At 45.3% G+C, this 142,470-nt stretch overlaps 5 protein-coding genes across 8 annotated transcripts; 2 read left to right on the forward strand and 3 right to left on the reverse strand.

Annotated features, from left to right (window-relative positions):
• The first annotated feature begins 15,199 nt into the window (after positions 1-15,199).
• ELOVL1 (ELOVL fatty acid elongase 1) lies at positions 15,200-36,808 on the forward strand. 3 transcript variants are annotated; one of them, XM_066625092.1, is made up of 8 exons: positions 15,200-15,395; positions 29,165-29,232; positions 29,488-29,678; positions 31,060-31,140; positions 31,394-31,450; positions 32,496-32,601; positions 34,111-34,247; positions 34,551-36,808. In XM_066625092.1, exons 2-8 carry the CDS (start codon positions 29,187-29,189, stop codon positions 34,794-34,796), a joined length of 864 nt encoding a protein of 287 aa, XP_066481189.1. In that variant the 5' UTR covers positions 15,200-15,395; positions 29,165-29,186; the 3' UTR covers positions 34,797-36,808. The 3 variants fall into 3 exon arrangements, with proteins under 3 accessions (XP_066481189.1, XP_066481190.1, XP_066481188.1); XM_066625093.1 differs by lacking the exon at positions 15,200-15,395 and adding an exon at positions 15,576-15,718; XM_066625091.1 differs by lacking the exons at positions 15,200-15,395; positions 29,165-29,232 and having other exon boundaries at positions 29,488-29,538.
• A 3,900-nt stretch (positions 36,809-40,708) lies between these two features.
• Positions 40,709-46,426, reverse strand: CDC20 (cell division cycle 20). The gene is made up of 11 exons (XM_066624195.1): positions 46,342-46,426; positions 45,289-45,496; positions 44,855-44,997; positions 44,525-44,621; positions 43,018-43,146; positions 42,587-42,783; positions 42,072-42,166; positions 41,684-41,915; positions 41,481-41,606; positions 41,207-41,324; positions 40,709-41,008 (listed from the first exon to the last, which is right to left on the reverse strand). Exons 2-11 carry the CDS (start codon positions 45,482-45,484, stop codon positions 40,842-40,844), a joined length of 1,500 nt encoding a protein of 499 aa, XP_066480292.1. The 5' UTR covers positions 45,485-45,496; positions 46,342-46,426; the 3' UTR covers positions 40,709-40,841.
• A 5,803-nt stretch (positions 46,427-52,229) lies between these two features.
• MPL (MPL proto-oncogene, thrombopoietin receptor) lies at positions 52,230-76,228 on the reverse strand. Its single transcript, XM_066624630.1, has 12 exons — positions 76,129-76,228; positions 65,655-65,784; positions 65,212-65,393; positions 64,901-65,055; positions 64,591-64,747; positions 57,475-57,604; positions 55,464-55,648; positions 55,119-55,261; positions 54,387-54,543; positions 54,072-54,159; positions 53,742-53,832; positions 52,230-52,667 (listed from the first exon to the last, which is right to left on the reverse strand). The coding sequence occupies exons 1-12, from the start codon at positions 76,226-76,228 to the stop codon at positions 52,230-52,232; spliced, it is 1,956 nt and encodes a 651-aa protein (XP_066480727.1).
• Positions 76,229-78,754: 2,526 nt separating this feature from the next.
• TIE1 (tyrosine kinase with immunoglobulin like and EGF like domains 1) lies at positions 78,755-110,036 on the reverse strand. Of its 2 annotated transcripts, XM_066624806.1 has the most exons (23): positions 109,283-110,036; positions 100,923-101,207; positions 100,616-100,726; positions 100,127-100,282; positions 98,734-98,865; positions 97,429-97,569; positions 95,326-95,454; positions 94,682-94,827; positions 92,171-92,315; positions 91,603-91,761; positions 90,842-90,979; positions 88,087-88,377; positions 87,232-87,522; positions 86,714-86,907; positions 86,362-86,572; positions 85,190-85,300; positions 84,583-84,773; positions 84,010-84,123; positions 83,784-83,854; positions 83,256-83,296; positions 82,258-82,354; positions 81,315-81,414; positions 78,755-80,757 (listed from the first exon to the last, which is right to left on the reverse strand). In XM_066624806.1, exons 1-23 carry the CDS (start codon positions 109,329-109,331, stop codon positions 80,686-80,688), a joined length of 3,375 nt encoding a protein of 1,124 aa, XP_066480903.1. In that variant the 5' UTR covers positions 109,332-110,036; the 3' UTR covers positions 78,755-80,685. The 2 variants fall into 2 exon arrangements, with proteins under 2 accessions (XP_066480903.1, XP_066480902.1); XM_066624805.1 differs by having other exon boundaries at positions 86,362-86,907.
• Positions 110,037-129,369: 19,333 nt separating this feature from the next.
• C4H1orf210 (chromosome 4 C1orf210 homolog) lies at positions 129,370-139,474 on the forward strand. Its single transcript, XM_066622948.1, has 4 exons — positions 129,370-129,456; positions 131,157-131,664; positions 137,438-137,587; positions 139,086-139,474. Exons 1-4 carry the CDS (start codon positions 129,370-129,372, stop codon positions 139,472-139,474), a joined length of 1,134 nt encoding a protein of 377 aa, XP_066479045.1.
• The last annotated feature ends 2,996 nt before the right edge of the window (positions 139,475-142,470 follow it).

Raw genomic sequence — 142,470 nt, forward strand, 5'->3', positions numbered from 1 at the left:
TGAGCCCAGAACTTCTCAATTTTCAGCCTGTCCCAAACCAATTTTGACAATTTTCCTTCTTGTACGGCATCTGGATTGCAACTTTATAGTTTATTGGGAACTGAACATTCTGTAACCTCATATCAGCTCATGCACTGTGGGATGCCTCACAGAGTCTAATGTGATACTGATTAAAGAAATGAGGAAATGGACAATATGAATTTTTTTTTAATTGAATGGATACTAGGAGGTCTAGACCAGGAATACACAGAAGAGGTAGTAGTGGACAGCCAGGTGACAAAGGGCTAGGAACCTAGTGGAGAAGAGAAAGCCCAGAGAAATCCAAGAAAAAGCAGATATTTGCTGTAAATCAGACTTCTGTACAAATGTGAAGAAAATATCCAGCATAGAGATGTATTTAAAATGATATAGTTTGGATGAAAATAAAAGAGTGGGTATAACAGAGAAAGTTCAGATGTTGTTGTTTGGAAGGAATGCTGATGAAAACTTGAGGAGAATTCAAGGTAAAGGCACTAAGCAGATGTACTTGAATGAAGCAACCATAAAGTATGCAATACTTTAGCAACAAATAACAGCATTTGAGTGGAAGGAAAGCCACTCCAAACATTGCGTTTCAAGGTGGTGGCTAAAGTGAAAGGGAGGACAAGGGGGAGGAGAAAGTCCTTGTTGTAAGCCAGGGTGGCCAACCTTTCAACTTCTGTGAGATGACAACCTGAACCTGCTGAAATTTCCTCCTCTACACAGTTGTAAGAGACCTAAAGTTGAAAGGTTGGCACTCCTGTGGTAAGCTGTGCTTCCACTTCTGTGGGAGTGCTGATTTTGCAATTGTTGACAGTAAACAGGCTCCTCAATAAAATGCAGGAAGAAAGCAGGAGAAAAAATTACTTTAGCACAGATTATTATCCTAATACTTATCTTCTGTAAACTTTTGGCCTTATAAATTGTTTCTATAGTCTATGGGCAGGAGGTCTGGTCTAGAGGGTAGAGCCTCCATTGCCTGAAGATTAACATCCACAAGGTCGCCAGTTCGAGGCCACCGGCACCGTGCGACCTTGAAGCAGCTGGCAAGCTGCAGCTGAGCTGTTCCATCTGCTCGGAGCGTGGGAGGATGGAGGCCAGAATGTTAAACCAGATCGGAGTGTAACACCTTGAATGTAGTGGTTCTTGAAAGAAAGAACCTTCTTTCAATTTGTAAAAATCCCTGCATGGATTTAATAAGCCTGCCTATGTAAACCATCTTGAATAAAGTCTTGAATAAAGACCAAGAAAGGCGGTATATAAATACTGTATATTATTATTATTATTATTATTAGTCCAACATCAACCTCATAATCATCTATAACACTGTATTACAGGAAAAGTACTTTGCATGCTCACACACACACAGCTTTGTTAGGTTTGTGAAAATGTCTTAGTATACAGAACATATTGCGGAAGACCAGTATTACACATGTCTGAATTATTAGAAACAACTTTTAGTGTTAGAAAAAATGTCGTACCTGGCTCTCAGTATGCATATTCCCTGATATTTCAAGATGAAAACATGGACATGAATGGTTCTAGTCTGAGCCCTTGTCCTCCACTGTGACACACTGCTGAAGGCTCTTCTCCAGCTGTTGTTAACTGTATTTAGTTAAAGAACAATTCAGCCAAAGTTGGCCATTCATTTGTTTTTATGGCAAAAGTTAAGTACAGGTTGAGCCTACTGATCCACACATTTTCCATCCATGGATCTGGTTCAACCTGAACCCTCCAAAGGGAACCGGAGCTCTGCTCCAGGCCCCTCCTGAGGGCTTTCTGAAGCCCGCAGAAGTGGTGCGTGTCCGCTCATGACCTCTGCAAGCTTCAGAATGCCTCCTAGAGGCTGAAAAATGTCACTTTTGGGTTTTCAGCAAAAAGAGGAAGTGACGTTTTTATACCTTTAAAGGGCATTAGAAGACATTCTTGAAAAAGCATTAGGAGACATTAAAAGACATCCTAATGCCTTTTAAAGGCATAAAAACATCACTTTCAGTTTTCAGCCAAAAACCAGTAGTGACTTTTTTGGCCTCTAGGAGGCATTTTGAAGCCCACAGAGGCAGCAGGTGGACATGCATGGCCTCTGCATGCTTCAGAAAGCCCTCCTGAGGGGATTAGGCAGAGCTCCAGTCCCCTTTGGAGGGTTTAAGGAGCCAAAACTGCAGATTTGCTTATTTGTGGTTTTTGATATCTGCAGGGGGTCCAAGAATGGGTGCTAGCTTAAATAAGTGGGAATGAGAAGTGCTTAATGTTGGCTGGACTGTAGCCTTACATTAAAATGGTCTATCTTGCTCTGGATCCTGGTGCAATGTATTAATAACTTGAACATAAATTTAAAAGAAGTTTAAGAATGGCTAGCAGTATAGTATTTTATTGTTAATGTGTCTGGTTGTATGTGTGACAGAATAGTTGTAACTGAAAACGTACTGAATAACATTTACTACCTGGAGAAGCAGTTGGGAGGTAGAAGGAGCACTGTCATTTAGGGTCCATGAACTCACAAGACCAAGTAAGTGCATTAGGATCAAAATATACAGTATTCACATACTTAATTTTTAGAGACTCACAGGAGAAGCTAAAACCTGAAGAATTACACTTGTAGCAACTCTCACTGAGCATGTTTTTAAAAGACATTCCTGAAATTCTTAAAAAGACAAAATAGGGACAATAATTTACTAGGGGCAAGTACCAGAAAATAGGAACTTTCCCTTGTAAATAGGGATAGTTGGAGTATATGAGAACATACTCCAGGAGAACATACTCCTGGATTCTGTATTTAGATTTAACAAGGATCGATGAAAATGGTACAAATTCTTTAACTGGCTAGGAATAGTGTAGGATTTGATATATCTCAGAAAGACAGGAAAAATCACAGCAAGATGCAAATCTGTTAGAAGGCGTGTTTTTCCTCTAAAAAGGATTTATTTGGTTTTCCTAGTGCTCCATACATCATAAAAGAGAAATTTATTTTGCCCTCTGGCTGAGATGCTTAATATTTTTGTAGCCGCTATATTTGCCAGTCATTGAAAATGAGCAGTCAGGGCTTTGTAAAAAAGAAGTATGAAATTAGGTAAGGAGAAAATTGGTAAACAATGCAATTCATAAAGTACTGGATGATGTGATTCCACTGAGCAGCCACAGCAAGCAACCTGGCTGCCATGTTTTATAGCAAATGAAGTTTCCAAATGTTTTTCATGGGCAGCCCTAGGTAGAGTGCATGACACTAGTCCAGCCAGGAGAGGACCTGAGCATAGATAACTATAGCTAAGTCAAACCTCTCCAGAAAATGCTGCAGCTGGTGAATCAGCTGAAGCTGATAATCAGTACTCCTCATCACTGAGGCCATCTCCAGAAGATAGTCCAAACCAAGGGGAACCCCCAGACTGCGAACCTGCCCTTTGAGAGGGCATGCAATCCCATCAAAGACTGGCTGAACATAAACTCTCAGATCAACAGAGCACCAAACTAAGCACCAGTAGCGCAGCTGAGGGGGAGTCACAGGACCCCGAGCAGCACACCCCCTTCTGAGCATGACTGGAGCTCTGCTCCGGTCACATCTGGTGGTTGAGCCACTGTAGTGCCCTATCTCTGCTAGATACATTGCAAGCCTCCTGGCTTACCTGTTCCAGTGCAAGATAGGATTGCTCCCTATATGTCACTTCCACCTCCTTATTTGGCCTATTATGAAAGCTTTTGACTCTTGGCCCTGGACCTTCCGCATTATTCCCAAATCAGGAGGTCACTCTATCTTATCAACTTCTTTACTTAGAACATCCTTGGAATGTCCCTGGCCTGCCTTTTTGTTGGCCCTGCTTCCAGCAGCAGGGAGGGACAATCCAGTTGGTGAGGAATGCCCCCGCCTCCATCAGGGAACATGTTTTTTTTCCAGAACCATTCTGCTGCACAAGCAGACTAAGCCATGGGCCTCAGCCATGACACAAGGCCTTCATTTTAGCCTGCATAGTTATGTTCATTCTTGACCCTTGAGACCAGTGATTTTCAACATTTTTCATCTCATGGCACACTGACAAGGCACTAAAATGGTCAAGGCACACCATCAGGTATTTGACAATTGACAAGGCACACCATGCTGTCCGTGGAGGCTAACATCTCCCATTGGCCCTATTCATAAATGACCTTCCCCCAATTTCCTGTGGCACACCTATGAACCACATGCGGCACACCAGTGTGCAAGGCACAGTGGTTGAAAATGGCTGCTTTAGATAGGCCCAACTAACCTCCATTAAATTATTAGGAATATAAGAGAATATGGAAACAGATGAAACCACTGATTTTTCTCACAACTGATTTTTCCCTCTCTTGGCCCAGACCCAGGATTTATTCCATCTGGGCCACCAATATAGTATTACTCAGTGAATATTGTTAGCAAATACCAATATGATTGACTATCAATAATGAATATTGATGTGATTGGGACAATTGGTACTGAGATTAATACACACTTTTGTGGGTTTGGACCTTTTACACCTTTTTACCATGTTTCTCTTAGGCTGCAATCCTAACCACACTTTCCTGGGAGTAAGCCCCATTGAACAAAATAGGACTTACTTCTGAGTAGACCTGGTTAGGATTGTGTCCTTGATCAAACATCAACGACATCTCAGCATAATATATATAACTAGCAAAGTACAGATTAGGATTTCCAGGGTTCCTATTGGATTTTGCAACCAGCTTCTTACATCAGGAAGCCAGCTGAATAGATTAGACCTAATCCTTGTTGAATCAACATGTAATGCAACATGTAATGCAAGGATGCCAATGAGGGATTGCAACTCTGTAATTAAGCCATTTCTGCCCAATGTTGCATATATGCAACATTGATCAAAAGTGTGCACCTGTGGGTAGGGCAAAAATGTTGTTGGCATCCTTCAGTCTCGGAAACTATGGTATCACGCTCTGAATAGTGTTCTGGAACAGAGTGTCCTCTCCAGTGCGTGAAGCCTGGGTAAAGTAGATATGGAGGATAGGCTGTTACCCATGCAGCAAATCCCCCCTCTCCACGTCCACGTAGGGCAAAAATGGGTTAACGAATCTGTGTATAGTTTTTTGAATGCTTTGACATGTTTCTTTTCTGGTGTGTGCGTGCTTTTTTTTTTTGACATTGTCATTTACTTATGCAATTAGTACTTATGGACTTTTGGTTCCTGTTGCGTATACGCAACATTGGGCAGAAATATCTTAATTACAGAGCTGCAATCAAGGCAAGTGATATTATGTAGATGCCATTTAAAAACAGAACCAATACATGGCAAAATGCAATTAAGTTCCCAACTGAGGACCAAATTCTATCCAATTTTCCAATCCTAGTGCAACTGTGCCAGTGGAGCATGCACTGCATCCTGTGGAGGGGAGGCAGTCACAGAGGCCTCCTCAAGGTGTGGGAACATTTGTTCCCTTACCTCAGGGCTACATTACAGCTGCATTACGGCTGGAAAGTTGGATGGGATTGGACCCTGAGTGAACATCATTGACTGAAGTAGGGGCATCTGTTAACCCCAGCTGAAGTACTGCCCAGAAGATTTTTCTAAGGCATAGTTTGAGAGCCTCTGCCCCTGTCTGCATACAATGGCAAGCAGACTTTCTACCTCAGTGTGTGAAATATAAGGCTGGGGAGCCAGATGCGGCCTATGGAAGCTCTTTATCTGGCCCTTGGGCTCTCTCAGCACTACTATCAGCTCCATGCTGCTGAGTTGTGCTGAGGTGTCACTGTTGAAAGGGCAGTCTGTGTTATCACACAGGCCTACAAAATTGAGGGTCAGAAAAGTTTTTCCCAAACTTTATGGTGGTTTGATATCAATTTGGGGTGCCGATTCCAAAAATGGCATCTGTTTTGCCCTATCATGGCTAGTTTTGGAGATATAGTATAGCCTTATTAGTGAATGGTTCAAACAGTTTCCTCACGAGGAAGCCATGGTGTAGGTTTCCTCATGAGGAAGCTGCTTGAACCATTCACTAAAGAGGCTATGCCATGTCTCCAAAACTAGACGTGATAGGGCAAAACGGATGCCATTTTTGGAATCAGCACCCCAAACATACCCAGGAATTGGTGTAACATTTAAGGAAGCAAAATGTGTGTTGGCCTGTGTAATCAGCCTCCCATATCAAAAAATATGAACACAATTTGCATTTTCTCTTCTGTCATTTGCAACTCAGTTACTAAGTGAGAAAAAAGTACTTATTTCTGGTCATCACCTGCTTAATGACATCACTTCCTGATAATAACATCGTTTCCAGCCCTCATGAATGCTATTTGGCCCACTGTATGAAATGAGTTTGACACCCCTGATCCAGCTGTTCGTTGAATGCAAACATGGAAACTTCATAAGAGGAACTCCATTGGGAAGTTCCCTTGAGAGCAGTCCAGGGAATCTCAGACATTCATCTTTTCTGGACCACCCCATTTTGCCACTGATTGCCTGGCTTTAGTGGCCTTGTGCAACTGATTCATGAATATGGGTAGAGAAGAAGGAAGAAGCGTTCCTCAGAAACGTTTTGTATGAGCAGGGAAATGCCCACTTCCTTCATTTCTTGTTCTTTAGATCAACTATTCTTAACAGGGGTTGCCACCAGGCCCCAAAGAGCCCTGGCACATTTGAAGGGGGCCACAAACTGAAACTATGAGAAGCGTTTATGGAGACACAGATGATGAAATACCCAAGCAGCATTTTATGATCCTGTCACACACTTGAAGCTGCTACAATGAAATAGAATGCTCCATTCCATATCAGGCTTCCCACCCTCCAACCTACCCAGGCTGATGTTGCTGCAAACACACTTGAAACTGCTGCAAAGGAATGGAACATTGCCCATCTTTGCCTATGCATTTGAACTGATTACAGTCCAGCCAAAAGATCAGTTTTGAATTAAGAGGGCAAGGAAGGGCAGGTTCCTAGTCAGCCAGCAAATTTAGCAAATTCAGCTAACCTTTTTTGGAGTTACAAATTTGGGTAACCTTTTAAGGAGTTGCAAATTCTGTGAATTCCTTCAGGACCTGTTGCAGTTCCTGGGACTGCAATCAGCCATCTATTGTCTTCTTGATCCCCTGGGGGCTGGGGATAAGAATAGGCCCTCAGTTTGGCTGTACTTGTCCTAAGAGGCAAGAGGTACAGTTTGACTGTACTTGTCCACCAGGTAGATGGGACTCGTTAGCCTGGGAAGGCAGCTCATCTGAGAGAAGGAAAACTCTGATCCCAAACCTCCACTGCCTTATGGCTACATCCAGTTATGGAACAGGCTTCAGGAGTCAACCTCGAGGCAAAATCCGGAGCCGGAGTCCCTGAGACAGTTCATGGCTGAACACAGTCACGTTCTGGCAACTCCTGCAATGCCACTGGAACCAACCGTATTGGCCTCTGCCTTTCCATTGGAATATTTCAGCAACGTGGAGAGGGGGGATTTGCTGCAGGGGTAACAGTCTATCCTCCATATCTACTTTACCCAGGTTTCACGCACTGGAGAGGACACTCTGTTCCAGAACCACTATTCGGAGCGCGATACCATAGTCTTCCGAGACTGAAGGATGCCAACATGCTTCAGTCTCCTACCTGTCTTTTTAAGAGTGGGTGCATGGACCAACACTAAGTAAGTAGGTAGGAAAAGTATCCAGAAAAGTTGCATTGGGTTCTGTTTTGTGTTCTTTTAATTTAGACTGAATTAATTAAGACTTTTTAAAATTAAGACTGAAGGATGTCAACAATTGTCTTCTTGATCTTTGCAGATCAAGATCTGGAGGCCAGCCTGTTTCAATCAGCCAGAAAGGCAGTGGGAGGAGCTAGGTAAGAGTATAAAATTTGGGCTTCCTAACCTCTTCATGAACTACAAGTGGACACCTGTGACAAAGTGCCAAAGTAAGAGAAGACACAGAAAGTCTGTGGCTGCAATCCTAACCACACTTTTCTGAGAGTAAGCCCCATTGAATAAAATAGGACTTACTTCTGAGTAGACCTGGTTAGGATTGTGCCCTGTGTGAGTTTAGCCGTGGGGCAAGGAAGCCAGGGGCCCAAACATTGCACTTCCCTTGAGAGGAAGGGGAAGCGGTTGTGGTGCATGTCTGCATCAACATGGGGAAATGTAGCCTGGAGGCCAAATTTAGGCTACTAGGTAGGAAGCTCAAAGCCAGGATCCCAAAGTAAGTGCAGGGCCAACTAGGCAGGTGGAGCTCAGGGGTCTCAATGTGTAGATAAGATGGTGGTGTAGGGAGAAGTGGTTTAGATTGGTTAGGCACTGGGGAATGTTTTGGGAGAAGCCAGGGCTGTACAAGAGGGACGGGTTTCATGTGAACCAAAAGGGAACCAGGGTGCTAGTGTGTTACATTAAAAAGGTAGCAGAGCAGCTTTTAAACTGATCCCTGGGGGAAAGCCGACAGGAGCTTAGTGGCATGTGATCTGGGACTCCTCATCCTTATGGAATAAGGGTGAAGAGGTTAGAGAACAGCAAGGTAATGACAGTGCAGAAATTGGGAGTAGAAGCATGATGGGGTGTCTGTTCCAGTAGGAGAGGCTGCAGGGATAAAGGAGTAAACAAGTAACCTTTCTTGGGAGACCTGGTTCACAGGTGTTATTTTGCAAATGCCTGAAGTCTCTGAGCAAAGAGGGGAGAATTGAAATGCTTGGTGGCTAGGGAAAACATTGATATAACGGGCATAATGGAAACCTGGTAGAATGCGGAGAACTAGTGGGATACCATAATCCCAGGCTATAAATTCTATAGGAGGCGCAGGGAGGGGCATGTTGGAGGTGGGCTGGCCATCTATGTCAAAGAAGCGATAGAATCCAACAAGACAGGTCTGACTCCACCATAGAATCACCATGAATTAAATTTCCAGGCCCAAGGAGTGATGTACTAGTGGGGTCATGCTGCCATCCTCTGGATCAAAAACAGGACGGGAAACTTGGAATGAGGAAACAAATTAGGGAGCCATCAAAAAGAGACAGGGTTGTAATCATAGGGGACTTCAATTATTCTCATATCAACGGGGTCAATTTGTGTTCTGGTCATGAATTTCTTGACATGCTAAATGACTGCATTAGCAGCTAGTCATGGAGCCCACCACAGGACAGGTGATTCTGGATTTAATATTGTGTGGTAGGACCTAGTTAGGAATGTAAATGTTACTAAGCCATTGGTGAACAGTGACCATGTTGTGATCTGTTTCACCATGCATGTTGGGGGAAGAGTGCCAAGCAAATCTGACACAAAAACCCAGCCCTTCCAAAGGCTGGACTTCCCTTAAATGGGGAGAATAGTTTAGAAATAAATTAAAAGGGAAAGTAAAAAGAGTTCAATCTCTCCAGAGTGCATGGAGGATGTTTAACACAACAGTAATAGAGGCCCAGTGGAAGTGTATATTGCAAAGAAAGAAGAGTTCAACTAAGTCCAGGAGAGTGCTAATGTGTAGTGTTAGAGAGACTGTAAAGGGCAAAAAAGATTCCTTCTGAGCAAATGAAAGTCTTGCCCTAATGAAGAGAATAAACAGGAACATTAACTGTGGCAAAAGAAACGTAAGAAGGTGACACAGGAAGCCAAGAAAGATTCTGAGGTGCATATGTCCAACATTAAAGGGAATAATAAGTGTCTTCAAATTTGCTAGAAGCAGGAAACCTGCCAGAGAAATGACTGGCCCACTGGGTGGTGGGGGAGGGAAAGGGGAAATAAATGGGGACCTAGAGATTGCAGATAAATTAGTTTTTTGCATCTGCCTTCAAGGCTGAAGACCTTGAGCAGATACCTGAATGACTCATCTTGACTAAGGAATAGGCAGCCCAATTCTAACCTGTGCTGGAACAGGCAGTCCAACTGGCCTGCGCCATATCCCGAGCAAGTTAGAAGGTGGCTGCCACAGAACTTGGGAGTGAGGGGATATTTCCCCTTATCCCATGTAATGAGGCAGTCACCCAATGGGGCTACTCAGATTTTGCTATGCCAGCAAAATCACTGGCACAGATCAGAGCAGCCCAGTGTAAGGCTGGGCAGGCTGAGAGGGGGTGGTTAGGATCCAGCCTAAGTTGCCCAGGCCAGTTCTACCCCACTCCTGGGCCTGGTGTACCCACCAGTCTGCCCTCCACCACCCAAAAACGCCCCCCCCCCATTTCACCCTCCCACCATCCTCTCCAACCCTGTGCTGGCTGCCCTTGGCTAGCACAAGCTTCCATTTCCTCAGCACTGCAGAGGCTGGAATTGGTCTCCATGAGCCAGTGCACATCTGTGTGCTGGCTTAGCCGACTCTCAAGGTGCAAATGTGCTTTACGTCACATTCATGGGTCAGCTCTGGCCCATGTAAACTTAAGGATTGCACTCTAACTCAGATAGAGGTGTGCAGTGCAATCCTATCTTGCATTGGAACAGGCAGGCCAGGAGGACTGTATCTGAGGGCCACCTTCTTCTCTTCCCCTTTAAAGAAAAAGGAAGAGGGTGGCCCTCTGAATGGCCAGGTAGCCAGCCAGGTAGCTTCCTGGAAGTGGTCCTTGCCTCTTCTGATTCCAGAGGACGTGCATGCTGGTTATGATTGAACCTTTGGCACAGCTGCAAGTGGTGCAGAAAGCTCCATTGGAGCTTTTTGGTGGCACTTCCAGGTGGTACCCAGGAGGCAAGCGCTGCTTCCAAGAGGTGGGTGACAATCGCCTCCTGGGTACTACCTCTAGCGGTGCTAAAAAGCTCCAATGGAGTTTAGCAGCAATGCAAAAAACTCTTTTGGAGCCTGGGCCACCTCCTTTCTCCTCCTTTCTTTTCAGAGGAGGCAGAGCAGAAGTAACTGTGGTGACAATCACATCACTACAATTACTTCCAGGTCAGGCGGCAGCAAATGGGAGGGCGACCCCAGGTGGGAAAAGTGCCAGGACCACCACTGGGTTGATGACCAGGAAACAGAGTGGCTGTCAGGGGCAATTTTCACAATGGAGAAAGGTGAAAAGCGGTGTGCCCCAAGGATCTGTCCTGGGACCAGTGCTTTTCAACTTGTTCATAAATGACTGGAGAAAGGAATAAGCAGCAAGTGGTCAAATTTGCGGATGACACTAAACTTTTTCAAGTTGTGAAGACCAGAAGGGATTTTGAAGAGCTTCAGAAGGATCTCTCCAAACTGGGAGAGTAGACAGCAAAACAGTAGAGGTGTTTCAATGTAAGTAAGGATAAAGCAATGCACATTGGGGCAAAAAAATAAAAACAAAAACTTTACATATAGGTTAATGGGTTCTGAGCTGTTTGTGATGGATCAGGTGAGAGACCTTGGGGTGCTGGTGCTGACGGACAGCTCGATGAAAGAGTTGACCCAGTGTGTGGCAGCAATGAAGAAAGTTAATTCCACGCTAGGGATCATTAAAAAAGAGATTGAGAATAAAATGGCCAATATTACTGTGCCATTGTATAAATCAATGGTAAGGCCACATCTGGAATATTGCATCCAGATCTGGTCGCCGCATCTCAAAAAAGGACACTGTGGAACTGGAGAAGGTGCAGAAGAGAGAGATCAAAATGATTACTGGGCTGGGGCATCTCCCTTATGAGGAAAGGCTATGGAGTTTGGAACTTTTCAGTCTAGAAAAAAGGCAACTGGGGGGAAATGATTGAGACATACAAAATTATGCAGGGGATGGATAGAGTGGATGGACATATGTTCTTTTCCCGCTACGCAACACCAGAACCAGGGGACATCCACTAAAATTGAGTGTTGGGAGAGTTAGAAGAAAATACTTCTTTAACCAGCATGTAATTTGTGAAACTCCTTGCCATAGGATGTGGTGACAGAGCCAGGCCAGATGCCTTTAAAAGGGGATTGGACAGTTATTGAGAAGTCCATCACAGTTTACAAGCCATGATGAGGATGTACAACTTCCTAGTTTTAGAAGTAGGCTGCCTCAGAATGCCAGGTGCAGGGAAGTGACAACAGGATGCAGGTCTCTTGTTATCTTGTGTGCTCCCTGAGGCATCTTGTGGCCCACTGTGATATACAGGAAACTGTAAATGTAAATTTTGCAAACTGGAAATGCTCACATTATCCTGCCTTCAGTGTCTATAATGATATCTAATATGAATTTGAGTGCCAATGTTACAATTCAGGCATTTTCTTCAGGCATTTTCAGGCAGTGGAGCAACTCCACTGTTGCCAGAAGAACTGATGAGATGGCATATGACACTGACGAGGGATCAGTCAGTTCAGTCCAGTCTAAGAAAGTCTCTTTATAGTTAGATGAAACTACTTTACAAGATAATGATGCTGTTCTCATGGTTTATGTGAGATTCTGGAATGGTAAAGAATTGATGGAAGATATGTTATTTGCCAGGATTAAAACTGATACTATCTTAATTTAAGTTACTTAAGTGAGAACAATACACCAATGGAGAGCATAACTGCTTGTGCAACTGATGGTGCCACTTCTATGGTTGGTCAATACAGATGATTCATCACCCATCTAAATAGAGTTATACCTTCTGTCTTTATTGTTCATTGATTTATTCACAAGGAGCACCTAGTGTCTAAGAACTTGGGAAGACATCTCAATATTTTGCTTTTAGTTGTCATAAAATGCCAAAATCAGAATGAAATATAAAGTGCAATAATCAAAGAATAGTACAGTTTAAAAAAAGATTAAAACAAAGTACAACCACAAAACCCCAAAGCATCTAACTAATCCCAAAGCAGCTAATTAAGGCCAGCTGGAAACCAAGAGTCTTCAGCCCTTGCTGGAAGGCTAACAGAGAAGGTACAGTTTTTGTCACTGGAAGGGGGTTCTGTAATAAAGGCACTACCACAGAGAAGGCCCTGATTACCATCAATGTGGCCTCTGCCACACTGGTGGGAGAAAATTAGTTTTACCATCTCCTCCCTTTTGTAACTGGCCTCTTTGTGGTAACTGGTCCAGGTGAGCTCCTCCTCACTCAAGCCACAGCACCAGCCTTCTGAATGAAATAACAGATAAGGTCTTGTGTACATGGAGCAAGAAGGTGTTAGTTCATTCCCAGTATGGCAGATTAGGAGTATACATTGCAAACAATTCATCAGCTGCATGAATCTTGAGGGTTCAGACTCAAGAAAAGAGAAAGCAGCTCTGCTGGTGCAAGCCTATCACTTGGAAACTAACTTCATTGAACTGAGGAAACTTCCTAATAAATGTGCATAGGATTACATAGAAAAAGTAGAGAACCTGATATAAAATTCCAGAATTTTGAGGGCAGGAGCTAGTGTTGCATCCCTCTGGGCTCATCTTCCTGTTATTTTGCAACTGGTATTTCATCCAGTTACTGCCCAGTTCTTCTGACCTGCACACATCTGGAAAAAGCATTCTTGCTTTGACCATAGTCTCTTTCCTTAAGAACATAAGAGCCCTGCTGGATCAGGCCAAAGGCCCATCTAGTCCAGCTTTCTGTATCTCACTGTGGCCCGCTAGATGCCTCAGGGAGTGCACAAGACAACAAGAGACCTGTATCCTGGTGCCATCCCTTGCATCTGGCATTCTGAGGTAAAGACTTAAGGACAGCCCTACCAACCTGGATCAGGTCAAAGTTCCATCTAGTCCAGCATTCTGTTTCCTACAATGGCACACCAGTTGAACCTGGGAAGTCCACAAGCAGGAGATAGGGCTTCCTTCTCTTCCACCGTTGCTCTCTGCAACAGGTATTCAGAGGTAAACTGCTGCTGAACCTAAAGGTAGCACATAGTCATTATAAGTAGCCATTAGTAGATCTGTTCATCATAAATTTGTCCAATTCCCTTTTAAAGCCATCCAAGCCAGGGCCATCATATCTTGTGCCAATGATTCCACAGACTAATTATCAAGGATGTGCTGGAGCCACAGCACTGAGTCACGAGTACAGTTGCGAGTCTCTGCCCCCTAGACTCAACCTGTAAGTCATAGCATGCACTGCTGCAACTTAACTTGTGGATATTTTGAGTCATTTTGACTCAAGTCCTGAGTCGTTTAGAGAAACGAGTCCATCCTTGAGCAACAACAGCAACAACAAATCTTACGCCTTCCTCCTCCCCTTAATTCACCCATACCCTCCTCCTGGAACTACCTACCCTCCTCCCACCATGTCTGCTGCTGCCATCAGTGTGAAAGATGGCTTCTGGATCACCCACAGGGTTTTTTGGGACAACATGGAAGTGATGGGGAAAAAATAGTAAGTTAAGCAAGCACACAGACACTAAAGAGGCTCAGGATTTGAGTCAAATTTGAGTTGTGACTCTTCTCTGAGTCACTGGCCCCGAGACTCGAGTTGGGTCCCAGTCAGTGACTTTTGTGACTTGAGTCAACATGAGTTGTGAAAAACCAATGTTTTTGCGACTTTAGTTCCCATCCCTGTTAATTATGCATGTGAAGAAGTACATAATGGCAACAGCAGACCTAGTGCTTTGTGAATGGGCAAATGCCCTGGGCACTGGGTCTGTGTGCCTCTAGGACCATGCGGGAAGCCTCTCTGATGCTCCCAATGCAGTTACAAACTGCACTTCCAGTTTTCCTCAGAAAGCTTCCCCGGTTGGTCCTGGAGTTGCGCGAGGCTCCGTATCGCTGTGGTGAGAGGTTGGGGGGGGCGGCTTCTTGGCATTGCAGACTGTTGCCCTGGGTGTGGGGCTGGGGAAATCCACCACTGCATAATGGGATATCTTCTGTCAGCCACCTGCAGGACTTCACAAAGGCCTCAGGCACATGCCAATTTGACAAGAGCAGCACAAGGGGCTTCAATCTGAAGCAATGAGAAGCTTCTTGGGGTTAGCCACAGGGCATCTTTCCATGCCCAGAGCAGCTCTGAGGGTGGCTGGTACTGTGGCACACCACATCAAGGCGTAGGACTGGAGGGCAAAATACCTTTCCTGGGAGTGGCCAAGACTGGAGAGCTGCCTGGCACCACAGCAACTCTTTTGAGGGGCAGCTTTTGGAAGGGTTCCCAGCCATACACCGACCCACTCAGGGCCTGTCTGTGAGCCAGAGAAAGCCGCTCTCAGACCCACAAAGAAGACTGCCCCACCCACAGCTGTGGGAGAGGCATGTGCCACCCATGGAACTCCTGTGGGGTGACACACTGGAGGCTCTCCTCAGCCTGGAGCCGCGGCCAGGGCAGGAAGCGTGCGCTTCCTTCTGGGCGGGCGCGGCCTCCCCACTCCCCTTCCTGCAGGCGGGCTGGTGTCAGGCGGCCTCTCGTGCCCACGGCGCGCTCCTCCGCGGGGCGGCGAGCTCGAGGACTGGCTCCTCCTCAGTGAGGCGGCTCGCAGTCTGCCCGGCGCGGCCAATCGCTGGCACCGGAGCGCTCGGGGCCGTCCCCTTTAACTCTGGGGTGACTCCGAAGCGGGTCCGCGGAGAAGGAAGTGGCCGAGCGCCTCGCGGGCAGGCACGTCTCCGGTTTTGCCTCAGCGCTGCGGGCGGGTAAGTGCGTCCGGGGTGGGCTCCGCGCCGCCCTCAGGAGCTGCGGGGGGAGTCAGCGCGGCGGTGGCGCTGCCGCCCGCCACGCCCTGTCGGGCCCCGCTTCAGCTTCCTCAGCCGGGCCCGGCGCGCCGCCGCCGCCGCCAAGCGAGCGGGGCCTCTCCCCGCGCGCTTGAGGAAGGCCCGGTGGGCGCGCCGAGCTGGAGGTTGTCGGAGCCGGGCCCGGAGCGCCTTCCCGCGGGCGGTGCCAGGCGCTGCCGCCGCGGGGCTGAGACGAGCCGGAGGGAACACGCGAAGGCAGCGCGGCCGCTCAACACCGGGAACAGGTTGGAAAGGCGCCTGGTGCCGCCGCGTCTTCTGAGGGACGCTCCCCTTCTCCGCCCAGTCTCTGCAGGAGAAGGGCTCGGCTGGGGCCAGCTTGCTCTCCCTCCTTCTGTGCCTTGGCGGAGGGCTGGCAGGCAGAAGTGCCACAGGTGGGGCTTCTCTGTGCTGAGAAAAGCCCCACATGTGCACAGCAGGAGTGGCCAAACTGTGGCCGTGGAGCCCCGTGCGGTGCTTTGACACACAGGTGGGTCCTCCGCATCCCCTGGTTTGGCATCACTGATTTGGCATCCAGTGGTTTGGCTCACCACTAACAGCAGGGCCCACCTTCAAATGCCTTGTATGAAGGGGGCAAAAAAAGCACCAAAGTCCAGCTTCCCACCTTCATGCTGTGCAATAATTACAATTTCATTCCATTAGATTCCATTCCCCCCCCCCCCATGAATGAGGTATAGTGTCTACCAGGAGTGTCAGACATGACCCCGGGGCCCAGATGCAGCCTGCTGAAGCTTTTCATCTGACCCTTGAGCTCTCAGCTGCTGAACAGTGCTGAGGTGGCGCTGCTGAAAGGAGGACCGCATGATAATTGGGCTTTCCCTTATGTTGCAGTATGATCAAGATTTGCATATTTTCTCTTTTGTCATTTGCAGCTAATGAGTTCCTAAGTGAGAAAGTGTTTATTTGTGGTTATGACATCACTTCCTGCCTAATGACATCATCTCCAACCCTCAGCAGGCATCATGAATGCTATTCTGCCCACTGTACAAAACGGGTTTGACGCCACAGGTCTATACCAATGCATTCTGGGGGCGACAGTGGGGGAACAAGAAACCTGGAAGTGGGTCTTTAAAACTATTTTTCCACTGGTTTGGTATCCATTGATTTTTTTTTAATCCACTGGGGATTCTAGAATAGAATCCCAGTGGACAATGAGGCACAACCTCTCGGAAATATGTTGACTGAGCTCCTTTTTTTGCATCACATCACAATTAATATAAAAAGCAAATAAGAAACTTTCAAGCTTTGTAATTATTTACCAGGTGTAAACTGAGAGTTTACTAGATTTGTACATAAGTTTAATGTTCGTGAGTAAATGTATTTAACAATTTAAATGCTTCTTATATATTGGGGCTCTAAAACATCTCTCTTGCGACTCTCAAAGATCTGACATTTATAGTATGTGGCTCTTGCATTAAGCAAGTTTGGCCACCTTGGCTATAGAGACACGGTAATAAAAAAAAAAACTTCGCTTACTGAATTTAGGATGTTAAAAGTTCAGAGCTCTGCAAGTGACAACCCTTGTGCTATAGACTTGATCTGGCTCCTGCCCTAGTGGGTGCTGGAGTTGAGTTTAGCCTGCAACAGATGACACATCTTTCTCTGCCCCCCTCCAACTCTGTGAGCTACCCTTTTCTAGAAAATTGTTCTCCAGAAATGATGGACCCCAAACTGCCAGGGGGTGGGCTTTAACTGTCAGAGAACCCAATCAGATTAGAAATCCTCACTCATCCATAATGATTTTGCTGCACTTCCAAACAACTGAGGGCCCAATCCTATCCAATTTTCCAGTGCTGGTGTAGTTGTGGCAGTGGGGTGTGCACTGTATCCTGTGGTGGAGGGGCAGTCACTGGGACCTTCTTAAGGTATGGGAACATGTGTTCCCTTACCATGAGGTTGCATTGTGGCTACACCGGAGTTGGAAAGTTGGATAGGATTGGGCCCTAAGTTGTTTTGTAGTGTCCCTTCTAACGTTCATTCATCTAACTCACCCTGTTCCCAAGGGCTTGTAGTAATGGGATTAGGGAGACTTTACTTGTGATTGAAATTAATGAGTTTGCTTTTAAATAGTTGTCAGTCAATCAACTTTACTCAATACAACACATGATGTCACCCAGCAGCTTGCCACCTTTAAATTCCATCTTGGGATCTGATCTACAGATAAAATCAGTACTGGAAAAATACATCCTAGATGCCAGCATCACACTTCTAGGAATATTAACACCTGTTGTGTTTAATATCACTTATTCTGAATTCTATGAATTTCATGACTCATTTTTGTTGTTGTTAATCAAAACTTATTTTAGGCATATTTCTTCCTTTTCCATAGTTTAGAGTTGCTCCTGACACATTTTAAATCCTGGATCCAAATTAGATGGTATTTGTACTTTGCCCTGTGACTCTTGTTTTGTTTTTTAACAAGAAGTCAGCTTCTGGAACAGAAAAATGTGGGGGAGGAGGCTGCTTAATTCCTTAGCCTTCTGGTAGTTTTTCTACCTAAGATCATACCTCTTTGGTTTCTAGATGCTGTTCCTCTCATCTTGGGACACAACACAATACTATCAGCTACTTTAAGATGAATTTAAAATATGGAACTAATTTAGCCTAAGCAGCAGTGAAGATGTTGGATCATTCCTGTGAGAATCTTCTCCCTGCTTGCCTTTAGCCATTTCCTCCCAAATGTGGAGACTTTACTGATTAATCTTGACCCAAAAACTCTTGCTTGCATTTTACCTACTTTCCTATGCCACCTTTTGCCCTGGAGCAGTGTGTGTGATATATGTACTTCTGGAACAGGTTTTTTGGGGGGCCATGCTGGACCAACACAACCCAGGTGAAAAAAGCAGGTCTAGAATTCTGTGTGGGAGGCATCTGAACCCAAATTGGAGGGAAGTTAGTTTTTAAGAGTTTTAATTATCACTTGGAAATCTTCCCTTTTATTAGCCTGCATTACCAGTCACATTAAACCTTTTGTGCTTGAAGTGCCACCATAAACTCCCTCTGACTTAAATGTGAAAGGGTACTTCCTAACCTGGATGCTGGCCATGTTGCCCTGAGACTAGTGTTAGATCGAGTCTCAGGGATATCTTTCTCACTGCCATTTTATTCACTGTCCTCCAATAAAACTGTCAGTTTCTTTAAATGAGTAAATTAGTATTTAATCTGTGCTGTTCTCCAAACATGTCATTTCAAAGGGAAAATAAAAGCAACTATTACCACCACCTAGCAGCAGCAACAGTAGAGATAGAGAGAAGTGATGAACAAGTGAAGTTTTCCTAGCACCAGTGAAATTGACGGAGCTTTCATCCACTCTTCTGTATAGAGAGGAGAAGCTAAAATGTGAAAAAGTTCAAAATTGTATACAATTCTGTGGAGGAAACAATGGGAGGTGGAAAACTAAAAACGTGCTACAGATAGAATGCACATATTCATGGACGATGGAAAAAAATCAGAAAAATTGAAATGCTATTGCTGCACCTATAGGAAGATGAGTTTATAATTAATTACAAAACTGGATAGATGCACACTTAAAACTACTGCATATTTCTGTTTTTCCACACAAACAGCAGGAGTAAGGAAGTCATTTACGTTGCATGTGTGGATTCTGTCGGAGATACTGTTTGTAATTGGATGGGATCTGTCTCAAGAGCCATGCCATAATAAGCCAGGATTCTGGAAAATGAGAGTGGGTGCTGTCTGCATCTAAAACTGGTACCTAGAAGAACCATGGCAGCTTGGGCATGCTAGCAAGCAGTACTGAAAATGAATAATTGTTTAGTCAATCTGCCCTAGAGCAGAGAGCCCAATGGTGACCAGACCATTGCATCAAAGGCTGTGGTCCTAGGAACATGGGTCTGCTTTACTTGCTCTGAAGCTGTCATGGATATGACATTGTGGTTTTTATCATCTGATTTCCATGTAGTAGCTGGCCCTCTGCATGCTATAGCTATGGTTCAATTCAGCCATGATTCAAGTAGGTATTAATAAAAATAATAATAATAAAACTTTATTTTTATCCCGCCCTTCTCCCTAACGGGACCCAGGGCGGCTAACAACATATTAAAAAACAGATTTTAAAAAACATTAATACATAGCAGATAAAAACATTTAAAAACACATTACAGAGGCCATAAAAACAGTAGTCAGATTAAAAGACAGAATAAAAGAGCAAGTCACCGAGGAATCAAGCCTGTAAAAAACTAAAAGATGTATAAAAATGTTAAGAAGGCCAGAAATCAGAAGGCTTGTTTAAACAACAGTGTTTTCAGGCCTCGCCGAAAACTCTCAAGAGAGGGAGCCATTCTCAAATCAAGGGGAAGGGAGTTCCATAATGTTGGTGCCACTACCGAGAAGGCCCTATTTCTTGCAGCCGCCCCCCGGACCTCCTTGGGTGGCGGCACTTGCAAAAAGGCCTTCTCTGATGACCTGAGATGGCGAGCCGGATTGTACGGAAGTAGGCGGTCTCTAAGATATCCTGGCCCAGAGCAGTATAGGGCTTTAAAGGTCAAAACCAGCACCTTGAATTGGGCCCGGAAACGAATGGGCAGCCAATATTGCCGACATAGCACCTAAACTAGGTGCATAATTTATTAGGTGGCAGCCATTGTGTTTCTGCTACACAGGTGTGCTACTTGTACTTGGAGCACTATCAACCTTCCCCTGCCTCTTTCCTTTCCCCAGTATCACTGAACCAAGATGCCTATGTATAGATTTATTTTCAAAACTCTCAAGAATTTTATTTCAGGCTTGACAGCACCTCTGTTGCTGTGAAAGTTTCTCTTTAGGGCAGGCAGGATTCCTGTCTAGACCAAATCTAGATTATCACTTGGGGAACACATGCAACTCTTACTGACACAGTCTCCATGAATTCCAGTTGGGAAGTAATGGGGAGATACAGCTACATGTGGCTGCCATACTGAGGTGGAAAGCTAATGTAGGCTGCTAACAACATATATCATGAGTTGAAAGATACTTTCTTGGCTTCTGCCAGAAGGACCAATACCACTTGGTTCTGTTTATGGTTGGAAGTCTGCCCTGATATTGACTGCTAGGAATCTTGCCATATGTATGATTTTGAAATCTTTCAGTGGATTGTGAACAGGAAAGGGTAGATTACTAAAAGACTATAAATATTAACCAGAAATTATAATATCCAGTCTGCAGAGGGAAAGCAAGTCCTCACGTCTGAAAATGGTAAAAGGAATAAGATTTTCTCTCTATATCAGCGGTTCTCAAACTGTGGGTCTGGGACCCACCAGTGGGTCATGACCCAATTTTTGAACAGTCATGAAATTGACAGGGCAGATTAGGCTATGTGCATCAGGGGTTAAACAAACTGCTATTTGTTGGGGGGTGCTCTGCTGCCCAATCACCATTCTAGCCACACCCCTTGGCATTTATAAATCAGGCAGCAGGTCCTAGGGCCTCTACAGTTTGGCAACCGCTGCTCTATATGAATTTAACTGGAGGCTGAATGTTGGCCATGTTGGGAGCTGTTGCTGAGTTACACAGTCTGGGAAAGAATGGGGTTGCCATATGTGCTTTGAGATCAGGTATAGAAGAATTGTTAAGACAAATAGGGGTGATGGGAGGCCTGTATGTGAAACTGGAATCTCTGAAAGGTTTCTTCAGTCTTGGGAATGGTGTTTGTTGTTTCCTTAGGAAAGGGATTTTTTTGAACCCAGTTCCTCAGCCTTTCGGTCCAAATGGTTTTTTTTTTTTAAAAAGAAAATTCTTCAAAATCCAGACTATCCTGTCAGTATGTGTAGTGGAGTTATAAGGTTAACTAAAGTTCTGTGCAGACACTGCAACCTTGTACTGTGAGCATGGGGAAGGAGAGCATACTGGCAAGTCCCATCCACATATCGTTGTCACTGCATACAAATGCAGGAATTGCATAAGGTGGGGCTTCTCAGGATGCTTTCTCCACATCCTACCATGTATGTATCATACACAGTTGTAATGTTTGCACAGGGCTTATGTAGCACTAACATCTTAAGGCCCAACTGAGCATCTGCAACACTAACATCTTAAGGCCCAACTGAGCATCTGGAACAGAGAACTGGATTCCATTTATTTCTACCTTGCAACCTCAGGGCCTTCCAGGAGGCCTTTTTATGATGATCTGTTTTCGTTTTGCATACAAGCATAGTCAGTCCTGTTACCTAGTTTAAGGCTAGGAAGTTCTGCTGCCTTCTGTAGTCACTTTCTTCAACCTGTTTGGATCTCTAAGGTAGTTTTACATTCACAGCCTGCAACACATCTGTGAGCCAGGGTAATCCCTGGCCTTGTTTCTGACAGCTGTCTTGCACTGAAAGAGAGGTAACATCCCATCGGATGTATATTTGGAACAGAGTAGCGAGCATAGAATAGTTCAGTGGAAATCCAGTCTCTCTTGCAACCAGGATAGTGATTGGAGTGTAGAGTGAGGACTTGGGTTTGGCATCTTCCTGTTTGGAAGTGTTGCTCGCCATTTCAGCACTGCTTGTTCTCTATTACCCTGCTTGTCTTGGGTAGCCCCTTTTGGCTGGCCAGGGTTTGAAACATTCTAATCTCCTCCCCCATCTCTATGCATCAATATGCTATTGAGAGATTCTTCCCTGCTCCCATGTGGGTGGCAGTACCAGGCACAACACATCTATGCAAGCCACTCATGTGGGTGCACAGCTTTGTGCTCTTCGGAATGTCTGTGGGTTGGAGATGCATCAGTACTAGGAGCCTAATGTATCTACTATAGCAGAGGTTCTTAACCTTTTGTGCCTCATGCAGTCCCAGGAGAATTTTGAACTGCACATGTCCTAATTTTTATTTGTTCAATTTACATTATTATTTGCAATTTTCCTGAAATTGTATTGAACATAATTCTAAAAACTGAAACCATAAAAACATTAAATTTCAATCATTTAAAAAAGTGTATCAAAGCAAAAAAAATTTCTTGATTCTGGGAGTACCTCATGTACTTTCTGAATCCCCTTTAGGAGTGCAGACCTCACAGGTTAAGAACCCCTGTGCTACAATAATTCTAGAATCCTGCTTGCAAAGGTTATAGCAGTAAAAGTTGCAACTGGGCCTAATCCCTCTTTGTGCGCCTAACAAATCTTTCCATGAATGCATGATGTGTAATGCTGCCTGGACAGATTCCTACTAATGTATAGAACCTTGACTATTTGCATATGTTGGGGAGGGATGACTTTCAATTTCCTGGTTACTACCCTGATCCTTCTTCTTGGATTACTGTAAAACCAACATGCTGGTTTTCATGCCATCTCACTTGCTGAAGGGTTGTTAGGAGACTTGATTTACTGAGACGAGGTGATCTCTCCATTAAATCATTTATTTCCTTGAGGCAAAGGCTGTGGGTCAATTTTAACACTTCTTCTGGTAACCTGCCAGAAAGTGACTGGGGAAGATTCTTGTGCTGCCTTTCCTGTCTAACCTGTCTGAGAGCTTAGAAAGTTTTTGGGACCAGGAGTGAATGGTCCTAGACATGGGAATGGGCTCCTGGGATTGTCTCAAGTCTCCGTTACACTTCCCTGTCAATCTGAGTGACTGTAAGGCACAGTTGCCCCACAGGCTAGCATGTGAGGCAGGGCTGCTGTGTGGGATAGTGCTGAGCTGAATTTCCTCCTATTTTCAAACCAGCTGAGCAAGTTGGGTCCATATAGAATGGAGCAAGGACAGCAATTTCTGTGTTTCTGTGCAGTGCTGATTTGGCAAGAAAGCAGCCTGAGCTTCATGTTTTGGTTATATGTCTGCTGTGTGAAATGCCTCTCTGAAACCTTGTTTGAACTCATCCTCTATCTCAGTGTTTCTTAAACTGTGGGTTGGGATGCACTAGATGGGTCGTGAGCCAATGTCTGGTGGGTCTCCATTCATTTCAATATTTTGTTTTTAATATATTAGATTTGATGCTATCATGGTCTATGACTGCATTTGGGGAAATGTTGCAGATCAGTACTTTTAACAAGCTACTATGTATAGTCTTTTAACAGTGATAGTCAGTGGGACTTAACTCCTGGGTAAGTGTGGGTAGGATTGTTAAAAATTTTCCTGCTTGATGATGTCGCTTCTGGTCATGTCATCACTTCTGGTGAGTCCTGACAGATTCTCATTCTAAAAAGTGGGTCCTGGTGTTAAATGTGTGAAAACCACTGCTCTATACTCTTCAACACCTTGCTGTTGGAGCATCTTGCCAACTATCACGTTCAAGGCAGGAAAAAACGGATCATATTGGCTGGTCATACAACTTTGCTATTTGTGCTGCAAATGCTACAAATACAAATTTGTAGCTATTTGTGCTGCAAATGTTGTGTGTGTGTGTGTTCTCCCTCACCTCAAATACAAAAGCTGATTGGGTGTGTACTTTCCTAGCTTCTCTTAAAGGAGCCAGGAAACTGCAACTTGTTGCCACCAGCCTCTTGTCATGATGAGATTGCCACTTCCTTTTTCCTGGTCTTGGGCTTTCTCTGGTTCTGTATAGGCAGGTAGAGAGAAGGATTGTTAGCAACTGGCTACTTCCTCCCTTTTCATTGGTTGACCTGGGAAAAGGTAGTTTGCTGCCACTACTCAAAGCTAGAGAGCCAAGCAGAAGAAAGAATCTGAGAGGGAGGTTCTCCCAAGCCTAAACAGGGAACCGTAAAATCTGTGGAGTTTCCATAAAATCAAACAGTATCAGAATGTGGATGGTCTGGGAGACATGGCAATATGCACCCTTCTAAGGGAACTGAGTCAAGGCAGATAAAACAGTAAAAGTACAAGAAGTTTATTAAATGGCTGAAAAATATCAAAGGAGTGGAAAGAAAAATGCAAGGAGAAAAAAAGTCACTGATAATTCAGCAAAAAGAGAAAAAATGGTAAGTGGCAAAAGTTGGTAAGGATGTTAAAAGGCAACCAGCAAAATAATAATAAATAATTAAAAAAAAACACAAAACAAAACCCAATGCAACTTTTCTGGATACTTTTCCTACCTACTTACTTAGTGTTGGTCCATGCACCCACTCTTAAAAAGACAGGTAGGTGACTGAAGCATGTTGGCATCCTTCAGTCTCAGTAGACTATGGTATTATGCTCTGAATATTGGTTCTGGAACAGAGTGTCCTCTCCAGTGTGCGAAGCCTGGGTAAAGTAGATATGGAGGATAGACTGTTACCCCTGCAGCAAATCACCTCTCTCCACGTCGCTGAAATGGTCCAATTCCATTGGACAGAAGCCAATACGGTTGGTTCCAGCAGCATTGCAGGAGTTGCCAGAACGTGACTGTGTTCAGCCATGAACTGCCTCAGGGACTCCGGTTCCGGATTTTGTCTTGAGGTTGACTCCTGAAGCCTTTTCCATAACTGGATGTAGCCCCAAGGCAGTGGAGGTTTAGGATCAGAGTTTTCCTTCTCTCAGATGAGCTGCCATCCCAGGCTAACGAGTCCCATCTACCTGGTGGCTGTTTAGTCGCTGTTTATATGACTGAAGCATATACTTCCAATTTTGGACTTGGATAAATGTGCAAAGGAGGGGGGTGCATGTACACTTTTTATAACCTATAGGTATTGCACAGGTGAAACCTGGTTATTGTGAGGGAGGTCACCTGAGCTCTTGACTTTCCCACTTCTGGAAATCATGTGGGCATCACAGTCCAGTGAACTGTCACAAAACCAGATCCTTTGTTTGCTAGTACAGTACAAAGATGATGTTCAAAACAAAAAGCAGGGCAGAAATGCCTGCTGTCTTTGATTGAGCAGCACCTTCAGGATGCTGGTTTGAAGAAGCCTTGGAAGTGACAGAAATGGAGGAAAAGTTGGGATTTATCACCATAAAATCCTTCTCATTTTCTGAGAAGTTCTACACTCCAAGAACCACATCCTGGGACTTATTTTACTGAGTAGCTAGCTTTTCCATTAGTCATATTCTGCTTGTTAGTGTGTGTGTGTGTGTGTGTGTGTGTGTGTGTGTGTGAGAATTGCCACCTTTCTCAGTGTTTTAGGAGATTATTTTTCAGGAATTGATTTGTGATTTTTCTTTGATCCTGTTTCTGAGGTAGCTTTCTTAATACCGTGTTTGTTTTTTTAAAATTTCCTGCAGCATTTGCTTTATTAAGGTTTATTATTATTTTTGGTTAGTACAGGGTTCTTGGTATTTAACACAGCCCTGGAAAAAGAAAAGATATCCAGCCATAGCTACTACCCTCATATTGTCTACAGGAGTAGGGCTGTAGTTCTACAGAAAAACTCATCAAATGAGGTTTTGTAGGAGTTTATTCAGCCATGAAGGGAAAAGTGCTTCATTATATCCTTCCTATTTATTTAATAAAAAATGATTACTCTTTTATGAATAACCCCTTTTGGTATGCTTCTTTTGGGGTGTGGCTTTTCCTTGTATTGTTCTGCTTGAGTTCTTTAGGAGAGAAGCAACCTTTTGTATGTTCAAATTTGTATTCTTTTAAAAAAATGTTTTAAACTTTTTATGCTTATATGCATCGTGATTGGACCACAAGAATGCTCATAGTAAGAAAAAGTAATACCTTCAAAATGATTCAGAATTCACTTGTGTAGTTGTGCATAATCAAGATTTCTTCCTTTTGTAGTAAAATTGATTTTTTTTGTTTTAATTAAAGCATGTATTATTTGAAAGAGCATGGTTGATTACAAATACTCCTTCCCTTCCTTCCTTGCTCTTCTATTAGCTGTCTAAAGAAAAATTTAGAGTTGAGGAAAACATGAATTATGCTGTTGATGCCAGTAATGAAGCTTTCTATTGGAAGCCTTTAAAATCTCTGGCTAGGTTGCAGCTTCACTGATCTTGCTTTAATTGAATAGGAATGGGTGAATTGTTCTGTGAAGATCATTTAGGTCAGTGTGCTTCCTTGGTGTAAAGCAACTGTCTGTATGCCATAGATAGAGGTGGGTGGAAATGGTTTTTCCCCCCCACAGATTTTGGTGTTTTCCAAAGTTAGAAGTGCAGAAAGCAGTATTACGTTTTTATTCCAAGGGTGCATTTTTATTTTATTAATTATAAATTATAATCACTTTAAAAGTGTCCTAGGTAGGTGGTATAGTGTCGGCAGATGCAGCCACATGCATGTAGAGGTGTTAGAGAACTTTTATTTTTAATTTTTTTAAGTTTCACAGATTTTGTGTTCTTTGTTTTTTACAAAAATGAGAAGTGCAGAAAGCAGTGTTTTGTACTCTTATGAAAAAACCCACCTCTAGCCATAGGAACCTGTAACTATTCAGCAGACTACCTGAAAAACAAGGCTCTTGCTAAGGAAAGGAAAGGAATCAGCTCTGCTTTCTTCAGCTTTTGAGAGATCTGGCTGGTGGCTTAGGGCCCAATCCCATCCAGTTTTCCAATGTTGATGTAGCTGCAGTGCAGTCTCTTGGTAAGGGGTCAAGTGTTCTCTTATTGTGAGGAGGTCTCCATGACTGTTCCCTCGCCACAAGATGCAGTGCACATCCTGTTGCCATGGCTGCACTGGTGCTGGAAATTTGGATAGGATTTGGCCCTTAGACATCTGATCCAGTAATCGTTCTTGCTGTCTTTGAATCTACTATAGCAGTGGTTCTCACACATTTAGCACTGGGACCCACTTTTTAGATTGAGAATTTGTCAGGACCCACCAGAAGTGATGTCATGACCGGAAGTGACATCATCAAGCAGGAACATTTCTTACAATCCTAGGCTGCAATCCTACCCATACTTATCCAGGAGTAAGACCCATTTACTATCATTGTTAAAAGAATATACATAGTAGCTTGTTAAAAGTACAGGTCTGTAACATTTCCCCAAATGCAGTCACATACTGTGATAGCATCAAGTCTAATATATTAAAAATAAAATGCTCACGGCCCACCTAGTAGGTCTTGACCCACAGTTTGAGAAACACTATGCTTTAAGGAAGATAATTTTGTGGTTTTGTGCATGTAGTTGTGCCTGATACTTCATAAAATGGTGAAACAGCTGTGATACTCCTAGCCTGATATGTGAGTTCAGCAAGAACCTTCTCTTACTAAACACCACAGTGTTGTCCCTGGTGATATCAGATAACCATCTTGGGATTTAGGAGCCAAACTTGTAATGAGGACTAGAAGCTTTAACCAGCAAAAAGAGGATGCTCTGTATCAGGGGTGTCAAACATAAGGCCCCGGGGGCCGGATGTGCCCTGCAGAAGCTTTTTATCTGGCCCTTGGGCTCTCAGATGCTGTGCAGTGCTGAGGTAATGCTGAAAGCGTTGCCCGCATGATAATTGGGCTCTCCCATATGTTGAAATATGATCAAGATTTGCCTATTTTCTCTTCTGTCATTTGCAGCTAATGTGTTCCTAAGTGAGAAAAAAGTGCTTATTTCTGGTTATGACATTTAATGACATCATTTCCTGCCTAATGACATCACTTCTGGCCCTCAGCAGGCACCATAAATGCCATTTGGCCTGCTGTATTAAACGAGTTGGACACCCCTGCTCTATATTATAGTGTTTCTCAAACTGTGGGTCGGGACCCACTAGGGGTCGCAAACCAATTTCAGGTGGGTTTCCTTATTTTCCTTCCTTATTCCTTATTCATTTCCTTATTTTATTTTTAATATATTAAACTTGATGCAGCCATGGTATGTGACTACATTTGGGGAAATGTTACAGACTTGTACTTTGAACAGGCTACTAAGTATATTCTTTTATCAGTGATGGTCAATGGGACTTACTCCTGGGTAAGTGTAGGTAGGATTATAACCTAGGACTGTTACAAATTTTCCTGCTTGATGATGTCACTTTTGGTCATGACATCACTTCCAGTGGGTCCTGACAGATTCTTATTCTAAAAAGTGGGTCTCAGTGCTAAAAGTGTGAGAACCACTGCTCTATAAATCAGCACAATGAAGCAATGACTTGGAAGAGCATGGCAAGGAGAGCTACTGTATTGGACTTGGCCTCTCCTTTACTTTACCTCTTGTGGTCTGTCAATTATGCCAGAAAGACAATCCCCCCTAATCTAAGCCTCCAGGGCGGGTTTGTCCTGAACTTGCTGGTGAGTGAACGGTTTGAGGAGGGTGTGTCCCTCTTCTTGGGCTGATGGTGACTAATCTAGGGCTGGGCAAAGTGCTAGTTAATGCTTCCTGGCAGTTTTCACCAAGCTAAGAAAGATACAGTACATTGCAGTTCAAATACTTTGTGCTTAGCATACCTGGCCATTTCGTTTTAGAAGAGCACATGGTTTGTACAGAGCGCATCAGTGATCCAGTTTTGTTTCCCAACTTGGGAGGTGTGGATGAAACTGCCCACAGGGCTGTGTGTTTTACAGGAGGTAGTGGTGACTGGTCTTGTGACCGTAATAAAGTTTTTCTTCTTCTCCTTCAGGAGGTAGTGCTTGGCTGAACAATCTTTTCCGCTACTATGGAAAACTGTGCCTTTTTCTGATTAGCTTTTATGGGTTGTTCAGATGGATGAAAAGCCACAACATCCCAGAGATCGTGCTGTCTGGTAGAGGAAAGTATTTAGGACTTTCCTTTCAGGCTCTTTCTGTCTTCCTAGCTGACCATAGCAGGACGGGAATTGACTGTATTCTATATCAAAATAGTTAATAGCACTGTGGTTGGGAATGGGAAGTGCTGCAAAGGTGCACTCTGAATAGACTTGAGCTGAAATAGATGGTCATAATCCTATGGCCTCACACACTCTGTCTCTTCCTCTACAGAACAGCCACCAGTATTGCTGCCATGGACTCGCTGGTGACCATGTACCAAGACTTCATGAAGGGAGCAGGTGAGCTTTGCTTGTTCTGCTAGAAGCTTAAATGGCGGAAACTTTGCCTACTATTTCTATTGGCTCACCCATGGGAGACTGCCTCATGATTGGTATTTTCTCTCCCTCTTCTATTGCAATATGCGGGATCGCAGTGCTACCTAGACATTGAAACTTATACAACTCCAGGTGTATGGGTTTCATTGGATAATGAAACGGGAAATATTTGTGGACCACCATATGTGCCTCTGAATAATCTCTTTTTTTCCTCTTCAGACCCCCGGATTGCCTCATATCCACTGATGGGCACACCTTGGCTCATGACTGGTATCTTGATAAGCTATGTGTACTTTGTATTGTCTCTGGGGCCACGGCTTATGGCCAACCGGAAGCCTATGAACCTAAAAAAATTCATGGTTGTCTATAACTTCTCCATGGTAGCGTTATCAGTCTACATGGTCTATGAGGTGAGCCTTCCCTTGTTCGGTTAAATGCAGCTGGCTTTGATGTGAGCAAAACTATTTGTGGAACTTCTCTTTTGACACTTTTAAGAACTCAGAAGAGTTCAGGGAGCATGTAAAGCTTTGTGGGTGCAATAAGATCTATTGAATTTTGATTAATCAACAGGTAGGGGTTGTACTAAAAGTACTTTAGACTATAGAAAAGCCACCCCATCTATAATCCTTTCTATATCTCTACTTATACTTTGCTCTTGGATATCCTCTGAGATTTGCAGTGCACCCTAGATTTAAACCATCTTTAATAAACTTCCAGAAATGATTCCACAACTTTCTTAGCAATTTGTTATGCCCAACTTCTCTAGGTTATGAAGAATTGCCTAACAGTACAGGTTAATAGCAGCAGGTAGAGAAGAAACTTTTTCTTCCCATATGGGTATGAAATACATGTCTCTGTGTAAAGGTCATTTGCATCTCTTTTTCCCACTGCTCTCTGCAGAATACTCATAAAAATGAGAAGATGAGAAAGTTGTTTGTGCTTAATCTTTCACAGTTTTTCTAGAATGTTTGAAATTGTCTTAAAGTTCCCAATCAGGATGGTCCAACATGCTGCTCACAGGCCATATGCCGTCCATGAGGTGGGCTCCGCCCCCCAGGCAGCTGCATTGTTGCTTTGCTCATCATCTGCTGGAGCAGGGTGGGACATGCTGGGGGAGGTCTTGCGAGGCCTCCTGGCCTCATGAGACCTCTCTTGCCCAGCATGCCCTGTCCTCAAGCAGACAGCAAGCAAAGGTGCAGCGTCTTTGCTCATTGTCTACTTGAGGACAAGGCATGCTGGGCCAGGGAGCTCGCATGAGGCTGGCCAGCCTTGCAAGACATCCTTCAGGCTGCCCCTTTCCCTTTCCCTCCAGCTGATGAGTGCAAAGGCGCTCTGCGCCTTCATGCTGTCAGCTGGAGGGAAGTGGGGCATGCTGGAAGCTTTTCAGTCCTCCTACCACACCATTCCATTTTCTCCTTTGGAGAAACCAGAATGGCGCAGCATTCCCCAGGAGTTTGGGAACTAGGGTAAGTCTTTGCAGGGGAGGGGCAAAGGCTTGCATTACAACAGCTAGATATGCAAGAGTGCCTCTCAGCTGAAAAGATATAAGCTGAAAGTTTTGGAAATTCTGAGATTGAAAAGACAAACATATACTATATTGGTGAGTGTGCAAAAATTGCACCACAGTGACTTAACTGCTCAAATTAGGGCAATGTAGAAGACACCTATATAGTAGAGGGGCTATATGTAACCACTGTGGTACATGTAGTGCGTGACTGGATTATTAGAAAGGAGTGGTGTTTGTTATTGTGAACAGAGGCGTGTGGTCTGATTGGTGCCTCCTTTTTGCAGTTCCTTATGGCAGCCTTGTTGAGTGGTTACACTTGGAGGTGTGACCCTGTGGACACATCTCTGAATCCAGCTGCCCTTCGAGTAAGTTCCCCACCCCCACCCCTGTTATCTTCTGCTCAAATATCTTGAGCAGTATCTTGGCTCCCTCATGGCCCTCTGTGCTTTGTTATTTTGAATATGAACACTGGTGACCTAGTGTTCAGTACAGTTCACAATTGTACAGGGTAGAAGTTCTTTCCAAGGGGAGATAAGTTGGATGGAAATGGGAGAAAAGGAAGGCAGTAGAGAGAGGGGATAAGGCCAAGAGTCAAATTTTTGCTCTTTCATTTTGTAGATGGTCCGTGTGGCCTGGATCTTCGTCTTTTCCAAGTTTATTGAACTGATGGACACGGTAAGTGACTCTAGGCCCCTTATGCTTGTGCCTCTTGGGTCATTCTTTGAGCATAGAAGCATACAGGTGCCTTTGTTCTAAATCACAAGATACAGATGGCTGCTGGGACTAAAGAAAGGTGACAGCAGAGTAGGATTGGCCAAACAACCCTATCAGTCATTCTGGCATGGATCCCTCTTACTAAATGTACGATGATGGTGGCCAAACTAGATGTTTGTGCAACTGCATACTTATCGTGTTTGCCTGTAAAGTAAAGGTGGAGCTTTTAAAAGAATGGCATAGGGAAGGGAAGAGAATCAAACCTCACCATTACCATGCTCCTCTGCTTTTAAGCAGGTCCAATATGGCAAAGGGTTAAATTATTTTTATTTAGGTTAGCCTTCTCATCATAATTTGTTACTCTTCCTTTTCTTCAGTTTGAGTCATGGTCTACTCTTGATTTTTTTAAAAATGTTTTGTTGTATTTCATGCTGATATCTGTAATTTATGTTTATGGTGTTTTAACTTATGATTTGTGCCACCATGAACACCTGTTTTTTTTTTGGAGGGGGGAGGTGGGAGGATGGGATGTTAAAATTCTTAAATAGAAAAGATACTGCAAGCAAGCCATTCAGGGACAAAACTTCTTAAATATTCAAGCATATCAAGGTGGAGCAGGTCTTGCACCCCTCCCCCACATGCTTCTTTTTGGTGTAAACAGACTTCTTGAAAGGCCAATGGGGCAAGCACATGTTGTACCCTAAGCTTTATATTCCAAAGCCCACTAACACAATACTGTATAGAGATGTCCTAGATATTGCAGGATAGACTTTTGTTTCTATGCCCCTCCTATCCCCTAGGTATCCTTTTAAATGTCAAATTTATGTAGTAGACATTTAAAAGGCTACTTAGGAGATAGTGTGAATGGCACCCACTTGAGTGCTACTTTTCTTCTTGACTTGCTGGGGTAGGGATAGCCAGGTAAAGGTGGCCCTGCAGCTGTGCCATTGGATAAAACCAGAAACTCTTAATGAAACCCATCTCTCACTCTGTACTTTACTTCCAGGTGATCTTTGTCCTAAGAAAGAAGAATGAGCAGGTGACCTTCCTGCATTTGTTCCATCATTCAGTGCTGCCCTGGAGCTGGTGGTGGGGTGCCACATTTGGTCCAGGTGAGATCTAGGGGGAAAGCTGGACTCTGATGGGGCTTGGCATAGTTATGGGCTCTGAATTATGAGATATGAGGAACTATGACCCATAACCCAATTTCAGGTGTGTGTCTTTCTTACAAAGTCTTAGTTGTAAGCACATGCAAAGTGTGCTCATACATTCTGTCTCTCTTCATGCTGTGGCTTCATGTTGTCCATGCCTCCTTATTGTCCAATTCCAGTGTTTACTAATTGTAGATATCTCTCTAGAATCCCCTTGAGAGGGCCCAAAATTATCCTCCCCATCTATGTATTACCCCCTGCAAGCCAACGTATGCTGTATAACTGTGGGCGCAGTCCTAATCAACTTTCCAGCACTGGCATAACTGTGCCAGTGGGGCATGTGTTGCATCCTGCAGTTGGGTGGCAGTCACAGAGGCCTCCTCAAGGTAAGGCAGTGTTTGTTCCTTTACCTCAGAGTTGCATTTCCCTTACCTTGGTGCTAGAAAGTTGGTTAGGATTACACCCTATGAGAGCAGTAGTTCCAAATGATACAGGTGAGCAAGCCATATGCTGCAGAAATTGGCCCAAACTGTCTCGCTTGATCTGGGGAAAAATTCCCAATCTCAAGTATGGCAATGATTTAAAACTTGGATGTGGGCAAAACCTGTACTGTATTCCCTCAAAGCCAGACATTGAGTCATCAGTACATCCCTTATGTCAGTGTGGCCTATCAGAGCCTAAAGGATCCTACTGTTACCTTGGATGACTCCATGAGTGAAGTGGGGAGAGTCCAATATATGCTGAGAAGAGCATGCATTGAACCCTCCCCAAGCTCATAAGTCTCTAGGTGCTAACAACTACCTGATGACATCAAAGTGACTAGCTGAGATTACCACCGCCGCCACCACCCCCGCCATGCATCTGTAGAGCAGAGTGGCTTCAGACAGGATCTGAATGGATCCAACATTCTTTCTCCCCCCAAAATCTGGATAATGCAACCTGCTAGTATAGTTCAGTGCCACAATTATACCTCTGTACTATCTCCTTGTAATGATGCCTGAGGCAATCAAAATATAACTTCCCCTTCTCTTACAATTGAAAACACTTTAGATAATAAAGTGGGGAAATAATGGCCAAATGTGTTTGTGACAAACATCTCTCCAAACAATGCAACATATGTACAAATATTTGTATAGCATTTATAAATGGTTGCTGGCAAAATACAGTACCTGATTAAAATATTTGCTCTAAAATCTTTTGATGTTAGGCCACTATGTTGTTGGTAATGTACATGTGTGCCATGAAATGCTTAGGAGTATGTTTCTACATTAATATCTAATGTTTTCTGCTTATATTAGCATTGATTGAATAAACTTTTGTATGTTTTGTAGTATACAAACATTTTGACAGTTTATAAACCCGATTTTATATCATAGTCCCTGATATCTAAGACAAATTCCTCTTCTGTTTTTGCTACATATGACTGGGCTGTGTTCTGACTGTGTTTTTAATCCCTGTGTTGCCGCATAGGAGGAATGGGTACATTCCATGCTATGGTGAACTGTGTAGTGCATGTGGTGATGTACTTCTACTATGGGCTGTCAGCTGCAGGGCCTGCCTTCCAAAAGTATCTATGGTGGAAGAAGCACATAACTGCCGTTCAGTTGGTAAGTAATGAAAAGCCAGAACCAGGCCAATCATGCCAGCTGACTGAATGGAACAAATCAATTGAGCTATTGGTTTGCCACAGTTCTGGGTTTTTTGGAACTAGTTTTTAATTTTGGCTAGTGATGCCGAGACTGGCAGGCCTAATTCTGAAATTTGTTGCCTGTGCTAGATTTGTCTGTTCTCCTAACTGTTCCCACCCTCTGAACCTACTTCCCCTAATTCTTCCCATCTTCTTTTGTGGGTGGAAAATGGGATACTGATGTCTCTTACCTCCATAACTCTTTCCCTGCCTCTGCTTCCAGCTGCAGTTTGTGGTCGTCTCCATCCACATCTCCCAGTACTACTTCATGCCCACCTGCAATTACCAGTTCCCCATCTTCGTCCACCTCATCTGGATTTACGGCGTCATCTTCTTCATACTCTTCTCCAACTTCTGGTACCAGTCGTACACCAAAGGCAAGCGTCTGCCCAAGGTTAGGGCACAGTCCCAGCACAACAGCTTCCATGAGAATGGTGCCATTGCTAACGGCAAACCCAAAGCCAACTAGGGGCATGGGCCCTAGGTGTCTTGGACCGACTGGCCTACATTTGGGCCTATGAGCCAGACCAAGTGCCTACAGACTGTTGTCTTGCAGTTCCAAGCCACTTTCCCAACTGTCCTACATCCTCATTGCCTGGCCTTCAGCTGTTCAGGGGAGAGAGGCTGCCTGGGCTATCGGTGCTGGATCCAGCCCAATGTTTCCAAAGTGCCTGTGTCTGCCCTGGGCTGGATTCCTTCCAGAGCTGGACCAAAGCAGAATCCCGACCTCTATAGCTACCAGATGGTGCACATCTATCCATTTAGTTCTAAATACGTCTTGTGACCAGGTGGGAATTTGTTCTTCTGCCCTCTCTACACTTGGGTTGCCCTCTATTCACTCTATACCCATTGGTGCCCTGCCATTCATACTTTGAGTGGCCCCTATTGCTCTGGGATATATATTCCTGCTCTATATGCAGGTGGGGTGCTATAGGTCAGGGATTTCCTTCCTGCTGCCTTGGCTGGCCTTGGTGTTCCTCTTTCCAGCTAACTCCCCAGGTTTGGTTGCTCTGATCCCAGGACCTTAGCAATAACTCTGGACTTCGCTCCCACTGGTTGATGACCACAGGCTCTTGCTGCACTGAGGCCCAGGGAAAAGAAATAGGACCCTGTTGTCCTGCTTGCATGCTGTTGCTCTGTGTGACTTTTTTTAATTATTGCATCTGCTCTAAGGAGCAGAGGTTCCCTGTATTCTAAACTTGGGGAGGACTCCTCAGGGGGAGGTGTCTCCCTCCTACCTGAGCTTCTCACTCACAGAAATAAATGGACCGGAAAAAAACAATGGTTCTTGTTTTTAACTTCAAGGCTCTGCACCTATGCTTAGTTGAGACTAGGTAAGAAACGGAGCAAACATTCCTGCAAGGCACTGATGATTATATTAACTGTCAAGCAGATGTCTGACTTTCAGTTCCAGCTGCTTCTGCTGCCCCTGGCATGCTGGCTAGTTGGAGCAGGTGAAAATTGCTGCAAATAGAGATCCAATTTCCATGAAGTATTGTTTTAGATTTGGTTTGCCCCAAGAACTCCCCATTTTGGCTTGCTCTAGGACATGTTACTTTTTTCTTGTGCCCCCCCACCAACATTCTAGTTCATCTATTGTCTAGTGCCAGACTTTATAAGGTTCCTGCTAGAGAACCCCAGGAATTGCAGTATAAACTTCTACTTTTGTTTTCTCAGTGTCTGCAGAGTAGCTCTGCTCAAATGCTCTGTGCTGCATTTGTTTTCTTTACACTCCTGCTTTTCTTCCCTGCTGCTCCAAGCAGGGCAGTGTGTATTCTCTTCTGTCCTTATATGGAAACTTTTTCTGGCCAATTACCTTCCTGTGTTAGTGGCTCCCATTCTTGCCCAAGTTCCAAATGCTGGTTCTGAGGAAGCTCTATCACTTGGTGCTGTTGGCCTGCAGCCTAGTTGAGTGTGGTAACGAAAGCTGCTGCATCTACTGCTCTCTTTTATGGGTGACATACAAAACAAATCTGACAAAATTAATCAGGCAAGTAATGAAATGGCAAATCCTACATCTGTGGCATTCCTGTGCCTTGAGTGCCAAATAGCTGCCAGTAGATCTTGCTGAATGGGATAAAGTAGGGCACTGTCAAACTCATATCCTGTTTCTAGAATAAACCTTCTGGAAGTTGGAAGCAATGTAAACACTTTAAACTGTGGTCTGCTTCAGTAGGAGACAAACAATCTGGGTTGTGTGCTGTAAACAAAGAACCAAGTGTTGTGTGCCATTGGAGAGGTATTTGTACCATTTGGTGCTATTTTGATAAACAGTTTAAGTGTTTGTAACACTTTAATATCTTAAATTTGACACCTGACCCTACTGTACTACTTTCCTACCCCTCAATCTGTATTTAAGATACCCTAAAGTAATGCTTATAGAGACCTTCAAAACTTACGCGCTTGTTTTGACTGAGAAACTTTGATGCAGGGGAAACTTAGGGGTACCACTCAAACAGTAAAACATCCTTGGTTTTTTTCCTGCTGTGTATGTCTGTTCTCCACATTTTTTGCTACATTAAAATCCAAGATCTGTAGCATGTGGGTGATAACTGACTTGTGAAGAGGCTTTACCAATATAACTCCCTCCTGAAACTGTTGTACCTGCTCCATTCAAAACAGCATTTCTTACCCATATGCTTAGGCAGGCTTCCCACAGAGCGAGCTCAGGGGTAAACCCCTTGTACTTTACCACAGGTGTGAGCAGCCTAGTTGCATGAGTTGTATAAATACCCTAGGTAAATTGGTCTCAGACTTTATACCATATTCTTTCAACTGCTTGTGTACTGTGTTAATAAGATGCAGGGTAAAGGTTGTAGCTGCCCTACTGGAAGTTATTGGCTGCAGCTTCTTAAATGCCTGTCTTGTGGATTTAGGCTGGCCAAGACTATGTAAAGCTTTGTTACAATAAGGCTATGTTTGACAGCATAGTCTCCATGCTGCTACCTGCATGGAAGTGTTCTCCAGGTAAGAAGTTCTATATAATTTAAGCCTTGTCAACGTAAAAACTACCAACTGTTTTATAGAAGTTTCAGTAATTAGTTATGGGAATAGTTCCAACCCTGCTGCAGTCTAGTGCTAGAACTTATAATTAAGGATGAGTAAGGCTGATTCTAGAATACAAAAGTAGTTATACAACAGGAAAAACTAGTGGGATTATAAGCCTGCTATGCCTTATACTAGAATTGGGAGAATTTTAGAAGTGATGTGTACATTAACAGTGCTACTGCTACTCTCAAAGCAATCATAGCACTACTAAGAACTATTTCTTCCTTTAGCAGTCGCTCCTAGCTCTAGGAAGAATCATATCCCCTAACATGTTAATATAAAGGAACTAAGCCATTAAAGAGACTATTTAGGGTGTAACCCAAAAGGCACAGCAATGGAATTTGCAAATATTTAAGGTAGTAGTACTTGATATTAAATGGCAAAAACTGCTATATAGCATTTATATTCAGCTTCCAGCAAAGCTGAGGGTTGACACTTATGCCCACAGTATATGAGCTAGAATTCTATACCACAAGTAGCCTGTTTATAGCACACAAGCTACCCCATAAGTTTCTTCCCTTATTGCAGTAGTTCCCAAACTTAATGTGTTCAAGGCACCTTTTTATGGCAGCTTCTTCAGACCAAGATGGTGGCACCTGGGAAAACTAGGAAGAGACCTCCAGGGATATCCTGTGGTGCCCATGAATGTACCAGAGCACACAGTTTAGGAACTACTACTTTATTGTATGTTTCTGTAGCACAGAGTACCAGCTGGGGGCCATTTCTGGCCCACCAAGATTTTATCCAGCCCAAAGCAACTTTTGTTAGCATTTGTTAACATTGGACATTTTTACTCAATTTCAGTTTAAGCATGGTTTAATTGTCATACTCCCCCTTTAATTACTGCAGATACTCACCTATAAGTCAACCCCACAGATAAGTCGAGGGCAGGTTTTGAGCCAACAATCATGGAATTTTCTCTGACCCTTGAATAAGTTGGGGGTTAAACTTAGAGGGGTGTCTGACTATAGTTTTGTCTGATTTTACCCCAGGCCACATCCTGAAAAATAACCCACCACTAATTGTTACCTAAGAACTGTAGCCTCTAATTTATTAAAAACAGTAAAAGACCACAAGATACATTTTTATTCTTTTTAAATTCTGGTCTTCACCACCTTTTTGTAAACACTATCAGAGTAAGTGCACTGTAAACAACATACCAGTAAATCAGTGGTTCCCAACCTGGTATTCATGTACTCCCAGGACACTCAACAGGACCTTTAGGGATACTTGAAAAAATGGAATAATGGTAGAAAAAGGCAGGTCATGCTCCAGAATGCCTTGCAAGGACCAGCAAGGCAGGAAGGGAGGTAGTTAGTTGGCTTTGAAAACCCCACCAACAGCTAGTTTTTGGTAATCAATTCATATATGAACCAGTGATTGAAAACCAGCACAGTAAAAAAGCTGAAACATAACATGTAAGGTGATCACTCAGAATTTCTCAGCACACTTCTGGTGCAAAGCAGTCCAAAGGCAGAGTCTTCTGTTCCTCGAACAGATAAAAAGAGAAAACACTGTGATGAATACATGAAGTCTGGGTTTTCATCGAGAGATGAGGGCTTGTATTACAAACATTTTGCTAATATGAAGGGTACAATTTATTATTGCCAAGGGATATGCAAGTGAAGAAGGTTGGCAACCACTGCAGGAGAACCATGAATCAAATCCACCTTTAAGGTGTCTGGTGTGTTAAGGCAGAAGCTCTACATACAACCCATAACACATAACTGAGTGTGCAATTCAATTCACAGCAGAGAGATGCAGCTGCATATATTTGCAATCCTTTTTACTCAGAAGTAAACCTACTGCTTTCCATGGGTGTTATTCATAAGTAATACTGCATTGAATTGTAGCCTGGGAATTGTTGCTTCAAATGGAAAGGGGATCCCACCCTGGTGTTGAAAAAAAAAAGACCTCTCCCAAATGCAAAGCCTTTGCAAAAGGGAATTGGGTTGCAGCAGCAAAAGGGAACAGAGGGGAATAAAAGGTTAACTTTGGCTGAAACATCCCATGAAAGTATAGCAACTAACCAGTGGCCTGCCTAAGCTTAGGGGAGAAAGAACCTGTTCAGAGTTGAAAGGCTCTGCCCTCTGACCTGGAGATAAGGTGAAGTGAGAATTGGGAGCTTGATTACTTGGCAAAAATTTCACTTACTATACTTGTGTATCTACAGTATATCATGCTGATTACAAAAAAATCCAAGTAAAACTTGTCTAAATTTCATGCACTTATATATAATCTAGCCCTACTACTGAAAGGGTTGGAGGCCCCTGTAATAGCAAACGAATTATGGTATCCAACATGAACTACCTTTACCAAATATTGTTACCTCAGCTTTGTAACAGTACTACAGTGGTTTGTACAGTTTCTATTACTTTGTCTCCTCTGACAGTAGCTGTTACCAATGCTATAACCTTCATTAGAGAGGCAGCAGCTTCTGAAATTCAGATGCAGAATCCCTACTCTTGAGACTTGTTGGCAAGTGTAGCTTTCTACCAACATAGTTAAGTTTTAGGAGTTTCAGGTAGCTATGCTAAATGAGCACTTGTGTGCTAACTCCAGCTTAATTATGCTGAAGACTAGACATCTTTAAGTGGTTTAGGCTCTTAAAGTAAACCTAGTACTCACCACCCTAAGACACAAAGCAGTAGCCTACAGACTTGTTTATGTATCAAGTGTGTTGTGCCAACATCAGATTAGGCCATGGCTAGTTTAAAGTTGCTTTTTTAAAAAATTCCCTCAGTATTAACAAAATGGACAGAGCCAGTTCATTCTACAGCTGTTTGGATCCTTTTTAGTACAGTTGAATGAGGGTACACGGATGGACACTAGAAGTTAAACAACTATTTGTCTTTAGAAGGCCCCTGCTCATGCTATTTCTGCTCTGTACTCATAGGCGTGGCAGCTCACAAGCATTAAGATAGCAACTCAGTCTGAGAACTGATCTGTATGCCTGCATACTTCCCATGAAGCAGTGTATTTTTCCTTTAGCAATTAAACTCTTCATGCTACTAGAAGTTACATCTGCAGAGAATGGTGATATACATATGTTGTAATATTCAGTACAGGAGGGTGGGTGGCATTCTACACTCCCCTTTTTCTCCTTGCACCCTACTCCATGCCTGTTAAGTTCTTAATGCAGTCATATGTTTTAGAATGTCAACTTCTTCATTAGGAGTTTCTTAATATCTATAACAGATTATGACAATGAACTATTAATGAGTAGTCTAGCATTGGCCCTAGGTATAGGCAAACATCTAAAGCAGTCATAATTGTAGATTAAACACTCTAGTCTTATCTGTTCATGTAATTTTATTACATTTTTATCAGCCCAAATATCTGTAAATAGCCAACATAATTGCAGTTCATACCTGAACACGATACCACTGCTAAAAAGGCAGAGTGAAATATTTATTATTTAAAATTCTATACATAAAGCAATGAAGAGGGAGGGTTTGAATCAGACTCAACGGATGCCTTGGTGGATAATGCTGCTCTTGGTACTATTTTCCTTCTTGCGTGATGGGTCTAGCTCAAAACACTTCCAGAGCCTCAGTGTTTCATCTGCTGCTGCTGATGCTACTGTGGTTCCATCTGGGCTCATAGACAGGCTTAGCACTCTAGCTGTGTGTCCTTGGAAAAACATTAATACATGTTGGGCTACTAGATATCTAGCAGAGATAGATTTGAAGTACAGCTAGTGCAAACATCCCCCCCCCAACCCTGAAAAGGAAAATTTCCCATGAGACAAATATTCATGTAGTGGGCATAAAACACACAGCAGTTAAGCAAACATGATCCCAGCATCTTTACTGTGTGTTTTGAACTCACCTTTCAGTTCAATAACCTTGGACATGGATGGGTATTTCCACACCACAAGCTGGTTCTGGGCATAACCATGACTTGACACAAGTTCTTTGTAGTGTGTAGACCAAAGGATAGCACACACCTATCACACAAGAGACCTTGTTAAAGTGGTAACAGCAGACCAGGGACCTGCTCAGTTTCTGCATGGGCAGAGCTACGTTGTCTGGCACAAAACTCCAAACCCCTTGATCATCCATTACTGGAGGGTTCCTTGTATAGTTACTGCTTTGCCCCCTACCTGGGACTGTGCATCCACTGCATTCAGACAGGTACCAGAACATACATTCCAGATCCTGATGTTCCTGTCACTTGTTCCACCACCTGTTGCCAACACATTGGATTGCCATGGACACCAAGCTACAGCCTAACAAAGACAACAGCATGTCAGACATCTTTACTCTCAGCAACATAGCATATGCTCATTTATATATACACACCTACCTTAACAGCTCCCTGGTGTTGTGTGAACGTCTGCACAGGACGAAATCCTCCATTGTCCCCTTGGGTGCTTGGCCAGATGTTTACTAAATTGTCATTTCCTCCACTGGCTAAATAACGGCCATCAGGTGCCCACTTGAGCCCACATACTTCTTGTGTGTGACCAGCTAGTGTTGCTACATGGTGTTCTGCCACACGGACATCATGGTGATGGATGTGACCGGTCCGTGACCCACTATAAGAGACCAGACCCACGATTCAGCAATCTATAAACCAAGGATACCAGGCAGGCAAGTTATCTGCTCCTTTACAGAGAGAAAGAGGCCACCCTGCCTCTTCTCATTCTACCAAGTAGCATTTGGTCAAGCCCTTGCTTTGGATCTGCTCTTACCTGGATAAGATGTAATTGTTCCAACTTAGGGAGCTCACGCGGGATGAATGACTGATCATGTTTCGTAGACGCTTTTTCTGCTGGATGTCCCACAACTAGAGACACCACAAGAAGAGTCAGAATGTAGTATATTGTGTATTAAAGGTTCAAAACTATTAAATTGTTTTCTGGAATATCACTGTGTGATAACCTCAGAGTGAGTTGCCATGTTAAAAACTGAAATGGAGTAGAAGATATCAAGAGTTGTCCCCTTCATTCCCACCCACATGAAGTGCATGTGCTGGATAGGAGCAAAAGATTAGCTGCAACCAGGATGCCTTTCAGGTGCCATCCCTGAAGGGACACCATATTTTACCCACAGTGTTGACAGTTCCACTAGTCTCTACTCCCTGCACTGGATGGAAAACAGATAACCCGCTAATAGTTCTCATGTAAGCCATACTTGCATCTGAATGCATAGACCACCTATAACACATTATATCTTCCAAAACCTATTCATGAACAACTTTCCCGACCTGGACTTCTGCATTACTTGTGCCAATTGCAAGGTAGTTTCCCTCTTTGATCCAAGACACAGAGGAGATATAGTCATCTGGGTGTTCCATCTGCATGAGCTGAATTATCTCCCGGGAATCATAGTTCCACAGGTACACTGTTTTATCCAGAGCCACAGCCAGGAAGTTGAGGGAGCTCCAGTCAATGAGGTTCAGATCTTGGAAAGAAGGAATACAGCATCTATTTAGCATCCACCCCTGGTTGGGTGAGGGAGCATAGCCAAGAGAGAAAAAAGCTGAATTCCTTCCTACCCCCCCCCCCCAACATGGGAGAGTAGCTTCCTACCGCAAGCAATGGCATGATAGGCATTCTTGGGATACAAGTACATTTACATGTTGAGATCATGTTACAACGGAATCTTAAGTTGAATTGTGGGGCCTAGGATGCTTACAGTAATCATTGCGGATGTCTGGTGCATCCAGTATCCGGTCTGACACAGAGGGTATGTATCTGCCATTCTTCCGTGTGGAGCCTGGAGTATTCTTCTGACTGTAGAGTACTTTGAGATTGTTCTGATATCCTGGGAAAGAGATTTACCACAATTACTAGCTCAAGCAGAGGTCATGGTTTCTTGGCTTCCAATGTCATTGAAATAAACTGAAGCCAGCTAGTTCTACTCCAGGTATTTCCCCACAGTTGTTTTTAGTCAGCTCTATTGAAGTACCCTAATTTACAGAGTAGAGTTGGGGACCACCTGCCAAGCAATTAGAGCATATCCAGTTTAGATATGCCTGAAGGCTGTCCTCTCCCAAGCAGTGTATTTTAGATCAGCTTTGAATCATATTCACTAAAGAGGTAAACTGTTCTTCTAGGTTTAAAAGAGAAGTTAAGAGAACCCCTTTTATCCAAGTGATTTCTCCATTTTGCCATCCAGTACTGACTCAGGAGTACAAAGGGCCCAATCCTGTTCAACCCCATGCTAAGGGAACAAATATTCCTTTTCCTTGAGGAGGCCCCTGTGACTGCCCTCTCAGTGCAGGATGCAGGCCTGCCTGGTTGGCACAGCCACGTCAGTACTGGAAAGTTGAATAGGATGGGGCTCTAAAGTGTTGAAGATCCAGATGGTGTACTCCATTGAATTATGAGATTGTTTTGTTGCAAAGCATTGAAGAATATCATAAATGAATACAAAGATTGCATATTCATGCAGGTGTCATCATCAGAAGATAAAGCAATACAGTCAGACCTGAATCATGTTTAACTATTGGCAAAATAAGGCTCACCTCATTTACTTGAGATATATTGGTATCTCTTTATGAAAGCAGAAGCAAGCTCTCTAAGGGTGACCTGCTTCAGCACAATCCTGAATCACTACCTAGAGCAGTAGTTCTAGTAAGTGTTTTGCTTTTTGTTCACAAGCAGGTCAGTATGCTAGAGTAGCTATTTTCAACCTTTCACTCATGGCACACTGAGAAGGTGCTAAAATTGTTAAGGCACACTATCAGTTTTTTGACAAGGAACACTGCACTGCCAGCCTGGAGCTCACATCCTGATGACTCTACCAATATATGCCCTCCTAAACTACTGCAGTACACTTGCAGACCATTCAAGGCACACCAATTTGCACAGTAGTTAAAAATAGCTGTGCTAAGGGTACTTCCCACGGGGCAGACTGGCAGTCACATCAGTAAGTTTTACATGCCTAACACACAGAAAAGCATCACTGCTTTGGATCAGAAAGTAACACAAAGTAACAGTATGTCAGGTTGAGGGGTTGGTCTGTATAAACAAGGTTGTTTCCAAGAATAAGCATCAGCAATACCAGTTTAGAGGCTTGCTGCTTAGTCTAAAGACTACATACATCATGGATGAAACTCTCATGGGGATGTATTTTGGAGCACAAGTACCATCTTACTTCCAAACCATCTTTGTTGCAGTTTAGCTCAACATAGGCCTACCTTCAGGTGCATTCTGGGGCTTTCCACTCAGTCGAAGGATTTTTGCCTCTTCTACATCATAGCCATTCAGATTCATTGCCCAGGCCTTCTGATGCTCCTTGAGAGAAAACACCATGAAGGGTCAGTGGAAGCCATCTATAGCAAGACCTCAGAAGCTGTGTGTTTGCATGCCCATGAGGCCACTGCCTATTAAAAGCTTTTTCTCTTAGCTACTGGGTTACTGTCATTAGACTTGCCTTGTCCACCCACTGGCTTTAGAGTCATCCCTGTGCTATTTCTGAATGGATATCTTTGCTCATTGTCAGAAAAGCCAGATGTTTTACTCCTTACCTTCTTGGTAGGAGTCTCATCCGAAGTATCCTCTTTGGTCAAGAGGAATTTGGCCACATCCATTTGCATAGCACTTCGATTAGGGATGTATCTGTCCCCTCCAGTTTTGTTTGGAGTATTCTGTGCTTTGGAGCCAGACTTGCCTGCAGGACAGAGAGATACAACAATTGCACCTCAACCCAATGCATATTCTAACTACATTCCCCAGGATAAATAATGCTTGACTTGTAGCAGAAAGTGGTCACTTATTGGATATTCCATATTGGCACTACCAGCACCCAAGTCCAGTAGGAAAGAAGCAATAGCACAAGTAGATAATATGTGGATAGTATATTATGACAGTGATCTAGACAGATCACATATGTGGTTACTCAACTTCTAAACTTGTTCCACAATCTTGGCCTTCAGGATGTAACAAAAACCAGAAGTCTTACCTGGTGTCTTGGATGGGGTCTTGCTGGTGCTATGGGGTCTATTAGCTGGTTTCATGGGTGAAGGCACTGTGCTGTCTGGGGTGACAACAGCCATCTCCTTGGCTTTGCGCTGCCATCGTGCAGGAGGTGCATTAGGTATAGGGGCATCCAGCTTCAGCAACCCATTCAAGTCACTCTCAAACAGGAACTGCGCCATGGGGGTGGAAAGCTATGCAGGTAGAAAAAGAGCAAGGAAGATGGGGAGTTAGTTCACAGAGTAAGGAAGTAGCAAAAATTCAAGACAGGCTTCAAGAGACACCTGGACTCTCAACAGTTCAAGCTTCTTTAGCTATTCCATATCCCTTTCTAGAGATGTTAAGGTAGAAAACCTGTGTTGCAGATGTACTACTCAAGATTGTGTGGGGGGGGGATCTCATGCAACTGAATGCTCTTCCAGATAAATTCTTTTTACATTTTAAAAACAAGACACCATCCTATCACCAAGAAAGACTGTAGCTGAGCCTTACTTTCCTGCTGCTATGCTTTCTTAAGGGATGGGAATTTTTTAATAGGGCAATACATTTGAACACACAGGCCTCCCACCTGGAGACTGAAGTGGTACAGCCCATTACCATTTTAGCAAGAACTGCTGATGAAGATTAAGGTTCAAATCCTATCCAACTTTCCAGCACTGACATATCCATACCAGTGGGGTTTGTGCTGCATCCTGCACATCCCTTCCTGTGAGGGGGCAGTTATGGAGGCCTCCTCAAGATAAAGGAATGTTAGTTTACTTACCTTACACTTACTGGGGGTGCACCAGTGCTGGAAAGTTGGATAGGATTGGGCCCTAGTGCTCCTGACTTTACAAGAGTCACTTCCTTCCCCCACACAAACTTGAATGCAGTTTCTGCAAAGCATGCACTACGTTTTTTAAAAAGCCACTTCTGCCCATGGTTGCATATACACAACAGGGAGCAAATGTGTGTACACACCTGTGGGGCTGGGCAGAGATGGGTTAAGTCTCACAAGCAAGTTGAACACAAACTATTTTAGCAACACACACACGCTTACCCTGAACACCACGCAGCACCCAAAACCCCAGTAGGAATAAAGGGGCTCTACAGAGAAGCCGCACAGCTCCGCTTGCCAAGGCAGAGCCACTCACCGTTTCTCGCAGAAGAAACTCTTCCGGTCCTCTGCCCCATTCAAGATTTAAACTCGCCGCTTTGCTCCGGGATTGGCTATTTCGAACATAACTGTTGCTGAGCACCCAGAGACCAGCCCCAGTCATTGGGTGTTCCACGATAAGGGGGTGTGGCTTAGCGCTCCAGGAACCCCGTGGGCGGAGCGCGTGGGGCGGTCGGGCTTGCAGTGAGAACTTTCCCAGGCATGACTCGCTGGGTAGGAGGGGTTGGTGGCTTGGGGTTGCTGTTCTGGTGTAGCTCGGTGGGCTCAACCCAGTGCCTCTCTACTCGGAAGTGAGTCCCATTGTGTTCAGTGGGGCTTACTCCCAGGAAACTGTTATAGGCTTACAGTCTTAGTGAGAGCTTGGCTGGTGGTTCAGGGGTGTATGTGTGTGGGGATCTCCCATAGGGGGGTGGGTGGAATCTCTTGGCTTCTCTGACTGCTTCACTGGGGGGTGTCCCTAAAAATATTGCTATCCCAATCGCCTGTCTAAAAGCTCAATCCTTTGCCTGTAAGTCCCACTATAGTCAGTGGAGCTTAGGAAAGTATGGATAGGATTGCAGCCTGAGAGCCCCATACTATGCCTATCTACTCAAAGGTAAGTGCCATTATAGTCAATGGAGTTACTCTCAGGAAAGTGTGGATAGGATTGCAGCCTGAGAGCCCCATCCTATGCCTACCTACTCAAAATAAGTGCCATTATAGTCAATGGAGTTATTCTCAGGAAAGTGTGGTTAGGATTGCAGCCTGAGTTGCTTGCAGCCCAGCGATACTGTGGCTAAGCTGGTCTGGAGATAGGCGTGTTTGGGACGGACCCCCCCCCCCCAACTACAGACATTGGAAACGTGCTAACAACTTTTCTATGGCTTCACCCTCTCCCCCAGTCCTGGCACCCCAGGGAAGCTTTGCAGAAATCACGGACAGGCTGTAGCTCAGCAGGAAGCAGCAACGGTGGAAGGAAGTGAAGAAAGTTGGGAATTGCACAGTGGAGGGGTCCGCTGTCTTCGGAGTGGGAGGCACAAGCTGGCTTCTGGCCATGCTTATCTAAGATGTTTGCGGCTTCAGCGACTGCCCATTATTGGTTTGTGTTAGCGTGCAAGGGCTAAATTATTATGTGCCTCCAGTACAGCGTGCCTGTGACTTAATGAGATTGTAAAATGGACTAGTATTTTAAAAAGCCAAGAGGGGAGCCTGATAATGGGTCATGCCAAAGTTTGTTGCATCTATTTGTCTTTAGTATTAAGGCCCCTGCTTATGCTATTTCTATTTCTTATGCATCTATTTGATGCATGCTGTGAACATAAAGATCTTTGGCATCAAGCTTCAAAACAAGGGATCAAAGCCTGATCTTGTTAATCAGTCATTTTACAGTTATAGTGCAAAATAATTGCAAGAAAAATACTGTTTGTTGGTTTTCATACCCAGAAAGAAATCCTGATCAATGTATTCAAACAGTGCACTCCTACGCCAAAGTGGCACCAATGTCACAATAACATCTGTCATGTCCTAAGCTTATCCAATACAAAGGGAGGGGGACAAGAGCAAGAGCCCAGGCAACTCCACACTTGCACTGTGCTCACAGTAGTGCTGCCACAATATCCACACCAATCAGAGTGGCGGCTTTGACTTCAGTGTGATGGCACCCTGCAGTCGGCCAAACATTGGCTTGATGGGCAAGCAGCTAGTCATCACCTCTGTCCTGCCCCAATGCTGTTGGTCAAGGAAGTGCTGCTAAGCCCCACCAAGCAGGATTGGGGTGGGGGCAGGTGCAGTTCCAGTGAGTGGCCACCACTGGGATGACACCTCCCCCCACACAGCCTCTAGGTACCATAGTAGGAGTCATCACCACTTCATCATGGGGAGATGCCCCAAAGACACCACACGCATTCATGCATGCACACATATGGCACCCCCACTCCTGACAGGAGCTACTGTGGTATAGACAGCAAGGTGGTAAAAGCAGAGAGCTGCTAGAAATCTTAGCACTTGGGGTTCAAATCCCCTTACACAAACACACACTTCCAAGAAATTCCTTTCTGAGGACAGTAGAGCAAGGAGTGGAAGATAGGTCCCTTAGAAGAGTGTACTCAGGTGAAATAAATACACACATGGTTCGGGTTTGAGTAACTGGGAGAGTTCAGTAGTGTGAAGGTACCATTTTTGCCAGGGAGGAACTGGAAAGAGTTAGGGGGCAATCCTAACCAACTTTCCAGCACTGGCATAGCTGTGCCAGTGGGGCATATGCTGCACTGGGGAGAGGTCTCTTCAAGGTAAGGCAATGTTTGTTCCCTTACTTTGGAGTTGCATTGCCCTTACCTTGGTGCTGGAAAGTTAGGGTTGTGCCCTTACCCAGTAATGTACTTGCTGCTTGCGTGACTGGCCATGACAGGGACAAAAGAAGAGATAGAGGCAGATCTAGACCTCACACTGGCCAGTGTTGTTCTATAATGATTCAGCCACAGCAGGAAGATGCTAGCAAAGAACACCCTATGGCAGTGGTTTTCAGACTGGGGCGTTGTGATGTCCCAGCCTGAGGGCCCTGGCCTCTTTCCCCTTAAAGGGCGGGGGCAGGGAGGAGGCAGGGGGGCTGCAGGGACTGGGATGCACTCACCAGTCCATGCAGCAGCCTGTTGGAGATGCGGGGAGCCTTGTGTGAGCATCTGCAGGGCTCCCCAGGTCATCAGAAGTGAAAGTGGAGCGATATGCAAAACCAGAAGTGGAGCGCAGTCACTCCACTTTCACTTCTAACTAGCTGGGGAGCCTTGCAGATGCAGATGCAAGGCTCCCCACACCTCCGACAGGCTGCTGCAGGGACTGGGGAGTGCATCCCAGTCCCTGCAGCCCTCCTGAGCAGCGGGATCCTGGGGTTCATGTCGCTGCCTCCCCCTGCCCCCACTGCCTCCCCTTCCACCCCCGCAAGGACTTACAGCGGTGCAAACTCTCCTAGAGAGTTTGAAAACCTTTGTCCTATGGAGCAGCAGCAGCAATGGTTGGAATGCATGGCATTCACCAAGATACAGCAGACACTCCTTGTTATTAACTATTGCAAAAAGAAGAGATGGTTAGGCAACACAGTTTATAGCAGACACATTTGGAGATAGTCAAGAATCAATATGGGGATGGGGATGGGGGTGGGGGTGGGGGTGGATAGAGACAAAATAGACATGCAGTATCAGTGCGTTATGGTGTGGGATTCCTTCTACTCGTTTGCTTACTTACTATATGGGATGCATTGTCCTTGCTCTTGCTGTTGGGGTGGTTACGTAGATGTTCCACTTCAATATTTGGTATGGACTCCTCCTGGGGTAGAGTCTCTATGATAAAATTTCTGGGAAGTCAAGTGTTATCAAAGTATCTTGTCATATATATTGTGAAAGGCAACAGTTGTGTAAAATGCTCCATTTGTATGCGTTGTGTTCTTTCTCCATAGTTTGCATCACCAATGTTTCCCTTTGTGTGTTGTAATTGCGGATGACATGAGGCCAGAGAGGTACAGTCCAGTGCCACATACTCTTTCATTTGTGTTTTGGTCTCCTTGCAGAGGCTTTAGGGCCCAATCCTAAAGGGGTGGGATTGGCTGGGCTGGCTGCAGGGTTCATAAGGAACCTGGCAGCCTTAGGAAGAGGTTGCTCTTCCTTGGGCTTGGGCTCCTGGGAAAGCTTCGCCTCTACTTGTTCCTTACTTGGAGGGGTGGGAATTGCTCCTCTGTCAAGGGCTTCGTCCTTATCACAAGGGGGAGGTGGGGGGGAGGCTGTAGATCTTGGAGACAGTGAGGGAGCTTCCCAGGTGGTGCTTCAACAAGGGAGTATTTTGGTGATCCTCCCAAGCCGGCAGAGAAAGACCCCAGCAGTTCAGCCACCGCCCAGCCAAGAGAAAAGGGGAGAGATTCCTCCGGTGGGGTAAGTCAAGTGGGAGACTTGGGTAAGTCAAGGGGAGAGATCCGCCTCTATGGGGTAAGTCAAGTGTAGTGTGGTTTAGCACCAAACCACTAAGGGGGAAGTCAGGGTCCTGCCATGAACATAACACCCTCACTACAGCTTTACTATCTACAAGAAGCAGAAAAATATATGAACTTTTTTCTACTGCCATCAATTCTACATACTGTACAGCTGAAGTGGTCCCATAAAAATGAGTTATCTCAAAATAAAACATCTGTAAGAACTTGAAATAATACATTTTTATCTGAAGATAATACACAAAAATCACTGGAGAATGTGTAACAGTAGAGCTGCCTCTTGGGTTTCAGTAGATACACACTGTTTTTCAATGACATAATCCTCAAGTGCTTGGTCAATGCTGCAGCTAGTACAGACCATACAGTGACATTCACCACGTGCGCACTCCAGAATATGTTTGCAGCATCAGCAAAGTACTGTCCAGTAGTTTGTCTTGCACATTCAGAGTACATTCATTCTGTATTGAATGACCTCAAATTTGGTGGGATCAGTGTCTGCCATAGGCAAGTACTGTAAGTCTTCCTGATGGTGCTTCTTCCAGAATCACCGTAGCTGCTACCTTCAGCTGGGCAGCCATGATTCTTGCAACAGTTCTGGAGAAGGTGAGCTGCCCCGCCCCCATCCCCTTGCTCACTTTCCAAGAACGAACTGAAGGGATGAGCCAGCACTGGGTGGTGCGGCTGAGCAGGCTAGGAACTGGGAGACATGGCAGGAGCAGGGTACGAGGCACCCTTCACCAGTTTGCCACCAGCTCTGTTTGCCACCAAAGTGAGTGCTTTGAACAGCCTCATGGCTGAGCCACCTTTGCTCTTGGTCATTGTACCTTGTTTCAAGTGTGATATCCATAACTCCTATGATGCCAAGCTATTGTAGCTGTGAACAAGGAGTGCATTTACATTCTATATAGCAACAACTCCCATTTTCTGATCCTGAATGGCACCTGGATCAGGAGTTATTGAAATAAAGTCTGATTATAAATGGAACACTGAAATAGCCATTCCTGTTTTTTGTTTATTTTTTCTCCACTGGGATGAATCTGGCTTCCTCCTTCCTTCATTATGTAAAAGACAGACCAGGATTGTTGTTATTGATGTGGACATCTGTCTTGCCCCTCACTTCTTGCTTTGGAGGCTGTCTACCCTTTTAATTCTTTCTAAAGCTTCATGCACACTTGTATTCATTTAAACATTTTGTCATTGTGTGTGTGTGTGGGGGGGGGAGAGAGAATGTATTTGTGTTTTAAAAGGAAACAATTTGAAAAGAGTTGTAAAATCACTCTGGGGTTGGGAAGACATTTGATGGCATCACAAGTCTAGTTAATTTGTGCTGTTCACAGTCAGTTGCTTGCCATCCTATGTACACTGCATAGCTCTGCCTCTGGCCATCCAAAGCAAATCTGTTGCTGTGAATGGCTCTTCTATAACACCTTCTCAAAACATCTCATGTAACTAACCAGTTTACCCCTCTCCTCCATGGTGGACAGAACCTTAAGGTCCATGTTGCCTGTATTCCTGCCTCTCAAGATATAAAGCATATGGTCATGGGCAAATAAGTAGTTTTCAGCTTTTCAGGGACTGCAGCGTTTATGAGAATCTATGATAGTTACCAGGTGCCATATAGGCATGACTATGAGTACAGGCCCCAATTGAGTTTGCACTGTATCGCCCACCTAACGCTATCAGCTGCTAAGAAGGGTAGATACATGGGAAACAGACTCAGTGTGCAGGATTTGCTAGCAAATACTGCCCCTGCAGCCCAGAATTTCTGTTAATGTCATACAATTATCCATAGGATCAAATTATCTTCTTTGATGTCCAGTCAGCCCATCAGCAGATACGACTGGTTTGAGATGTGTGTGGGGGACATGGACTGCTCTTCAGAAGCTTCCCAGTCTGCTTCCCCTTTTGTCTCAGGGGTTGAAAGTGGTGTGCTGAATGAGGTGAAGGAACAAAGCTGAACTTCAGGCTCTGAAGCTGTCTGTGGACCATATTCTAAGGGCATGGGGAGGGTGTCACACCCATAATCTTTGTCATCAAAATACTCATTTTCAGGATAGTTCCCTTGAGAATTGTTAGGGCACAACACCATGTAACGCTGGTGGGAAGAAGGCTGGCTGTCCCATTCTGCCTGTTCCACTGGCATAGTGTTTGGGAGGGTGCCATAGCTTGGTGTTTCCAGGAATGTCTCGGGCAGCACCTCCAGCAGGCAAGTCAAAGGTGCGTCCTCCAAAGTCTTGTTGCAGAAGAAGGCATTCACCTGAAAAATGAGGAGAAGCAGCATTAGACACAAAGAAATGAGAGGATCCCCTGGGGGGGGGGAACCCACTTGATAGTGAGAAGCTACAGTAGCATGAGTTTGTTATTACAGAATACTGTAGTAATGATTTATAAGAGTTAATAAGGTAACATGATAAATTGCTCTCCTAAAAGCTATAAGAAAAATAGCACAGAGAAATGCAAGCCTAACGGTTCTGTTTTCTATACCCCTCTTGGTCACTGCTAGTGATAGGATCCTGCTCTGATGTGCTCTGGTTGGCATCTGTCTTTAATGACCATTCTCACATCAGGAAAAATACTGTCTCCTTCCATCACAACCACACATGTACATCACAATTTAGAATTAGTATCTAATGACTGTGGAAAAGACTGGAGAAAGAATGGGAGCTCCTGGTCCAGCTCATATTATTTCTGGACTCCTGCAAACCTGAATCTCAAATCATGAGGTGGTTTCCCCATCAGATTTACATTGGAGGGAACAAAATGGTTGGTTTGGTCAGCTTCTTTCCTACTGTTATGACCCAATTCTATCCCAGTCCAGCATGCAGGATGCCAGTCTTTCAGTGAAGCAACTGCTGCACCCTGTGTGCTGGCAGGGGACCAGGCTGGCTGGGAGAGGCAATTAAAGAAAAACATTACATCCATGGCCACTGCTTCATCCCCTACGGAACTGCTCAGGTCTATGCCAGCTCTTTTGCTGATGTAAATATGAGGAGCTTGCCAGGGGTGTGTCAGGTCCACTTGGACATGGCAGACTCTGGTGCTGCCACAATCTGCCTCATCCCACCCCAACCTGCCCCAATCCCCACCCCTTTCGACCTCTCTGCCAGCAGAAACTTGCCAACAGCCTATCCATGTGGCACTGCTGGTGGTGCTTGGCCTTCAGGCTGTTGCACCACTGGTAGCACTCTGCAGAACGGCAGAGAGGCTGCCATGATGGTGTACCTCTGAAACACCAGTGCATCATGAGGATAGGATTGGGCTGTAAGTCACTTTGTCCTCCCACCTATTAACTACATTACTGTTAGTGCTTGGATGGGGCAAGGAAGCCCACCTGCTGCTGCTGTTTGCTGTTGTCCTCGAGGAATCCATCCAGGAAGCGGTGCAGGTCTGGGATGGGTGGCCAGAGCTTTTGCTTCACGCTGCTGAACAATGAAACATAAGAGTGTGAAACCTTCTAGGAGGACCAGGATTGTCTTGAACACAGACCTGGCTCTCTGTTGTATGAATTTGGCTTCCCAGCCAGAACAAATCTGCCTCTATCACTGAACATCGTTCCTTGCTCAAAAGTTAGTTTTCATCCCCAGTTACAGGCCCAGCCTTAAGAAGCAGAGGCAAGTGCTTCAGCTGGCCTTGGCCTTTGTTAGGTTTTGGGTTCAGTTACCTGTACGTGGCAAAGCAAGTGCAGCCCAGACCCAGCACAAGCAGTCCACAGAGCAACAGTGCTGCTGCCACTGGCAAAATAGTTGAACCTAGGACAAAGACACAGGAGAGGGGTTGTGACCCAAGCCAGACCTTTTCTGAAAGTCCACCTGGGGCTCAGTACTCTCCACCTTGCTTGCATTATTTGTCAGCTATAAGCAATCAACTGCCTCCTCCAACCACTCCCCACCTCAGCTATGCCCCCACACCTGACAACTTGCCCCCCCAAACTTCCCTTATGCAGTCCTGCATTTCTGTCCCCAGAGGAGTCTCTTACCTGCTCCAGGTGGGACATCAATGCACTCACATTCTGACCAGGCACTCCAACTCCCTTGGAACCTTTCTCCATCTGGCTGGGTACGCAGCTGAAGACAATAACGGCCCCCTGTTGCTAGATGGATTTCACTGTTGTTTGAGTACTGCACCAGCAGATCCTGCCCCAGAGAATGGCCTCATCAGGAGTGCTCTGCCAGTTAGTCCCAGGGATTCACATCCAGAAACTAAATCACAGTTCTAAATATCTAGGTCAAAGGTCTGAGATTTTTTTGTTCTGTATATGGTATTCCCCTCCCCATCCCAGGCTATGGCTTCATGACAGGATGAGTTGTAACTATTGACTTTCACCTTGTCGTGTGGCTGTTCAAGAAGGTGGCAAACTTGTTAAGGGGCAAATACATCACAGCCCTTGGACCTCATTGTAGAGACTGATCAAATAATTGGCATGCTGTTGGGAGAGCTGCAGAAGAGTAATGATAGGACATCAGTGACCTGGGCACCATAGACTACTCTGGAAAAATGAGGTTTGTGCCATCTTGAAGGGATTAGGGTCAAATCAGTGGATCAGAGGATCAGATCAATGGATGGCATATCACTGCATGCTCCAGAACAGTTGAATCACAACCCTGTAACTGTTGCAGAAATAGTTTGTTCCGTGGGCATTTTGAGCATACAACATTCTGCTTCATGTTAGCCCACAAGCTGATTGTTCTATATACTGTTCTATAATTACCTTCCAGTTCAGGCTGTTTTGTGCTTCATATCGTAAATGGTACATCATGTGTGCAGTTAATTCCTTCAAGGGTGGGACCCACTCCAACTTTAGCATACCTCTGTCCACGTTGGCTTGCAGAATCCTTGGTGGGGCAGTGCGCACTGCAATCAGTGGGAGACACACGCCTGTTCAAGGCAGCTTGGCTTGTTGAAACAGCAGGGGCCCAGTGCATTGTAAACAGCACTATACAGCCCATAATGCCCCTGTTCTTTGGGTGCCATGGCATCCAAGGACAGTGTGCCACCCTCAAAATGCAGACTACAATAGGATGGGGGTATGGATAGACACGTTGGAGATTCTTACCCACATGATACAGTTCAAATGGTTCTTTGAAGTAGTTGACCTCATGCTGGGGCTGTCCTTGGGTGATAATCACTAGGACAGAGATGTATGTGGTGTTGCTAGGCTGGAAGATGCAGACATGGGAATTAGGGGCGTAGTGCGACTTCGTTCTTTCTTCTTCCTCGCACGTATGCCAGGCTTGTGTTCTGGGAACCAAAAGCGAGGATGGAATCGGTGACATCAACAGATTCTATATCAACTAAAACATCTACAACCCAATCTTATGCTGGGCTGGGCTGGGCTGGGCTGCTCGCCAGAATGCCTTGTGACAGTGGTGTCACAAAATGGCTGCCAATGGAGCACAGAGCACTTTGCTAGTAGCCATTTTGGGAGCGTTGCTGCAAGAGTTCCCTGGATGTCGCTGGATCTCATGATGCCTGCTAGAGCAGGTAAGGCAGCAGGGAGGAGGTAAAGTAGGGTGGGAATGCTGCATGAGAGCTGATCTGGCAGCAATGGCATGTGCTGGAGCCTATCCCCTCATTTTGCAACCACCCTGCCCATTTTTCTCCTTGGACTTGTATCAGCTACAGTTCCCCCCTTCTTATTTGACCCCAGGGTGGAACAGCAGTGGAGGCAAGTAGGCAGACAGAGAGGGGTGCCCCCCCCCCACAATCTGCTCCCTGATTGGACTTCTGATTGACCTCATGTATGGGCCAGGCCTTTCTTCATCCCCTTTCCACAACTTCATAACAACTATTGTGGTAAGGAAGCAAATCTTGGCACTAGGGATGTAGAAACTATGAAGAAGACCCTATTACCCTACTCAAACTGAAGGAATTATGGGTGAGGTTCCTATAATATAATCTCGTAAACCATAATAGTCTGAGGTCCTGGACTTGGGGCCAAATCCTATCCAACTTTCCAGTGCTGATACAGCTGTGCCAGTGGGGTGTGTACTGCATCCTGCAATGGGAGGACAGTTACAGAGGCCTCCTCAAGGTTAAGGAACATTTGTTCCCTTGCTTGGAGCTGCACTACAGCTGCATTGGTGCTGGAAAGTTGGATAGGATTGGGTCCTTAGAGCCTAACCTAAGCTTAACCTAATTTTGAATGTGCAGTTGTAGTGAGTAGCAAAGGCTTGGCTACATCTGGTTAGTCAGACTAGCTAGAAGCAGGAATAGAAGAGGTCAGTCATCTGGGAAGAGAACTTTTCTAAGATTTCTAGGAGTTTATTGAAGAATGAAAGAGGCTGTGCTGATGGGCAGCCCAATCCTGAGCTGCCTGGAATGCTGGGTTGCCATTGCGCTGAAAATAGCTGCTGCGGCATCCTGAATGCAACTGGGCAGCTGCCAATGGCACCTTGGGGGAAGGACATTCATCCCCGGGTAAGAAAGGTAGCCCTGCAATAGGGCTACTTGATTCTGTGGCAGCTCTGGAGCTGCGTCAGAATCAAAGAGTTCTGTGTTGGGCCATGTGGCTTGACACAGAGCTCAGGATCCAGTGGGGCTGAGCTCCACTGGTCCCACCCTCATCCCATCCCGCTCCTTCCCCCGACACACCTCCTCTCCTCCCTCCCCCACCTCCCTCCACACCCCCACCTACCTCTCCACCATCCTGTGGTTCGGGCAACCGCTGAGTGGTGGAGCACTGGCTTTCCACTGGCGCCAGCTCAGCGCAAGCGCGCACTAGGCTAGCACCAGTGCTGGGTTGGTACTAAACCCCACAAATGTGCCTTACGGCAAGTTTACAACAATGTGCACCAGTGGTAAGCCAGCGCACAGAGCTCAGAACTGGTCACTGAAACTGTAGAAATGCAAGGTGAAAGGCCAATATTTGGGAATGGGAAGAAAGTCTTATTTCTACCTAAGGACATTCACATTTAAGGAAACTTTCTCAATGATGTTGCAGAGTCTCACATGTTCTATGCATGTGAGACTTGAGGGGGGCTAATTTTGGAGTCTAATGCTGGGAGTAAAGAACTGAACTAAGACTATTTTGCATGTGCTGATTTGCCATCCTGATGTTATGTTACCTTGTGCTGATGCTGTTGTCCTCTGCCCAATACAGAAGGCTGTCGAAAGATCCAGGCTGTTCAGGCTCCCAGATCCACTGGCAGTGCAGTTGGTGTAGGTCAGGAGTGAAACACTGCAGCCCAATCTCCCCTGGTCAGAAGAGAGAGGTGAATTATAGTAAGACAACTGCTTCTTAAGTACTACATTGTAGTCTACAGGCCAAGCTGGTTTTTCATGGGGTTTGGGCAACTTGTCTCTCTAAACAAGGCTCCAGTTCACAATTTTATTTATGTGTTACATTTATATTCCACCTTTGTTTCTTGATGGAGCTCAAGATGGGATACAGAGCCCAGGCAGTCTGACTAGACCCTACCCTGCTTAGCTTTAGCTAGGTGACTGTGGACCCAATCCTATCCAGCTTTCCAGTGCTGACACAACTATGCCAATGGGGTGTGTGCTGCAACCTGCAGTAGTCATGGAGGCCATTTGTTCCCTCACCTTGGGGTTGCATTGTGGTGGAATTGACACTGGAAAGTTGGATAGAATTGGGCCCTAAATCATGTACCCTGAATCATGGAGGTTACAGGGTATTTACTGAACTCTAGAGGTTTGCGGACAGGGCCTGCCCACTGATGATGCAGACTGAAAGTCTTGTATCAAGATGACAAACTGATGAGGGAGGACTTCAAAAGTTGTCAATAGCTTGGTTTTACATTACATATGGATAGCTAGAAACACCTCAATTTGTATTGGTAATGGTGATAGTTAATAATAGTTAATCTAATCTAACATACTAATAATCTAATCTAACAATACGTTTTTAAATGTTCAAGTCCCATACCCTCATCATTTGGTTCCCATACCCAGTGGCATAGCTAAGGAGGTGCAGGGGGTAGCAGTGCACTGGGCAACGAGCTTTAGGGGGGCAACAAGCTGAGCTAGACACTTGTGGCCAAAATTGTGAAAAAAAATTTGTTATGTACAAATAATACTATCATGTTATATATCATTGGAAAGGTAATTTAATGCAGAGTGCAATGAAACAAACCCCATTGGAATATCTGTATTCTATCAAAAGTTATGGCCAATAAACCAGAAAACAAAAACGCAACTGCCTTATGGAACAAAAAGTGGATTTGCTTAACTCAAAACTGACCCATGAAACTGATTGTTCTGAGAGCCAATGAGATGTTGTTATGATACAGTGTGGAACCAATAAGGTGTTAATATGAGTCAGCTCTCATTTCCATGTATCATAACACAGTCACTCCTGCTACCAGGTAAAGAGGCACTATTTCAAGTGGTGCTCCTCTTATATTTAGCAGGGAGAGAATAACTGTCCCTCTTCACCCCAGCACAGTGTCTCTAACCAATAAGGGGCACACTTTTTATTTATTTACTTAATTAAATTTGATTTTGTCGTGGAGGAGGGGGCTACAAAATCTTCTTTGATCCCAGGTAGCATATAGATGCCTTAGTTACACCACTGGCTGGGAAGAGGTTGCAGATCAAGTGGGTGGTGAACTGCTGGGGGGAGGAGGCAATTTGCAATTTCCCCCCTAATTTGCACTCTTTAAAAAGCCTGGATGTGATGTCACTTCCGGTTGTGACATTAGCTCATTAGCTAATTAGCTACACCACTACACGTTCATTAGCTACACCACTGCCCATACCTTAAGCTAAGAATTCCTGTTCTGGAGAGAGAAGAAAACCAAGGAAGAAAATTTCAAACAGAGACAAACGTGTGGCTGGTTATTTCAAAATGAAGACTCCAACCTAGCCTCTACAGCCCATACTAGGGCCAGCTTACTTCAAGGTCAGCCTCACTGAGGCTTATGAAGGGGAAGAACTGTTCGGCAGCCTTTGACTGCAGAACTCTTGTTAGTCCTGAACTGGAGCTGGGGAGCTGAGGGAGGACACCTACCCAAAACACCTAGTGAGAGTTCATGACAGAGGCTAGGCTGGAATGAGGGAAGTTCTGATTTGTAGTTCGGTCTCTTAGCAACTACAGTTTTACCATCTGTGCAGCATGTCATTTTTTTAAACTTTGTCTTCTAATGGTGGAGTAAAATTGAGTGTTGGAAGGGTTAGGACAGACAAAAGAAAATATTTCTTTACTCAGCATGTGGTCAGTCTGTGGAACTCCTTGCCACAGGATGTGGTGACAGCATCTGGCCTGGATGCATTTAAAAGGGGATTGGACAAGTTTCTGGAGGAAAAATCCATTATAGGTTACAAGCCATGATATGTATGTGCAACCTCCTGATTTTAGAAATGGGCTATGTCAGAATGCCAGATGCAAGGGAGGGCACCAGGATGAGGTCTCTTGTTATCTGGTGTGCTCCCTGGTGCATTTGGTGGGCCGCTGTGAGATACAGGAAGGTGGACTAGGTGGGCCTATGGCCTGATCCAGTGAGGCTGTTCTTATGTTCTTATAGAGTAGCAAGGATAACACAGTTTAGAAGCAATTAAAATATTTGCAGCCGTAATAAGCTCCATACAAGGTCATGGTGGTCTGACTGGACAGAGTCTTTTAAACAGTCCAACAATATTCTCAAAGGATTCAGCTGTAATGCACTGCCAATTATTGACACCTAGTAACTCCTTCTGGTTAGTTTTGAAATATTTGCCAATATTTTCTGCAGTGGCTACAAAAACATGATAAATCTGAGATGAGAGGCCATGTTTTCCCATTCAAACATTACAAAATCAAATAAGATAATCTTTGTTTCCATGCTACCACTTCTGAGGCTAGCTGTTATACAGGATTAAATCTATAGTATTAAAGTCAAGAATGAGCATTCCCTGTCATCTTAATTATAATTGGCTATAGTTCAAGCATTTCATTTCAGTCATAACACCTTTAAGTAACTTTAAGTAACTATAATCATAACACCTTTAAGTAACTATGATACCATAGTCTTTCGAGACTGAAGGTTGCCAATATATAAGTAACTATATTTAATGAATGGTTTTCGTTCCTCCTGCCCTGGGATGAAGGGTACCTGCCTCCTTTCCCATGTTTGTTCATGTCAGCATATGTAAAACAAACATCAGTGTCTCACTTTAAAATATAGATGGATGACAACAGCTAATATGGTAGTTAGGATAAAGTTAGGCTGGCCTGCCCATAGTCTAGAGGGTAGAGCCTCCATCTGCCTGAAGATAATATCCACAAGGTCGCCAGTTCGAGGCCACTGGCACCGTGCAACCTTGAAGCAGCTGACAAGCTGAAGCCGAGCTATTTCCATCTGCTCTGAGCGTGGGAGGATGGAGGCCAGAATATTATACAGGATTAAATCTATAGTATTAAAGTCAAGAATGAGCATTCCCTGTCATCTTAATTATAATTGGCTATAGTTCAAACATTTCACTTCAATCATAACACCTTTAAGTAACTATGATACCATAGTCTTTCGAGATTGAAGGTTGCCAATATATAAGTAACTATATTTAATGAATGGTTTTCGTTCCTCCTACCCTGGGATGAAGGGTACCTGCCTCCTTTCCCATGTTTGTTCATGTCAGCATATGTAAAACAAACATCAGTGTCTCACTTTAAAATATAGATGGATGACAACAGCTAATATGGTAGTTAGGATAAAGTTAGGCTGGCCTGCCCATAGTCTAGAGGGTAGAGCCTCCATCTGCCTGAAGATAATATCCACAAGGTCGCCAGTTCGAGGCCACTGGCACCGTGCAACCTTGAAGCAGCTGACAAGCTGAAGCCGAGCTATTTCCATCTGCTCTGAGCGTGGGAGGATGGAGGCCAGAATATTATACAGGATTAAATCTATAGTATTAAAGTCAAGAATGAGCATTCCCTGTCATCTTAATTATAATTGGCTATAGTTCAAACATTTCACTTCAATCATAACACCTTTAAGTAACTATGATACCATAGTCTTTCGAGATTGAAGGTTGCCAATATATAAGTAACTATATTTAATGAATGGTTTTCGTTCCTCCTACCCTGGGATGAAGGGTACCTGCCTCCTTTCCCATGTTTGTTCATGTCAGCATATGTAAAACAAACATCAGTGTCTCACTTTAAAATATAGATGGATGTCAACAGCTAATATGGTAGTTAGGATAAAGTTAGGCTGGCCTGCCCATAGTCTAGAGGGTAGAGCCTCCATCTGCCTGAAGATAACATCCACAAGGTCGCCAGTTCGAGGCCACTGGCACCGTGCAACCTTGAAGCAGCTGACAAGCTGAAGCTGAGCTATTTCCATCTGCTCTGAGCGTGGGAGGATGGAGGCCAGAATGTGAAGCCAGATCGGAATGAAACACCTTGAATGTAGTGGTTCTTGAAAGAAAGAACCTTCTTTCAAATTGTAAAAATCCCTATTTAATAAGGGATTTAAATAAAGCCTGCCTATGTAAACCGCCTTGAATAAAGTCTTGAATAAAGACCAAGAAAGGTGGTATATAAATACCTGTTGTTGTTGTTGTTGTTATAACACCTGAAAAGCTAAAGTTGGGAAGGAGCAGGAAACTGAGGAAGAGTGGTGCATCTACCCCACCACTCATGCTGAGAGCAAGTGGGAAGAGGATCGGGCTAATAGCAGCCCACCTCTTCCTCCAGTGTCATTGGAGGAGTAAGAAGAAACTGTCACCACTGCTTCCTCACTCTCGCCACCCATCCAGCTGCTTGGAAAAGAGGTCAAGTAAGCAAGGAAAGGCTGTGTAGTGATGCAGAGATCCAGATCTACTCCTCCTTCCGTTGTGCCTATCTTGTGCTCCCTGCCTGCTCTACTTTTCCTATTTTCAACAGGAAAATAGAAGGACAGGTGCAGAAGCTGGAGATGGTGATCCAGAGCTCCAGAAAAGACCACAGATTGCCACACCTCCCTCTCCTGGACCACACCCAGCTGCCTGGGAAAACAGCTGGATGTGAGTGAGGAGGTAGTGGAGGTGGTATTTGTATGTAGAGGGTTCTGCCCACACGCCATAAGCATTTTCTGCCTTCGTCTCAAATACTTGCCTTTTTCTGACATTCAGAAACATTTTTGTATATGTTTACTTTTCATTTTAAAAATATGAACTACTACATTGGATCAGACAATGTAGTTTACAACGGCAGTCAAGTCTTGGTACTTTAAGAATACGCAGGAGGAATTAAAACCACATGTCTGTACCTGTCAGTCATTTTTATTTCATCATGCTTTCGTAAAACTCTTGGCAAGGATTGTGTCTGCCGCAGTCATTTAATTATTATTAGCTATTCAGAAGTCCCTTTCATGCCTTATCTAGCACTTTTCTGAAGCATCTGATATTACTAATTGCTACCACCTACTACTGTAACAATGAGTTTGATTAAAAATTCAAGCAGTAGCTGGCAGATAAGTAAGTAACTGACTAACAGATTAGAGGATACAAATTATTGGTAACCTCTGAAGATGCTTTTCACAGCTGAAAGTGAAACATTGGGACTAGATCCTATAATTTGTTTTAATCTGTGGCTTAAATACTTGAGCAACCTGTTTAATTATGTTTTAAACTCATCCAGCCATGAAAGCCTTACAACTCAATCCTAACCTGCCCTGGAGCAGGCAAGCCAGCTGGCCTGCCCCACATCCAAGGTAGGGTTGGGGCTGAAAGCAGCTCAGCCCAGGGCAATTGCTTCCCCTTACCCTATGTAAAGCAGCAGCAGCCCCAATGGGGCATCTCGGGTCTGTGCCACCTCAGAAGGGCTCACCTGCCGCCCTCCCACCCCTACCCTCCCCCACCCCCAAATGGCTCCCTCCTGCCTTCCCCATGCCCCCCAGACCCCCAAGTTGGCTGGCACAGGCTTACCATTTAGGCCAACTGAGCAGGGCTCGTGTTGGCATCCGGAGGCTGGTGCACATCCTTGCGCTGGCCACCCTCCTCCGGAGACAGCGCAGAAGTGCTGGCACTTTCATGACCAACATGGGTTGGTGCAAGAGACTTCTGCCGGCCCATCTCCTTTTTAGAATTGGACCCTTAGTGTGTGTGTAATGAGTGTAATACTTGTTCCTTTTTAATTAAACTGCATGCCCTTCAGATTTAGGACAAATTCATATAGCCAGTGTTTCAATTGCCTGGGGAGGCCTGAGGCCCAACAGTAGTCTTACAGACCCACCTAGAATCATATGGAAATATTGATTGTGTATGTGGGGACCTAGACATGTAGATGCCATGTTTTGCAAGCTCACAAGAGCTTAAAAAGGTGTGTATGGAAATATCAATTGTGATGAATACATGTATAGCCCACATGGGGAGGTAATGGCTCTTACATCTTCCAGACATGCTTGCTACCAATGCCTGTTGTGGAGGGGCAGGGGGCACTGGCTGCATGAAACCCTGTGGTTTTCTGGAGAAATCTGCAGCATCCCTATACTTCTAGGGATGCAAATACCCCAACACTGCCTCTGAATGGGATCTCTGAATTGATTGAATAGATAAGAACAAATATTTCCAAGTTCCTTTTTTATAAGGGACCTGTGGTTTTACATCTCTCAGCAGCTTCGTTCTCTGCATGGTTTCAAACCTGTGTTTTTATTGTATCTGCCTATATTGCTGCCATCATATCATTGTTGATGGTATGCCAGTGACGTTATGCTGGAAAACATTTGCATGTGTAGGAAAAATGTATATGAAGTAGAACACATCACAATCAATGATCTCCATGTGGGTTTCAGATATTTTCCTAGGTGAAAGTGTTCAACGTGGGATAAGCTGAATGTGAGAAGTGGCTCTAAGAATCAGATCTATAACTGCCTCATCTCAGTGCACAGTTGTGACAAGGAACTATCATGGCTATGGGTGAATATATGAAGCTGCCTTCTATGGAGTCAGATCCTTGGTGCATCTAGCTCAGTGTTTACATTTGCTGGCAATGGCTCTGCAGGGTTTCAGACCAGTTAGGGTTCCATGCCCCACCTGGAGATGCCAGGGACTGCAACTGGAACATGCTGCATGCAAAGCCTGTGCTTTACCATTGAGCTATGGCTCCATCCCCTAGCTGTCCAAATTGTAGAATGTGTAAATCGACTTTGGAGATAGCAGCAGTTGCATATACAATCCCATGTGGTCCTGTTCTGTTTGAAGTTTAAATGTTCTCTATCCATGAGGTCCCACACCCATTGTTTTCCAGCCAACAGGACACTCACCAGGAAGATGGGGCATCTCTGCAAACACAGCTGGCGACCAGGGTCCCCAGAGGCCATCAAAAGAGATGCCATCAGGCTTGGTGCGCACTTGGATGTGGTATCGTTGTCCAGGGAGCAAATCTGTAAGGTGGTATGCGTGCTGGTTCTTTGCTTTGGCCTGTAAGAGACAGAGCCAGCAAGAGTAAAGATGAATGGAAGAATTTTCTGTTGCTAACCTAGCTGGTACTTTGGAGCCCGAGAGCCTGCCTCCTGCCTGCTCAGGTGCTCTGGAGGTTTTGTGCACTAGTTACTCTTCCTCATGCAAGCTTACCCTGGAAGAGGGCTGGTTGGAGCCTTCAACACCATAAGCAATCTCATAGACCAAGAAATCCTTATAGTTGATGGGTGGGGGAACCCAGGTCACATGCAACTGTTGTGCCACCCTGGGCCACTCTGCTGTTACATTCTCTGGTGGAGCAATGAGACCTAAAAGGGGGGGGGGAGCAAAAGAAGCAAAAAATTAGGTTTCTGCTCACTCCATTTTCTCAGCCATGGGAAAGTGACTGAATAGGAAAGTGTCCAGGGATGGAATAGAGAAGGAAATTTAGGAGCCAGCTTGGAGAAAACAAGAAGTCCGCTCACCAACAGCTTCCACAGAGAGATACTGAGAGAGCCTGGTGTGATTGTTCATGGTGTCTAACACCTCAACGTACAAATCTGTGAAGAGTTGAATGCCAAGATGGTCAGTGGGGAAGATGCAGATGTAGCGCCAATCTCCATCACTGTGTTTTAGAGAAGTTAGTGTGCATTCTCTGGTACTGTCCCTGTGGGAATGAATGGATTAGTCAGCAGGTGACCATATCAACTTATCTTGTGTCTTCACTGCAACCTCTGCTTCAGCCTGGCTTGAAGCAAATAGGGAGACTGACTTTCAGATGCCTCTTGCTATCACAGACAGTTACCTTCTCCTTGACTCCCCATTCATATGCCAGGAACCAGCAGTTGCTAGCTGCTTCGTCAGATCCCCCTTCTAAAGGTAACCTGAGCTATCAACCTTGGCCAGTTCATGTATAAGGACTTCATACCCTTTATATGTGTAGAAGAAATGATATGCTCTCTCCACTGGTGCTGATTCATCCCAGAAGCAAGTGAGATCCATAAAAGTTCGAGAAAAGCAGAGGATGTCTTTGTGGGTTTCTGCTAGAAGAGCAGCCTCTGTGTGGGGAGAGAAAACAAAAAGAAAGAAAGAAAAATGAGCTCTCAATAGCTGAAAACAGCATCTTTGACTGCACCAAGCTCACTCAGGGCTGTGAGACAGTGGAGGGAGGAGGCAAGTACATGGCAAACAGGGCAGCCCTCAGAAAAGTGAATGCTTTTATTCCTATAAAATTGAAAGAGCGCATATGAAGACTCCAAAATCTGTTGATGGGGCTCACCAACTTCAATGCACAAGGGGATTTTCTGATGTTTCTTTCTCCATACCTTTAAGATACATGTAGGAAAGTAAAGAGGAAATTGTTGAAGTAAGAAGATTTGAGTCTTTGTCGTATCAGGATAATAGTCAGATGGAAGTCAGGCACAGTGGCGTCGCTAGAGGGGTGCGGGCTGCACTGGATGAAGCGCATGGGGGGATGTACAAAGGGGGAGTGACACCACTAGTGACCAAAATAGCTAAGATTGTGGTTTCTAGGAATAATACCATCATGTTATATATCATTTGATGTGTAATTTTCAGCAGAATTCAATGAAAAAGCTGGAGTGAAATATCTCAATTCTATCAAAGGTTATGGCCAAAAACCCAGAAAACAAAAATGCAAGTGTCTTATGTAACAAAAAAGTACATTTCTTTAATTCAAAATGGACCAATGAGACTGATTGTTTGAAGAGCCAGTGAAATGTTATTATGACACAGCATGGAACCAATAAAGTATTAGTAAGGTGACACCCTTGGGGTGTGTGTGTGTGACACCACTAGTGACCAAAATCACTAAAATCACAGTTTGTAGGAACAACACCATCAATCAATGCGTAATATAATTAATTAATTATTATTAACAGTATTTATATACCGCTTTTCAACGGAAAGTTCACAAAGCAGTTTACAGAGAAAATCAAACAAACAGCTAATGGCTTCCTGTCCCAAAAGGGCTCACAATCTAAAAAGATGCAAAAGAACACCAGCAGACAGCCACTAGAAAAGACACTGCTGGGGTGAGAATGTATATAATGCAGAATGTACTCACTGCATCTGGATTCTACCTATTGGTAGAACTCAGATATTTCAACGTGGTTTGTTTGAAACAAACCACGTCGAAATATCTTTGTTCTACTAATAGGGATAGCCTAAAAACCAGCAGTGGCAGGGTGATGGTACATCACCACTCCCACCACCTAGGCATCGTCCCGCCCACTACATGGGAGGCGGTCCATCATGGGGGTGACACGCTGGCCTACCGTATTGGGTGATGCAAACTCTAGTGATGCCACTTGTCAGGCACATGCACCTGGCAGACTGGCTAGTTCAGCGGCTGCCAGACCAGCAGACTGGCTGGCAGACAGAACTAACTTGACTAGTTCTGTGTACATTAGACTCGGTGTATGTCTAGTCTCAGTCATTACATCATCCTTGCTACAAAGGTACAGGTAGTGAGCAATAAACACTGGACCTATCCCAAAGACACATCATGTGCTGGTTTGTTTACAAAGCACCTCAAGTTTTCTAGGCACTGTATAAAGATAAAGGGCAACAACTCTTTCCCTGACTACAGGTTTACAATCTGATACAAAAGGAAAAGGGGGTAGGGAGGGAATGGGAAAGCAAGCAAATTCAGGCATAAATTCTGCATATTCATCATAAAGTTGCACAAATGATTGACCAGATGGAATGACTGCTGATGAAGAAGTTCCAAGACAGGAGAAACTAAATGGCAGTTCAGTTCAGGTGAGCCACTGGAGTAGGCCACATGCTGCTTACCAATCCTTCTGCTGCAGCCTGGTGGCATGGCTGCTGCCAGAGGCTGTTCTGAGAAAGGAACAGTCTAATGGCAGGATCAGCGATAACTGATCCTTTTGCAAATAACCTTTATAATAAAGCTACTTAGGATCAAATCCTATCCAACTTTCCAACACCGTTGCAGCTGTGATGCAGCCCCAAGGTCCGTCACTGCCCCCTACCGCAGGATGCAGTGCTTACACCATTGGCACAATTGCATCAGCACTGAAAAGCTGGATAGGATTGGACCCTTAACAATGTTGTGAGACAAGCACTAAGTGAGACAGTGATATGTCCTCCCACTGATTTCAGAATGTTGCCATTGTTTATGACAAATTTGTGTCCGTTTATCCTTTAGTATAGTTTGACCTGATAGAAAAGCAAAACACTTTAAAGAAAATAGCAATGGATCAGAAGGAAAGGACAAAACATCAGATAACCTCAGAGGTGTAACTAGAAACCCCAGCACCCAGAGCAGTGACGTCACGTCATATAACACTGTGATGTTACTTCTAGGTTCTCCCCAGAGGAGAGCGCACAAAGCCACTGCAGTGAATGCTCCCTCCTCCGGAGTAACTGTAAGCAGCACAAAGCAGTTACTTCCGGCTTCTCCCCAGAGGAGGTGGTGCTGGTGGCTTTGCTGCCCCCTTGGCATAACGCCCAGGGCAGGTGCCTCTCAGGGCACCCTAATTATGCCCCTGGATATTCTTATCAAATACACAGTAAAATTTGCTGTTCACAAGTCTTACTATGTTGTATGTTTACTATGCTACAAACCCATGCTGTTTAACATCTACATGAAACCACTGGGAGAGGTCATCCAGGGATTTGGAGTCGGGTGCCACCAATATGTGGATAATACCCTGCTCCAGCTCTCTTTTCCACCAGCTTTCAAGGGGACTGTTGAAATTCTGGGGTTATTCTAATGTTTTTATTTAAATGTTTTTATCTTTTATGCTTAACTTTTATGTTGTGCAATGCTTTTGGCCCAATTCTATTGACTTCCTGCACCAGCTCCCTGCACTGCTGAAACAGAGACGCCTGCGTTGGCTCGGTCATGTTGTGAGAATGAATGATGGCTGGATCCCAAAGGATCTCCTCTATGGAAGGAGATCTTCCTCTATGGAAAACTCGTGCAGGGAAAGCGCCCTACAGGTAGACCACAGTGCACTACAAGGACATCTGCAAGAGGAATCTGAAGGCCTTAGGAGTGGACCTCAACAGGTGGGATACCCTGGCCTCTGAGCGGCCCTCTTGGAGGCAGCCTGTGCAGCATGGCCTCTTCCAGTTTGAAAAGACACTTGGCCAACAGACTGAGGCAAAGAAGGAAGGCCCATAGCCAGGGAGACAGACAAGGGACAGACAGCACTTGCTCCCAGTGTGGAAGGGATTGTCACTCCAGAATTGGCCTTTTCAGCCACACTAGACGGTGTTCCAGAACCACCATTCAGAGCCCGATACCATAGTCTTTTGAGACTGAAGGTTGCCAACTAGAACCTGCACCAGCAGGGGGAGGGGGGGAGAGAGAGAGAGAGAGAGAGAGAGAGAGAGAGAAACAAACAAACAAACAAACAAAGATTTATGGCAAACATACTGGGGAGGTGTTAAATTTGTCTTGTAGCCCAATGCTATGCATATCTGCTCAAAAGTAAGTCTCATTGAGTTCAATGGGGCCATCTCCTAGGTAAGCAGTATTTCTTTCTACTTGCGTTCATTAAAATGTGCTTTTTCTTGCAATATGAATTGCTCTATGGGGTGTTTTTGTTTGTTTACACCAAGTGAGCACATTGATTCCATAATATATATGCAATCCCCTAAAGGGCCACTGCCTTTAAAAAATGTTCCTGTTTTATTACTTAATAAAAATACAAAACTTTAGGAAAAGCATGGTGATAATAGGCCTTCACCTTTATTTTTAATGTAAAGAACTTTGTAAGTGATTTTAGAGTTAATTTGGGAAAAGAGTGAGCCCAATGGGAGAAGATGACAAACCCTGCTGTAAGATTCTGGTTCCAGGAAGTGAGAAGGCATTTTTTGACAAACATCCGGAAATAGACTTGTGGTTTTGTGGCAGAGTGGGGGGGGGGGGGGAGAGAGAATTCTTCCTGCCCCAGAGAGATAGAGCTCCTGGTGAGACTGGGAGGAAATAAGATAAGGGGACAAACTACACATTACACACAAATATATGAAACAAAGCTCCAACTTAAAAATAAACAAATGTAAAGCAACATCAGGAGACTGTGTTTTGGGATGGAGGAAGTGACAACAGTAGGGGATGCTTAAGCATTGGCCATATCTATGCCCAAAAATGGTCTCCTTCCTACTGCTTCTTTCTATCAAGTCCCATGTGCATGTTCCCTAGAGTTCATTTGGACTGCCTCCCCTGCACAAGATGCAGCGCGAGCCATTTTGGTGTGCCTGCATCGGGGGGCGGGGCAGGCATAGGATTGGGCCCTAAGTAGATGTTCTTGCTTACTAGGCAAGCAGATGACATGATTGACTCTTTTGTTCAACTGAAGTGACTGCTGCAACTCAGAGTGCTTGTTGAAGAGTGGCCTCTGGGCCCAGTGGAAGTGTGGGCATGCCACAGTCCATACAAGCCTAATCAAAGTTTGCCAAGATGGACGGAACACGGGATGTTTTGACATCAATGGAGACTGTGGTGGGGGCAGACAGCAGGACGACTAGACCTTGCTTGATTCTTGTCATCTCCATTTTGTGTCCATGGATTCTTTCTCCTCCTCTAATGCTACTTTCTTTGTCCTTTGTTTTTGCACCATCCAATGAACACTCGAGACAACAGATATGGGAGAAAGGGCCACTTTATTAGCAGTTACAACAGAAGAGGAGGCTGAGACCTGCAGCATCCGAGGCCGCTAAGCCCCCCTGTGGTGCAGAGGAGGTACCACTGGGCGGTACCAGAACACATCTGCCCCCAGGCTGGCATGCACCTGACTCCAAGCCACACCCCGTTGTTAGGCGGCGCAGCTCATCCAGGTCTGTCCCTTAAGGCAGGGGTGCCCAAACCCTGGCCCTGGGGCCAGTTGCTGCCCTCAAGGACTCCCAATGTGGCCCTCAGGGAACCCCCAGTCTCCAATGAGCTTCTGGCCCCCTGGAGACTTGCTGGACCCCACACTGGCCTGACGCAACTGCTCTCAGCGTGAGGGCAACTGTTTGACCACTCGTGTGAGCTGTGGGACAAAGACTCCCTCCACGGCTTGCTGCTTCACATCTGTGATGCAGCAGTGGCAGCGAAGGAAAGGCCAGCCTTACTTTGTGCAAGGCCTTTTATAGGCCTTGAGCTACTGCAAGACCTTCATTCATTCATTTAAGTGCATGTTTAATATATTCATTTATGTAAACTTATGTAAATTTATTCAAATTTTAAATGTAAATTAATTATTTTCTTCCTTGGCCCCCAACACAGTGTCAGAGAGATGATGTGGCCCTCCTGCCAAAAAGTTTGGACACCCCTGCCTTAAGGGAAGGCAGCTGGACCGCGGGCTGTGCTGCCTCGAGCCACTGAGCCTCTGAGGTGGACCCCACGGTCCCGGCCAGGGCCCCGTCTATGTCCTCATGCCGCCGAGCCCCTGAGGACTGTAATTGGGTTCTGCCCTGCCTACGCTGCCTGAAGGTGCATGCCCAAAGTACATTTCACGCCTCCTAACCCACACCACCTGCCCTCTTAAAGTGACTAATGGCAGCTGGAAGGGGAGAAACTCCTGGCCCCAGACAGTCTGGGGTAGGCGAAAAAACTGCCTGGCCTTTGGCCAATCTTGGCAGGCAGCAAAAAATTCCGACCCAGCCCCAAGGTTAACAAGCAAAAAGGAGAACAAGGAACCCTCTAAAGTTCATCTCAGAGCAGTTGGTAGACATTGCATAAGATTGCATCCTACCACTGATCCACTGTGTAAGCATGGATGGAGAGCAAGATGGGCACATCACCTTGCAGTTAACTGACTGATAGTCACCTCCCTGCTCCCCACTTCACCCTTTTCACTATATAAACTGGTAGTGAATTGGGGCAAGCTAGCTTTTCTGCCACCATCCAGAGCTAGGGAGCCCAGACAGAAAGAGGCTGCCTTGGGAAAAACTCCCTCCTCGGGTTCATGGAACCCCAAAATCTGTGGAGTCACTTTGAAATCAAACAGTAATGGAATGTTGGTTGTCTAGTAGATGGGGAAGCCCACTCCCTCCTGAGTGAATGGAGTCCAAGCAAGTAAAATTACTTTATTAAAAGTCTGGAAAAAGATATCAAAGCAATGGAGGTGTTGCAGCCCCCATGGACTTGCAGGGAGCTCTAATTCAAAGGTATGGGCGAAGCTGAGGTTCCACAAGACAGCGGAAAGGATCATGCTTACCAGGTTCTCATGCTGCAACACTGTCTCTTTATTTCTGAGTATTACAATAATGAGAGTCCTAGCCCTCCTGTGGATACTTCACCCAGAGGTGTGCCCCCCTCTCAGCAATACCTCTTGTTGGATTCTCATCCAGCAACTCTGCTCAACCAATGGTGTGTGATGACAATCCACCAGTAGACCACACCTCCACCTCACGGCCAGTACTATCCTCTGCCCCTCATTATGGGCCTCATTTTGGGTCTGGCTGATGCTCTATCTGGTAGTCCCACATGGTCTGGTGGGATTCCCAGGTTAGCTCACTGCAAAGTCCTCACCCCATGGGCCCCTTAAATAAGATATGGGAGTCAGATTCCAGTGGGTTGCAAGCCTGGGAAACCTTGGGTCCTGAAGCAGGCACTGTGGTTGTCACAAGAAGCGTCTTACCTCCCGCCTCCCCACTGACTCCTTTTGCTGGGGCTAAATACTCCCCCACCACATGCTTCACCCAGGGCCCATGAAAGGGGGTACAAGGGGTAATTTGTACCAAGGACCAGGGTCAAAAAGGGACCCAGTAGTCAAAGGAGGGGACCCAGAAATTTCCTGGGATCTTACATGTTTTTATCTCGCCCAGACTCGCATGCCTGTGCAGGATGCTGAGGGCACAACTCTGGGCATGCAGCTGATGCCGCAAGTCATATGTGCTGGGCAGTGGAATGCATACATGGCCCTCTTTAACACAGTGTCAAATCTGGAAGGAAATTGGTCGGCTATAGTAGCTCTTTGGCTTGTGGATCCGCTTGCCATGAAGGAGTGCATTGTGTGCTCAAGGACACAATTGTGGGGCTACACTGCTGCAGAACTGCTGTGGTACCCACAGGACACTTTCCATTCTAGTGTGAGCCTAAATACAATGATGCTAATTTTCTGTAATGATGTTCTGTATTTGAAATATTTTAGAGAGGCTAAGGAGTGCATTTTGTTTTACTGAATTTCTGTATCTGGCTGCCAATGCTGTGCAGGCAAGTAGACCTGGCTCCGCATCAGGAAGCCTGGTAGACCTGGCCTCCAAAGACTATTTTGATAGTTGCCACCTTCCACAGCCTTGTTTTGCCCCCTCTCCACCCTATTCTACATGCCCCTGTCACCACCCTATCCCCGTCTGTTTCACCCATTGCCCCCATTGCCACCCTACCTTCAATCTGTTTCATCCTCCCCTTTTAGGAAGGGGCTCCAAAACAAACTTTGTACCCCCTAAAAAATTCATTTCAGAGGCCCTGCCCTCACCCATTTCTCAGTTGGGCTCAGGTGTGCCCGCCTAGATGGGGAGCACCTACTCCCATAGCTCCATAATGCTTGTTTACTGGATGGGGTTGGGCCTAGTAAGCCCTAGGTGGACCAATTGCCTCCTAGAGCAGTGGTTCTTACACATTTAGCACCGGGACCAACTTTTTAGAATAAGAATCTGTCAGGACTCATCGGCAGTGATGTAATGACCAAAAGTGACATCATCAAGCAGGAAAATTTTTTAACAATCCTAAGCTGCAATCCTATCCTCACTTGCTTAGGAGTAAGTCCCATTTACTATTATATTCTGTTTACTATTCTTTTTACATAGTGGCTTGTTAAAAGGACAGGTCTGTAACATTTCCCCCAATGCAGTCACATACCATAAAATAAAATATTGAAATGAAATTGGCACCTGAAATTGGCTCGCAACCCACCTAGTGTGTCCCAACCCACATTTTGAGAAACACTGACCTAGACAAAGCGCTTCATCTCCTTAGGTCAAAAGTCTGGAAGCCAGATCTCTTCAGAGAAATGCTGCAATTATTTACTGTAATTCTGGGAGTACAGTGAGAACTGAAACAGAGTGCTGGCTAATAGCATTTCCAGACAATGCTTTTCCTTATCTGTGAGTTGCCCTGTTGCCAGAATGCTGTGAGAGAGAATTTGCCTCTGGAATTAGGGAAGATGCATCACCACTCTCTGGAAGGTACAGAATCAAACCCTACGTTATGGATGGCTCCTCTTGGTACCTGACTAATACCTGCTGGAGCAGGGAAATTGTTTATAGTTCAGAAGTGCTGTGAGCAATATTGACTAGAACAGGGGTGGGGAAACATTTTGGCAGGAGGGCCACATCATTTCTCTGACAGCATGTTGGGAGCCAGGGGAAAAAAAGAATGAATTTACATTTCAAATTTGAATAAATTTACATAAATGAATACATTAGACACTAAGCTTATATGAATGAATGTTTACTGGGCGTATTAATAATAAACATGAGAACTATAATACAGGCATGCAAAGAAAACACATGAGAACTATGAACTATTCATGTGAGAGCGACTAAGATGATTAGTGGGCTGGGGCATCTTCCTTATGAGGAAAGGCTACGGCGTTTGGGCCTCTTCAGCCTAGAAAAGAGACGCCTGAGGGGGAACATGATTGAGGTATACAAAATTATGCATGGGAAGGGTAAAGTGGATAGAGAAATGCTCTTTACACTCTCACATAACACCAGAACCAGGGGACATCCACTAAAATTGAGTGTTCGGAGGGTTAGGACAGACAAAAGAAAATATTTCTTTACATAGCGTGTGGTTGGTCTGTGGAACTCCTTGCCGCAGGATGTGGTTACGGCATCTGGCCTGGATGCCTTTAAAAGGGGATTGGACAAGTTTCTGGAGGAAAAATCCATTATGGGTTACAAGCCATGATGTGTATGTACAACCTCTTGATTTTAGAAATGGGCTATGTCAGAATGCCAATGCAAGGGAGGGCACCTGGATGCAGGTTATCTGGTGTGCTCCCTGGGGCATTTGGTGGGCCACTGTGAGATACAGGAAGCTGGACTAGATGGGCCTATGACCTGATCCAGTGGGGCTGTTCTTATGTTCTTATGAGTGCTGGACCTGTTGTCTTGAGCCACCAACCCATTAATAAAGTCCAGGAAGGACAGGAAAAAAATGTCAGTCACCAACCTATTAATAAGGACCAGGAAGAGGAGGGGGGGAAATCTGAGAGCCATTTCCCGTCTCTCAGCGCTCCCCCTGCTACCTCCATGCTAGTAAAATCAAACAACACATGGAAACAACCCTATTGTTTCTCAGCACCCCCGCCAGCCCCCACAATTCCTAAGTCAACCCACCTTCTTTCGCATTCAAAAGTCTTTTCCTCCTCAGTGCCTGCCAGCCCCCAATACAAAGCACACTCCACCAGCATTCACCAGACCCGAGACTTCTCACCCCCATCCAACACATGGCCTCAGCTGTGGCCTCCCCAAGCTCCTCCTGTTTGCTGAATGGGCGGGGCTTCTGCAGAGCTCTTGTGGCAAGAGTGGGAAAGCTCTGCAGGGCCAGTCTTTGTCTCTCTGCTGCCTCTGCAAAGAGCAGTTGTGTTGGGCCAGCGAGGGCTCCGGCAGGTCTCCAGCGGGCTGAGTGCCCATTGGAGATGGGGGGCTCCCTGGATGCTGGACTGGGGATTCTCGAAGGCTGCAAATGGCCCACAGGCTGGGTTTGCCCACCCCTGTACTAGAGAAATCAATTGATTTGGATAAGAGGCAGTTTGACTATACTCTGTGTAGTCTTTGTAACCTATGCCCACCTCTTGTCCTTCCACACCTCAGTGCTCTTTGCTTCCCTATTGGTTGGTGATGCCCATGAATAATGATTATGGCACAAGGCACCCTGGGGGTGCTCTTGGACAGTTGGGTGTCATCCTGGGATAGGTCATCAAAATGTTGGCTCCCGGCTGTTTGGGTACAGCAGCAAGGTGGAGTGGAATTTGACCTTTATGCAGTATGTTTCTGCATAAGGTCAGTATGCACAGTATGCACAAGGTTTCTGACCTCTTCCCCTCCCCCAAGCTGTTACTAGTCTATCTACTAACACTAAGCCTTGAAGACTTCTTTTGCATTGTTAAGAATGCCATGTGACTGATGCAGCTCCTTCCTTTCCAGTGATGAACACCTCCATGCCACAGAGCACCTAAAAGACAAGAGAGGCTTTTTGGTTCAGGAACCAGCAACTCAGCTCCAGGGCAACTGGCAGTGGTGCTCTCTGAAGCCTCTTCCCATGCAGTTCTCCCTCTGCTCAGATTCGGGTTTGCCCATCTGGCTCTGCTGTGCCTTCACATGCTACAGTTTACAAAGCCATGAAAAGGTGACCCAAAATAATGTTCTGTCCTCCCTGTCATTCCAAACTAAGCTAAAGCTTGGAGACATACCTTCATCTGTGACGAGGATGGAGTTCAGCGCAGGCAAGAGGGCAATCAGGAGCATGAAGAGCAAGGGAAGGGGCCTCACTGAGCTCAGGTGGACCGACATGGCACTTGCTGGTTCATCCAGGGTCAGGCTCCAGCCAGAGTGTTGTGCATCCATAGAGCCAGTGCTCTCAGCAGACAGAACATTAGACACCTGGTTGCAGCAATACCAGCGAATCCTGCAGTGGTAGCAGGTCAGCAATGAACGAAGCAGCCGACCCCAGAACTCTGAGTCTTTTTTGCAAGGAAACTTATCTGAGAAATGTCAGCCCAGCTGCTCAGGAAACCTGGGCGAAAGCCTCTTCCATTCCCAGCCCCACCACTTCCCCACTCCTAAACCACTGTGCCATGATCGGTGACAGGGGCAGTGCAGCCTGGAGACTGTTGCTATCAGATAGGCAGCACGTCTTGCCCTTGTGGTGGTACTTGAGGACAGGCCTCTTCAGCAGGAAGGAAACACCCCTTGTCCATGGGATGGCGTGGCATGGGATGAAGTGGAGGGATAGGCTGCACTTTCAAAAGAGAAACACTCCATAAACACTGTGAATGACTGGCAGTCTTAATGAGGGGGACAATTTTATTCCTCCCTTTCCCCAGATACAGCTTATTTTCCTTTTCCAGGCTGAGGAGGACAGCTCCTATCTGAGAGGTGAAGGCTGAGATGAGGATGAGTCACTACTATGCTTGTCACATAAATAAGCTGGAGCCAGGGTCTCTGGACATTGGCCAGAAGCTGGTACTGGAAATCTCATAGGGGAGAATTAACAGGCACCTGAGGAGCTGCTGGGTACCAGACCCCAAGTAGTGAAACAGCAGGTGAGTGCTGGAACCATCTCTTACCCACACCGCAAGTAACCCAAACACCAGATTTCTAGTCACTGTTGAAACTCTTTGAGCAGAAGGCCAAACCACAAGTGTTCTTTGTTGAGTAGGGTACACATTTAATTGGAAGCTCATGCTTCACTTCCCCTACTCAGAGAAAAGTCCATCTGTTGCCATAGGTAAGACTGCCACAGCAACTATTATGGCAGAGACCAAAGAAAGGATTATAGACTCTCCTTCGAAGGCCAAAGTCAAAGCTTATAAGCTAGAGGGCAAACCCAGGAGCCATGTCACTGTGACAATAGTTCAATGTGCAGAGAGAGAATGAGACAAGAGATGTTTGCTGCTCCAGATTCCCAGGTATGAGGAAGTGTATCTCAGGAATTGCTTCAAACACTCCGAAAGCAAGGCATAGAAAAGTAAAAATTACACAGATTGAAAAGCATCCAAGGTGCAGCTGAGACAAAGAGAGAAACTCAGCAGTGGTGTCTGGCAACAGTAGCAGTTATGGCCAGTGAACTCAAGAGACTGGAACCTAAAGCAAACTGAATCTGGTTTGCAAGGCACTGTTACCAGGGCTCCAAGTGTCCCTACCCAGTGGGACACAGGATCTTCATAGTAACAAGGAGAGAACACTTTTCATGCTGGCTGTTTCTCAACTCCAAACTCCCCACCCCCACTACTATTCACTACATAAGATTCACAGTGCAGTTAAACACATGGCTGTGGCTTAAGGACATTGAGGGGGTATTTGCAGTAACCCCCACCCGAATGTACAGAGGGGCCCATATCCATGGATCCTGTATCTGCAGTTTCCCCTCCAGAGGTGAGAGGAGCAGTGCTCCCCTTGCCTCCAGAGGGCAGGCAGTGTGTCCCGGATATCTGTGGATTCAGTTTTCAGCAGAAGGTTCTGAAATTGAACCCCCATAGATACGGAGGCACACCTGTATACTGGGAAAAGTTGGTGTGGTTTGTACCATTGCAGATTTTATTATGAAAAACCTGAATTCTTGTTCAAAACAATTTCATTTCTCCGCAATGTTTTGCCAGATGTCTGGCCACCACAAGGAATTAGATTCATTGACATGTCTCATTGTCTCAATTTTCTCTGCTTTCGCACATTGCTGTTCTTGCCCCACAAGTGGATGGCCACGAGCAGAAAGCTCCAGTACCTAGGTAGCACCTATATTGTCAGCACTGATCCTCTGGAGATGGAAGTGTTAAGTGTGGCCAGAAAAAGCCTGCTTAAGAAGACATGGTTGTGGTTACTTTTAATGGCATGGAAAGCTATCTGACTCCAGTACAGGGCAGAGAACCAAAGACATCTCACAGGGAGAAAGGGACTACAATGGAGTGAAATGGTAGCGCAGCTTTGCTCCCTTGGTGGACTGTGACTATCTTCCTGTGTCACTCTGTAGACTGACCCTTATGGGTTAAAGCTTTTCCTAAAGAAGAGAGGCTTGGCAACCTGTGTACCCTTGCTAATTACACAGAATCCCTGAGCAGGGAACACATTTCTTTGTCATTATATAGCCCTGGCAAACTGGGCTAAATGCATGTTAAACATTAGTAGCTATGGTAGTGCTTGCATGCTGTGTCAATCATGCCAATGAGGTGTTTTTCTATTGTGCTGGATCCTGTTTCCTCTAGCATAGTCACCCTGGGCCAGAATGAAACCAACATTCCCTATAGGACAAAGGCTCACACTGAATTATGGGACTTGTTTGTCCATTGAAATGCTGAAATATGTCACATTTCAACCAACCGGTTCTTTATGTAACTTTTATTGAAGTAGAAATCAGAGGCAGAGGAGACGTAAACAATCACGTGCTTTACATTTTTGCACCTTCACACGTAAGCATGTGTTCAACGGAGTGGATTCTTCTCCTTCTTTCCACCACTGTTTCCAGGATGAGGCAAAACCAGCCCCCAGTTCAGCGAGCCAAATCCTGCTGTGGCCAAACAAATGCTCGTGTGTGGCAGAAAAGAAGAAAGCGCACATTTCTTGGGGGCCACTCCTTGGACGTCCCGCTTCACACAACACCATGATTCCCTCCTAATGTTTCCAGAAGGTGTCTAAAGTTCATTTCTGCCCATCTGTTTCCTTTCTGTTTCAACTTCAATAACCATTCACACACGCCCCATTTCATTCAATAATTAACAGAGATTTGCTGTTCACAGACAAATCTCACCAAATGTTGGTCGTACTAGACCATTCATGAATGGTCTGTGCCTTCAAAGTTGACCCCTATCCACCCTCGTCTGCCTGGCAGGAAAACAATATCACACAATATGTGTGAAAACCATTACTTGGCATATAACATGCTGTTTGTATGTTCTACTGCAGTGGTTCTCAAACTGTGGGTCTGTGGCCCACAACCCAATTTGTGGTAGGTCATGGAACTGACAAGGCAAATTAGACTATGTGCATCAAGGGTTAAACAACCTGCTACTGCGGAGAGGGAGAAGGGAACTGATGCCCAATCACCATTATAGCCACAGAGGCTTAAGCAGCTGGTAAAGTGACATTTTTTCAGTGGGTTCCATTGCTAAAAAGTTTGAGAACCACTGGTCTAGTGTAATGCTTCTTTTGTGACAATCCCCTCCTAACAATTTTAAAAATTGGCTTAATTGGGGACAGCATGTGCATTGACCTGCATATAAGGACAAACAGGAAAAGGAAGGCAGGGGAAGAAATCACAAACAGGGGAGAAATCACCCCTTAGATCATTAAAATGTGTTAAAATTACAAGCCATAACAGTATGGGGATATACTTTCTGATTCTGTGATAACACCCTTAGTGTAGAGAAACAACTGGGAGTGAAAAAGGACCTGGAAGAAAGGGGTACTTGAAACAGGCATGTGATGCTATGCAAACAGCACATGCTACTCCTGGTATCAACAGCAGCAGATCACATGGCAAAAATCAGTGTGAGCACATACCATCCTGTGCCTGGGCTCCATGAAGTCTTACAATCGTCATATATTTGTTTTTTCTGATGGAAATGATGACTGGAAGAAGGAATAAGACGCAGTGTGTCTCCACTACCCAGCCTCATTCCCTTGCTTTCTGCAGACAGCAGGCCAGTTCAGGCTAAGATTGGAGCCATTTTTATGGGGCAGAAGACTGGGGCTGCAGGGTGTCCATATGGATGGAGAATGAACCCTATTCCCTAGGCTCCATGCATTGCTCTATTCTGCTGCTTTCAGCTCCATGCTGAAGTCCTAGCCCAGGTGCATCAGAGCTCATTTCATCCATACATGCTCAGGTCAGTTTTCCTTGAAGGCTCATTCAAGATATTACATAGATCGCTTGAGTGCTCTTGGTGCACTGTGCACTCTCTGTGTAGTGGCACTGGGTATACAAGGCTGCTTGTGCAGGAGTGCATTACTGAGACAAGTCTCTGGCCCAATTTGTGGCTGTGTGCCACCTCTGCAAACTCTATCTTTTTTCAGTTTAAGAGGATCCTGACATTATTCATCACATGTGCCATTCAGCGGCAGGGAAGGAGAAATTGGCATAAAGGATGCAGGGCCATCAACACTAGAAGTGTCCAACCATGCTCTGTGCCCAGCCCAATCTGTATGACAAGATAACAGTGGAGCCACGGGGCATTTGTACTGGAGCCTCCCATTCAGTCTGGGTCCTGTTTGTGGTCAGAGGATGGGGGTGGGGTGTGGGTCAGTGCTCAGGCCCTTCATGCCTCCTCAGCTGTGGCATCAATTCCTGCATAGGTAAAATTCTCGAACAAAGCCATGTTCACGTAAGCCTGTCAAGGAAGAGAAAGAGTCAAGCTGGGTGGGGAGTGCTTCTCAGAAGGCTGCTCCCTCCCCACATCCCTTTTTGCAAGTACATTTTCCTCCAGGTTCTGCCAGAAAGGACAAGGCAGAAGCCCATATTTTAACTACCAAGGTCATGCACAGAGCAAGCCCCATTCCAATGTGCTGGGAAAGGGATCTTAGTCTATCTGGGTAGAAGGGTTAAAAGTAGAGCAGACTGCAATTCCCTGATACAGAGCTTGGCTCTTTGTAATCTCTACAGTCCACCTGCATCCTGCTTTGCTGAGGGAGGTTGAGACCCAACAACTGGCAATGTGGCAGTCTCTGCTGAGAGGCATGATAAGAGTTGCTGGCTGGGGTACCCCCATGGCGACATTGGGCTCTCTTGTCTGGCCACAAACTCTCCTCATTCTCAAAGCACTGTCCCATTGCATTTGTTACCCTTTCTAGGAATTTGTGTTTGTTTTCCTTTCATCTCCAGAGCATGCTATGTTGTAGGCACGGTATGTGTGCAGAGCAAGGCAGGAATAGCCCCAAACAGCAATACCTTTCTCGCTTCCAGCATGCGAATGAGCTGGACAGAGATCTGGGCAAAGGGTGGGCGTTCATATGGCCGGTCCCGCCAGCACTGCCGCATTAACTCATACCTGCAGGAAGAGGTGATGGGTCAGAACAAAGAAAGCACGTGAAGGAAGGGGAACTGGCAGAGATGCTGGGAGGTTGGTCAATCTGGCACCTCTGTTAATCTGAGCTGAAGGTAGAGTGGGCAATTCTTACACTGTACTGGATTTAGGGTGCAATCCTAACCCCTTCTGTCAGTGCTTTCCAGAATGGAAAGACTATGGTCAGTGCTTTCCAGCAATGCAGCTTTGAGGTAAGGGAACAAACATTCCCTTACTTTGAGGAGGCCTCAGTGAGTGACCCCCAACTGCAGGATGCAGCACATGCCCCATTGGCACCACTATGCCAGTGCTGGAAAGCACTGACAGAAGGGGTTAGGATTGCGCCCTTAAACTGTAATGGACCCTGTAACAGGTCCTTTAACAACAGCTCAGATCTCCAGCAATTAGCAAGTAATCATGTTTGGCTCCATGCCATAAAAAGTATCACCTGCTGCTGATTTCTGCAGATCAAATATCTAATAAAGAGATAGAAGTAGGTCAGGAGAGTTTTTGGCAGCACTACCTGAAGGTCAGTAGCAGAGCACATGCTTTGCTTGCAGAAGGTCCTAGATTCAATCTCTGACATCTCCAAGTAGGATGGAGAATGACTGCTGTCTGTAACCCTGGGTTGCCACTACTGGGTTGCACGCAATACTGAGCTAGATGGACCAAGGACCATATAAAGCTGTCTCATGTGTTTGTCAGCTCTAGTAGCATGAAGTGGCGAGTGAGGGAATTTAGAAGCAGAGGCCTAGTCTGACAGCAAGCATCTATAGGGGACAGCTGGGTCTGTGAGTGGCTGTGGAAGGGGAGAGGGTTTTCACTTACACTTCATCATCACAGTTGAGAGGCTTCTCCATTCGATATCCCTGGGGCAGCTTCTCATAGAGCTCAGCACATGTCATACCACAGTACGGTGTTCCACCTAGGGAGACAGAAATTACATTAGGTAGGGTGCCACCTTAAGCAGCATCTTGGTTCACGGCACACAGGGCTCTAGGTGTTGCTGGGACAAAGCCATAGTGCTCTGCCTAGTCCAGGGGTGCTCACACTTTTTTGGCTCAAGAGCTACTTTGAAACCCAGCAAGGCCCGGAGATCTACCAAGAGTTTTTTTTACAATGTTCGCGCCATCATAACATATAACATTTATGTGTACAATGTATGTTGGTGTACCTTGAACCCCAATGAGTATAACAGGACTTACTCCTGAGTAGACATGCCTAGGATTAGGCTGTGAGGCTGCAATCCTAGCCACACTTACCTGGGAGTAAGGCCCATTGAGTACAATGGGCCTTACTCCCAGCGTTTCCTCCCAGAGGCACCTGAAGGGGGGGTCGGCACTCCGCGATCTACTCATTTTGCCTCGCGATCTACCAGTAGATCGCGATCTACCTATTGAGCACCCCTGGCCTAGTCCCATCTACACACAGGGCACAATATGGGAAGACTGGAAAAGGGAGAATGGAAAGACTATGGTGGGAGGACAAGGTTGTTTGGGGTCAGGATAAGAGTGTCCATTTCCCTGAGTGTTTATAAGGAGAGCAACTCCATTTGGAAAAGATTTACTAAGCCTGATTTACTAAAAGATTTACTAATGCCCACATTTTTTGCTCTCTAAAGAGTGCAGGTTTTTGACCTGGCTGTCCTTTTGCAGTGTGGACTCATGCTAAGCCAAGGTGAGTGATAAAAGCATAATGTAGGCAGAGAAAGCAGGTGAACTGTGATCAACAAAGAACACAGTTCATAACCATCCAGTTATGACCCAAAGTAATGCAGGGCAGTGGGACAATCGAGCACACACTCTTTTCGCTAGACAGGAACTCACCCAGGCTGACAATTTCCCACAAGAGGACCCCAAATGACCACCTGCAAGAGAAAGGAAAGTTAGGATGTGGGCTGAGTTCATCTCCAGCGTATTCAATTCTGCTGCAGAATGTATTGGGGATGTGGGTAGTGGTGCTGGTGGTTGTGATTATTTGATATGATGTTACTGTAACATTGAATGAAATAGAAGATATTTCATATGGCAACATTTGTTTTTTAATTTAAGCTGTCACATATTTATTTTAATATCTCAAAAGATACCAATCAGTTTATATCACCTGCACATTTGTTTCAATTAACTGAAAAAAAATTAATCAGATACAAGGAAGAGATTTCTGACCCAGATAATTGGGTCTAGTGGTTGAACATCCTCTCTTCAGTAGACATTTTATTTTTATTTCGCATTATTTCTTCTGCAATGCAGAAGATGGGACAAGGGACTAAACAAAGGCCCCCCCCAGCACAGATGGACCTGCAAATTGTACCCATTAATGTAAGAAGAGTAACCCCCAATGGATAAATCACTCACACATCACTCTTCGTTGTATATACACTGTAATTCAAGGACTCAATGGCCATCCAACGAACTGGCAAGCGGCCCTATGAAAACAAGCATCATTGGGAAAACAGGAGCCACTGAAGGGATGGAATTAAAAAGAAAAGAAATGCAACTGTGAAGAATAGGGAGAAGGTCTCTTGCAGAGGGACATCCTAATAATCCCCAATCCACTCTGCTATCCTCTCTCCAGACTTACCATAGTCTTCTTTACATAGACCTCTTCCCCCCGGGACAAGCCAAAATCAGCAATCTTGGAAGTCAGGTTCTCCCCCACCAGGATATTCCTGGCAGCCAGGTCTCTGTGAATGAACTGGGTGGACGGGTGGGAAACAGCACTGAGTAAAACAGGCAGGCATAGAAACACAAGGCTTTACCCTAGGGCTATGAGCAATTTTTGCAACAATGTATAGATTGCAGTGTACTGGTACTGTACTGAAACTCTCATGGTTTCTCTCAGGAAACCAACACCACCTGCAACTACAAATCCCACCTTCCACCACCCTCGTACTGCACAACATAAATATCTGGATGCTGCTGGCCAATCTGTTCCTGAGTTCAAGAATCTGAGTTTGGTGGATCTGTCGCTCTTTGTATATGAAATCCATCATTAATGGAAAGCATATACATGAAGGACAGCATGTGTGGGTATTCAAATAGAGAGAGATTGAAACACATGATCTCTGGATACCCGTACAGTGGTTGATTGCTACTGAAGAACTGGTACCTAAGCCCAGCTAGTGGGGAAGCATGGCTAGTTGGACAGACCAACCTGTTTCTCACTCAAATACTGCATGCCTTTGGCCACGTCAGAGGCAAACTGCAACAGCTGCTGGGATGTGAGGGTTGAGGCTGTTCCATGCTCCTGGGCAAAGGCAGGATCTGTCTCCAGGACTCGGCTCTTGCGCAAAAAATCTAGCAAGTTCCCGTAAGGTGCATATTCAATAGCGATGTACAGATAACCTGGGAGATTAGGACAGGTTGTCAGGCTTGCCACACACACACACACACACACACACACACACACACACACACACACACACACACACACACACACACACACATATAGCCCAGGGGCCAAACCATACATACCAGGCACTGCTTATCTTAGAAGCATCTGAGTGCAGCAGGGAAAATAGGTCAATGCAAATGTGCAGTAAAAATATGCATTGCAACATACTACATATGTGTAGTAAAAATATGCTTTACTACAAAGGACTGCATTTCGGAGAAACTGAATTGCGCTGTGTCACTTTAATCACTAGGTGGCACTAGCACTGTGACAGATAGGGAGCAGCAGGCAGGATGTTTGACAAAAGTAAGATGGAAGAAGCAGAGGACATAGTAATCAAAGAAGAGCACACCGAGGGGTGGCTCACCCTTGTTCTCACAGGCTCCCAGCAAGTTGATGATGTTTGGGTGATGGCCCAGCTTGCAAAGAACTTCCAGTTCTCCAGCAAAGTCCCGGTGGTCATTCTCAGAGGCAAACTCTGAAACAGAAATGGGAATGCCAGGTTATGGCACCAGGCTGAGGAAGGCGACTGGAGCCCAGCATGGTGAGAACCGCTTCGGAGCAGTGGGAAATGTGTTGTCTTTACATGTTGTGTGGCAGCAAACACACACCAGACACAGACACTGTGAGAGGAAGGTGCAAGCAGTCCCAGCATTCTGGTGTGCATACTTGTGATGTGCTTTGCTGGCTGCACAGGTTGAATTTTGCTCCATGTCCCATGACAGAAATAATTCACAAAGCATCCCTGAACTTATCTTGGGTATAGAATTTCCTGTTGGAGCTGAATTACGTCCTGGTCTCTTATGAACACACAGAAAGTTTTCTTGAATGTTGGTTGTACTCATTGAGCACATTCACAACTGCTGATCACATGACATCTAAGCACAGCATTGAGACTTTCTTGTGTGGCAAAACCAGGAGGAATTGTGGATAATGCAGTCTGCTTGTGGGAATCTGCACTGTGGGGATGGAAAAATTTGGGTATGTCGTATGTTTTCCTCCTTTGAAATGGCTTCCTAAGTTTCTTATTGTACTGAAGCAGATGAGGCTTCATATGCAGACCCTACCTATGGGAACCTCTGTACCACAAACTTACTTGTTTCTTATCAGTTTAACCAGCATTGCTTCCACTAAGGACTTCTGGGAATTATACTTTTAGGGATGAGAATTCCCTGTTAATGTTCTTTTGCTTCCTTCAGGGTACAGGGTGACTTAGGAAAAAGGAATGACACAGTTTACATCTGTGGTATAGATATGAATTTGGTTTCTGTGATTTTGGGTCAAGGGATTTGTCCTGCTCTCTGAGCAGGGATGGAAGGAAAAGCTGATGTATCCATTATAGCCTGGACACTTGTCCTGCACATCAAGGAAAGTAGGCTGTCCAAGATGATTGAAGGAAAGATGATTGAAGGAAAGATGATTGATCTGCTAGTCATTTGCACCCTAAGCAGGGCCAGAGTGTGAGTGGGGGAAAGGAATGGTCTGCCTGGGTCTAGCCTGGGAGTCTGTGTGTTCCAACACCTACGTGGCATAGCTCACCTTTGAGCATCTTTATGGCTGCATTCATTCTTAGGCCATCTTTCTTGATCATGGCCCGGATGACTTGCCCAAAGTTCCCTTCCCCAATCATGTCCTCAAACTTGATGTCTTCCCACTCCAGGATTGGATAGCTGAGTGGCTCAGGCTGTGGTTTGGGTCGGCGTGTGAGGGTCAGTGTGCCTGAGTTGAACTGCAAAATGGTCTCTTCCCCCTGTGAGAAGATGTGCAGAGAGGGTCTTGAACAGTACTGCACCAAGCAGGTGAAGCAGCCTAGTGGCACCAGGATGCCTAGTGATGGGGATTCAGCAACCAGGAGGAAAGATAGATGCAGGTGGGGAGGAACATTACTCACAGAGCCCGACTGGTAGGTGAATGTACGGCGCCGGTGAAAGAAATTCTTCTTGATGAGGAAAAGGGCCAGAAGAGCAAAGAGTATTGTCAGGCAGGTGACAGAGACAGAGCCCATGATGGCTAAGAGCAACTGCTGGTCCATACCGGATGGGGGCGGGTTCTGGCTCTCTAGGGTGGGCACTTGGCTCAGGGCTCCTGCAGGAAAGATGGAAACAGGCTGTATGAAGAAGAAGGATCTGGTACAGTGTGCCACATGGCAAAGGTGTAAACTGCTGCCGCTGATGTGCTCTCTGGTTGTTCTGAGTCCCAGAGAGGTGGACTGGTGCTTCAGTCCTGGGCTGTGGCTGCAGATTGTTTGCCAGGAGCCCATTGCATTTCTGGTCAGCCTGAGTGTTGAAGGCGCCTGTCAGAATAACAGTGGATTTTTTACACTAGTATTCTCTGCCCCTTTCTATGGCCTTTCCCTCTTGGACTCCACCCTCGAGGCCAGCCAACCAAACTTGCCCTTGGGCCACTCACCATCACCCAGGATCTCAGTTCTCACAAGCTTGCTCCACTCTCCTGGTACATAGGAGTTGGCTCTCACCCGGAACTGGTAGGACGTGCTGGTGTTGAGCCCCGTGATGATCTTTGTGGTCTCCCAGCCGTTGTCGGTGTCCACCCACTGTGGCTCACTGGTACCCCCCAGCTGTTGTACCTCCACAGTGTACTTGGTGATGCCACCATTGGGGTACTCGGGGGGCTCCCAGGTGAGCTTGATGGTGCTGTCAGTAAGGGGCTCCACTGATAGAGACCGCGGGGATGAGGGGCCTGGGGGGCAAGTGGTATAGCTGTTGGTACTGTCATTGCCACCCATTCCCCAATGGCTAGAAATGTATGTCATGCCAAAGTGGATGGGCACAAGGGGCCTTCTGAGGCCTGGGCCATCCTGCTTGGAAGGGGGTGGATTTTCAGGATCACTATGATGCTGGAACACAATGAGTTGCCGTAGGTAAAGGTTCCCAAGACAACCCTCCTCTTCCTGGGGCACAACCCAGACAACATGGGCTGGTGCTTCCTCAGGAGTTTAAAGAAGTTCAATGCCCTCTTCAGAAAAGAGAAATTTGTGGCAAGGAGGAGGCCAATTGGAGTTCATAGTGCATAACACAATGCAGCAGGAAGTACATTTTCATTACCAGCACTCACAGTGCAGTGTACCAATCAAAGCCTGGTAGAGTATTGCAGCACACACAAGCTGAGATAACCCTGACAGAACAGCTATCCTGTGAGGGTCTAACTGGGGCAAAACTATGCTGTGGGTTCTATTCCCCCACCCCAGAGAAAAGGGTCCCTTTCCCCCAGGTGACAGAGCTCACCCAGACACTACAAACCCACCTTTGCTGTTGATCTTGACTGGGTAGGGGTCAGAGGGAGGTCCCAGGCTGGCACAGCGATAGGCACGGACTTCCAGGCTGTAGACCTTGTTGAACTCCAGGTTTGGAATGTAGGCGGACTGCACAATCATGGAAGTGATGTTCTCCTGGTATATGAGCACCTTCTCGGAGTCATAGAGCCGGACAAGGAACCCAGTAGCCACATTGTCAGTATGCGGCAAGTTCCAGTTCACGCGCAGTGTGGTCCTTCCCTCGACAAATGCCCCTTCAATTACAGGCTTTGCTGTTGGCTCTTTATGAAACAGAGAAACATCAGCCTGATTCTGTTGCTAGCAAGCAGAAAGGTCTGAGTCAATTTTAATTCAGACTGGGCCATAACCTCAGCTCAAGTCTCCTGTCTTGTCAGTTTTAATGCAACCTACAACTACTATTACTACTGCTGCAAATAGTTAATTAGCAGTGCCAACAATATGCTAGATAGATGCTATATGGAATTTAAAAGTGATACTAGTTCTGCTTCAGACGTCTTATAGTCTTGAGTAGACAGACAAGATACAGGAAGAGATCCTGTGAGATACAGGAAGATACAGGAGATACAGGAAGCTGTATCTCCGCTGTGAGATACAGGAAACTGGACTAGATGGGCCTTTGGCCTGATCCAGTGGGGCTGTTCTTATGTTATGTTCTTATGTACAAGGTAGGAATGGGAGCAATTGCCATTGGCAGCTTCTGAATATACTCCTTCAATTCACTGGGGCCTCTCTCTGCAATAGGTTCATTCTTTTAGGTTTCAACCCTATTCATATTTCCAGCACTGATACAGCAGTGCTAATAGGATGTGAGTTGCATCTTGCGGTGGGGGGGCAGTCATGGAGACTGGGCTGCATTGTGGTTGCATTGGTGCTGGAAATATGGATAGAACATAAGAACATAAGAACAGCCCCACTGGATCAGGCCATAGGCCCATCTAGTCCAGCTTCCTGTATCTCACAGTGGCCCACCAAATGCCTCAGGGAGTACACAAGACATAACCTGCATCCTGGTGCCCTCCCTTGCATCTGGCATTCTGACGTAGCCCATTTCTAAAATCAGGAACTTGCAAATACCCATTATGGCTTGTAACCTGTAATGGATTTTTCTTCCAGAAACGTGTCCAATCCCCTTTTAAAAGCATCTAGGCCAGATGCCCTCACCACATGCTGTGGCAAGGAGTTCCACAGACCAACCACACGCTGAGTAAAGAAATATTTTCTTTTGTCTGTTCTAACTCTCCCAACACTAAATTTTAGTGGATGTCCCCTGGTTCTGGTGTTATGTGAGAGTGTAAAGAGCATCCCCCTATCCACTCTGTTCATCCCCTGCATAATTTTGTATGTCTCAATCATGTCCCCCCTCAGGCACCTCTTTTCTAGGCTGAAGAGGCCCAACGCCGTAGCCTTTCCTTATAAGGAAGGTGCCCCAGCCCAGTAATCATCTTAGGGCGCAAGCCTAACCCCTTATGTCAGTGCTTTCCAGCACTGACATAAGGGCAATGCAGCTCTGAGGTAAGGGAACAAACATTCCCTTACTTTGAGGAGGACTCTGTGAGTGACACCCAACTACTGGATGCAGCACATGTCCCATTGGCACCACTATGCCAGTGCTGGAAAGCACTGACATAAGGGGTTAGGATTGCGCCCATAGTTGCTCTCTTTGGCACCTTTTCCATTTCCACTATGTCCTTTTTGAGATGTGGCGACCAGAACTGGACACAATACTCCAGGTGTGGCCTTACCATCGATTTGTACAACAGCATTATAATATTAGCCGTTTTGTTCTCAATACCTTTTCTAATGATCCCAAGCATAGAATTGGCCTTCTTTACCGCCGCCGCACACTGGGTAGACACTTTCATCGACTTGTCCACCGCCACCCCAAGATCCCTCTCCTAATCTGTCTCAGACAGCTCAGAACCCATCTGTTTTCTAGTTTTCCCCTAGCTCCCCCCTCTGCTTCTAAGGTTCTCTTCTATTCCCAACTCTGCTCCCCTTTGGTTTTTTTCTATAACACTTTACAAAAGGGCTGCTCCAGGGTGCCTTGCTCCTCCAACAAAAGGAGGGAGAGGCAGAGGAAGTGGCAGCAAAGAGGTAACAAGCAAGTGTTTGTAGCATATGCCAGTGTTGCACTGACATGCTACAGTCACACATGCATTAAAAAGAGAGCTGAATGCACATTCACTGCACTCTCAGCCTCACTTGGGTGGATGTTTTCCTTGGCCATAAGCCAAGGCAGGGCTTGTTAACTTGAACATCATAAGGTTTCCAAGGGCCTAGGGCAATATTTAGTGGTTTGGTTATTCAGAGAGTGACAAATGAACCTTTTCTCATAGCTGCAGAAAATCAAAGAGACAGAAACAGATTAATTAGGCAGAATAAGCAATGGTCTTAAGCCATGTGTAATTTATAGAGGACTCAGGGTTTCGGTGCTTGGTTTGGTCATGTGGGTGTTTGCTCTCTCTCTCTCTCTCTCTCTCTCTCTCTCTCTCTCTCTCTCTGGCAGGACAAGGCTTGCATTTGGGTTGGGCCCAGGCCATGACAAGTCGATCCATTTCCTTCAAGGTAGTGAAGAGTAAGCTGGAGGCCACTCCCAAGGTTACCCACACCCATCCTTACAAGAACTCTTTCTGCCTCTCTCTGTCTTTGCCTTTGTTTTTCCTGCCTCTCTCCTCTCCCACTCTGCAGTATCTGAATGTGACTTGCTGGCCATCAGCTACTCACCTGGGCACTCTGTTACCATGATAGCCTGGGGACCCATGGCACCTTCCCCTCCAATTCCAGGGCGCGTTAGCTGAACTTTAACAAGATAGGCAGTGACAGGTCGCAGGTTCATCAGGGTGATATTCTGAGCATTGTCAACTGTTGATCAGATTAGGGCCTGTTAGTGCAGAGTCTCAATCTAGAGGCATTGTTCCACATGCTTGCTGTTGCTGAGAGCCCACAGGAGATGACTTTTTGCTTGGGAATCCACAACTCTGTGACCTTTCCTATCTTATGTCCCTCATTCTTCTATTGTGTGCTATAGGGACTGTGCTAATCTTTCTTAGTACCATGCCTATCTATGGAGATTAGGGTATGGCAGCCAGATCTTGTGTGTGTGTGTGTGTGTGTGTGTGTGTGTGCAACCTAAAATAGCAGTTCTCACACTGCTGTGACCCAGGGGATGATGACTCAATTTTTGGTGGGTTGCATGCCGATGCTACCTGGAAGCCACAAGGAATTATGGGATGCAACATGGCTGCCACAACTGCTAGTGGGTCGCAGTGATAAAAAGATTGAGAAGCACTGGCCTAGAAGAAGCCTTGTGTCTTCATGATCAGTAGGACTGAAAACATTCCCCCCCACCCCCCGTAGACTTTCCTGGGTCCATTTTTGTATGGCTAAAAAAAACTGGAACTATAGCAGACACAGATTGGAGAGAGAACTGTAGTAAACACACAGGGTGGAATGCCAGCTCTGCGTGGGCAGAAGAAACTCCTTACCTACAATAGATGACCAGCGAGAAGTATCATCATTGGGCTTGTACAGGACCTTGATGGAAATGATGGGTCCATCTCCTGAGATGCTCCCCACAGGGGAAATCACAAGCTGCCGACTTTGCTTGGCCAGAAGTCTAGGAGGGCTGAGTGGCACAGGAGGCACTAGAAAAGGGAACAGTGCCAGTGTTGAAGAATCCATCCCAAACAAGAGAAAGCACAGAGTAGACAAGGGACATGCATTTGCTACTCCTCTGTTTGGGAGAAAGGTGATTTGGACAGTTGGAGTAAATCAGAACGAGCTATTTCTCATACAATATTTTCCTGAACAGTGCCAGGAGCAATTCTTGCCTCCTCCCTCTGACTAATGTTCCAGTGCCAAGTTTCTTTGCCTGAAAATTTAACACATTAAATAGATACAATACCCTCATGTTTACTGAACAAATACTACATAAGATAATGGAAGATTCGTGGACTCAACATTTCAGTACTTCGGGCATGTAAAGATTTCCTCCCAGGTGATTGAAGATAGGACAGCACCAACCTTGAAATCTTACCTGCATTGCCTTCTCACCTTTCACAGTGACCTTGAACTTGCCATTGTCCTGCCCACCTGTAGTAGAAACACGGCATTCCCAGAAGCTCGTGTCAGAGTGGGTAAGTGGTGGCACTTGAAATTCACAGGTAGTCACATCCTTTTCCATGATGGCTTTGTTGGGCTGGACAGCCAAGAAAAATAACACAGTCATTTCTGACCTAGTCTCCTGAATGCATACATTTGGGGGAAACACAGTCCCACTGGGATACAAGGCAGTCCCACTGGGTTCCAAGGCATGGCCTTGGGGGCAGATGATGAAACTAAGTAGGTCCAGGTTTGCTCAGTGTCTGGATGGGTGATCACCTGGAAACCATACATGAGTTCCATGATGGTATATAATAAATAAATAAAGGTAGGGTTGGCTCTAGCTCCATCATTACCAGCACCAACACAGAGAAATAATGGCCACCAGAAACTAGAGTCTTCAGGCCATTTGCTGCCTTCATGAAGCGTGAAATCTGCTGACCTTGTTTGGAATGATGTGGAAACAGAATGGTAGGCATTAAAAACCATTTGATGATGGAGCAGCAGAAATGAGGATGGTCAAGGCTCCTAGTGCAAAGTCTGCTGTGACTGCTGTCACTCAACAGCAGTTACACTGAGGCCTCCTCTCTTCCACCTTCAGTTCTGCTCTCTTTTATGATGGACTAACCATGCCATGTAGGCCTACCATCATCATCATCATCATCATCATCATCATCATCATCATCATCATACAGGTATTTATATACCGCCTTTCTTGGTCTTTATTCAAGACTTTATTCAAGGCGGTTTACATAGGCAGGCTTATTTAAATCCCCGTAGGGATTTTTACAAATGAAAGAAGGTTCTTTCTTCAAGAACCACAACATTCAGGTGTTTCTCTCTGATCTGGTTTCACATTCTGGCCTCCATCCTCCCACGCTCAGAGCAGATGGAATAGCTCGGCTTCAGCTTGTCAGCTGCTTCAAGGTCGCACGGTGCCGGTGGCCTCGAACTGGCGACCTTGTGGATGTTATCTTCAGGCAAATGGAGGCTCTACCCTCTAGACCAGGGGTGCCCAAACCCCGGCCCGGGGGCCACTTGCGGCCCTCAGGGACTCCCAATGTGGCCCACGGGAAGCCCCCAGTCTCCAATGAGACTCTGGCCCTCTGGAGACTTCCTGGAGCCCATGCTTGCCCGACGCAAGTGCTCTCAGCATGAGGGTGACTGTTCAACCTTTCACATGAGCTGTGGGATTAGGGCTCCCTCCACTACTTGCTGTTTCACATTTGTGATGCAGCAGTGGCAGCAAAGGAAAGACCGACTTTGCTTTGTGCAAGGCCTTTTGTAGACCTTGAGCTATTGCAAGACCTTCATTCAGTCATAGAAGTTCCATCTCTAATATATTAATGTATGTAAATTTATTCAAATTTGAAATGTAAATTAATTCGTTTTTCCCCCGGCCCCCGACACAGTGTCAGAGAGATGATGTGGCCCTCCTGCCAAAAAGTTTGGACACCCCTGCTCTAGACCAACCTCCTGCCCTAGCATGAGCTCTTTATTGTCTCTTTTATGCGGGAAAGGGACCCTGTAGGAGCGAATGTGATGGGTGAAAGGATACTAGAGATTCCAGTTTACCTTTCCCAGCACAATCACTTCTTCACTTCTGCTTAATCATAGAAAATGGAAGGGTTGTCACCTTGTGATAAATCATGGACTTGGACTGTTATTTTTTCCATGCAAACACTAGAGGGAGGACATGTTTAAGAGTCACTCTCTCTTCCCTGGGAATTGAAACCTGAGTGGAGCGAGAGATGTTTAACAATTTTCAGAGTTCTTTAGGAGATACCATGACAGGTACAAACTGCTATAAGTGGATATGGGAAAAAAACACTGATAACAAAATAAAAACACGTAATACTGTCTGCTTTCAGCACTTCTCATTTTTGTAAAAAAACAAAAAACAAACCCTGAAATCTGCGAAAAAACAAACATCATTTATTTATTATTTAATGGGGGTGCATTGGTGATGACTGGCTGCATCTACTGACACTATGCCACCTATATCAACTACCTAGTACACTTTTAAAGCAATTATAATTTATAATTATAATGTAAATTTTGAATAAAAACACATAATACTGCTTTCTGCACTTCTAAGTTTTGGAAAACACCAAAATATAAAACTGTTTTCTCTCATCTATAGCTATGTGTCCTAGGCTTCTAGTGGAAAGGAAGGAGAGAGTGAGTTCTTGGCACTTTGCATATTGCTTGAGATAGGACTATTTTACTTTCCTGATGCTTTTCATTTATCCTTCATTATAAACAGAGCTGGGGTTGCTAACTCACTTTATTTAGCTCAGGTGAACATCCTTCAGCGTATCTGACATGACAAAATGCTCAGAGACTGAACTGAGTGAGGGGCTTGCAGAGAGAAGAGGATGCAGGCCATGAAGAGAAAGGGGCCTCCAGAGGTAGTTGGGGGCCACACCCAGGGCACCAGGACTGGGCAAAGTCAGATCTTACCGTGAACACAGTTCCATCAGGATTGCGCAGTTCAATGCTGTCACGCACAGGGGGTGGGTTGCCTGTTGCTTTGCAGATCATGACAGGCTCAGAGCCAAGGTTAAACTCCAAGTGTGATACCAAGCTGATGATCTGGGGGATCCGGTCTTGGTCCATAAAATCATAAGGAGAATTACAATTATATAGTTGTTAAAAAGCATTAAACAAAAGTATGCAGTGTGTTTTATGCCTTTTTTTCTCCTGCTTCCACCTAGAGGGATGGAAACAGTTTCACCTAAAGCAGCGATTTTCAACCTTTTTCATCTCATGGCACACAGACAAGGCCACGAAAATTGTCAAGGCACACCATCAGGCTTTTTACAATTGACAAGGCACACCATGCTGCCAGTGGGGGGCTCACATCCCCATTGGCCCTACTAATAAATGACCTTCCCCCAAATTCCAGTGGCACACCTGTGGACCACTCGCAGCACACCAGGGTGCCACGGCACAGTGGTTGAAAATGGCTGACCTAAAGAGATAGAAACTCCGGTAAGCAGGGCCTCTGTCACTTGTGTTTGTCACAGCCCCTCTGTTGGGCTGTACTCTGGCATTCTGCCTGTCACTCCTGGCACCCCCAAAATACTACCCCAAGGTGCTGTTACCTGACTTTTCACAGTGTTGTCCATGCCAACCAGATGGACAAATGCACCCACTAAACCGGTTACAGGTGCCTCCATTCTGGCAGCGGCACTCCAGGGCACAGTCTGGGCCATACTTGCCGGGGTTACAAGCTGTGGGCAAAAAAACACAGAGGACCCAGCTCAGGTTCTTGTCATGTCTGCAGAGATTGAGCTTATAAGGCTACCTTTTGTAAGTGACGCTGTGAAGTTTTCAATTTTCTGTCTTTCATCTTAAGCTTTCATGGCTTTTGGTGCTTGAAAGGTAGTAGAGGAAGAAGGTTTTCTTCAAAAGGAAAAGAGCTTATATGTGCACCAGTGCTAATGCCCACAGTACTACTTCAAATTAAAATACAGTAAAGCAAAAACTGACAAGTTTCACTAGAGAAGAAGTAGATGGTGGGATGGTGAAGGAAATAGTGGTTAGGTAGACATGAAGGACACCTGTGGATCTTGCATCTGAATCTTGTCACTCATAGGGTGCCATGAGCCACATCCAGGCTAGGCAGGCCTTCTTTTACATATGGGGTAGTGAAGTGTCATTTCAGGTGGGAACGACAAGATTTTTGAACAGTGGTAATGTACATTAACGGAAATGGGGGAAGATTCCCAGTGGATTACTGAAAACACTTTAAAATGCATGTGTGGCTTTGACCTTACATATCAAGGATGGTTTCAGGAGAAGGAGAAAGTATAATCAGAGACAGGAAGTGCACTCCACTTTTAGCTTGTGTTTTGAAATAAGGAAAAGCAGAGTAAGCTACGTGATTCACAAAGGATGGAACCTGAAAATACCATGCCTTGAGTAATGCTATGGGTAATGCTAGTTTCCCTAGGAGTATCTTCTAGGGAAGAGAGAGACGGAGTTATCTATTTTCAGGGAAAATAAAGCATAGCAGGAAAGGGATTCCTTCAAGTTTCTCTTTGCTTTGGAACTTCTTGCTCACAAGGACTTTTCTGCTGGCATGTTGAGGCCAAGCAGGAGGGAAATGATTGCAAAGAAACAAAAGGAGGAAGCTACTCTCTCTGGCTGTCAGCCAGGCAGAGTCCCAGACAAGAAAACAATTAAAGTTGTATAAAAATACTAAGCAAGATATTATTACTCCTCTGACACAGAGGAGTTGCTCTTGAGCCTCTTGTCCCCAGACAGAGTTTCAGGAAGTCATGAGACAACTAATCATTCTGTAGGTAGTAACAATGAAATAACATGTTTACAAAAACTTTGATATGTGACTATTTGCATCCCTAGATTCCATTAGAAGATGTATGATCTCTGACCACCCCTGTATGAATCCTTCTTTCTCACTGGTTCACCACACCTCGATTTTCCAGCTCTCATATTATTTTTCTGATGCAGGAAAGTCACAATGTATTGGTTGCATTCACATCAATTTCATATTACATCAATTTCACACAAGGAATAATTTATCTGAATCACTCCCTTGCTTGTTGAGGACTGGCATGAATCACATCCAAGCAATTTCTGTATACATCACAACCTGCAGTGACTATCATTCATACGAATCATGCCAACATTCCACAATTGGCATATGAAAAAGAGCAGTAGCAAAGATTAGGATTAGTTAACAATATGACTGACGTGCATTTGATGGTTGGGATGCACACCAAGTATTTAAGAGAGTACTACATGGAGAGAAGGCGAGAAAGAAGCAAGGATTTGGAAGATGCTACTATTTCATGTTGTTCCTTTCTAAGTAGGTCTGTTTCTACATCCTTTCACTTTGGGACCTGGAATGGGAAAGGGAGGAGGTAGCTCAAAGCCACACTGGCATGTGCCAGAACCTTCCCTGTTCCCTCTCCCTTATTTTCTTTGAACTTGTGCCAGTAAAATAGCTGGTACAGATCTTAAGAGGACTATTGGAGCAGCAAAGGTTTGCCCAGGGCAAGGTAACAAAGTTCCCTTACTTCAAGGAGGCCTCCAGACTGCCCCCCTGCAGGATATGGCAGGTTTTCCATTGGCACGGCTGCATCAGCGGGTGGGGGTTTAGTTAATATTGGGCTGTTAGTCCAGTGTTCAAAAATGTCAGAGTTCTGGGAAGAGAAGAAGGAGACTTCTGGTGGACATACCTGAATTACACTGAGGATTACTCCATCCAGCAGCACAGGAACAGCCATAGGGGTCTGGAAGGCAGAAGGCCAGCCCCCTGCAACCTTGTTTACCATGGCATTGCTCCAGGCAATTTCGTCCAAACCTGCCTTCTCTGCAAGCTGCAAGACAAGAAGATTCCTGTCAGGGATCCATTCCCACTACAGACCACACTGATTAATTCCATGTGCTTTCTTTCACCTCTGCCCCCATACAGCAGATCAGCACCACCCTTACAATGAATTAGGTACCCCTTTGCTTTGTGACCAAGCCATTCTCCTGTGATCTCCAAGATCAAGCCCAAGCCCAGAGTTCTGAATTCCTTCTGTTCCAGAGTTTTCTCTGCATCGCCACAACCCATGGTCTTCCACCCACTCCTGGTTGCCCAAAGAGACATGTCTGTGTTGGAGAAGCTTTTCCCAAGGCATTCCAATACCACATGGATAGCATAGAAAGCAGCTCTGAAGACGTGCCCTAAGGATGAGCTACCTCTGGTCCCCAAGGCATATGGGAAGGGGGAGGAATGAGTCAGACACATCTTACTGGGGCTGACTCTGTATAGGAGCTCAGAAGTAAGTAAAGCAGATAGGGTTGCTGTGGACCTCACATAATGTTAATGGATGAAGATTTGGATCCAGCATTTAGGCTGGTTCAATTTTTTTTGCAACAGCAAGTGGCAGCTCTGGCTACTCTTCATGGCAACTCAGTCCATGGAGCAGAGGGACCTTTCCACCAAATCCCTGTAGCAGTGCAATGCTACTTGGGAAGCACCCAGGGCTTAGAACCGTGGTGCCTGATGGGAGAGTGCTAAAAGCAGAAGCTCTCTGAGGGTTTGAAAGTTAGAACTAGAGCAGCAAGGAGTCAGAGCAATGAATGAGACACAGCAGACATTCAGAGGGTTGATGCAGGGAGAGCTAGGCCGGAAGTAGGACGGTATGAGATTGAGAGAGAAGTCAGTCCTCTCGGCTAGCTTCCTAGCAAAGAATAAAATGACAGACATGTATAGAAGCAAGATGCAGAAGGAAGGCCGCTGGGATTCAGCCTTCTCTGGCTTTTATTCCCTCTCAAACAATACACATCAGGCTGGGGTTTTCCATTCTCTTATCTTGTTTACAATACTAAGCCATGAGTCAGAAGTCTGCGGCTTCTACTTAACAAGAACAAGGCAGAAGCTTCTAGATGTGTCCAGATGCCAACGCAGGTGTTCCTGCACTTGTTGCCATGTCTCTAAAAGCCTAATATTCTATGCATTTTCCTACACAAATCCCACTATATGGGCTCCTAACCTTTTTCACAGCGGGTACCCATGAAACCTGGTGGACAGATGCATTCTCCCACAACATGGTGGCAGATGCCTCCATTCAGGCAGTCAGGACAGTCCTTATCACATAAGGGGCCCCATTTCTTGTCTTGACAACCTGGAGAGACAGAGAGAGAGAGAGAGAGAGAGAGAGAGAGAGAGAGAGAGAGAGAGATGGAAGTCCCAAGTCAGCTCCAGGGAGCAATGATCATAATAAAGTCACTAACAGCCCAATCCTATCTGAGCCCCCCTCCTAGTTGATGCAGCTGTGCCACTAGAGCATGTGCAGAATCCTGTGAGGAGCAATCCTGAAGGTCGTCTCCACGTAAAGGAACATTTGTTCCCTTGCCCAGGGGTAAGCTTCCACTGCTGCAAAGGGTCAACTTGGTCTTGCTGGCACAAGACCAAGTTGACCCAGGAAGGTGGATAGGATGCTGGCAGAGCTGCTGTCACTGATATTTCCCCCTTCTCAGCCTCAACACCCCCTTCTTGCCCCAGTTTGCACCCATTCCTTCCCCTCCCTAGTCAGTCCATGCCCCCACCCCAGACCAATTACACAGGCCAACACACATTTTGCTTCCTTAAACGTTACACCAATTCCTGGGTATATTTGTGGTGCTGATTCCAAAAATGGCATCCGTTTTGCTCATGAGGAAGCTGCTTGAAACATTCACTAATGAGGCTATACTATATCTCCAAAACTAGACGTGATAGGGCAAAACAGATGCCATTTTTGGAAACCCAAATTCATAGCAAACCACCATAAAGTTTGGGAAAAACTTTTCTGACCCTCAAATTTGTAGTCCTGTGTTACCATTGCTGGGGCCTTTCTGGAGGCATGGCTGCAGCTGCTTGTGTCTTGTGCTGGTGGCCTGGCTGCACAGAATGGCAGGTTTCATTTTGTGACTGCCATAAAGCATGCTGTGCCAACGGTACACAAGTTCTGGTGGGGTGCAGTGGGCCCATAACAACAGCCATTTAGACTCAGCAGGCCCAAACTACACTCCGTGACAGCTGCTTCAAGCGATGTTGAATATATTAAACGAGAGGAGAGAGAATGTTTTCTTAGCATCTCAAGCTCTACTGTTAAATGCATGCTGTTTAATCAGACACATTGGAGAACAGGAATCCCTATAACATTATCGTTGTTTGAAAAGGGGAATTTCAGCAGATGCAGATGGTTGTGCAATAGGGAAAGCAGCAGCAGCTTCCTCTTCTGCTCAGAATGGGGCAGAATGGGCCATTCTCTCTCACACACACACTTGCACACACACACTTGCACACACACACACGCACACACACACACACACACACACACACACACATCATTTTCTTGCTGGAAGAACCGGCGCTGTTGTTTCAGCCCTGCTCCACCTCACCTCGCACAATGAGCCGGAAGGAGGCACTGGACAAGGGACTATCCCCTATGAATGTGGCACTATAAACCCCACCATCAGACAAGCCCACAAGTGGCAGAGCCAGAGTGAACCGGTTCTCTTTCACTTCTCCCCGGTCCGTGGTCTGGAAGTAGGAGCCTGCATAGGAGAAAGAGAAAGGCGAGCAAAGGAGGAGAGCTGAAAACCAAACTCCACGTCCACCCTCAGGCTGTGACTGGCATGTTCAGGGGAGTTTAGAACTCTAGTTTAGACACTGGGAGAATGGTTAGGGTTGAGGAAGTACAAGGCATCCACATCCCCACCCACAGTAGGACCATGTGTAGGCGCTGGGTAGCCAACACCCATAAAGATCAGCTCCTCCAGGGAGCAGCTTTGGTGCTGCAGCTCCACAGGAAGACTTTGACACTTGTGCCAGCAGAAGGTGGCTATAGAGGGTCAGATCAAATCAAGGCCATACTGTTGGGCACTTGCCATTTCTTTTCCACAGAATGTCGGCATTCTTTCCATGTTTTATCTTGGCAACGAGCTCCACTGATTGGGAGAGGCTGACTGTCTGGGTCACCTTCTCTGGGACCAGGTTGGCTGCAGAGTCAAAGAGAAATGGGGATGGGTTTAAACAGCAGGGCTTATACTTTCCTCCTTGCAAAGAATTAGGATGTCGGCCTTGTGCAATACTAACTTCACACTGTGCATCCTTTCTGTCACCTTAGCAAGGCTTTCGCATTGAGAGACCACAAGCCTTTTGAAGATGTCATGTTTCTCTCTCCCTTTTGCTTACCATTCATGTTGTTGTGCACATATACTACTCGGGTTTCCTCTGTCTGTGTCTGCCCGGAGCAGTACATAATGCCCACCAGGTCTGCCAGAGAGAAGCCACGCATCTGCACTTCGTTGCTGTTGTTCTTGTACATCTGGAAAGTGGACCTGGGATGAGTCATGACAATTTTATTGTCTCTGTCAATCTGGAGGCTCACATTCCGCTCGCCGGTCACGCATGAGAGGTAGAAGCTGGTGTACGAGGGACTCTGAACGTTAGCCATCAGGGTGATATCCAGAATTGCTCCTGCATCAAAAGAACAAGCGAGGGAGGGAACTTTCTTATGGATAGGAAGAGCAAATCATATTAGCATTATTTGCATCCAAGTCATCTCCAGAAAGCCCTGTCTTGGTGTCTAGAATCTTAGATGATCCCTCCTTCATTCCAAAAAAGCTGGATTTTTTTCTGCGCTTAGAAATAAGGCGGGTTGCTGGGATGGGCCTAGAATCCAGAATCTATGTTGGTCTAGAACTGAGAAAAATCTCTCTCTTGCCTAGAAACCTAGTCCTTAGTTAACTACGTCTTATTGTTAACTAGCATGTGACACATGAATCCTCAGCTCTAGCATGGCATAGGGCAAATGAGGCCATGAAAAGGGTGCTGAGATGAAGACAGAAAATTCAAGGTGATCTCTCTTGTATGGGAGCACCAAGACTATGGGATGAAGGAAACCTTAAAGAAATTAGTTCTAATTTCAGTAGGCCACAAACAAGATGCTTTGGGGGCCTTGCTAGGGGAGCTGTTCTCAACATTTTATGATTCACATGGCTCTGTAACAATAATCACTACAATTAATTATAAGCATAACACCATCTATTGTTACAAAGCCATGCGAAACATAAAATACAGTACTGCTGGGTTATCTAGTTTGTATTTGTTTCAGTGTTCATGATTTTTATCATAACTTGCCTGGAATTTTTAGAAGAATCAGGTTGGAACAATTTGATTGTGCTAGGTTTTATTGCATCATTTTAAAACTTTACTATACCACTGGCAGCTTTATACTGAAAGACTGCTGATATATATTCCAAAGAGTAATAAATAAAATAATGATAATCATTTTAACCATGGTTCCCCATTTGTAAAAGAGGGCTACCTTAAATGGTTATTATGAAAATGAATGAGGGCTCAATCCCATGCCGTAAGGCATGTCTGCGACACCCAGAGAGGAGTTGGTGCCAGCCTAGCGCCAGTCGGCACTGAGCCCAGTGCCAGACAGGTGCCACCCGGAGCTATGAGCTCTGGGCAGTGGTGAGGACTTTGGGGGCAGGGGGGGAGGTGTTCCAGGGCAACGGAGAGGGTGGGACAGGGGAAGGAACTGCGGAAGAAGGGAGTGGGACCGGTGGAGTCCGTTTTTTTTCTCTGCATCTGACATGTGTATCAAAAAGACTCATGACTCAAGTTTTTTTGTTTCATGAGAAGGCGACTCGGCAACTCAGAAAGTGCCTGTTATGACTCATTTTTTAGTTGAGTTGTGGGTGTGGAGACTCATGACTCGACTCGAGTCAAACTGTGCTGGGTTTGCCCATCCCTGGTTCTCTCTCTCTCTCTCTCTCTCTCTCTCTCTCTCTCTCTCACACACACACACACACACACACACACACAATCATCACTTTCCAACAGAGCTTTACATAGGTATTTTGAATTACACTATATACAGTATATCTATTTGTACTGCCTAATGTTTGATTCCTTATGTTTTATGTTATGCTTCCCTTATTTGTATGAATGTATACAAACTGAATGGCCAAAAGCAATAAAGGATTGATTGATTGATTGATTGATTGATTGATTGATTGATTGATTGATGCACTGAAATTTGGGCAACATGAACAGGTGCCCAGAGCTTCAGCATGGTTAAGGGTCTACTCTAGAGGCAACCTCGTTGATAGAGGTACCCCCTGCTTTTTGGAACTTTCTTTTGTACCTCCTACAATACTAATAAACAAGTAATAATGATGAACTTGGTATCCAAAGGGTGACCTATAGCAAAGGTCACCAGGCTCATCCAGATTCAGAGTCTCATTGGTGCTGAGAACTACGTATTTTTCCTTGCTAGTGAACTGGGGGGGGGGGAATCTGGATCAGGGTTAAAATACCTTTAGAGAGACTTAGGAGTGTGTTTGGACTTCTGTATTACTGTATCTAGTTGCCGACACTGCATGGGCAGGTAGATCTGGGTTCTGCATTGGTAAGCCCAGTATATCTGAGCTCCAAAGATTTTTCCAGCTGTCACTACCCTCCGTCTACCCTGTTTTGTCCCCTCCCCATCCTGCCTACCCTTGTGACCACCCTCCCCCACTCTGTTTCATCCCCTTCCCTGCGCCTTTGGGATGGGACCACAAAGAAACTTTGTACACCCAGACAAAATTCTTCTTGGAGGCCCTGCCCTGAAGGTTAATGGCACTAGCAGCCTGATCCTAACTGACCATTTATGACAGTGGAACACAGTCTTGCTATCGTAAATGGCCATACAGCAGCAAGTTAAGCACGCCTCCAGGGAAGAGGTGGATGGGAAAAGAGGGGATAGGGTTACGGTTGGCGATCTCAGGTGCTGCTGGGATCCACCCCTTCCCTGCCTGCTCCTGCCATTCACCCTCCCCTCCCACAACAGGCCCATGGTGCCAACTTACCTTCACTGGTGGAGTCTTCAAGAGCCCAGAAGCATGCAACAGTGGCCCAGCTTTTCTGCCCTCCAATAGTACCCTTTTCTGCACTATCAGAAAGAGAGTTCCAGCAATGCAAAGTCCAGATAGGACTGGGCCCTAAGCATGTGAAGAATTACAGGCCTTGGGTGCATTCAGAACACTGCTAAAATCGCTTAATACATGTGTATTATCTGGATGATGATCAATCACTGTTGGCATTTTCCTAGCACAGTAGGAAGTTCTTATCTAATATGTTAAAAACAATATTATTATTCTGTCTCGGGCCACATACAGTTTAGTGGGGGGGGGAAAACAATGAATCCAACAGTTCAAACATTTATCCTTGCATGTGTTTTTGGGTTGGGAATGACCTTGTCAATATTAAAGGCATAAATCTAGGCAAAGAACACACTACGTAAGAACATGAAAAGCCATGTTTGATCAGGCCAAGGGCCCACCTAGCCCAGCATCTTGTTTCTCATTGTGGTCCATCAGCCACCCACAAGCTTTCGTGAAATACATAGTTCTCTTCCACTATTGCTCCCTTTCAACTGCTATTCAGAGACATGCTGTTGTTGAACCTGGAAGTAATGTACTGTATATCTACCATGTATGGTAGTCACTGACAGGTCTGTTCCCCATGAATTTGCAAATCTACCTTTAAAGCCATCTGAGCTAGTGGCCATCACCACATCTTGTGGCAATGAATTCCACAGTCTAGTTACCTTGCATTAATATCCTAGAAGTCTTAGGGCCCCTTCAACGTGACATAATTCCTTCATGTTAAGCTCACCTTGTAGAACACACATATACATACTTTGAAATATGCACACGTGATTGCCACATGTGATTATCTTCCCACATATGGGTTGGGTGCTATTTCCTACTTGGAAGTCCTCTCATGAGCTTGAATGACATTATTATTATTAGACAGCTGGACTTTATTTATGGTTCTGGAATGCCATCATCATGTTGGAAATTATGGGACTGTCTCTTTATAATGCTTGTGTGATCCCAAAGGCTTGTTTCTTTTACATTTACTTTTCATAAGCTCAGTGGCATAGCTAATGAATGTGTAGCCCGGTGCAGAGCTCAAAATGATACCCCGGAAGTGATGTCACAACCGGAAGTGACATAACACCCAGGCTTTTTAAAAAGTGCAAATTGGGGGGAAACCTGCCTCCTCCCCCCAGCAGTTCACCACCCATTTGATCTGCGACCTCTGCCCAGCCAGTTGCATAGCTAAGGCATCTATATGCTACCTGGGAGCAAAGAAGATTTTGTAGCCCCCCCCCCCACAACAAAATCAAATTTCATTAATAAATAAAAGTGTGCCCCTTATTAGTTAGAGACACTGTGCTGGGGTGAAAAGGGATGGTTATTCTCCCCCTGCTAAATATAAGAGGAGTACCATTTGAAAAAGTGCCTCTTTACCTGTTAGCAGGAGTAGCTGTGTTATATGGAAATGAAAGCTGACCCATATTAACACCTTATTGGTTCCATGCTGTATCATAACAACATCTCATTGGCTCTCAGAACAATCAGTCTCATGGGTCAGTTTTGAGTTAAGCAAATCCACTTTTTGTTCCATAAGGCAGTTGCGTTTTTGTTCTCTGGTTTATTGGCCATAACTTTTATTAGAGTACAGTATTCCAGTGGGGTTTGTTTCATTGCATTCCACATTAAATTACCTTTCCAATGATATATAACACAATAGTATTATTTGTACATACCAAATTTTTTCACAATTTTGGCCACAAGTGTCAAGCTCAGCTTGTCGCCCCTCTAAAGCTTGTTGCCCATTGCGACTGCTTCCCTCTGCACCTCCTTAGCTATGCCACTGCATAAGCATGATATATTAATGGCACATTTCAGAAGTGTGTTGTTTATATTGTGGTAGCCCATAGAAAGGGCTGCCCTTTGGGAGTTTCATTTGGTTTGTGTGCTCAGTGCCGGTGGCTCTGTCTCTGCTAAGTACAGTTTGAAATGTGTGTCTTTTCTGGGACAGGATAGTAAATCACAAACTTCCCAGTCTTTGGGGCTGGAGATCTAAGAACATAGGAAGCTGCTTTATACTGAGTCAGACTATTGGTCCATCTATCTCAGGATTACCAACACTGATTGGCAGCAGCTTTCCAAGGTTTCAGAAGACTCTTTTTCCACCTTCCTGGGAGACATCAAGGATTGAATCTCAGGCTCAGGCCTTGTGCTCTGCCAGTGAACATGCACTCTGCCATTGAACAATGGCCCCTTCCATGGGACAGGTCATTGGTGTTCTTTTTTTCCTCTAGGGCAGTGTTTCTCAAACTGTGGGTTGGGACTCACTAGGTGGGTCATGAGTCAATTTCAGGTGGGTCCCCATTCATTTCAATACTTTAAATATATTAAAGTATATATATATTTATATAATATAAATTATAATATAATATAATAAATATAATATAAATATAATATAAATATATACTTAAATAATATATATAATATATATTAAATATAAATATAATATAAATATATACTTTATAAAATATATAAAGTATATATTAAATTTAATATATATTAATATAATTTAATATATTAAAAAATATATTTGATGCTACCATGGTATGTGACTGCATCTGGGAAATGTTACAGCTCTGTACTTTTAACAGGCTACTATGCATATGCTTTTAACAATGACAGTAAATGAGACTTACTCCTGGATAAGTGTGAGTAGGATTACAGCCTAGGATTCTAAAAATTTTTTCCTGCTGCATGATGTCACTTCCGGTCATGACAGTGGGACTTCCGGTGGGTCCTGACAGATTCTCATTCTAAAAAAGTGGGTCCCAGCGCTAAACATCTGAGAACCACTGCTCTAGGGGGACTGAGGATGGTATGAGAGGGACATTCTTGCTCATGATGTGTACATACATTCCACTTTAGACAGACGGTATATAGGGTATTGTAGTAGTTTAAAAATAAAAAAAAATGCAAACCTGTTGGACCAGAGACAACAGTGAAACAAAAGATTTGTACACCAAGGAATATAATGACTCTGGGCCAACAATATATTAAGACCATGACTGGGGATTAATGCTTTTTAAATGTGAATAGCAGCTGTATACTCTTGTGAGCTATATCAGGACTATGGCAGAGGGAGAGGGCTTAGACCCTATGCCTCCCTATAGTCCCACTCTGGATTGGCAACCCATGTGGTTGTGATTTGACTAAGAGGGCAGCTCTTATTGATGCCAATGTAACCCTCCCTCCATTGGTAAAAAACCACCAGGAGACCATGGTGGGGGCAAAGTGTTATTCAAGCTTTGCCCTCAACCCAGCTTAGAGCTGCTATAAGACTTCTGTTTACATGGAAAAAACCCAACATGCAAGCCCTCCACAAGCCAGTGTTAAGGTTGTTTGGCTCCCTATTAATGCCATTTTCCACTTCTTAGAAACCGTTTAGCCAAACAAACTGTTCTGTCTCTCACACAAGCCTGTGTTTGCATTGCAAACAGTGGTCAGGACTCCTATTGCCTGTGAGACACTGCTAACTGGCATTTCTTATACTGCTTTTCTACTGTTCTGTATTTGTTGTGAGTCATGCACATTGGGGCAAAAAATCAAAACTTCACATATAGGCTGATGGGTTCTGAGCTGTCTGTGACAGATCAGGAGAGAGATCTTGGGGTGGTGGTGGACAGGTCGATGAAAGTGTCAACCCAATGTGCGGCGGCAGTGAAGAAGGTCAATTCTATGCTTGGGATCATTAGAAAAGATATTGAGAACAAAACGGCTAATATTATAACGCTGTTGTACAAATCGATGGTAAGGCCACACCTGGAGTATTGTGTCCAGTCCTGGTTGCCACATCTCAAAAAGGACATAGTGGAAATGGAAAAGGTGAAGAAGAGAGCGACTAAGATGATTACTGGGCTGGGGCACCTTCCTTATGACGAAAGGCTATGGCGTTTGGGCCTCATTCATGTCCAATGCACAAGTGCACATCTATGAAGCTGTTTTCTTCATAAGTTGTAAGTCATAAGTGACACCAAGAAGGCCCATGCTGGGCACCAATGTTTACAAACCCATCTTTATAATTTTACACAGTAGGTTTCTGCAAGGAAGAGCAATGACAGCAAGCTAACCCTAGGGCTGTCCCATTAAAAAAACCTACTGTGTAAAATTAAAAAAAGATGGGTCATTTCCTGCCAGGCTCCAGAGAGCTGCCCTTTTCTGGGATCTTATAAGGAAAGGCTACGGCGTTTGGGCCTCTTCTGCCTAGAAAAGAGGCGCCTGAGGGCCTCAATCATGTCTGACATGATTGACACATACAAAATTATGCAGGGGATGAACAGAGTGGATAGAGAGATGCTCTTTACACTCTCACATAACACCAGAACCAGGGTACATCCACTAAAATTGAGTGTTGGGAGAGTTAGAACAGACAAAAGAAAATATTTCTTTACTCAGCGTGTGGTTGGTCGGTGGAACTCCTTGCCACAGGATGTGCTGATGGCATCTGGTCTGGATGCCTTTAAAAGGGGATTGGACAAGTTTCTGGAGGAAAAATCCATTATGGGTTACAAGCCATGATGTGTACGTGCAACCTCCTGATTTTAGAAATCAGCTATGTCAGAATGCCAGATGCAAGGGAGGGCACCAGGATGAGGTCTCTTGTTATCTGGTGTGCTCCCTGGGGCATTTGGTGGGCTGCTGTGAGATATAGGAAGCTGGACTAGATGGGCCTATGGCCTGATCCAGTGGGGCTGTTCTTATGTTCTTGTACTCCATCTGTGCGCAGGCAGCCATGTGTTTGTGCGGGCTTAGGGTTCAGTCCTATCCAACTTTCCAGCACCGTTGCAACTGCAAAGCAGCCTGGAGGTAAGGGAACAAATGTTTCCTTACCTTGAGGAGGCCTCTGTGACTGCCACCCCACAAAAGGATGCAGCACACACCACATTGGCACTGCTGCACCGGCCCTGGAAAATTGGATAGGATTGGGTTCTCAGTCGGTAATAGTATAAGCTGGAAGAGACAAAGAGACTGATGCAGAAACAACACATGGGCTCTGTATCCTCTTACGGAATATCAAATCCACCTCTCAGATGGTGGGGGTGACCCCAGGCGGCGTGTGTGTGTGTGTGTGTGTGTGTGTGTGACCCAGGACTAGCCAAGCAGGGCTGAGCACACTTAAGATGATGGACAGAATTAAATCTGGCTCAGTTTGTACTGCCTGCAGCTCCTGGACATGGAAGAAGGCAATACAACAAAGGAGGGTGTTAAGAACACTGTTGAACATGGTCTGTACACTGCAATGTCACCCAAGCATTCCCTCCACCATGCCTTCTTTAACTGGTGTGTATTTTCACAGTGGATTCTCAACCTGCTGGTTAGATAGGTGCTACCGGCCAAGCTATTCAGAAAGAATTAGATACAAGATAATCAATGCATTCTGAGGGAGTTGTAGCTATAGTGGCTTGTGCTTTCCTGCCCAGAAATTCCCAAATGAAATAGTTAACCCCTTCAGCTGAGCTATAGGGGTCTTCTATGGGCAAGCTCTGCCCACAGGATCCAAGCGGCTACCCTGGTCATCACCCTTCAGGCTCAATTCCTACCACAAAACCAAATCTCTGCTACCAGAACTGGTACCAGCTCCACCCCTCCCTATGCCCCTTGGTAAGAAAAAAACTTTACCTGCCAGATGCAAGAAGAGGGTTAGAAGATAAATCCTGCCCAGTCCCATTTTCCTGAATGTGCCTTGTGTCAGGAGAGCTCAGACATCACTGATCCAGAAGGGGGAAAGATGATTGCAAGTGCTAGTGCTCTTTTCATTTGCAGCGTGCATCCTTTAGGATTGACAATCCTTTGTCCTCCATGGATTCCCAGGGACTACTAGAACTGCTGGAAGGAAGTTTACTCTAGACCAAGAAGAAGAAAAGTTTCTGATTCTCTGAACAATGAAACGAAAGAAGAAATTCAATGGTTCAATGAGAAGTGGAAAAAAATAACTTTCTTCAGGGAACTCTATGGGGTATTTTATCTAGGCTTTAGTTAGAGAGATGGTCTATAATTAGATTTAGTTCAAGAGATGGTCTGGAGTTGTGGAAATGGCCGGAGTAGTTGGCACCATCTGGACTAGAGTTCCAGGAAAAGGAGAAGCAGCTCAGACTGGTCACTCAGAAGAGTGGGGTTTCTGTCCTGGGATGTCCCGCTGTTTAGGAGTTCAGACTGGAACGTCCAAGGCCCTTCCGCTGGTTCCATTTCTTTGTTCACAGTTATGTGTAGCTGCAGAGAGGATCTGCCCTACCTACTCCTTCCATGCTCACTTGGAAGCCTGGCTTGCGAAGCCCAATGTGAGCACAAAAGAAAGCCACTAGACCTCACAGGAACAGACTGAGAGTGGGCAGGGATTGGGGGCAAAGCATGAGCTGGGACTTGGTGAGGAGGACTTTCTTGGCTGGGGTTCAGCCAGGACGGATGTGGAGGCTGTTGGGGGAGGAATGTCTAAAAGCCCTCACAGACAGCACAGGAGTGACATGAAATCCTGTTTCCCATACAGCATTTCCTGCTCTCCAGTCTCCACCCATTGTTCTTTGCCTATCTCTGGCTCCTGCTGGAAGGAACAGAGTAATGGGAGGTATTGGGCTGAGCTACCAACTGCGAGAGGACTGGAATGAAAGGACTCTGTGGGCATTCAGGGTTCAAGGAGTCCTCTTTATTCCATTCCCAAACAGAAGGACAACCAGATCGTAGCCAGGGAGAAGAGTGATTTGCTGTGTGAAGAATCTGCCTCTTTAAGGGCTAGCAAGGGTTTAACATTGATGGAGAGGAAGTCAATGGAACTTTGAAGCTCATTAGCCAGCAGCCCAAGGGACTGACAGCCTCTAATCTGCTTTGATTACAACTGTACTATGAAACCTTTTAGATAGCACTGGAACTTAGTTCCTCTCCCTGAAGGGACTATCGGGAGAGACTCCTTGAGACATACAGGCTGTATTCGATTGCCAGCACTGCTTTAAGTTCTGGCCTCAGTTTGGCAGGCCAGTCCTACATAGCAGTCTCTCGTGATGAGGCTGGCTCACTCCCATTCCACTGATTTAGTAATGGAGGATTTATGTGCTGTCTCCTGAACTCAATGAAGCTGCTGGTGCCAAATACTTTGAATGCCAGTTTAACAGCCCAATCTTAACTAACTTTCCAGTACCATTGCAGCCATATTAAGGGGCGCTGCACCCTGCAGTGGGGATGCAGTCATGGCGACCTCCTTGGGCTAAGGTTACGTTTTCCCCTTACCTTAGGGCTGTGCTGCAGCTGCACTAACACTGGAAATTTGGTTAGGATTGGACACTAAATGACCCAGTAGACATGCTGTCAGTGTAGTCTGAATGAATCCAAGCAGCAGGCACCCTATATGCTAAAGCAGGGGTGCCCAAACCCTGGCCTGGGGGCCACTTGCAGCCCTCGGGGGCTCCCGATCAGACCCTTGGGGAGCCCCCCGTCTCCAATGAGCCTCTGGCCCTCCAGAGACTTGATGGAGCCCATGCTGGCCCGATGCAACTGCTCTGAGCATGAGGACTTCTCAACTGTTCAACTTCTCATCTGAGCTGTGGGACAAGGGCTCCCTCCACTACTTGCTGTTTCACATCTGTGATGCAGCAGTGGCAGAGAAGGAAAGGCTGGCCTTGCTTTGTGCAAGGCCTTTTAGAGGCCTTGAGCTACTGCAAGACCTTCATTCATTCATATAAGTTCCATCTCTAATAAATTCATTTATGTAAATTTATTCAAATTTGAAATGTAAATTAATTCTTTTTTCCCCTCCCCCCCACACAGTGTCAGAGAGATGATGTGGCCCTCCTGCCAAAATGTCTGGACACCCCTGTGCTAAAGTATGATTGATTCAGTGCACAAACAAACGCACCCCTTCATTCCAATCATTTCTCGCAGCTATTCAACCCACTGTCAGCAATGCTGAAAGGTTACAGAGCATGTAAATAGCTCTAATAGGTTAAATAGGTTAAATAGCTTTAATAGCTTAAATAGCGCAGTTCATGTATACAGCCAAGCAGTGATAAGATTACGTATGTCAACCTGTTCTGAATGCTGCAAGACTCACTGACTCCACAACCTGCCATATGGGGCAGGAATGAAGGCTGAACCCATATACCTATTTATGGGCAATGGTACAAGGTACAATGTTCCTAAAATGTCTTGAGGCTAGTCACATGAGGCCTGCACTTGGCGCTGGCATTTGTGGGATTGGGAAAGAGCTATCTTCTTGTGTTTACTCTGAGTGCATAACGTTGTGCTATGTGACCCTTGTTTTCACTAGATATACACTGGACTAAGCTTAGATTAGGAAGGCCTAGTCTCAACAGAAAACAATAGTAGCTGCCTATTTCTTTAAACATGTTTGGGAAGGGCCAATTTTTTAAGTTAGCCCACTTCCACCCATCTTTCACTCCCACTTGCTCACAAAATGTCCACACTTAGTACCAACACATTTCAAATGTTGCTTAGCACCAGCAACTACTCCAGCCTGGGCCATGCAATACGCATTGTTCCTGATCAGGCACTGCACTACATCACAAACATAGGGACATCATATACTTCCTACAGTTCTCTAAAACTCTAGAGCAGCCATTTTCAACCACTGTGCCGTGGCACACTGGTGTGCCGCAAATGTTCCCCAGGTGTGCCGCGGGAATTTGGGAGAGGGTCATTTATCAGTAGGATCATTGGGGGATGTGAAACCCCATTGACGGCACAGTGTGCCTTGTCAATTATCAAAAAGCTGATGGTGTGCTTTGACCATTTTAGTGCCTTGCCAGTGTGCCTTGAGATGAGAAAGGTTGAAAGTCACTGCTCTAGAGTCCAAAGCCATGTCACATGTTATCAATGCCCTTAAGCAAAACCAGAAATGGGATGAATCTCATCTCTCAATGGACATGTGACTATCTTAGTTGCAGGATTTCGGCACCTAGGAATTTTGCAACAAGGGAAGTGGGGGGGGGGCCCTGCTGCTTACTGTGTATTGGTTGCTGTTGACTGTTTTGTTATAGTGAATTGTTTTTATTGTGTTTCATTGTATGGTTTTTTACCATGTTGTTAGTTCCCTTGTGTGCTTCCATATTGGAAGTGGAAAGGTGGACAAAAATATTTCAGTTAATTATAGATGGTGGTCCTACTTGGCACTGTATTGGCTGTATGCCAGTGCTTGAATTACAGGGGTGCAGGGATGGGCAAATCCAGAGTGGCTTGACTCAAGTTGAGTCACAAGTCTCTGCCCCCATGACTCGACTTGAAACGGGGGCACTTTCTGAGTCGCCCAGAGCGTTTTCATGACTTGAAAAGACTCAAGTCTTGAGTTTTTCGCTTTAAAAAGCCAGCCAAGGGGAAAAAAAGGGGCTGCTGCCAGGGTGTGTGTGTGTGTGTCGGAGATCTCTTTAAACACCCCCCTGTAAACAAGGTGAGAGGGGATGGGATGGACTCTGTGAGAGCGGGGAGAGAAGCAGCAAGAGGGAGAAGGGTCACATGCAGCAGCTGGGAGGCTTACCAGAATGACTCAGTACTTTGCAGCTCTACTCAGAAGTAGTCCCATTTGCACCAGTTGTTCAATGACACTCCCTCCTCCTCCATGGAGCCATGCATTTGGAAAATGTGATTGCTATGAACCTCCCCCTCCCTCTCCCTGGGTTTCTCCAGCCAATCCTAAGGCAAGAACCCCCTGGGCTCCTCCTTCTGCCTTCCCTTGTAAAACAAAACAAAACACCAGACCACCCATCCTTTGTCCAATGACCACTGGTTCCTTTAGAGAAGGCAAGAGTGTTGCAGGTTTCAGGCAAGGATGGAAGCGGACACCAGGAGGTTTCAAGGAAACAAGCTTTTATTCTCAGCCAGCTGATGTTCACAGAGGAATAGCTTCCAAAGTCAGTGACCCAGATTTTCTCAGGACTCTGAGTTGTTATACAAAACAAATCTTCATTGTAAAGCATTGGTCAGATTTCTGATTGGCCAAATGCAAATTGCAAAGCCTTGGATACATTTTTGATTGGCAAACAGCATATCACATCACGCTTTGTCCCTGCCTACGCAGCCCCCTACTCAAATTCTGCTTAGCTCTAACTAAATATGGCATTTTAAATATGTGAAATCTTTCTAGCTGCAAAATCCCTTCTACTCCTCCCTGAATTGGCTGATAGCCTGCTTGCAGAAAGTCCCTTTTCTCTTCTAACCACCTGTCTGTTGCGGTTAGCTAGCAGTTTCTTGTTTTCTTTTTAACTGCAAACACCTTTTTGCGGTCAACAACTTTTTGCGGTCAAAGCTTGTGTCTGCAACACCACTTCCTTTTTAACACAGGAACAAAAGGGCATTCAAGGGGCATCTTCTAAAATATCCTGTTGACTTAAGCAACTGAATATAGGGCTTACTTTGGCCAAAGCACCTTGCTTATGCTTATAGCAAGGCCCAAACGGGGCTCTGTATGGATTCAAGTACTCAAATTCTAGGGGTCTTCCTCACAAGAGAACCTGCTCCTGCCTCTCCCCCCTTGAGCTTCTCCAGTCAGTCTGTAGGCAAGAACCCCCTTGCACTCCTCCATCTGCCCTACCTCAACCAAAGAAAATGTCAGACCACCCATCCTTTGTCCAATGATCATTGGTTCTTTCAGAAATGAGCAAAAGAGCCTGCTCCCGCCTCCTATTGGTTGCAAAAGCAAAACATTAACCCTTCTCTGCCTCCTGGTGGGAACTTCCCTTCTGCTCACCCCACGAGGTTTTTCATGCTGCAAAAACAGTAAACAAGCACACCCAGACACAGACTTGAGTCTGCATGCATGAAGACTGAGTGTTGAATCAGGGGCCCTTGACTCAAGTGTTTTGCTGAGACTTCTATGCATGTGACTCGAGTCCCCATGAGTCAGCAAAAAATGCTGATTTTAGCAACTCGGACTTGAGTCACCTGACTTGAGTTCCCATCCCTGCAGGGGGGGCAGGGGAGGTCCAGTCCCCCTTAACTTTTGTGCTGCCCACCATGTTTTGAGAAAGCAACAAAGATGACATGAGTTGGCGGAGCAGGGGGTGTGGATTACATTAAAAGCTCGCTCACTTTTCCCCTCAAAATTCAGTCAGTGCTGCATGTTAGGGTGACACTGAAAGTACTTAGCAGAGCACACATGCACTTGAGCCTGATGAGATGTGTGAGCACATCTCAGGAGGAGTTCCCACACAAAGCTAAGAGTCACTTGGGAAGCAAGGAAGAGGAGGCTGGGTGTCCTGGCACAGCCTGAGACTACACATTATCCCGCCCAAAATCTAAAGCAAGCATGGGCAGGAAGAGGAAATCCATTCATTGTTTCCGACAATTGACATGGAACTCAGGAAGCCAGGTGCCCTTGCAGAGCATGGAGTGGATGAATTACAGTGGGCCCAGGCTCTAACCCACCAGTAGTAGAGATACTACCAGCTGCCTGCAAAGGAGGAACCCCAATAATCCTCCCAGGCACCCTGGGCAGGGGATAGCACTGCTTTATTTTAAGAGATGGTCTCATAGTCCACTGCATCAAGCATATATCTGGATAAATTAAAAAGAATGCAAATAAGGAAGGTTTTATTTAGGTTTTGTTTTGTTTGAAAAACTGAGTGCACTTTTGTAAACACAAAACCCTTTATTTGTTCAAGCTGGAAAATACAAGAATATGTCTGAACCCAGAAAAACTTGCTTTCCGTAGGACAAAAAAAAAGGGGGGGGGGAGAGCTATCCTATCACAAACTACCTAACCTTGCTATAGTGATCAGAACACAAGAAAGCAAAAAATAAACTTCAGCCCAGAAATAAAAAAAACAACTAGATTACCAAGTATCTTTTTGTTTTTCTGAAACAAGTATGAAATAACAATTCACTTTAATTGCTCTTTAAGATAAGTTGAGAGCAGAGCTATGAATATGGTAAGCACACTAGGTAAATGTCAGTTCAGGTCATGTATGATTGTGTTGCCAAATGGTTACAAGCAACAAAAAAATAAATAAAATTTGAGAAGCATAGTGCTAAGAATGGTAAAACAATACAACCTTAAAATCCATCAAAAGCTGCAAACTGGCCTGGAAGGCATCTGGACCATGAAAGAATGGCTGCTACTCAAGGCATCCTGGTCAGGATAACACCAGTGGGGCAATGAATTCATTGCATCAGTCTTCACTGTGACTGTGGATGCTGCTGGACAGGTACCACCTGAACAAATGTTTTCTTGGAGGGCATCTGCAGAGTGGCCTGCAATCCTATGCCACTCACCTGGAAGTAAGCCCTATTCGACACAGCTGAGAAATCAACTGACTTCTGAGTAGCATTGCACAGCATATCAAACAGAGGCACTGTGGGATAGTTCCAATTAAGGAATTAATTAATAAATTAACAAGTCATCAAAGTCTGGATGGCACATAGAGTTCTTAAGGAACTCAGATGTAAACTGATTGATCTCCCAGTAAAAATAGGAAGCTTCTCCATGTTTCTGGACCAGATGAATCTTTGGTCTGATCCTGCACCAGTTTTTGTGTTCAAAAGCAACATTAGTTCTCCTCCCCCCAATTTTTCTCATTCCTTTACTTTATATGGGATTGTTTTTACAATCTTCCTAGCATGCCCAGCCCAATCATGAGGTGACCCGATACAGCTTATGTCATTAGCAGATGGTGGGGTATGGGGTGTGGGGTGCAGTGCGGTGACAGATTTGGGGTGCTCTTTGCCCTGAGGCTACCGCCACTGCTACCTCCCTCCAGCCTGTCACAGGCACAAGCCACACTGATCCGCTTCACACTTGCTTGAGCATGGCCTTGCCTGGATGGGCTTAGGAAATGGCAGTCACATTGTCGTTGGTGAGTCGTCAGCATGGCCACTGAACAGGATTAGGACATAAGTATCTGTTGTGAGAAGCAGGGGTCTGCTCGGTGGCCAGAGCAGAAAGGACTTAGCCCTGTGTGAGGGAAGAAATAAAAATACCAGTGCTGGGTTTTAAAATCTTATATTGCAATATAAGGATGCAAGTCGGCGTGTGCCTAAAAAGCTTGTGTGCCAACCATCTCTTTCACCAACTTTTTATACACTCAAAAGGTCCATGTATCACATTCTTAATGTGTTGTTTGTACATAGTTGCTTATTACTAGTAAGTATATCATTAAATATTTTCCTTCCTTCCAGGAGGAGGGATTATAGGTTATCTCTTGTCTTTTCTTTGGTAGACTAATCATATCTCTGTTACCTGGGGTCCTTCTGAAGTCTCCCAGGAAGGATACCTAAAATCAGTCGATGCCCCCCACTTAACTGTTTGATGGACTTAGTATGTTCCTTCTTGCAGCCCCTTATATTCTTGCAACACAAAACTCTTCCCTAAATTTTCCATTGTCTACTCACTGTTTGTGTTTGCTCCTGAGGCAGCAGGAGTCATTTCTTAATGTACTTATTTACCCTTCTCAGGAAGACAAAGGAGGAACAAGGGTTATCCTGCTTCCCAGTGGTTTACCCTTTTGGTATTACAGTTCATGATTGTGTCTCTACAATGTCTAATGACAGAATACATTTCATTCAGTTTGTTTTATAATATACTCTCACTTCAATCTGACTGCCCAAACTAGGATATTAGATCTCTTAGTGGATGAATTTAAAAAATTTAGAAGTAAGAATATCAAAGCAATTTCAAAATCCTTCTGAATATCAGGGAGCCATTTTTTAGTGGGCAAAGCCTGGCCGTTCTATCTCCTGATGACACAATTCATTTACAGGCCCAATCCAAGGTGATAGTTTTAACCTTTAAAGCCCTAAACAGCTTGGGACTATAGTATATAACAGCCTACCTTCTCCCACATAGACAGGCCCATCCCCTAAGAGTTTCAGAGAGGGTATTTCTTTGTGTAGCCCCCTTGGCTGAAGTAAGGGAACTGCCGTGAGAGGAAGGGCCTTCTTGATGGTGGCCCCCAAATGTGCAATTCCCTCCCAAGTGGATTATGATCAGCCCTAGACATTTTCCAATGGGGTTTGAAGACTTTTTAAAAAATTTTGAATGGCTTTTGGTAGTGGGAGGGTAAGGGGGAGATTTGATAGCTGAGGATATTGGGAGGGGTCTGCTAAAGTCGTAATTGTCTACTGCTTATGTTATGCTTTTATGTTTTTGCTGCTGTTTTTAAGCTACTGATTTATGGCTACTGTGATTTTAAGTGCTGTGATTTTATTATACCTATTTATTGCGCCTTTTTTATTATGTATGTATATTGTATGTATGTTGTAAACCACCTTGGGCAATAGGTTTTGTTACCTAGGAAAAGATGATGTATAAATATGCAAATAAATAAATTCCTGAGATTGAATTGGGTTGTTCCTTTATATTTCTTTCTTTGCAAATCAAGGTCCTGATCAGCTTATATAATGACAGTTTTATTTCACCTCATTTATTCCTTTCACAAACTGCCAGTGCCAGTTTGCTGAGTGCCTGGGGCAGAGCCCTGCTCTGCACCTTCTAGAGCAGTGATCTTCAACCTTTTTCATCGCATGGAACACTGACAAGGTGCTAAAATTGTCAAGGCCCACCATCAATTTTTTTGATAATTGACAAGGATACCACACTGCCAGCCTGGGGCTCACATTCCCCAATGGCCCTACTAATATATGTCCCATTCCCAAATTCCCATGGCACATCCATGAACCATTCATGGCACACCAATGTGCTGCCACACAGTGGTTGAATATGGCTACTCTAGAGTGTAGGTAGGCAACCAGTAGCTTGTAATCTACTAGTAGCTTGCGTGCCTGTTTTGTGTAGCTTGTGGCAGACAAAGGGCTATGGTCCCCTCCTCTGCAGCTGATTGGCCTGTAGCTTGTCACTTAGGAAGGGAGGAGGAACTTGTGCTTGCTTCCTCCTGTGCATGTGGTTGTGATGCATGGTTTTGCTGGGTTAATGTCTGTGTCTACTGCAATTCTGGGACATCCCCCCCTCCTCAGTTGGCTCTGAGATCCCTATTTCCTTGTTAATTTACTTCTGCTTCTTTGCAGTGAGTGTGTGTATGCTACGTACAATCCAGGAATGGGGATGAGTTGTTCTGTATTGCTCCTGAGCTGATTGTATTTTTCTGAGAAAATCCTTGGGCGAAAAAGAGAAAAATGTTTTTTACGACAAGGTGCTTTAATCCGTGGCTTGAAGACTCAAAAAACCTTTCAAATTATCTTTTGAAAAATGTTTTGCTTTTACCACTGCTGTGTGGGCAATGGGCAACCCAATTCTATGCTTCCCGGATGGTACCTGCTTGAGCAGCAGCGCCAAAGCAGCTATCATTTTATCCACAGGCATTGGGAAGCCACCAGGAGTCTCCTTGGGGGAAGGGAATTTTCACCTCTTTTCCCTGGGGAAAGCCCCAAGCTCTGCAATAGAACTTCTTAAGTCTGCCCTGGCTATTTTGCAGGCACAGACTTGAGAGACTTTATGTTGGGCTTTGCAGCCTGACATGGAGTTCAGGATAAAGCAGAGCATGGCTCCACCGGTCCCACCCACCTCCTGCCCTGGTTCCTCCTCATCCCCCCCTCATCCTGCCCCCCCCCCCAGGCCTCACTGAGACCTGGCGGTTTCACTTACCTCCTGCCAGCAGTGCGTCCTCCTTGTGCCAGCACTGGGCCCAGTGCCTGACTGGCGCAGACCCAGTGCCAGCGCTCCCTACTCTCCTGGTGCCGTAAACGTACTTTAAGGCTTTACAGCATGTTTCCAACATCCAGCACTGGTGCTAGAGCTCAGCACCAGTGCTGGGATGGTTCAGGATTGGGATGGTTCTGTCACTATTCTTGTTCTGTTTTAGCATATAATTTAAACCAGGGCTTATTAGGGTCATGTTTTTGATGGCAGGAATGTGTGAAGAAATAATAAAATGGTGTCGTCTCTGAGTGTGTGCACAGTGCATTTCAAGCATCACTCTTTAATTGGGAATTTCCTTGGCCCCTATTCCTGAAATACCTGAGGGTCTCCTAAGTGCTTAGAAGGCAAACAGATTGTGTGTTTCAGCTTGTTCACACATCCCAAGGAGCTGGTGGCTGGGTTAGGTAGCAGGAATGGCAGAGATTGTTATGGCTGTTATGTTTGTGTTGGCATTTCATAGCCGAGTTTTGCCGAGTTTGCATTCATTTCTGACTCCTCCTGAGATATCCACTTTCTAAAGGCAGTGGCTTCCACAGGTAATGTTGTTCCTTGTGTACTTGCAACCTTTTGGTGGACCGAGTTATACATCTATCTCCATGCTAGAACAAGCCACTCCAAGTTACATAATCTTCCATTATCCAAATTGTATGTTTGTAGCACAAATAAGAAAGCAAACTTCTCTTATTCTTTCCCAGTCTTTGGAGCATCTGGTTCCAAAAACTCAACTTCCAGAAAGCTGAGCTGATGTTTAGTGTGTACTGCCATTTAGTGTGCACTCCATCTCTCTCTCTCTCGTGCGCGCGCACACACACACAGAGCAGTGAGTGTTAAACCCTTTTTGGCTTGTGTGATACAGTGTGGCATTTGTGGCACAGTGTCTGAGATAATACACTCTAGACTTGGCACTTTTGAGCACCAGGTCCCACTGTTTAAACATAATTTATCTTTAATCTGCTTTTTAAAAAAGTATGCAAATAACAAAAAAATCTGATTTCTACTGCTTCTTACATCATCACAGTAGATCTTTGGCAGTTAGTCATTTGTTAAGTAGCTCATGTATACCAGTTGGTTGCCTACCCCTGGTGAGCACCCGGGTCTGCTCCCTGAAGATACTTTGTTGCTCCTACTGCCTCCAGTACTAAGAGTTCAGGGATTGGCCTGCCCAGTTTGATGGGTATAATGACTGTTGGCCAGTGACTAAACTTTTGACACCATGTTGAGTGGAGGTTCTCTTCTGTACAGCCTGAATGAAACTAGGAACAAGCAAATGTCAGCTGAGAACTTATTTTATTTTCTTGATAACATTTCCTGTCGAAACATTATCAAGTCTGAATAATCTCCTCTTGGTTGAACAATGATCTAGTAATCTAGAGCAGGGGTGTCCAAACTTTTTGGCAGGAGGGTCACATAATCTCTCTGACATTGTGTCAGGGGCCGGAGAAAAAAATAATTAATTTACATTTAAAATTTGAATAAATTTACGTATGTTTACATAAATGAATATATTAAAGATGAACTTGTATGAATAAATGAAGCTCTTGCAATAGCTCAAGGCCTATAAAAGTCCTTGCACAAAGCAAGACCAGCCTTTCCTTTGCTGCTGCTACTGCATCATGGACGTGAAACAGCAAGCAGTGGAGGGAGCCCTCATCCCACACAGCTCACGTGAGAGGCCAAACAGTTGCCCTCATGCTGAGAGCAGTTGCGTCAGGCCAGTGTGGGCTCCAACAAATCTCCGGAGGGCCAGAGGCTCATTGGAGACTGGGGGCTCCCTGAGGGCTGCATTGAGAGGCCTCAAGGGTCGCAAGTGGCCCCAGGGCCAGGGTTTGGGCACCCCTGATCTAGAGTCAGAATCAGTTTGCATATAGCTGGGTCCAGGCCCAAATGTCAAGGTGTGTGTGGCAAATGGGCATTTGAGTTATTAGGAAGGTTTGTGTGCACAAATAATAGCATGTAGATGTGATTCAGACAAACAGGTTTCTATTTGCATGGCTCCGTTGTTGTATAAATTATGGCCCAATCCTAACCAGCATTGTACCAGTTGAATGCAAGTATTCTAATCATAGGTTGGACCAGACTCTCTTTGTGAGTCTGGAAAACGTGGTAGCTGCTTCACCGATGCGTTTGTTTAGCTCGGTATCGAGAGAAAGAGTGTCAGAGATCGTTGAGCCAAGGTACACAAAGTCATGGACAACCTCCAGTTCATGTGCAGAGATTGTAATGCAGGGAGGTGAGTCCACATCCTGAACCATGACCTGTGTTTTCTTAAGGCTGATTGTCAGTCCAAAATCTTGGCAGGCCTTGCTAAAATGATCCATGAGCTGCTGACGGAACATACCAAGATCCAGGTCTACAGAGCTTGCATCCTGAGTACACTTCTGTACTGCAGCAAGTCATGGACTCTTCGCTCACAACAGGAGAGGAAACTGGACACTTTCCACATGCGCTGCCTCCAGCGCATCCTCGGCATCACCTGGCAGGACAAAGTTCCAAACAACACAGTCCCAGAACGAGCTGGAATCCCTAGCATGTATGCACTGCTGAAATAGAGAAGCCTGCGTTGGCTCGGTCATGTCCTGAAAATGGATGATGGGTGGATCCCAAAGGATCTCCTCTATGGAGAACTCGTGCAAGGAAAGCGCCCTACAGGTAGACCACAGCTGTGATACAAGGACATCTGCAAGAGGGATCTGAAGGCCTTAGGAGTGGACCTCAACAGGTGGGAAACCCTGGCCTCTGAGCGGTCTGCTTGGAGGCAGGCTGTGCAGCATGGCCTTTCCCAGTTTGAAGAGACACTTGGCCAACAGTCTGAGGCTAAGAGGCAAAGAAGGAAGGCCCATAGCCAGGGAGACAGACCAGGGACAGACTGCACTTGCTCCCGGTGTGGAAGGGATTGTCACTCCTGAATTGGCCTTTTCAGCCACACTAGATGCTGTTCCAGAACCACCTTTCAGAGCATGATACCATAGTCTTTCAAGACTGAAGGTTGCCAACAGTCAGTCAATAATCATAGGTATTCATACCGTCCTAACCAACTTTAGAGCAGCCACAATGCAGCCTTGAGATAAGGGGACAAATGTTCCTTTACCTTGAGGAGACCTCCATGACTGCTCCCCCCCCCCCACTGCAGGATGCAGCATACGCACCATTGGTATGCTGGAAAGTTGGATAAGATTAGGCCCAAAGAGCTGGAGGATTTTTGCAGCAGAGTGTTGGGTAAAGGTGAGGAACTGAGGTGTGACAATGGGAGGCCAAAGAAGGTTACGATAATTGAGGCAAGAGATGACCAGAGCACAGACCAAATTGTTTTAACATTGTAAAAGGAGAAGTAATATGATTTAGCAATGAATTGAAAGGGAGGGAGCAAAGAAAAGAAAGAACAGTCAAAAAGAAAACCAAAGCCACCATGCTCATGGGTAGTAGTGACACTGTTGGTCCACCTGAAGAGTGAACAAGGAAAGGAGGGCCTAGAAGGAAATATGTAGGCTTCAGCCTTGGATATATTGAGCTTCTGATCTTGATGAAGTATGCAAGTGGACATAACAGAGAATCTCTTGGGGATGTGGGATTGGATAGAAGGTGAACACTCTGGAATAGAAGGGCAGAATGGGGTATCATCAGCATATGGATGGTACTGAAAGCCATGGGATTTCAGAAGGTCACCCTGGGACAATATGTAGGGGAAGAACAGTAGAGGGTCAAGAAGAACAAAGCCTTAAGGCTCCCAACAGACAGAGAGGAAGCAGGGGATGAATTCCCTGAACAGAAACATTGGAAAAGCAATTGGACAGTGCTTTTTAGCATCATGCATGAACATACTCAAAAGAGTAGGTAATTTTGGCATTTGCCCAATTAGTATTCTCACAAACACCACTTTTCTCTTTCCTCCTGGTGAAAGATTTGAGTAAACAAAGGGCAGCTGCCTTGAAAATATAGCCTTGCAAAACTTGCTTGCAGCCTGACAATAGCTGCGGCAAAGACAGGAACTGACCTCTCCTTGACCTAATTCCCCATGAAAACACTCCCTGGTCAAGCTCCTCCATATGTGTGTAGACAAAACTGCAAGAAATAAACGCAAAGGAATTGCTTCCCAATATTGAGAAGGATGCAGCTGAAACAGCAAGGCTGGAAACGGATAGATCTTGTTTGACTGGCTAGGAGCTGCGCGTAGTAACAAAAACTTAGCAAGGGCAGGAACACCAGAAGGCAGAGAGAAGCAGGTGGGTGGGTGGGTGGTGGGACAGGCTCTGAAGCAGTTTTGCATCTCTGCAAATCATGTAATTTCTTGCCAGGCACCACAAAGCCAAACTGTGACTGACACCTTCCAGAGCACAGACTGTAATCCCTGCTGCATTCTCTTTTAGAATATTCTTACTTGACTCCAGGGCAGGGCTACAGTGTGGTTATGGATCCATCCAGTGGTGAGAACTAGAAATGCTTACCAATGAATCAGCTTCAATCTCCAGGCAACTACTGAAAGCAATCCTGGAGATTTTCACATAGTCTCCAGAAATTTTCAACATTGCATCCAAGAATAGCTGCAGATGGAATTGAAACTTGTGACTGAAATATCACATTTGTTTTTTCTAGTTTCATGCCTGCTAAGAGACACTTATAAAATGTTTTTCCCCTCCATAAACGTCAGAGTGCATAGTGTCTCTTTACAAGGTTGTAGGCTGGGAAAGAAGATGTATGTTAGACATGATGCTAAAGGTGCTACAGGTTGAACTGAGGTAACTAAAATAAAATAACTAACAGCACAGTCCTATGCATGACTGTTCAGAAGTACTGTAAGTCAGGTTGTGTTCAGTGAGGCTTACTCCTAGGAAAGCGTGTAGAACAGGGGTGGGCAAACATTTTGGCAGGAGGGCCACATCATCCCTTTGACACTATGTTAGGGGTTGGGAAAAAAAAGAATTCACATTTCAAATTTGAATCAATTTACATAAATGAATATTTTACCGATGAAACTATGAATGACTGAATGAATTTTACTGAGCTTATTTATAATACACTTGGGAACTATAATACAGGCATGTAGAGCCACATTAGTACTATGAACTGTTTGCCACATACCTCTTGCGCAAAAAATTTTCAGAGCCAGCCAGACCAAGCCAGAAACACATGGAGACAGAAGTTGTTCAGAGGCAAAGTGGGGGTTTAAAATAAGGCCCAAGGAAAAGAAGAAAACACATGGAGACTATAAATGGCTTTGGTCTAACTTGGCCCGCAGCTTGTGTCTGGCAGTTGTGATCGGCAGTCACAGGCCAACACGGTCACCAACACTCTCCGAAGTGCCAGAGACTCATTGGAGAATGGGGAGCTCCCTGTGGGCCAGGTGGGGGAACACTGAAGGCTGAAAATGGCCCCTGGGCTGGGGTTTGCCCACCCCTGGTGCAGAGGATTGCAGCCTTTAAGAAAACAACACCAAAAAGTCTTTTTGACTTTTTGAACAGGTTGAACAGGTTCAATTTCAATTGAACAGGTTTGCTGTTCAATTGTTAAAGGTATGGGAGCCTTGTCAGCAATAAAATTGGCAACCCTAATTTGGGAAAACTACAGATGGCATCTGGGACTCTCTGTTGGCAGAATGTGATGTATATGGAAGAGCAAAGATGCTGGCAAAGGAAAGGGTGGTTTGCATTAGGGAGGAAGGGTGCGGCAGGCAGGGAGAATATTCAGCTTCATTCCTTTTCTAGGAAAGAGTAGGATGGATGGGGTCATAGTCCCAAGAGTTCCGTATTAGCTGCTAAAGAGGAAGCCGGGCCCAGGGCTGCCAGGTGGCCACAGTAATAAAAAGGGCACTGACAGGAGCCATTTTCCTTCCCTTTTCATCTCTTCTTTTCCTGTTGCTTGGAAAGGGAGAAGAAAACTCACATCCTTCCTGCATCTTCTCCAAAATAGTGGCTATTCTGACAATTTTTGATTTCTGATAACCTGGTTCTGCACTGGGAGCAATGCATTTAAGCTATTTCTCATCTGCCTTATCAGATGCAGGGTAGTTTTCACAGGTAAATTCAAAACTTAAAAAAAAATAGTGCAAGATCTCAGAAATCAATAAGTAAAATCTCTATGGGATTCCTTCCAACAGGGGGTGCTAAATGGAAAAGATTTTTAACCTGAGACTCAAGAAGAGTTTCTGATTTATGATTTCAACTGAAGGGGGGCTGGTTCTGTATCCCTCTCTCTCACCCAGCCCATGCCTCAGAGCTTCACTTCCAGTCTTGGATCTGACAAGGCACATCTCAGCATAAATCAGCAAATCACCCTTGCTGATACTGCTGTTGTTTCACCTGGCAACCCAGACAGGTGATGAAGTCATCCCAGGCTCTCACCTGGTGTAGTTTGGCCATCTGCACCATCCTGCCAAGTCTGAAGGAGAATTTTACTGCACATGAAATGAAACTCGGTGGTAGAATGTAGAGTAAAATCATCAGCCATATAGGTTCCTCCAGTTTTTTTTTCCCCAAAATGCTGACTGAGACAGAAATTTCCACTACAGAAAGTAGCAGCGGCAGCTACTAGTTGAGGGTTCTGCCTTTTCCCAGTTGGTGCCTGGAAAAGTAGTCCCACCCATTCAGTCAATGGAGTGCTCATCGTCAAGGGTGATTTCAAAGTAGTGGTCAAATCACTCAAATTGTGTGGTGCAATTTTTTTAAAATACTTAGAAAAACCCCTCAGACTATAAACAAATTGAAGGGAGGGCTCTTAGTGGCAGAATGCCTGCAATCTCTGTGGTTGCTTAGTTCACCCAGATGCTTATCCCCGAGTTGCCATAGGCAAGACATTCCCTTCCAGCCTCAGCTGCAATATGGGGGATAATGATAAAGCGCGATCCTAGGCATGTCTACTTGTAAGTCCCATTGTGTTCAGTAGGGCTTACTCCCAGGAACGGGTTTTTTCCTAGTTTGTTGTAAGAGCAACCTCAGGATAATACATCTGAAGCCCTTTTAATACATCTGAAGTATTTTGCTCTGCAAATGCTAAGAATGATCATTTGAAGCCTGAATAAATTAATTTTATTATTAAATTTAATTAATTATTTAATATTTAAATTAATAAAATTAATATTTAAATTAATTATTCAACCTGTACCTAGGCTCGAGACAGTGTGCATGTATAAGCATTCCCATAAGTATGACTTTGGCCCTTTCAGCTAACCCAGACTGTTTGCATGAGAAGAGCAGTCCCGGGTCTGCCAAAACAAGGCAGGAAGGTGCTCCATTGTTAAGGAAGACACTTGCTTCCTCTCAGGCAGCTGGAGAAGCTGCCACATCCCTAAGTTAAGATTATTCTCCACCCATTCCCAGTGATGTCCTGATATCAGCTATTTTACCAGTGTTCTGTGAATCTATCCCAGGGGTGTCCAAAGTTTTTGGCAGGAGGGCCGCATCATCTCTCTGACACTGTGTCGGGGGCCGGGGGAAAAAAGAATTAATTTACATTTAAAATTTGAATAAATTTTCATAAGTTTACATAAATTAATATACTAGAGGTGGAATTTATATGAATGAATGAAGGTCTTGCAATAGCTCAAGGCCTATAAAAGGCCTTGCACAAAGCAAGGCTGGCCTTTCCTTTGCTGCTGCTACTGCATCACAGACATGAAACAGCAAGCTGTGGAGAAGCCCTCATCACACAGCTCACGCAAGAGGTCAAACAGTTGCCCTCACGCTGAGAGCAGTTGCGTCAGGCCAGTGCGGGCTCCAACAAACCTCCGGAGGGCCAGAGGCTCATTGGAGACTGGGGGCTCCCTGAGGGCTGCATTGAGAAGCCTCGAGGACCGCATGCGGCCCCAGGGCCGGGGTTTGAGCACCCCTGATCTATCCCCACAGATTACGCCCCATCCTTTGAGACCCAGAGGGCACAGCAAGGAGGAGATGAGAGACAAATAAGGGAATTAGTGCATGCACACAGCTTGGATAGTTCATTTTCAAATCCCCACAGCGTATGCAAATGAATGGGGAGGATTTAATGTTTCCCTCCTTAGAGAAGTTGGCTTCCTTCAAATGCTTTTTCTTACTTTTTTCCAGGCAGCCATTTCCACCACAGCTAGTTTAACACCATAGCACTAAATTAAACAGGGCAGAATTACCAGCGCCCCCAGGACTGGCCTGGAGTCTCCAGGATCCTGCATTAATCTCTAGGAGACCTCCGAAAGCAGTCATTGAGATTTTAACAGGACCTCACTGGTTATGTTGCATTATATCCTATTGGGGGAAAAATATATATACAGTATTCAGGAATAGCTTCAGGCAGACTTGGGAACCTTAGATTGAGAAAGGAGACATTTGTACAGTACAAGAAAGAATTCAGGGAGTGCAGGGATTTAGTGCAACCTTTGAGTTGCATCACCCATGCAAATCTTGCTAGACTTTGGCCTGCTCTTCTACTAGTAAGGATTAGCTCAATCCTTTGTGGATTAGCAACGTAGCACTTAGAGTGTGAGAGTCTGCACAACTCCTGCTTTTAATACTCAGCTGTACGGCAGCGAATAGTGGGATGGACTGTCCTTGGGTGGGGGCCCCTTGGAAGCCATGGACCTCTGGCATGTGCCTGGGTAATGGGGAGGTTACGCACTCTGACACCATCAAGAGACAGTCTTCAAAAGTCAGGGCTGTTATTTATACTCCTCTTCTTGTAAGCAGGCACAGCCTAGGAGGAGACATGCTATCAGAATCATGCAAGCAGGACCATGTGCTTGGAGTCCTCCCCATCTTTGGCATAGGCTGTCATTCAGAATGAATGCAGACAATCATGCTTGATACACATGACCTTTTAGCAACAGCTTCCCTTGGTGTGTTACTTAAGCTGTCCCTTGGGAGGGGGGGTGCAATTCTTCCTGTGCTATGTGATAGGGCTGGAGCTTTTTTTGGACCCTACCATGCCAAAACCGCGAGAGGGTGATTCTGGTTAATCTGTAACCGACTTCTTTACCTTTAGCCTTTTCCATATTCACCCTCTGTTGTCTCAGGCACCTGCCACACCCACAGTACACAGACCCAGGAAGAGAGAGTGAGCGAGCAAGGTGGAGAACGAGCAGCCTGGCCAATTTCCTCAGGTAAATGCTTTTCCCCATGCTGGGCACATTTGGAGGAGTGGAGCAAAGCAGACAGATGACAAGCATTTCGACCCAAACAGCTTCATCTCTCAGCACGACTCTTTGTGAAGCTCTGTATGTGTGTGCGAGCATGCATGTGTGTGGAGCAACAAAGGTTGCTCGGTGGCGCTGGGGGAGAGGTGGCTTTGGGTGTGGCTCAAGCATCAAGAAGCCAGACTTTTTGAAACACGGGGAACTCAGTAAAGGCCTCTGGTGTGTCTTGTGTGCAACTGTAAGAGCTGTGTGGAAATGCGCTCTGAGGACACAGAGCTAAGGTCTGTTCAGGAAATGAACACCAGAACCAGTCCTGAAAACTTGGTTGATTTGTGAAGGTCACTGCTCTCTTATCAGAGTTGCTTCCTCAAATTCCAACAGGTTATTTCTCTACCCACCTGTTTCTGACCAAGCACAACATTTCTTCCTGCTTGTTTTGTTTAGACCTCTGAACTGGCCTCCTTATGGCTGAAACAAGGCACAACCTTCCAGTCCCTGAGAGTACCTCTCACTTCTGCCATGCTTTTCAGACCACTCATTCATTTCCTGCCTTTAGTCCAACTTAACTGTTTCCCCACCATCCATAAAAAATTGCCCCTTCATATTGTTATTTTGAATAGGAAAAAAAAATTCTTCTCAATGTGTCTTAGAATGTCACAAGCCCCTTCCTTCAAAGCCTAGTGCGAGAAGAACTGAGGGCCCTTCCAGATAGGCTGTTCATTCTGTTGACTTTGTTCATTCACTTTTTATGGGCGGCTCATATAGTGGCATCATCCATCCATTGTCCACCCATATTCCCCTTTACTGTTCTTTAATCATCACATTCATTAATGGGAAATTTGCATTATAAGAAAGCCACATTCATTCTCCTTGAGTTGTAAGGCACCCATCTTTTCTTACATGAGGTAAGAGCCCTACCACCCTCTTGTCACCCTCTTGTTATGAGAGCAAGATTCCCAGAATCCTTGTATCACCAGGTGTGACTTCCTTTTTTCCCTCTCTCTTGCAGCTTCTTGAAGCACAATGGAAGATGCCTGGTACATCTGGGTTTCCAGCATTCTCTGGGCCTGGTCTGTGGTGTCAGGGCATCCTTGTAGCATTGAAAAACAGGTGAGGAAAAATATTGTATATCAGCTCAGCAATAGGAACATCTGAACCTTCTGCATTGGAGGGATTTTGGCTTTGGCTAACTTGGTTCTATGGAAAACCTCTACAGTTTGCAGAACCAACTTGTGAAGGCAGCAAGAGAAGTTAAAGCGTTACATTTGCTAATGACAACTGACTGCCCAATCCTATCCACACTTTCCTGGGAGTAAACCCCATTGACTCTAATGGGACTTACTTCTGAGTAGACATGCATAGGATCGGGCTGTTAGACAGTTTTAATAATGATGATACTTAGTATTTGTAGAGCACCTTCATATCTTGAAAGTGCTTCACATGAATTGTCTTGCTGTAATCCTTACAGTAGCCCTGTAAGGTACTACGTATTATTGTCCCCATATTGCAGCCAGGGACTCTGAAGCTGACCAGGAGTGGCTTGGTTAAGGCCATCGACTGAGCTCATGGCAAAAAAAAAAAAAAATCCTGGGGAAATGCTGATTCTCAGCTTAGTCTTTAGCCACTATATAGCCATGCCATTTTCACATATAATCTTGATATACAAACAACCGATAGCCCTGGTTGTAATTTGCAGGCAGTGTTTCATAGAGGGTAGCTTCTTTTTTAAAAAACAAAACACTGCTCCCAAGGCAAATCACTGCTTTAGGGAGAAGATATTATCCTTTAAAACAGCATGGGGAAGGAAGAATTAACCTCCTTCATTCTTCACGCGAGAGAGGGCACCAGGATGCAGGTCTCCTGTTGTCTTGTGTGCTCCCTGAGGCATCTCGTGGGCCACTGTGAGGTACAGGAAGCTGGACTAGATGGGCCTTTGGACTGATCCAGCGCGGCTCTTCTTATGTTCTCCTCCTACCCAAAGTTCTCAGTCCCAGTTAGGGTCATCCCCTGTTTGGCTGGTTTTAACAGGAACCATGAATTGCATGATATCCAAGCACGCTTCTGGTGGAAAGTATGCTTGGATATCACGTGATTACATGCATGTCTAATGTGGTCCTTAGTGACTTTAACATACATATTATAATGAACACATGTCCTGCCACTGGTTGTCCTGCAGTCTTATCCTGTGGATGCTTATGTAGAAGCTCCATGGAATTCAATGGATTGCAACCCTGATAAAGTAACGACTCCACATACTCAGATGCTGGCTGGATATAATTTTGAGAACTGGCTCAATAAAGGGTTTAGCTATTCAGCTTTAGCGCTGCCAATTCCTGTGCTGTTCCCTACTATTGTGAAAGGCAGATGGGGGATTAGAGGGGTCAGCAGAAGTAGCCGTATCCAAATGGGGGATTTCATTCACAAGCTCTGTGCAATTGTGTGCTGTTCCAACATATCACCAGTTTGCAAATAGCTACATTTTGCAAGTGGCAACTCAGACAGGAAGCAAACAAGTGCTGATGAACTTGAGCCAGAATGCCATGCTGTAATGCCAAGAAGAAATGTTCCCTGATGTTGGTGACAACATCAGGGAACCAATACTTGCTTGTAGCAACTTACAAGCAACAAGAGCTTGTAGCAAACTGTAACATGCTAAAACAGCCTTAAACTTGGGGCACCTGTTTACTTGACAAGCTGCCATCACCCTGTGCTCAGTGATTTTGCTAGGGAAGGGCACCAGCACTAAAAGTGGATTCAACTAAGGACACTTGACTTTCCTGAGGTTTCACACTATTACTGTGTTTTTACAGGGATGGGTCTCTTGTCATGGAAGGAGCCTTCTCCACGCTCCAAATTCCCTCCCCAGGCATATTACCAACCTGGACCTGTCCTTTAACTCCTTGGTGATGCCCAGAAATGGAACCTTTCTGAGAAGTTATCCTTCTTTGCGCTTCCTCAACCTCTCCAGCAATCCCATCCCGACTCTCTATCCAGCATTCTTTTGGAACCTCAGAGTTCTCTACCTGTTAGATTTAAGCAGCTGTGGCATTTCCGACATTCATCCAAAGAGTTTCCTGGGCTTGCAAAAACTTCATATACTGCTTCTGAAAAACAACAAGCTTCATTCTCTCGACCCCTCAGTGTTCCTTGGGTCTGGGTCCCTTGTCCATCTGGATTTGCGAAATAATGAGCTGACAAGTGCTGCTGAACTTGTGGAGTTACTTGGGCAAAGAATCCACCATGTCCAACTTCAGGGGAACCCCTCAATGTCCAGTGATTCCATAACTCCTGACCAAGAAGGACTACAACAAAGGGAAGGTGAGGCAAGGAACACTAAATGGACTATCCCGTGCAGGGCAGCCAAAAGCGCTGAACACTATTTAATCAGTATAAAAAGAAAATAAGGTCATTTATATTTTTTTAACCACAGCCTCTTGGTAACTCTAAGATGAACTGAACCAGATAAATTAGGTTGCAGCCGAATCCTATGGGCTTTTTTTGACAGTGTACCTCCTGATACGCTGTTGTAAAAGGCCCAGTGATGGTGCAAACATTGTGATGCTTTCAAGCCATTCTGAGCCACTGTTGACCTGTTCCACTGTTCCACATGCCTGCTGCCATGAAGTCTGGGCAGTGTCAACCCCATTAAGTCAGAGGTAGAAGCATGTTGTGGGTGGAGAGGGAGAGGTTTGAGGGAGTTTCAAGGCCAGGAAGTGGGAGAACAGGGGGCAATTTAGGAGAGGGAGTGGATCCCATTGGCAGCGACATGTGTGGGATGCTATTCTGTCTTTCCCAGTCTGTCTTGCCCTTTTCCTCTCTTGGACTTGCATAAGCTACATAGCTGGTGTGAGTCCAAGGAGATGCGTAGGTGACCAGGAGGCCTACCCAGAGGTAAGTAAAATATTTAGTTTTCCATTCACCCTCCCCCATAGCATACAGTGCATGCTTTGTTGGCATGACTGCATGCTATAGCATGGCAGGGGATAGGATTGGGCTGTTGGCTAAAGGAATGCATTGAAGGGCTTATCTTTGTGCATATCCCTGCATATGTTAGTGTGTGTGTATGCACATGCGTGCATATGAGTTGGACTTTCCATAATGCTATGATTCCCTGAGTGTTACAGATATTCCAACTCAGGGGTTACAAACTCATTTCATTCAGCATGCTGAATAGCATTTGTGGTGCCTGCTGAGGGATGGAAAGGATGTCATTAGACTGGAAGTGAAGTCATTAAGCAGGTGATAACCAGAAATAAGCACTTTGTTCTCACGTTCGAACATATTAGCTACAAATGACAGAAGAGAAAATATGCAAATCTTGATCATATTTTCAAGATATCAGGGAGCCCATTTATCATGCAAGCTGCCCTTTCAGCAGCCCCTCTTCAGCTGAGGTGTCACTTCACAGCTCAGCAACTGAGAGGTGTTCTGCAAAGTGACACCTTAGCAGAAGCAATGCTGTTGAAAGGGTGGCCCACATGATAACTGGGCTCTCCCAGCTCCTCAGCTTCTCTTGGTCTGCCTCTTACTGTTCCTTACCTCTTTCCAACACTGAAAGGGAAGCACTGGGAAATTGTAATTATCAAACAGGCAGCCCTTTCAGCAGTTGGTTAGAGATGTAAACGTTACTGAGCCATTGGGGAACAGTGATCATGCTGCGATCCGTTTTGACGTGCACGTTGGGGGAAGAATACCAGGCAAATCTCTAACAAAAACCCTTGACTTCCGACGGGCGGACTTCCCTCAAATGAGGAGGCTGGTTAGAAGGAGGTTGAAAGGGAGGGTAAAAAGAGTCCAATCTCTCCAGAGTGCATGGAGGCTGCTTAAAACCACAGTAATAGAGGTCCAGCGGAAGTGTATACCGCAAAGGAAGAAGGGCTCCACTAAATCCAGGAGGGTGCCCGCATGGCTAACCAGCCAAGTTAGAGAGGCTGTGAAGGGCAAGGAAGCTTCCTTCCGTAAATGGAAGTCTTGCCCTAATGAAGAGAATAAAAAGGAACATAAACTGTGGCAAAAGAAATGTAAGAAGGTGATACTGGAGGCCAAGCGAGACTATGAGGAACGCATGGCCAGCAACATTAAGGGGAATAATAAAAGCTTCTTCAAATATGTTAGAAGCAGGAAACCCACCAGAGAAGCGGTTGGCCTTCTGGATGGTGAGGGAGGGAAAGGGGAGATAAAAGGAGACTTAGAGATGGCAGAGAAATTAAATGAGTTCTTTGCATCTGTCTTCACGGCAGAAGACCTTGGGCAGATACCGCTGCCCGAACGGCCCCTCCTGACCGAGGAGTTAAGTCAGATAGAGGTTAAAAGAGAAGATGTTTCAGACCTCATTGATAAATTAAAGATCAATAAGTCACCGGGCCCTGATGGCATCCACCCAAGAGTTATTAAGGAATTGAAGAATGAAGTTGCAGACCTCTTGACTAAGGTATGCAACTTGTCCCTCAAAACGGCCATGGTGCCAGAAGATTGGAGGATAGCAAATGTCACGCCTATTTTTAAAAAGGGAAAGAGGGGGGACCCGGGAAACTATAGGCCGGTCAGCCTAACATCCATGCCGGGTAAGATGGTGGAATGCCTCATCAAAGATAGGATCTCAAAACACATAGACGAACAGGCCTTGCTGAGGGAGAGTCAGCATGGCTTCTGTAAGGGTAAGTCTTGCCTCACGAACCTTATAGAATTCTTTGAAAAGGTCAACAGGCATGTGGATGCGGGAGAACCCGTGGACATTATATATCTGGACTTTCAGAAGGCGTTTGACACGGTCCCTCACCAAAGATTACTGAAAAAACTCCACAGTCAGGGAATTAGAGGACAGGTCCTCTCGTGGATTGAGAACTGGTTGGAGGCCAGGAAGCAGAGAGTGGGTGTCAATGGGCAATTTTCACAATGGAGAGAGGTGAAAAGTGGTGTGCCCCAAGGATCTGTCCTGGGACCGGTGCTTTTCAACCTCTTCATAAATGACCTGGAGACAGGGTTGAGCAGTGAAGTGGCTAAGTTTGCAGACGACACCAAACTTTTCCGAGTGGTGAAGACCAGAAGTGATTGTGAGGAGCTCCAGAAGGATCTCTCCAGACTGGCAGAATGGGCAGCAAAATGGCAGATGCGCTTCAATGTCAGTAAGTGTAAAGTCATGCACATTGGGGCAAAAAATCAAAACTTTAGATATAGGCTGATGGGTTGTGAGCTGTCTGTAACAAATCAGGAGAGAGATCTTGGGGTGGTGGTGGACAGGTCGATGAAAGTGTCGACCCAATGTGCGGCGGCAGTGAAGAAGGCCAATTCTATGCTTGGGATCATTAGGAAGGGTATTGAGAACAAAATGGCTAGTATTATAATGCCGTTGTACAAATCGATGGTAAGGCCACACCTGGAGTATTGTGTCCAGTTCTGGTCACCGCATCTCAAAAAAGACATAATGGAAATGGAAAAGGTGCAAAAGAGAGCGACTAAGTTGATTACGGGGCTGGGGCACCTTCCTTATGAGGAAAGGCTACGGTGTTTGGGCCTCTTCAGCCTAGAAAAGAGACGCCTGAGGGGGGACATGATTGAGACATACAAAATTATGCAGGGGATGGACAGAGTGGATAGGGAGATGCTCTTTACACTCTCACATAATACCAGAACCAGAGGACATCCACTAAAATTGAGTGTTGGGCGGGTTAGGACAGACAAAAGAAAATATTTCTTTACTCAGCGTGTGGTCGGTCTGTGGAACTCCTTGCCACAGGATGTGGTGATGGCATCTAGCCTGGACGCCTTTAAAAGGGGATTGGACAAGTTTCAGGAGGAAAAATCCATTATGGGGTACAAGCCATGATGTGTATGCACAACCTCCTGATTTTAGAAATGGGTTATGTCAGAATGCCAGATGCAAGGGAGGGCACCAGGATGAGGTCTCTTGTTATCTGGTGTGCTCCCTGGGGCATTTGGTGGGCCACTGTGAGATACAGGAAGCTGGACTAGATGGGCCTATGGCCTGATCCAGTGGGGCTGTTCTTATGTTCTTATGGTGGTGGTGCTAGGGGGCTGGGCTGGAGAAAGAGCTTCTACGGGCTATATCTGGCCCATGGGCCTTACGCTTGACATCCATGGTGCAACCTGTTAACATTTAAATGATTCTTCAGTCTGAATGTGCTGTACATTCTTATTGCAGCTGCTTTATGATAGGCTTGGTGAGCTTCCTTAGTTTCCTAACATTAAATAATACACCTGCAAAACACACAAGGGTTGCAATCCTATACTATAAATGCTTATGTGTGAAGATATCCCATTGAACTCAATGTGACTTACTTCCAAGTGGATATGTATAGGGCTGGGTTGAAGGCCAGATTCATAAGCCATAGGGCAGAAAAGATGCAGGAAGAAAAAGTGCTCTTTCTCATTACATTAAATGTGACTTTTACTTTAAAAGTCACACTGGATCCAATTTGGGGCTACATCCGCCACACCCCCATCAGCCAAAACCTTTTGTAAGGGAGTATAGATTTGCTGCATGAAATAGCCTCTGATGTTTTCCTCCCTTCTTGAAAATCAGCTGGAGATCTTTGCTGCAGTACATCAGTAGGTAGCTGGCAGAAACCTTGACATTAAAAACAAGTTGAAAAGAATCGGGGGGGGGGGGGAGTCTGTTGCACTCTGGGAGCATTGCTGTAATGGAGTGGGCGAGTATCCCCCTTCCCTCACCTTGACGGAAGGGAAGTAGCAAGGAAGCAGCAGGAAAGTATGTGCACTGATTAATTAATTAATAATAATAATAATTAATAATAATAATAATAAAACCAAACACACTGTTAAGAAGGATGCAAAATAGTCCCAGTACAGTGGAGAAACTTCAGACCTTAGAGGCATTCATGGTACAAACACTGTACAATAGGGGTTCATCATGACACACTTTCAATCCCAATGCAAATAGCATTCATGAGTGCAATAGCTTTGCTTGAAAGGGAAGCAGTTTTCAGCTGTCACGCCATCCAGTGGTGTCGCTAGGGGGTGAGGGGAGTGCCGGCTGCACCATGTGACGCTCGGCGGGAGGGTGACACCACTACTGGCCAAAATAATTAAAATCACGGTTTTTAGGAATAACACCATCATGTTATATATCAATCAATGCGTAATTTCATGCAGAATGCAATGAAACAAACCACATTGAAATAACTCTGTTCTACGAGTTTCGTATGAAAAGATATAGCCAAAAAACCAGTGAGAGCAGAAAAATGATGCATCCCCATGCCCATCGACCAGGGCATTGCTCTGCCCACTGGATGGGAGGAGGTCCATCATGCTGTAGCTGTGGTCCATCATGGGGGCGGCATGCTGGTCTCCCACACTGGGTGACACAAATCTTAGTGATGCCACTGACTCCTTCTTGTGACTTGCTCGCTGGCAGAATGTATTTTCCACAACAGATGTGCCAAATCGAGGAGTGTCACCTGGAAAGCTCTTTCAAAGCATGAATCCAGTGGGTTTACAGGCAATTTCTGAAGGGGAGGTGGGTGATATTTTGTATCTGTTGCATTGTATTTGTAAGATAGTGAGGGTGGTGACCTCTAGAATGGAATTGGGATGGGGCCAAAAGGAAATCTGGAGATTGTTGGGGTGCCTCCCAGATGCCCTAACCCCCCCCCCCGACTTGCCCTGGAGCAGGCACCCCATGCCCAAGGTGGGGAGGCTTCCCTGCCCTTGAGGGGGGCAAAGAAGGTTGACTCACCCCAACCAGACAGAGGAGGCTGACAGGGCAAACAAAGAACACAGAAGGAAACAAGCCAGGAACAGGAAAGGCCTTTTCTGCCCCACCTGGAGGAAGGGGAGGGGCCAAAAGGGGGCGGGCTTGCTCCATAAAACAGGGAAGCCAGGGATGAGAGGCAGGCAGTGTGAAGCATGGAGCTGTGAGGTGGATAGCTCCTAAGCCAGGTGTGGCAGCTCTGCTAAAGAGGAGGACAAGGGTGCAGGGACCCCTCTCCCCTCCAGCCAATATGAGGCCTCCCTGGGGGTGGAACAAGCCTGCTCCAGGCCCCTCCAGGGGTGGGCCCCTACAGAGATCTATTGAGTGGGAATGGATGCTAACTACATTTGTGTGTCCTAGATAAGCAGGTCCTCTTCGAATCACTCCCAGAACTTCAGGCTCAAAAGATCAGAACTCTGAACTATCAGGAGCTGAGCCACAGAAGAAAACTTAGGGCTCCAGGAGATGTGACTTTCACTCCAGCCAGTTTTGCACCACTTGAAAATGAAAGTAAGTGAATCAAGATGTAGGGCTTCAATTCACACATCCACACATGAATAATAGCATCCCAGTCCTACAATTCTCCCATTTGGCACTTTGTTTTCTGCCACTAAGCCCCTGAGCAGTTGCTTCTAGGTACTCCCTTAACTGAACTTTCTGTGAGGATGAAGGAAAGTCCTGATTACTACAAGTTTGAGTAGCCAATTCCTGCTCCAGGCTCTACTAATTCAGGTGAACTAGAAGGACTGGCAGTGTAGGCAGAGGTGCCGTTGTTCCAAAACAGCAGAGGTAGGTCTAAGCCTCAGTAAGAAGAAATCCTTTTGCATGGTATTTTTATAGTACTTTCTTTTACCAGCTGTAGTGGAAGGTGGATGGCAGAAGCTTGCAACCAGCACTGTCAGTCTGCCTTCCTGTTTCAACTGTAGGATCTGGCATTTAGACGGGCAGCCCAATCCTGAACTCCCGTGGTGCATGACTGTGACAGCACTGGAAATGGCTACCGCCACATCCACACACTTGGCATACATTTCTAGCTACTGTCTTCCCCAGAAATTAGTACTTAACAACTTTAGGGCGCAATCCTAACCCACCTTCTAGCAGTGACATAAGGGCAATGCAGCTCCAAGGTAAGGTAACAAACATTCCATTACTTTGAGGAGGCCTCTGTGAGTGCCCCCCAACTGCAGGATGCAGCACATGTCCATTGGCACAGCTATGCCAGTGCTGGAAAGTGGGTTAGGATTTGGGCCATACTGTACTGAAATCTCTGTGACACAATAATCAGTTAGCAACTTCCTCAAAACCCCCCAACAAACAACTTACTCAACTCTCCAGCAAAGAAATTGCTTAGCTACTCTGATCTACTCTCATACCAAGGAGAATGTGAGGCTTTGTTTTTCTTTAAATTACTTCAGATGGGTTGACTCTGGAGTTTAGACTCTGTGAACTTTCTCCCAGGCTCTTTGTGCTGCATTTTGTGCAACATTTTCTGTTGCTTTAGTACAACCAAGATTAGATAACCTTGTAAAAGAGAAGGGGGAGCAGACAGAGCCCTCCTATAGCCCATGACTGTAGCCCATAAATGAAATGGGTTGCTGCACTTTGTGTAACTTCCAAAGTCATTCCAACCCAACTTTACCTGTCCCCTCATTTTTCTCCCAGAGTAGTCTGTACACTGCGATGTGCAACACACCTGACTCAAAATTCAAAGGAGTCATTGGCCACATGTCAATCATATTCAGGTCACTTTCCACTGTTCAGTCCACTCCACTGTAATGGATACCCCTTGCCAGGGAGACTGTTCCATTGATGGCTTCTGTGGCTGTATTGTTTTCTGGGCTGAGGGAACCAGCTCTGGGCTTACACTGAGGATGTTTGTCCATGCACATATAGTAAAGGAGAAAAGAGAAGTGTATAGTGTAATCCTTTGCATATTTATTCAGAAGCAAGTCCTATTGAGGATATGGGTCTTTCTAGAATAACACACCCACCTTTCTTGCCTTTGCAGCATTTGTTTTCACCCCTCCCCCTACAAAGTCTGGGAGCAGCTGGCCGTACTTTGCTGCTTTTGTGCTTTTGGCTATTGGCATCTCCATCACGATTGCATTGGTTGTCAAATGCAAACTGCACCAGAGGAACCGTGCCAGTTACCAGCACCAACGGTTGCCTGATTCCCGCTCAGTTGGGAGCAGCCATGCTGAGGAAGCTGATGTGGCATATGGGAGGAACCAGCCAATCTCCGGGCCACCTGGGTGCCATGCAGAGGATGATGATGGCTTCATTGAGGATAACTACATTGACCCCAACCATGGCTTGCAGGAAGTGGAAGTGGAAGTGGAACAGGAGGAGGAAGAAGAAGAGGAGGTGGAGGAACTGGAACCCCATTTCAAACTCTGAGGGTCTAGCAGCAACCAACGCCCAATTCTTCAGTCATCTTATAGTTTCACATTCCCAATTTGGGCTAAAGACCAATCTCCCACCCTTGACCACAAGTATCATACTATCAGCTATTGTCTTTGCTCAAGCATATCTGCTCTCTGAACTACACTGCAGTATCTTAATATCCATCTGCTTGTATGACTCAAGCTTAGCCATTGTTATTCAGAAGAATGTTCCATTTATTTTGGTGGGATTTACTCTCAAGTAAGTGTGTACAATCTAAGTATACAGACTGACATAATTTTAGCAGTGAGCCTGCTATGGAAGTGCACTCATATTTTGAATAGATGAATAGCCTTCTCCCCCAGATGAGCACAGGAAAAACCTATTCTTCTTGTTTGCACCTGAAGGGACTGTGCCCAGGACTGATTAGCTGGTCCTTGTGTCAGTCACAATGCAACAACCTTGTCCTTTCTCAGAGCAGTTTTTAAGTGCATGCAAACTAGAATGGGTTCAAAAAAATAAAGCCCAAGCAAATGTCTGGTCATGCTTGGGAGGAAAAAGCAGACTGCCTACCTGAAGAGTGCATGCATGTGTGTGGGTGAAGAGGGAGAGACAGAGCATTTGATTTGGGGAGTGCACATGTAACATTTGATGAATGTCAATGAGGAGAAACAAGAGCTTAACACAATGGAAACACTTGCATCTGCTCTTATTTATAGGTGTGTGTAATGCAGCTTAGATTCATACCTTTGTCTGACTCAACCTGATTCCTATATGGCCAATATTTTTGTGGTGGTTGCAGCACAGTCACTGGGAATGGAATGGGGACAGCTGGAGTGAGGATTGTGAGACAAGAGGCTTCAAGATGATTCAAAGGCCTTTTTCCAAGATGTAAGAAGGATACGCATGTAAACAAAGAGGTTTTTTCAGTGATAGAAGATCAGTGTGGGGGGGCCTCTTTGTTCATGCATCTCTTGTATGTAACCAAAACTACTAATCTGTGGGAGTCTACTGTGTAGCACTGCAGGCGATCAGCTCCACTTCAAGCTCAAAGCCAAAGTAGCAGAGGCCAGATGATAGAGAATAAGGTTCTGCTTGGTGAGATACAGCCTCTCTCTCCAGACCATCCCCATTATCACTCATGCCAATTGCACTCTTTGGGCTGAGGCAGAGGTGTGTTTTGCTGTCTTGAGCCTGACCACATTGCAAAGGGATGAGGACCCAAGGCTGGCTTTCACCTGGAAAATCTAAGCATTGCAAAGCAAAGCATTGCAAAGCAGAGGCTCTGACTCTGGCTCCATCCAGCATCATGGGCTACACAAAGCGTATGCAACTTCTGCATACTATCATGTTTTCCTCTGTGTATGAAATAACTATATGCCACCTCCTCCCTGACTGTGCTTAGCAGAGTCTAATTGAATATTGCCCCTTTCCATGGGGTGAGGACTCTGGCACTGTGCAGAGAATGGCAGCAGGCCTTCTTGTTAGCTTCTCTTTATTCTTCTTTCTGATTGTCCAGTTTTGTCTGACCAGTTTGTTTGGCCACTTTCACGAATTAAGTGCTAAGAGTGGAACCTCTGCTACGGGTCTGGCCCATCCAATAAGCCAATGGAAGCGGTCACCTCAAGCAGCAGATTAGTAGGGGGCATTCATCTCCACCTGCTTGCCCCACTGTTTCTCATTCCACTCCCTGGATTTGAAGAGGAAGAAGAAATGTGGAGAGTGCAGAGCAAAAACATTGAAGAGTGAGAGGAGCAGAGGCTCATCATCAGGTAAGGTGAGGCAGCATTTGGCATGCTTGGTGTCAAGAGGTCTTGGGTTGGCCCAGGATAATTCCTGGTTGAAAACCAGGAAACAGAGAGTGGGTGTCAATGGGCAATTTTCACAATGGAGAGAGGTGAAAAGCTGTGTGCCCCAAGGATCTGTCCTGGGACCGGTGCTTTTCAACCTCTTCATAAATGACCTGGAGACAGGGTTGAGCAGTGAGGTGGCTAAGTTTGCAGATGACACCAAACTTTTCTGAGTGGTGAAGACCAGACGTGATTGTGAGGAGCTCCAAAAGGAACTCTCCAAACTGGAAGAATGGGCAGCAAAATGGCAGATGCGTTTCAATGTAAGTAAGTGTAAAGTCATGCACATTGGGGCAAAAAATCAACACTTCACATATAGGCTAATGAATTCTGAGCTGTCTGTGACAGATCAGGAGAGAGATCTTGGGATGGTGGTGGACAGGTCGATGAAAGTGTCGACCCAATGTGCGGCGGCAGTAAAGAAGGCCAATTCTATGCTTGGGATCATTAGACAAGATATTGAGAACAAAACAGCTAATATTATAATGCCGTTGTACAAATCTATGGTAAGGCCACACCTGGAGTATTGTGTCCAGTTCTGGTCGCCGCATCTCAAAAAAGACATAGTAGAAATGGAAAAGGTGCAAAAGAGAGCGACAAAGATGATTACTGGGCTGGGGCACCTTCCTTATGAGGAAAGGCTATGGCGTTTGGGCCTCTTCAGCCTAGAAAAGACACCTGAGGGGGGACATGATTGTGACATACAAAATTATGCATGGGAAGGATAGAGTGGATAGAGAGATGCTCTTTATACTCTCACATAACACCAGATCCAGGGGACATCCACTAAAATTGAGTGTTGGGAGGGTTAGGACAGGCAAAAGAAAATATTTCTTTACTCAGCATGTGGTTGGTCTGTGGAACTCCTTGCCACAGGATGTGGTGACGGCATCTGGTCTGGATGCCTTTAAAAGGGGATTAGACAAGTTTCTGGAGGAAAAATTCATTATGGGGTACAAGCCATGATGTGTATGTGCAACCTCCTGATTTTAGAAATGGGCTATGTCAGAATGCCAATGCAAGGGAGGGCACCAGGTTGCAGGTGTCTTGTTATCTGGTGTGTTCCCTGGGGCATTTGGTGGGCCGCTGAGATACAGGAAGCTGGACTAGACGGGCCTATGGCCTGATCCAGTGGGGCAGTTCTTATGTTCTTATAACGTG

The sequence above is a fragment of the Tiliqua scincoides genome, chromosome 4 (assembly GCF_035046505.1).
Source record: "Tiliqua scincoides isolate rTilSci1 chromosome 4, rTilSci1.hap2, whole genome shotgun sequence".
Lineage (NCBI taxonomy): Eukaryota > Metazoa > Chordata > Lepidosauria > Squamata > Scincidae > Tiliqua > Tiliqua scincoides.

What these genes read in the sequence shown, in the direction of transcription:
- C4H1orf210 (XM_066622948.1), top strand. Translation starts at nt 129,370, where the DNA reads ATGGAAGATGCCTGGTACATCTGGGTTTCCAGCATTCTCTGGGCCTGG. An exon ending in AGGACTACAACAAAGGGAAG is followed by an intron (nt 131,665 to 137,437) that starts GTGAGGCAAGGA and finishes TGTGTGTCCTAG; the next exon opens with ATAAGCAGGTCCTCTTCGAA. An exon ending in TGCACCACTTGAAAATGAAA is followed by an intron (nt 137,588 to 139,085) that starts GTAAGTGAATCA and finishes TTGCCTTTGCAG; the next exon opens with CATTTGTTTTCACCCCTCCC.
- MPL (XM_066624630.1), bottom strand. Translation starts at nt 76,228, where the DNA reads ATGTCGGTCCACCTGAGCTCAGTGAGGCCCCTTCCCTTGCTCTTCATG. An exon ending in TCTCTCTGTGGAAGCTGTTG is followed by an intron (nt 65,056 to 65,211) that starts GTGAGCGGACTT and finishes CCCCCCTTTTAG; the next exon opens with GTCTCATTGCTCCACCAGAG. An exon ending in ATTTGAACTGTATCATGTGG is followed by an intron (nt 55,262 to 55,463) that starts GTAAGAATCTCC and finishes CACTGATTGCAG; the next exon opens with TGCGCACTGCCCCACCAAGG.
- ELOVL1 (XM_066625092.1), top strand. Translation starts at nt 29,187, where the DNA reads ATGGACTCGCTGGTGACCATGTACCAAGACTTCATGAAGGGAGCAG. An exon ending in GGGTGCCACATTTGGTCCAG is followed by an intron (nt 32,602 to 34,110) that starts GTGAGATCTAGG and finishes GTTGCCGCATAG; the next exon opens with GAGGAATGGGTACATTCCAT. An exon ending in ACATAACTGCCGTTCAGTTG is followed by an intron (nt 34,248 to 34,550) that starts GTAAGTAATGAA and finishes CTCTGCTTCCAG; the next exon opens with CTGCAGTTTGTGGTCGTCTC.
- TIE1 (XM_066624805.1), bottom strand. Translation starts at nt 109,331, where the DNA reads ATGGGACTGGGCAGGATTTATCTTCTAACCCTCTTCTTGCATCTGGCA. An exon ending in TAATCCTCAGTGTAATTCAG is followed by an intron (nt 95,455 to 97,428) that starts GTATGTCCACCA and finishes TTTTGCCCACAG; the next exon opens with CTTGTAACCCCGGCAAGTAT. An exon ending in AGTATTTGAGTGAGAAACAG is followed by an intron (nt 84,124 to 84,582) that starts GTTGGTCTGTCC and finishes CCGTCCACCCAG; the next exon opens with TTCATTCACAGAGACCTGGC.
- CDC20 (XM_066624195.1), bottom strand. Translation starts at nt 45,484, where the DNA reads ATGGCGCAGTTCCTGTTTGAGAGTGACTTGAATGGGTTGCTGAAGCTG. An exon ending in AACAATTACATCTTATCCAG is followed by an intron (nt 41,916 to 42,071) that starts GTAAGAGCAGAT and finishes GGTCTCTTATAG; the next exon opens with TGGGTCACGGACCGGTCACA. An exon ending in AACACCAGGGAGCTGTTAAG is followed by an intron (nt 41,607 to 41,683) that starts GTAGGTGTGTAT and finishes TGTCTTTGTTAG; the next exon opens with GCTGTAGCTTGGTGTCCATG.